The sequence below is a fragment of the Canis lupus genome, chromosome 18 (assembly GCF_011100685.1).
Source record: "Canis lupus familiaris isolate Mischka breed German Shepherd chromosome 18, alternate assembly UU_Cfam_GSD_1.0, whole genome shotgun sequence".
Lineage (NCBI taxonomy): Eukaryota > Metazoa > Chordata > Mammalia > Carnivora > Canidae > Canis > Canis lupus.
In genome coordinates, this window is record NC_049239.1 from 25,664,823 (window position 1) to 25,780,256 (window position 115,434).

Below are 115,434 nucleotides of genomic sequence, written 5' to 3' on the forward strand. Positions count from 1 at the left end.
GATTCTTTTCGATTCCATTCGATACGATTCCTTTTGATTTGATTCAATTCTTTTCGATTATTCTATTTGAATCGATGCGAATTGATTCCATTCTTTTCTATTCAATTCGAATCTTTTCGATTTGATTCGATTCGATTCCTTTCCATTTGTTTTGATTCTTTTCGATTATTCGATTTGAATCATTCGAATTGATTCCACTCATTTCGATTCAATTCAAATATTTTGGATTCAATTGAATTCTTTCGGTTCAATTCGATTCTTTTCGATTCGATTCGATTCGATTCTTTCTGATTCGATTTGATTCTTTTCAATTCGATTCTTTCCTATTCGATTCGATTCTTTTCATTGCTTTTTGATTGGATTCGATTCGATTTTTTGATTCGATTCTTTTCGATTCGATTCGATTCTTTTCAATTCTTTTCAATTCAAGTCGATTCGATTCTTTTCTATTCGATTCAATATGATTCTTTTCTTTTCTATTCGATTTGCTTAGATTCGATTAATTCTTTTCTATTCGATTCGATTCTTTTCTATTCTATTCGACTCATTTCGATTCGAGTCGATTCTTATTGATTCGATTCGATTTGATTCTTTTCGATTCGATTCGAGTCGATTCGATTTCGTTCGATCCTTTCGATTCGATTCTTTCCGATTCGATTCGATTCGATTCCTTTCGACTTGATTCGATTCTTTTCGATTTTTCGATTTGAATCGATTTGAATTGATTCCATTCTTTTCAATTCTTTTTGATTCAATTCGATTCTTTCGGTTCAATTCGATTATTTTTTATTCGATTCGATTCGATTCGATTCTTTCCGATTTGATTGGATTCTTTTCATTGATTCTTGATTGGATTCGATTCGATTTTTCTATTTGATTCTTTTCCATTCAATTCGATTCGATTCTTTTTGATTCTTTTCGATTCGAGTTGATTATTTTCTATTCGATTCGATACGATTCTTTTCTGTTCTTTTCGATTTGCTTAGATTTGATTAGATTCTTTTCTATTCGATTCGATTCAATTCCTTTCTATTCTATTTGACTGGGTTCAATTTGAGTCGATTCTTATCAATTTGATTCGATTCAATTCGATTCGATTCTTTATGATTCAATTCGATTTGATTCAATTCGGTTTGACCCTTTCAATTCGATTCTTTCCGATTCAATTGGATTCGATTCCTTTCAATTTGATTCTATTCTTTACAATTATTCGATTTGAATCGATTCGAATTGATTCCATTATTTTCGATTCAATTTGAATCTTTTCGATTCGATTCGATTCTTTTTGATTCAGTTAGATCCTTTCAATTCCATTCGTTTCGATTCGATTTGATTCCTTTCGATTTGTTTCGATTCTTTTGATTATTCTATTTGAATCGATTCGAATTGATTCCATTCATTTCGATTCAATTGGAATATTTTCGATTCAATTCGATTATTTCGGTTCGATTCGATTCGATTTTTTCCGATTCGATTCAATTCTTTTCGATTCGATTTTTGGATTCTATTCAATTCTATTCTCTTCTATTCAATTGAATTCGATTCAAGTCGATTATTTTCGATTCGAATCGATTCGATTAGATTCTATTCTTTTTGATTTGATTCGATTCGATTCTTTTCGGTTCGATTCTATTCGTTTCGATTCGATCCGATTTTTCTATTCAATTCGATTCAATTCAATTTGATTTTTTTCAATTCGATATAATTCTTTTCGATTCGATTCGATTCTATTCAAATCGATTCAATTCTTTTCCTTTGGATTCAAATCTTTTCAATTCAAAACGATTCTTTTTGATTCAAGTTGATTCAATTCTTTTCGATTTGATTCGATTCGATTTGATTCGATTCTTTTCGATTCAATTAGATTCTTTTTGATTCAATTCGATTCTTTTCAATTCGATTTGATTCTTTTCAATTCTTAACGATTCGATTCAATTCTTTTCGATTCAATTCAATTAGATTCAATTCGATTCTTTTCAATTCGATTCTTTTCGATTTAATTCGATTTTTTGATTCGATTTGACTCGATTCGATTCGATCCTTTTGATTCGATTCTTTTTTATTCGATTCGACTCGACTCTATTTGATCCGATTCTTTTCGATCGATTCCATTCTTTTGGTTTCTTTTCGATACGTTTCAATGCGATTCGATTAAATTCTTTTCGATTCGATTCGATTCTTTTCGATTCGATTCCTTTCGATTCGATTCAATTCATTTCGATTATTTTATTTGAATCGATTTGATTTGATTCGATTCTTTTCAATACAATTCGATTCGATTCTTTGCAGTTTGATTAGATTCGATTCTTTTTTATTCGATTCTATTCCATTCGGTTCGATTCGATTTGCTTCGATTATTTTCGATTCGATTCGTTTCAACTCGATTCTTTTCGATTCCATTCGATTTTTTCCATTCAATTTGATTCAATTCGATTCTATTCCTTTCGATTCGATTCTATTCTTTTCGATTCGATTGGATTCTTTTCGATTCTTTTCGATTTGATTCTTTTCTATTCGATTCCATTTGATTCGAATCTTTTCGATTTGATTTGATTCGATTTGATTCTTTTAGATTCGATTCTATTCGATTCTTTTCAATTTGATTCAATTCGATTTTATTTTATTTTTTTCGATCCAATACAATTCTTTTCGATTTGATTCTATTCGAGTCTATTCAATTCTTTTCCTTTGGATTCAAATCTTTTCGATTCTTATCGATTCTTTTTGATTCGAGTTGATTCAATTCTTTTCTATTCGATTCGATTTGATTCGGTTCTTTTTGATTCGATTCGATTCTTTTTGATTCGATTCGTTTCAATTCTTTTCAATTCGATTCGATTCTTTTCGATTCTTAACGATTCGAGTCGATTCGATTCTTCTTTTCGATTCAATTCAATTCGATTCTTTTCGATTCATTTCAATTTTTTTCAATTGAATTCGATTTGATTCGATTTTTTCGATTCCATTCGATTTGATTCGATCCTTTCAATTCAATTCTTTTCGTTCGATTCGATTCTTTTTGATTCAAGTCAATTCTTTTTTATTCGATTCTTTTCTATTCGAATCAATTCGATTCTTTTCTATTCGATTCAATTCTTTGCGATTCTTTTCGATTCGAGTCTATTTGATTCCTTTTTCGATTCAATTCGATTCAATTCTTTTCGATACAATTCGATTCCATTCAATTCTTTTCAATTCGATTCGTTTTGATACGATTCGATTCTTTTCAATTCGATTCGATTCTTTTCGATTCGATTCTTTTCAATTTTTTTCGATTCGATTCAATTCGATTCTTTTCTATTCAATTCTTTTCCATTCTTTTGATTAGACTCGAATTGATTCGATTCGATTTGATTCTTTTGAATTGATTCTTTTCGATTCGATTTTTGGATTCGATTCTATTCTATTCTCTTCTATTCGATTGAATTCGATTCAAGTCGATTATTTTCGATTCGAATCGATTTGATTCGATTCTATTCTTTTCGATTTGATTTGATTCGATTCTTTTCGATTCAACTCGATTCAATTCGATTTGATTTTGATTCAATACAATTCTTTTCGATTCGATTTGAATCGATTCCATTCTTTTCCTATGGATTCGAATCTTTTCAATTTGAATAGATTCTTTTTGATTCTAGTTGATACAATTCTTTTCTATTCGATTCAATTTGATTCGATTCTTTTTGATTCGATTCCATTCTTTACAATTCGATTCGATTCGATTCTTTTCAATTCGATTCTTAACGATTCGAGTCGATTCTATTCTTTTGTTTTCGATTCACTTCAATTCGATTCGATTCGATTCTTTTCGATTCTTTTCGATTTAATTCGATTCAATTCGATTTTTTCGATTCGACTCGATACGATCCTTTCGATTCGATTCTTTTCAATTCGATTCCACTCGACTCTATTCAATCCGATTCTTTTCGATTCGATTCCATTCTTTTGGATTCTTTTCAATACGTTTCGATGCGATTCGATTCAATTCTTTTCAATTCGATTCGATTCTTTTCGATTCAATTCGATTCATTTCGATTATTTTATTTGAATCGATTCGATTTGATTTGATTCTTTTCGATAAGATTCGATTCGATTCTTTTCGATTCTTTTCGGTTCGATTAGATTCGATTCTTTTTGATTTGATTCTATTCCATTCGGTTCGATTCGATTTGCTTCGATTCTTTTTGATTCGATTCGTTTCGACTCGATTCTTTTCTATTCCATTCGATTTTTTTCGATTCAATTTGATTTGATTCGATTTGATTCCATTCGATTCAATTTGATTCAATTCTTTTCGATTCGATTTGATTCTTTTCAATTCTTTTCGATTCTTTTCGATTCTTATCTATTCGATTCGAATGATTTGATTTGATTCTTTTCGATTCAATTCGATTCCATTTGATTCGATTCTTTCCGATTTGATTCGATTCGATTCTTTTCGATTCGATTCGATTCTTCTCAAGTCGATTCGATTCGATTCTTTTCAATTTAATTATATTTGATTCAATTCGATTCTTTTGGATTTGATTCTTTTGGATTCTTTCAATTCGATTCGAATCGATTCGATTCTTTTGATTCGAATCTTTTTGATTTATTCTTTTCGATTTGATTCCATTCTTTTGATTCGATTCGATTCTTTTCAATTCGATTCTTTTCATTCAATTCGATTCTTTTTGATTCAAGTCGATTCGATTCTTTTCTATTCGAGTCGATTCGATTCTTTTCGAATCATTTCGATTCAAGGCAATGCGATAATTTTATATTCGAGTCGATTCGATTCTTTTCGTTTTGATTCGATTCTTTTCAATTCGATTCAATTCTTTGCAATTCTTTTCGATTCGAGTCGATTCAATTCTTTTCTTTTCGATTCAATTCAATTCGAATCTTTTTGATACAATTAGATTCTTTTCGATTCCATTCTATTCTTTTCCATTTGATTCGGTTCGATTCATTTTGATACAATTCGATTCATTTCGATTCGATTCGACTCAATTCTTTTCGATTCGATTCAATTCTTTTCGATCCAAGTCGATGCGATAAATTTCTATTCTATTCGATTCTATTCTTTTCGTTTTGATTCGATTATTTTTTATTCGATTCAATTCTTGATTCTTTTCGATTAGAGTCGATTCTATTCTTTTCTTTTCGATTCAATTCATTTCAACTTGATTCGATTCTCTTCGATAGAATTCGATTCTTTTCTATTCCATTTGATTCTTTTCGATTAGATTCATTTTGATACTATTCGATTCTTTTTGATTCAATTCGATTCTTCTCGATTCGATTCGACTCGAATTTTTTTATTCAATTCGATTCTTTTCGATTCAATTCGATTCTTTTCGATTCGATTTGATTTGATTCGATTCGATTCCATTCTTTCGATTTGATTCTTTTTGATTCGATTTTTGGATTCGATTTATTCTATTCTATTCTATTGAATTCGATTTGAGTCGATTCTTTTCTATTCGAATCGATTCGATTCGATTCTATTCTTTTCGATTTGATTTGATTCGATTCTTTTCAATTCGATTTGATTTTTTTCTATTTAATTCGATTCGATTAGATTTTTTCAATTCGAATCGATTCGATTCGATCCTTCTATTCGATTCTTTTCGATTCAATTCGACTTGATTGTATTCGATTCAATTCTTTTCAATTCGATTCCATTCTTTTGGATTCTTTTTGCTACGTTTCGATGCGATTCGATTCAATTCTTTTCGCTTTGATTCGATTCTTTTCAATTCGATTCCTTTTGATTCGATTCATTTCGATTATTTTATTCGAATCGATTCGATTTGATTCGATTTTTTTCGATGCGATTCAATTCGATTCTTTTCAATTCAATTTGATTGGATTCGATTTGATTTTTTTATTAGATACAATTCTATTAGATTCGATTCGATTCTTTTCCTTTGGATTCAAATCTTTTCAATTCGAATCGATTCTTTTCAATTCGAGTTGATTCAATTCTTTTCTATTCAATTCGATTCAATTTGATTCGATTCTTTTTTATTTGATTCAATTCTTTTAGATTCGATTCAATTCAATTCTTTTCGATTTTTCTATTCTTTCCCATTCGATTCGATTCGTTTCAATTCTTAACGATTCGAGTCGATTCGATTCTTTCTTTTCGATTCAATTCCTTTCGATTTGATTCGATTCTTTTTGATTATTCTATTTGAATCGATGCGAATTGATTCCATTCTTTTCGATTCAATTTGAATCTTTTCGATTCGATTTGATTCTTTTTGATTCCGTTCATTCCTTTCGATTCGATTCTTTTCAATTTGATTTGATTCGATTCCTTTCGATTTGTTTTGATTCTTTTCGATTATTTGATTTGAATCGATTCGAATTGATTCCATTATTTTCGATTCTTTTCTATTCAATTCCATCCGATTCTTTCAGTTCGATTCGATTCTTTTCGATTCGATTCGATTTGATTCTATTCGAATCGATTCTATTCTTTTCCTATGGATTTGAATCTTTTCAATTCGAATCGATTCTTTTCGATTCGAGTTGATTCAATTCTTTTCTGTCCGATTCGATTCAATTTGATTCGATTCTTTTTGATTCGATTCAATTCTTTTCGATTCAATTTGATTCTTTTCAATTCGATTCGATTCTTTCCGATTCGAGTCGATTCGATTCTTTTCTTTTCGATTCACTTCAATTCGATTCGATTCAATTCTTTTCGATTCTATTCTTTCGATTTCATTCGATTTGATTCGATTTTTTCGATTCGATTTGATCCTTTCGATTCAATTCCTTTCGATTCGATTCGATTCATTTCGATTATTTTATTCGAATCAATTCGATTTGATTCGATTCTTTTCGATGTGATTCGATTCGATTCTTTTCGATTCTTTTTGGTTCGATTAGATTCGATTCTTTTTGATTCGATTCTATTCCATTCGGTTCGATTCATTTTGCTTCGAGTCTTTTCGATTCGATTGGTTTCAACTGATTCTTTTCGATTCCATTTGATTTTTTCTATTCAATTTGATTCGATTCGCTTCTATTCCTTTCGATTCGATTTGATTCAATTCGATTTTTTTCGATTCGATTTGATTCTTTTCAATTCTTTTCGATTCGTTTCGATTCGATTCTTTTCTATTCGATTCGATTAGATTCGATTCTTTTCTATTCGATTCGATTCAATTCGATTTGATTCTTTTCTATTCAATTCAATTCGATTCAATTCCTTACTTTTCGATTCTATTCTATTCTATTCTTTTCAATTCTATTAGATTTTATTTGATGCGATTCGATTCTTTTCTATTCCATTAGATTCGATTCTTTCCTATTCGATTCAATTTTATTCGATTCGATTTCATTCCTTTCAATTAAATTCGACTCGATTCGATTCTTTTCTATTCGATTCGATTCAATTAGATTTGATTATTTTCTATTCTTTTCGATTCGTTTTGATTCGATTATTTTCTGTTCCATTCGATTCGATTCTTTTCTATTCTCCTATATTCTCTTGTATTCTATTCAATTCAAATTGATTCTTTTCTATTCGATTTGATTCGATTCTTTTCCATTCGATTAGATTCGATTTGATTCTTTTCTATTCTATTCTATTCTTTTCTATTTGTTTCAATTTGATTTGATTCTTTTCTATTCGATTCGATTCTTTTCTATTCGATTCGATTTGATTCGATTCTTTACTATTCGACTTGATTCGATTTGTTTGATTCTTTTCTATTAGATTCGATTCGAGTCTTTTCTATTCGATTCATTTCGTTTTTATTCGATTTGATTCTTTTCTATTCTATTCTATTCGATTTGATTCTTTTCTATTCGATTCTATTCAATTCGATATGATGCAATTCTTTTCGATTCGATTCTTTTCCATCCTATTCTATTTGATTCTATTCGATTCAATTTTTTTCTATTGATTTCTATTCGATTCGATTCTTTTCTATTCTATTCAATTCGATTCGATTTGATTCTTTTCTATTCTCTTCGACTCGTTTCGATTCAATTATTTTCTATTCGACTCGATTTGATTTGATTCTTTTCTATTCTACTCTATTCTCTTTTATTTTATTCGTTTCGAATCGATCCTTTTTTATTCTATTCAATTCGATTCTTTTCCATTCAATTCAATTCGATTTGATTCTTTTCTATTCTATTCTTTTCTATTCCATTCAATTTGATTCAATTCTTTTCTATTCAATTCGATTCAACTCAATTCGATTCAATTCTATTTGATTCGTTTCGATTCGATTCTTTTCTATTCGATTCGATTCCATTCGATTATTTTCTATTTGATTCGATTCGATTTGATTTGATTCTTTTCTATTCAATTCAATTCGATTCAATTCCTCTCTATGGGATTCGATTCAATTCTTTTCTATTCTTTTCTATTCAATTCTTTTCTATTCGATTCTCTTCTATTTAATTCGGTTTTATTCGATGCCATTCGATTCTTTTCTATTCCTTTAGATTCGATTCTTTTCTATTTGATTCAATTCGATTCTATTAGATTCTTTTCTATTTTCTTCAATTCGTTTCAATTCGATTATTTTCTATTCTATTCAATTCGATTCGATTCTTTTTTATTCTACTATATTCTCTTCTATTCTATTCGATTCGAATCGATTCTTTTCTATTCGATTCGATTTGATTTGAATCTTTTCTATTCGATTCGATTCAATTTGATTTGATTGTATTTGATTCATTTCGATTCGATTCTTTTCTATTCGATTCAATTTGATTCGATTCTTTTCTATTCTATTAGATTCAATTTAATTTGATTCGATTCGATTCTTTTCTATTCAATTCTATTGGATTCGATTCTTTTCTATTTGATTATATTCGATTCAATTCTTTTCTATTCGATTCATTCGATTTGATTCGATTTGGTTCTTTTCTATTCGATTTGATTCGATTTGATTCATTTCTATTCTATTCGATTCGATTCGATACTTTTCTATGCTATTCGATTTTATTCTATTCGATTCGATTCTTTTCTATTCTATTTTATTCTATTTGATTCGATTCTTTTCTATTCGATTCGATTCAATTTGATTCTTTTCTATTCGATTCGATTCAATTCCTTTCTTTTTTATTCGATTCGATTTTCTATTCTATTCTATTCTTTTCTATTCGATTCTTTTCTATTCTATTCGATTTTATTCAATGCGATTCGATTCTTTTCTATTCCATTAGATTCGATTCTTTTGTATTCTATTCCATTCCATTCGATTCGATTCTTTTCTATTCGATTCGATTCAATTTGATTCTATTCGATTCTATTCTTTTCTATTCCATTAGATTCGATTCTTTGCTATTCGATTCATGATTGCTATACGATTCTTTTCTATTCGATTTGATTCAATTAGATTTGATTCGATTCGATTTGATTCCTTTCAATTAAATTCGACTCGATTCAATTCTTTTCTATTCGATTCGATTCAATTAGATTTGATTCTTTTCTATCTCTTCGTTTCATTTCGATTCGACTATTTCCTATTCTATTCAATTCGATTCGATTCTTTTCTATTCTACTATATTCTCTTCTATTCTGTTCGATTCGAATCGATTCTTTTCTATTCAATTCGATTAGATTCTTTTCCATTCGATTCGATTCAATTTGATTATTTTCTATTCTATTCTATTCTATTCTATTCTTTTCTATTCGATTCGATTTGATTCGATTCTTTACTATTCTATTTGATTCGATTTGTTTGATTCTTTTCTATTCGATTCAATTCAATTCGATTCGATTCTTTTCTATTTGATTTGATTCGATTCTTTTGTATTCTATTCCATTCGATTCGATTTGATTCTTTTCTATTTGATTCGATTCAATTCGATTCGATTCGATTCGATTTGTTTCTTTTATTCGAATCGATTCAATTCTTTCTGTTCGATTCAATTCTTTTCTACTCCTCGCGATTCGATTCGATTCTTTTCTATTCGAGTTGATTCAATTCAATTCGATTCGATTCGATTCTTTTCTATTTGATTCGATTCCATTCAATTCGATTCTTTTCTATTCGATTCGATTCAATTTGATTCGATTCTATTAGATTCGATTCGATGCCATTCGATTCCTTTCTATTCGATTCGAGTCAATTCTTTTCGATTCAATTCGATTTTATTCTTTTCTATTTGATTCGATTCTATTTTCTATTCTATGTGATTCCATTCGATTCGATTCTTTTCTATTCTATTCGATTCAATTCAATTTGATTCGATTCGTTTCTATTCCATTCGTTTCGATTAGATTCGATTCTTTTCTATTGATTCGATTTGATTCTTTTTGATTCGATTTGATTGGATTCTTTTCTATTCTCTTCGATTTGTTTCTATTCGATTCTTTTCTATTCTATTCTATTTGATTCGATTCTTTTCTATTCTACTATATTCTCTTCTATTCGATTCGAATCTATTCTTTTCTATTCGATTCGATACGATTCTTTTCTATTCGATTTGATTCAATTAGATTTGATTCTTTTCTATTCTTTCTATTCTATTCTTTTCTATTTGATTCGATTTTTTTCTATTCAATTCGATTTGATTCTGTTCTTTTCGATTAGATTCGATTCGATTCTTTTCTATTCGATTCGATTCAAATCTTTTCTATTTGATTTGATTCGATTCTTTTCTATTTGATTCGACTCGATTCTTTTCTATTCGATTCATTTCGAATCATTTCTATTCGATTCGATTCGATTCTTTTCTATTCTATTTGATTCTTTTCTATTCAATTCAATTCGTTTCTTTTCTATTCTATTCGATTCGACTCGATTAGATTTGATTCATTTCTATTCTATTTGATTCGATTTGATTGGATTCGATTCTTTTCTATTCTATTCAATTTGATTCAAATCAATTCTTTTCTATTCGGTTCGATTCGTATTAATTCGATTCTTTTCTATTCTGTGGGATGCTATTCGACTCGATTCAATTCTCTTCTACTCTATTCGATTCTATTCGATACGATTTGATTCGATTCTTTTCTATTTGATCGATTCAGTTGGATTCGATTTGATTCTTTTCTATTCAATTGATTCGATTCGATTCGAATCTTTTCTATTCAAATCAATTCGATTGGATTCGATTCTTTTCTATTCTATTCAATTGATTCGATTCGATTCAAATCTTTTCTATTCGATTCGATTCTTTTCTATTCTATTCTTTTCTACTTGATTCGATTCTATTCGATTTGATTCTTTTCTATTCAATTCGATTAAATTCAATTCCTTTCTATTCGATTCGATTCAATTCGATTCTTTTTATTCTATTCGATTCAATTCGATTCTTTTCTATTCTATTCTATTCAATTATTTTCCTTTCTATTGTATTCTATTCTTTTCTCTTCGATTCGATTCGATTTGAGTCTTTTCTACTCAATTCGATTCGATTCAATTCCTTTCTATTCGATTCAATTCAACTCGATTCTTTTCTATTCTTTCTATTCTATTCTATTCTATTCTATTCGATTTGATTCAATTCTTTTCTATTCTATTCGATTTAATTCGATGCAATTCGATTCTTTTCTATTCCATTCGATTCTATTCTTTTCTATTCGATTCACTTTGATTCGATTTGATTTGATTCCTTTCGATTAAATTCGATTCGATTCTATTCTTTTCTATTCAATTCGATTCGATTCAATTAGATTCTTTTCTATTCAATTCGATTCGTTTCTTTCTATTTTACTATATTCTCTTCTATTCTATTCGATTCGAATCGATTCTTTTCTATTTCATTCGATTCGATTCAATTTGATTCCTTTCGATTAAATTCGATTCAATCCGATTCCTTTCTATTCTCTTCGATTCGTTTCGATTCGATTCTATTACATTCTATTTTATTCGATTCGATTCTTTTCTATTCTATTATATTCTCTTCTATTCGATTCGAATCGATTCTTTTCTATTTGATTCAAACCAATTCTTTTCTATTCGATTCGATTCGATTTGATTCTTTTCTATTCTATTCTATTCTATTCTATTCTATTCTTTTCTATTCAATTCGATTTGATTCGATTCTTTTCTATTCGATTCGATTCAACTCGATTCAAATCTATTCGATTCAATTCGATGTGATTCGATTCTTTTCTATTCGATTTTATTCGATTTGATTCTTTTCTATTCGATTCGATTCTATTCTTTTCTATTCGTTTCGATTCGATTCTTTTCTATCTATGCTACTCGATTTGATTCGATTCTTTTCTATTCTATTCTATTCGATTCGATTCTTTTCTATTCAATTCTATTTGATTCGTTCGATTCTTTTCTATTTGATTCGATTCGATTCGATTCTTTTCTATTCGATTTGATTCGATTCAATTAGATTCTTTTCTATTCGATTCGATTCGATTCGATTGTTTTCTATTCGATTCGGTTTGATTTGATTCGATTTGATTCTTTTCTATTCTGTTCGATTCAATTCTTTTTTATTCTACTATATTCACTTCTATTGTATTCGATTCGAATCTATTTTCTATTCTATTCTTTTCTATTCGCTTCTATTTGATTCGACTCTCTTCTATTCGATTCGATTCTATTCGATTAGATTCCTTTCTATTCTATTCTATTCGATTCGATTCGATTTGATTCTTTTCTATTCGATCCGATTCAACTCGATTCGATTCCATTCATTTCGACTTGATGCGATTCGATTCTTTTCTATTCGATTCGATTGGATTCTTTTCTATTCTATTCAATTCGATTCGATTCTTTTCTATTCATTTCGATTCAATTCTTTTCTATTCTATTTTATTCAATTCGATTCAATTCGATTATTTTCTTTGATTAGAATCGATTCCATTCTTTTCTATTCAATTCGATTCTTTTCTATTCGATTCAATTTGATTTGATTCGATTTGATTATTCGATTCGATTTGATTCTATTCTATTCTATTCTTTTCTATTCAATTCGATTCGATTCTTTTCTATTCTATTCGATTCGATTCTTTTCGATTCGATTCTATTCTATTCGAATTGATTCTTTTCTATACTACTATATTCTCTTCTATTCTATTCGATTTGATTTGATTCTTTTCTATTCGATTCGATTCTTTTCTTTTCAATTTGATTCTATTCTATTCTATTCTTTTCTTTTCTATTCGTTTCAATTCCATTCGATTCTTTTCTGTTCTATTTGATTCAATACGATTCTTCTCGATTCAATTCAATTCTTTTCCATTCGATTTGATTCTATTCTTTTCTATTTGATTCGATTTGAATCGATTAGATTCTTTTCTATTCAATTCGATTCGATAAATTCTTTTCTATTTGATTCGATTCAATTCGATTCATTTCGAATCTTTTCAATTCGATTCAATTCGATTCTTTTCTATTCGATTCGATTCGATTCGATTCTTTTCTATTCTATTCATTCGATTTGATTCGATCGATTCTTTTATTTTCGATTAGGTTCGATTCCATCCTTTTCTATTCGATTCGATTTGATTTGATTCGATTCTTTTCTATTCTATTCGATTCAATTCGAATTCGATTTGATTCATTTTGAATCTTTTTGATTCAATTTGATTCAATTAGATTCTTTTCTATTCGATTCCATTGTTTTCTATTCGATTCAATTTGATTTGATTCGACTTGATTCTTTTATATTCCATTCGATTCGATTCTTTTCTATTCTCTTCAATTAGTTTCGATTCGATTCTTTGGTATTCTATTCGATTCAATTCTATTCGATTCAATTATTTTCTATTCTACTATATTCTATTCTATTTGATTCGATTCCTTTCTATTCGATTCGAATCGATTCTTTTCTATTCCATTCGAATCGATTTGATTCTTTTCTATTCTATTCGATTCTATTCTTTTCTATTCGATTCGATTCGATACTTTTTGATTTGATTCGATTCGATTCTTTTCTATTCAATTAGATTCCATTCATTTCGGTTCTTTTCTGTTCTATTCAATTCGATTCAATTCGATTTGATTCGATTCTTGTCTCTTCGTTTCAATTCGATTCGATTCTTTTCTATTCGATTCAATTCGATGTGATTCAATTCTTTTCTATCCAATTCGATTCGATTCTTTTCTATTCGATTTGATTCGATTTGATTTGATTCTTTTCTATTCGATTCGATTTGATTCAATTCTTTTCTTTCTCTTTGATTCGTTTCGATTCAATTCTTTTCTATTCTATTCTATTCTATTCGATTTGATTCTTTTCTATACTACTATATTGTCTTCTATTCCATTCGATTTGTTTCTTTTCTTTTCTATTCGATTCGATTCGATCCTTTTCTTTTCGATTTGATTCGATTAGATTTGATTCTTTTCTATTCTATTCTTTTCTATTCAATTCAATTCGATTCAATTCTTTTCTATTCGATTCGATACGATTCATTTCGATTCAATTCGATTCTTTTCCATTCAATTCGATTCGACTCTTTTCTATTCGATTCGATTCGATTCTTTCTATTCGATTTGATTCTTTTCTATTCTATTAGATTCAATTCGATTCGATTCTTTTCTATTCGATTTGAATCGATAAGATGTGATTCGATTCAATTCTTTTCTATTTGATTCGATTCATTTCTATTCTATTCTATTCTATTCTATTTGATTCTATTCCTTTCTATTCGATTTGATTCAATTCTTTTCTATTCGATTCGATTCTTTTCTATTCGATTCTTTTCTATTCTATTAGATTCAATTCGATTCGATTCTTTTCTATTCGATTCGAATCGATAAGATGCGATTCGATTCTTTTCTATTCGATTCGATTCATTTCTATTCAATTCGATTCGATTTGATTTGATTCTTTTCTATTCGATTCGATTCGATTCAATTCTTTTCTATTTGATTAGATTCGATTCTTCTCTATTCTATACGATTCGATTCGATTCTTTTGTATTCGATTCGATTCGATTCTTTTCTATTCGATTCGATTCGATTCCTTTCTATTCTTTTTGATTCAATTCGATTCGATTCTTTTCTATTCTATTCTATTCTATTCTATTCTTTTCTATTTGATTTGATTCGATTCTTTTCTCTTCTATTCGATTCTATTCCTTTCTATTCTATTCTATTCTATTCTATTTGATTCGATTCGATTCTTTTCTATGTGATTCGATTCTATTCGATTCTTTTCTATTCAATTCGATTCAATGTGATGCGATTTGATTCTTTTCTATTCGATTCTATTCGATTCAATTCTCTTCTATTCGATTCAATTTCATTCGATTCTTTCTATTCTATTCGATTCAATTGAATTCGAATCGATTCTATTGTTTTCTATTCTATCCTGTTCTATTCTATTCGATTCTTTTCTATGTGATTCTATTCGATTCGATTCTTTTCTATTCTATTCCATTCTTTTCGATGCGATTCGATTATTTTCTATTTAATTCTATTCGATTCAATTATTTTCTATTCTCTTCAATTCGTTTCAATTCAATTCTTTTCTATTCTATTCTATTCGATTCGATTTGATTCTTTTCTATACTACTATATTGTCTTCTATTGTTTTCCATTCGATTTGATTCTTTTCTATTCGATTCGATTCGATTCTTTTCTTTTCAATTTGATTCAATTAGATTTGATTCTTTTATTCTATTCTATTCTATTCTATTCTAATCAATTCAATTCGATTCTTTTCTTTTCTATTCGATTTGATACGATTCTTTTCGATTCGATTCGATTCTTTTCCATTCGATTCGATTCGACTCTTTTCTATTCTATTCGATTCGATTCAATTCTTTTCTATTCGATTCAATTAGATTCTTTTCTATTCCATTCGATTCAATTCATTTCGAATCTTTTCAATTCGATTCAATTCGATTCGATTTTTGTCTATTCTATTCGATTCGATTCGATTAGTTTAGATTCTTTTCTATTCTATTCGATTTGATTCTTTTATTTTCGATTTGGTTCGATGCGATTCTTTTCTATTCTATTCGATTCCATTCATTTCGGTTATTTTCTGTTCTATTCAATTCGATTCAATTCTATTCGATTCGATTCTTTTCTATTCTATTTGATTCGATTCTTTTCTATTCGATTCGATTTGATCAATTAATTCGATTCTTTTCTATTTGATTCTATTCGATTCTTACTATACGTTTCTATTCTATTCGATTCGGTTCTTTTCGATTCGATACGATTTGATTCGATTCGATTCTTTTCTATTCTGTTCGATTCATTTTGATTCGATTCTTTTCTATTCGATTCGATTCGATTCGATTCATTTTGAATCTTTTTGATTCGATTTGATTCAATTCTATTCTATTCTATTCTATTCTATTCTTTTCTGTTCGATTCAATTTGATTCAATTCAACTCGATTCTTTTATATTCGGTTCGATTTGATTCTTTTCTATTCTCTTCGATTAGTTTCGATTCTAATCTTTGGTATTCTGTTCAATTCGATTTGATTCAATTCTTTTCTATTCTACTATATTTTCTTCTATTCTATTCGATTCGATTCTTTTCTATTCTATTCCATTCTATTCTTTTCTTTTCTTTTCTATTTTATTTGATTCAATTCTTTTCTATTCTATTCGATTTGTTTCTTTACTATTCTCTTCGCTTCATTTCGATTCGATTCTTTTCTATTCGATTTGATTCGATTCGATGCGATTCAATTCTTTTCTATTTGATTCGATTCAATTCTTTTCTATTCGATTCGATTTGATTCGATTTGATTTGATTCTTTTCTATTCGATTTGATTCGATTCGATTCAATCCTTTTCTATTCTATTAGATTCAATTCGATTCCTTTCTATTCGATTTGACTCGATTCAATTCTTTTCTATACTATTCGATTCTATTCGATGCGATTCGATTCTTTTCTATTCTTTCGATTCGATTCGATTCGATTCTTTTCTATTCTACTTGAATGGATTCAATTCGATTTGAGTCTTTCCTTTCTATTCGATTTGATTCTATTCAATTCTTTTCTATTCGATTCGATTTATTTTGAATCTTTTCTATTCGATTCTATTCGATTCGATTTTTTCTATTCTATTCGATTCGAATAGATTAGATTCTTTTCTATTCGATTTGATTCGATACGATTCAATTCTTTTATATTTGATTCGATTCAATTCGATCCTTTTCTATTCGATTCCATTCGATTCGATTCTTTTCTTTTCGATTCGATTCAATTCAATTAGCTTCGATTTGATTCTTTTCTATTCAATTCGATTCTTTTCTATTCTAATCTATTCGATTCGATTTGATTCTTTTCTGTTTGATTCGATTCTTTTCGATTCTTTTTATTCTATTCGATTCGATATGATGCGATTGTATTCTTTTCGATTCGATTCGATTTTATTCTATTCTTTTCTATTCAATTCGATTAGATTCAATTCGATTTGATTCTTTTCTATTCGATTCCATTCAATTTCTTTCTATTCGATTTGATTTGATTATTTTCTATTCGTTTCAATTCTATTCAATTCGATTCTTTTCTATTCGATTCGATTCGATTCATTTCTATTCGATCGATTTGATTCTTTTCTCTTCTATTCAATTCGATTCTTTTCTATTCTATTCGATTCGATTATTTTCTATTTGATTTGATTCTATTCAATTCTTTTTATTCTATTCAATTCGATTCCATGCAATTCGATTCTTTTCTTTCCATTCGATTCGATTCGATTCTTTTCTATTCGATTCGATTAGATTCGATTCAATTTGATTCGATTCGGTTCTTTTCTATTCGATTCAATTCGATTCGATTCTTTTCTATTCGATTCGATTCGATTCTCTTCTATTCGATTCGATTTGATTCTATTCGATTCTTTTCTATTCGATCAATTTGATTCCATTCGATTCTTTTCTATTCTATCGATTCAATTCAATTCGATTCGATTCAATTCTTTTCTATTCTATTCTATTCTTTTCTATTCGATTCGATTTGATTCGATTCTTTTCTATTCTCTTTGATTCTATTCGATGTGATTCGATTCTTTTCTATTCCATTCAAATCAATTCGATTCGATTCTTTTCTATTCGATTCAATTCGATTCAATTCTTTTCTATTCGATTCGATTTGATTCTTTTCTATTAACTTCAATTCATTTCGATTTGATTCTTTTCTATTCAATTCTATTAGATTCTTTTCTATTCTACTATATTCTCTTCTATTCGATTCGATTCTTTTCTATTCGATTCGATTCTTTTCTATTTGATTCGATTCGATTCGATTCGATTTTTTTCTATTGTGGTCCATTCGATTCCATTCTTTTATATTCAATTTGATTCGCTCGATTCAATTCTCTTCTATTCTACTTGATTCGATTTGTTTGAAATCTTTTCAATTGATTTGATTTGATTCGATTCTTTTCTATTCGATTTGATTCCATTCTTTTCTGTTCGATTCATTTCGATTCAATTCTTTTCTATTCGATTCAATTTTTTTTATTTGATTCGATTTGAATCTAACACAAACCCTAAACCTAACACCTACCCTCACCCGAATCTTACCCTAACTCGAAACCTAACCCTTACCCGAACCCGAAACCTAAACTTCACCCTAACCCTATCCCGAACCCTAACCCGAAACCTAACCGTAATACTAACCCTAACCCTTGTACTAAATCTAACCCGAACCCTAACCCTAACCCGAACACTAACCCTAACCCAAACCCTAACCATAACCATAACCCAAACCCTAACCATAATCCTAACCCTAACACGAACCCTAACCCGAACCTGAACCCTAACCCTAACACCTAACCCGAACCCAAACCCTAACCCGAAACCTAACCCTAACTAGAACCCTAATCCTAACCCGAACCTGAACCCTAACCCTATCCGAACCCTAACCCGAACCCTAACTCTAACCCTAACCCAAACCTAACCCGATCCCTAACACTAACCATAACCCCTAACCCGAACCCTAACCCGAACCCTAACCCTAACCCTAACCTGAACCCTAACCCGAACCCGAACCCTAACCCGAACCCGAACCCTAACCCTCACCCTAATCCCTTACCTGAACCCGAACCCGAACCCTATCCCGAACACGAACCAGAACCCTAACCCTAACCCGAAACCCGAACCTGATCCCGAACCCGAACCCAAACCGTAACCCGACCCCTAACTCGAACCCGAACCATAACCCGACCCCGAAAATGAACCCTAACCCTAACCTTTACCCAAACCTAACCCGAACCCAAACCCTAACCCGAACCCGAACCCTAAAACCCTTACCCTAACTCTAACACTAACTGAACCCTAACCCAAACCATAACCCTCTAACCATAACCCTAACCCGAACCTTCACTCTAACCTTAACCCCTAACCGTAACCCTAACCCTAACCCGAACCGGAACCCTAACCCTAACCCAAACCTGAACCCGACCCCAAACTGTAACCCGAACCCCTATCCCGAACCCGAGCCATAACCCGAACCCAAACCCGAACCTGAAACTGAACTAGTTCCGCAACCCTAACCCGTACCTGAACCCTAACCCTAACCCTAACCCTTTAACTCTAAGCTTTTAACCTTTTACCTTAACTCTCTAACCCTAACCCTAACCCATTGTAACCATTTTGGCTAAGTTGCCTAATGATGCCTTATTTGTTCAGACATAGCAGTGCCTGGGTCAGGCCTTCAGTGCACCAGGTGCAGGATGAGCTGGCTTGTGAGGACCTTGCCAGGACATCGTGATGGCATTCCTCGTCTTCAGGTCATGTGATGCCACAAGTGATTGTAAGTCAGGGTGGATGATGTAAGCCTAGTTTCACTGAGAACATGACAAAAACATTTAAGTGACAGAACAGTATGTATTAAACATACACACATACTATGTAAGTGAAGCGAAAAGTAAACAATGGGGCCAAACCGAGGAATAGGAGTTCCAAGAATCAGGCTGGTGGAGCCAGGGTGTGGGGGTGTCGCTCTCATGGGGGAAGTGACCAGGGGACTTGCTACTGGTCATGACAGTGCAGCGCCCGGGTATGAGCTCTGGCCGACCCATGACCCCCGGGGCTCTGGGGGCATTCTAGCTACGGAGGATCTGCAGGTGGCACATTGGCCTGAGCACGGCCTCTGGGACATGTTCTTCGTTCCTGGGTGTGGCTCTTTCTCAGCTTCTTGAGGCTGTTGATTATTGTTTTGTTTTCCTCTGAACTGCACTATTATGTGTGGGTTCAATACTGTTAGTTGACACGAATTCTTTCTAGAAATAAGTGGAATACAGATCATACTTGTTTCCTACGGAGATCTGAATATATTCTATAATAGCCTTTTCCCAGGCCCCTGGGTCTTCATCAACTCGCCCTGAAACCAACTCCAAGAATTTAGAAACCTATTATACTTTTAACGGTTTCAAAAAATTAGTTTGGTTTTTTAAAAAATTCAACAAAATCATACTTTTAATAGTCTATAAAATGATCTGCAAACATTGAATGAGCCAGTTTCCCAGGACGAGGGAAGAGTTGGCTTCGTGGTGGGCGGGGTTTGCGCTAACGTGTACTCACTGTTGCCCTCGCGTGGCCACTCTGCACATAGCATATGGCTGAATGTGTTCCAACCCATCACATTCAAGGGAGAAGATAAAACGAGGTTGGTCGTGGATCCCCTAGCTCCTAAAAATCACCATATAGTTTATGAGCCATATTCTAAATCAGAGTGCATCTTAACTAGATATTCAGGTTAGGATCAGGGTAAAGCTGCGTACATTAATTATAGACAGCTTTTTGTATGTCAATCATACATCCATAAAGTGTTTAAAGAATATAAAATGGGAGGGAATATAGTCACTGAGAGCACTGATCACATTACTTGCCACAGTAAATGTGTAAATAAACATGATTGTTGTTTAACCCCAGCTGGGGACCGGGAGCTGGTCCTACAGGTACTTGGCAGGTAGCCTCTGTGGCCAGCTGCCCACCTCCCCCCAACACTCCACCCAGCTCAGCACCTCCTCTGCTGTGCTCCGGCGCAGCCCAGGCAGAGGCGCCGGGTCCAGGTGTGGCTCCCACCTGTCAGCCACAGCTTGGTTCCGACAGGTAGAGAAGGCAGCCAGCTTCACAGACACATGACATTTTCTTTTGGTTACTTGCTGTCTGCCTCCCCTTTTTGTCACCCTGGTTCTTAACCTTTAGCTCCTGTGAGAACCTGGGCTTGCAGATTCCTGTTGACATTTCAAAGTGTGCGGATCTTTGTTCTGTGTCCTTGGGTCTGGAGATAAAGGTGGGAAAATTTACACTGTGAAAGCAACAAAAATAAATATCAAGTGTGCTCTGCCCTCGGTACCTCAGACCTGAAAGAAATGACAAACTACACACCTCATGTTATACACAACAGCTTCAGGGACTCATCAAAGTATGTAAAGTGAAATTTTACTGAAAGAAATTTCATTATTGAGCTTCTACCTTGTAGAAGACAGTTTGGTATAAAAGCCCCTAAGAAAATGTTTTTTTATTTTTTATTTTTTTAAAGATTTATTTATTTATTTATGATAGACATAGAGAGAGAGAGAGGCAGAAACACAGGAGGAGGGAGCAGCAGGCTCCATGCCGGGAGCCCGACGTGGGACTCGATCCCGGGACTCCAGGATCGCGCCCTGGGCCAAAGGCAGGCACTAAACCACTGAGCCACCCAGGGATCCCCGAAAATGTTTTTTAAAGAGTGTTAATGTAAAGCATGTTTCGTGGGTGGAATCTTTTACTTCTCAGTGAAGGTGAGATGAGCAGATAGTATGGCTCAGATTCCTGCTGCATTTCCATCACTACCATCAGGGAGTGTCCCTGAGGTCCCCAGGGGGCTGGCCCCTGGGAGAGGCTTACAGTCTATCACTGCAAGGCTGGTGGGCCTCCCTGGTGGTCTGGGTCAGGCACAGCCTGAGGTGGGTGAGGCAGAGGGTGGGAGCATGGAGGGGTTGGTGACAGTTTTGCCCAGAGTTGTCATGGCAAATGGTGGTACATGGGGAACAGAAAGCCAGAGGAGACCTGGGTGATCCCGAGGTGCTGGCTGAATGTCTTGGACAGGACAGCAGTTGCTTTTTCCTGGTGCTTTAACCATTCGGCATCACCTCCCTCCACCCCTGACCCCAGCCCTGTCAGTTTCTGGTCTGGCCAGTGCCTGGTCACACTGACATGTGTGGTCACACAATGACACAACTGTGATCATCCTCCTGGGGCATTCCCAGTCCCCTTACCCCCTGGTCTGGTCAACCCTGCACCCCCCCCCCCAAGGCCTCCTGAGCATCTCCTGTAGTAGCACTTGTCACACCACACTGTCATTTATTGTCTCTCCTTTCTGCTAGGAGTAGATTTCTCCCACAGCCGCCTGGCTGGATGACAGGTGGATGAATGGAATCTGGATCTTTTGTCCTGGAACAGCAGGTATCCGTCCAAACCCTGAGGGGCAGGGTGACTCTCCAACCCTCTGTGCACTGCCAGCCTCGGTGGAGTATAGTGCCCAGGACCAGGGATTTGGGAGTCCTCCCAGATGAAGTTTGTTCTATGAAGGTGGATTTCTTCTGACATCATTATGTAACCACACAATATGGCCATTGCTGTGGGACAGGAAGCATGCTACTGTGTTGTATTCCTGTACACTGTGGTTAACAAAGAGTAAACACATGCTTGCACTCTCACATTCACACTTAGACCTTCATTTCTGAGCATCACTACCATACAAACTACAGTGAATTTTTGTTGGGTTGCAGACATGCAGACAGGTCATTAAAAGTATAAATAGAGGAGGATGGATATGGAGTTCTGGCTAAAATGATGGAAGTCCTTGCCTCTGGGGGTAAAGAAAGATTTTTACCCCAAAGGCGCTACATTCTACTCAAAGGGGTGGCATGATGATATTATCTTTTAGAACAGGGATCTGCACATATTTCTATAAAGTCATCCGTAAAGGTTTTCTGTTACGTGTTGCAATCCACATGGTCTCTCTGACAATGACTCCACTCTGGCATTGTGGCTTGAAAGCAGCCACAGGGGATACATAACTAATGCATGTGGCTGTGTTCCAACCACATTTTATTTACAGAAAAGAAGGGGAGGTCACATTTGGCCCAGGGATCATAGTTTCCCACACCTCCTTTTATTAAAAGCAAATAAATTAACCCCAGGTAACCCCTACCCCTAACCCCAGCCCTAACCTTTAACCCCTGAACCCTAACCTGGAGGTTGAGTACTATATTAGTATTCTCCTGATACATGAACAAATTTCCACAAACTTAGTGGCCTAGAACAACAGAAATGTATTCTCCTCCAGCTGTGAAGCTCAGAAATCTAGTCTGGGTGGGCAGAGCTGTGTTCCTTCTGGAGTCTCCTGGGGAAAATCCCTTCCCTGGCTTTTTCCACCTTGTGGAGGACTACTGCATTCCATGGCTAACAGTCCCTTCCTGCATCTTCAAAGCTTCTAGAAAGGAATGTGGCTCTGCTGAAACCTTGATTTAAAACTCTGCAAGACCTAGGTTGGACCTCTGGCCTGCAAAACAGTGACAAGTATACCTGTGTTACTGTAAGCCACTACATTGATGGAAATTCATCATGCCAGTCATAGAAAACCAACCCATGAGTGAAGGTGGGGGTCATATACAGGAACAAATTCAGCATGGAGGTGGGGGTTAGGGTCACAATCATGTGTGGGTGAGTCAGGGTGTGGGTGAGCATCAAGGTCATCCTGAAGGTCAAGGTTAGTGTGGAAGTGAGCAGGGTCGTAAACAGTACTTCAGGATGAATGTCAGAGTGGGTTTTAGGTAAATGGTCAGAGTGAACGTCAAATTATGACTCACTTTGAAAATAACCCACGAGGGTTGGGTCCAATGTCCGGTTCAGGGTGAGAGTAGGTTCAAGGTTAAAGTCATAATCAGAGTCAGAGAGAAGGCAAGGGTCAATTCCGGGTCAGTATCGTGGTGAATGCCAGATTCAGAATCAGGTTAAGTATATGATGCAATGTGAATAATGGAGTGAGGGTCAAAGTTGGTTATTTTCAAAGTGAAGGTCATGTTCAGGATCAAGGATAGGGTGAGTGTAGGGTCAGAATCAGAGCCAAGTGTGACCTCAGCATAGTGGCTGCAAGAGTCTTCCTTTTTTTCCTCTCCTCTTTTATTTACAACTACTTCGATATTCATGATCAAACAAAAGTGCCTCTGTTCATCACATCAGGACACCCAGATTTCTACCCACTTATGCAAAAGGAAGTAGGTAGACAGGACCATGAAGGGGGTTTCAGATCCAAGGAAGTTGATGAGCCTGCCCCACCCTAACTTGCTAGGATTGGGGGAAGCACAACTCAAAAGTACAAAACAGGGAAATACTCACTGGAGATAGAGAATTTGTTGTGGAAGCCCAGCCAGCCTGATGGGAAAACCAGGCACACCACTGAAGCAGGGTAGAGATGGGTTTGATGCAGAGGAGAAGAAAGAATTCAAGTCGGCCCCTCCCCAGGGCAACACTGGCAACAGCTTGCCCCTCAGTGCAGGTGGAAAGAAAAGTGGTGAGTGAGTCCATGAGCCAAGAGAAGTGGAGGAAATGGAAAGGGGCAGACAAAAGGCATTGCAGGAACATGTTCCCTGCTGTCTGCTTCAAGACTTCAGCAGGAGATGTGCCTGTGGATGTCTGGGAGTCTCGCCACTGTAAGATCCCCTTACTGGGGGCATGGGCACCCCCAAAGCCCCAGGTACAGCCACCTACCTGTCCCTACTCTGCTGCAGCCCTGAGAGAAACCAGCTCAAGTAGAGAAACCAAAAATATGAGCAATAGTGCCACCTTCTATAGAACCAAAGAAAGGTTTCTAATTGCCAGCCAGTTGAAACAAAGCTTCTTAATTAAGGAAGGTGTTCACTGGGTTCGCAGCGGTTTAGCGCCACCTGCAGCCCAGCGCGTGATCCTGGAGACCCTGGATCGAGTCCCATGTCAGGCTCTCTGTATGATGCCTGCTTCTTCCTCTGCCTGTGTCTCTGCCTCTCTGTCTCTATGAATAAATAAATAAAATCTTAAAAAAAAAAAAAAGGAAGGTGTTCACTAACTCCAAATACCAGACAGAGGCACACTTCATCACATGATATGAGAAATCACAGTAATGTAGTGCCACAAAAAAAAAAAAAAAAGATAATTCTCCAGTAACCCATCTCTCAGGCATGCAATATTGTAGTCTAACTGATAAAGAATTCAAAATAGCTGTTATGGAGAGATTCAGTGTGTTAAAGAAAGTTCAGAGGGCAGGACACCTGGTGGCTCAGCGGTTGAGCATCTGCCTTCAGCTCAGGGCATGATCCCAGGGTCCCGGGATCAAGTCCCATATTGGGCTCCCTGCATGGAGCCTGCTTCTCCTTCTGCCTCTCCCTCTGTGTGTCTCTCACGAATAAATAAATAAAATCTTAAGAAAAAACAAAGAAAATTCAGAAGGGCAATTCAAGGAACTCAGGTATAAAATTGAAGGGCAGAAGGAGTTCTTTGCCAAAGAGATTGAAAGATTTAAAAACAACCAAACAGAAATTCTGGAGCTGAAGAATTCAATGAATGAGATCAAGACTCATTAGAGAGGTTAGGTAACAGGACAGACCAGATGGACGAAACAATAAAGGATTTGGGGATGGGAATTTAGAAATGACTCAGGAGAGAGAACCAAGATTTTTAAAAAGTTAAGAAACCCTATGAGAGCTATGGTTTTCAATGAGAAAAGTAAATGTGAGAACAACAGATGCCAGAGAAGAGAGGGACAAGGCAGCAGAGAGTCTATTTAGAGAATGACTAAGAACTTCCCAAACCTGAAAAGAATTGGACATATGCATTCAAGAAATTAATAAAACACCCTATTATCTCAATGCAGAAAGACCTTCTCCAAGGAAGGTCATTCATCACATTTGACATTACAATGAAGCTGTCACATAAAGAAAGCATCCTAAAGTCAGCCAAGGAACAAAAGAAAGTAACCTACAAAAGAACCCCCTTTGGCTACAGCAGATTTCTCAGGAGAAATTCCAAAGGCCAGGAGAGAGTCGAATGACCTATTCAGTGTTAAATGATAAAAACTGCCAGCCAAGAATACTTCAGCAAGCAAAGGTACCCTTCAGATATAAAGGAGAAATCAAGGCTTTGCTAGACACACCAAAGCTGAGGGAGCTCACCACCACTAGACTGGCCTTGAAGGAAATGCTCAAAGGGCTTCTTCAGCTGAACTGAAAAGGCTTTAATTAGTGACATAAATGCAAATGAAAGTAAACACAATTACAAAATGGCAACTGTGTTAGAAGGGTGTATTAACCACTTACTTATAGTTTGTAGGCTAAAGGAAAAGAGCATGACAAATAACTGAAGCCACTATCACTTCTCAGTGAATTTGCAGCACAAAAGGAAGTATACTGTAGCATCAAAAATAAAGGGAAAGAGTAAAATGGTGTAAACTTTACAGGGAATGAAAATAAGGTGCTATCAACATAAAAAGGACTATCTTATCTAACAGGTGTTGTTTGTAATCCACGATGGTAAAAACAAAGTAAAACTCTAGAGTCACAAAACCAGACAAAGGCGAGACCAAACACACTGTGGAAAGCCAGCACTTCACAAAGGGAGACAGAAACAGAGGGGGAAAATAACAAAGGAGATACAAAACAAACAGATGCCAAAACATAAGGTGGCAGTATTGAGTTCTTACTTGTCAACAGTTACTCTAAATACAATTTGAATTCACCAATCAAGGGGCACAGTGGCTGCATGGATTAAAACATGAGAACCAACAGCAGCAGAACATGCATTCTCCTGTAGGGCATGTAGGACTTTCTCCAGAAAGGACCACACGATAGGACACACAACAAATCTTAGCTCATTTAATCATCTTATCTGACCACAATGGCATGGAACTAGAAATCAGTAAGAGGAAAGCTGGAGAATCCACAACTATGTGGAAACTAAAGAACACACTTCTGAACAAATCAGTGGATCAATGAAGAAATCAAAAGGAAAATTAAAAATTACCTTAAAGGAAATGAAAATGAAAAGACAACATTTGAAACTTATGGAAGGCAGCAAAGACAGCTCTGAAAGTTTCAAGTTTAAAGTAAGTGCATAGATTAAGAAATTGGGGAAGACCTCAAATAAGCAACCTATCTTTACACCTTAAGGAACTTAAAAAAAAAAGAAAAATTAAGCCCAAAGTTAGCAGAAGGAAGGAAACAATAAAGCTCAGAGCAGAAATAAATGAAATAGGGATAATAAAATAGAAAGCACTGATGAAACTGAGAACTAGTTCCATGAATAAGATAAACAAAATCAACAAAACTTTAGCTAGACTAAGGAAAAAACCAAAAAGACTCAAATAAAATTAAAAGTGAAAAAAGGAGACATTAGGGGCACCTGGGTGACTTGGCCAGTTAGGGGTCTGTCTCTTGATTTTGGCTCAGGTCATGATCTTGGGGTCCTGAGATCAAGTCCCACATCAGCTCTCTGCTCAGTTGGGGAGTTTGTTTCTCCCTCTCCCTCCGCTTCTGCTCTTCCCCCTGCTTGTGCTCTATCTCTCTCACAAATAAATAAATAAAATCATTTTTTTAAAAAAAGAAAAGAAAAAGTAGACATTACAACTGAGACTACAGAAAAACAGGATTGTGAGATTAAACCATTACAAGTCAAAACCTTAGATAACTTAAAAGAAATGGATCCATTCCTAGAAATAAACAACTTACCAAACTGAATCAGGAAGAAATAAAAAATCTGAATAAACCAATAGTGAAAAAAAGAGGTTGAATCTGGAATCAAAAACTTCCCAAAAAAACCTTCCCCAGGACCAGACAGCCTCACTGGAGATTCTACCAAAGAAGAATCAACACCAATTCTTCTCAAACTCTCCTAAAAAATTGAGGAATAGAAAGAGTATTTCCAAAGTCACCTTGTGAGGCTGGCATTGTCCTGATACCAAAGCCAGAAGACATCACAAGGAAAGAAAGCTACAGACCAATAAATAATTTGATGAATCCAGATGTAAAATTTCTCAACAACATATTAGCAAAATGAATTCAAGAACACATAAAAGGAGCATACACCATGAGCAAGTAGGATTTATCCCTGGAATGCAAGGATCATTGAACACACAAAAATCAATAAATGTAATGCATCACATTAACAAATGAAAGAAAAATCACATGATCATCTTAATAGATGCATAAAATGTATTTGACAAATACATCATTTCACAAAAACCCCTCAGCCAATCAGGTACAGAAGGAACATGCCTCAATATATTAAAAACTAGACATTATAAGCCCATGGCTAAAAATATACTCACTGGTGAAAAATTGAAAGCTTTACTTCAAGGATCAGGAACAAGATGTGGATGCCCACAGACACCACTCTTAGTACAGTATTAGAAGTCCTAGCTAAAGCAACTAGGCGAGACAAAGCAATCACAGGCATCCAAATCAGGAAAGAAGTGAACTTCTCACTATTTGCAGTTAATAAGATTCTGTATATAGAAAATCTGGAGGCTGTTAGATTTCAGTCAAGTTGTGGGATACAAAATCAATTTACAGATATCAGTTATATTCCTACACACTAAGAATGAAACATCTGTAAAAAGAAATAAAGTTATCCCGTAACAAAAGCATCAAAAAGGATAAAATACTTAGGAATAAATTTAATCAAGGATGTGAAAGTCCTGTATAATGAAAACTTCAAGACTTTGCTGAAAGAAATCAAAGAAATAGAAAGACAAACAAATGGAAAGACATCCTGTGTTCATGGATCAGAAGAATTTATATTGTTAAAATGTCCTTAAAAGAACAAAGCCAGAGATATCACACTTCCTGACTTCAGACTATACTACACACCTTCAGTAATAAAAACAGTATGTTACTGCATAGACAGAAAAAATAGACACATAGACCAATGGAACAGAATGGAAGGCACAGATTGGAACTATGCTTATATACTCGAGAAATACTCAACAAGGAAGCCAAGAACACACAACAGGGAAAGCACAGTCCTTTCCACAAGTGAGGTGGAGAAAATTGGATGAGCACAGACAATGAAATTAGATCCACATCATACACCAGTCACAAAAATTCACTCAAAGAGATTAAAGACTGGGACGCCCGGGTGGCTCAGCAGTTTAGCACCGCCTTTGGCCCAGGGCGTGATCCTAGAGTCCCAGGATCGAGTCCCACATCGGGCTCCCTGCATGGGGCCTGCTTCTCCCTCTGCCTGTGTCTCTGCCTCTCTCTCTCTCTCTGTGCCTCTCATGAATAAATAAATAAAATCTTTTTTTAAACATTTTAAAAAAGAGATTAAAGACTGAAACAGAAGGACCTGGTACTATAAAACTCTTAGAAGTAAAGGTAGGGATGGAGCCGCCTAACATTGGTTTTGGCAATGATTCCTTGAATATGACACCAAAAGCACCAAAGACAAAAGTGAAAGTGAACAAACAGGGCTCCGTGAAACTTTAAATCTTCTGCAAAAGGAACCACTAACAAAATGAGAAAGCACTTTACAGAATGGAAGAAAATCATTGCAAGCCATACATTGGACAAGGAGTTAACATTGAAAATATATAAAGAACTCATACAACTCAAAATCAAAAACAAACTGATTGAAAATTGGATAGAACTAGACCTTTCTCCAAAGAACACATCCCAATGGCCAATACACACATGAAAATATCCTCCACATCACTGACCATCAGAGAAATGTAAATCAAAACTACAATGAGGTTTCTCCTCACACCTGTCAGCATGGCTATTATCAAGAAGACAAGAGATAAAAATTGCTGACAAGAATATGGAGAAAAGAGAACTCTTGCTGCTCACAATGGAAAACACTGGAGTGTCACAATGGAGCACACTGTTGGTGCTCATAATTGAGAACAACATGAAGGCTTCTCAAAAAATCAAAAGTAGACCCACCAGGAAAGGGAGGTGGGTGGGGGTGGGGGTGACTGGGTGACAGGCACTGAGGGGGGCACTTGATGGGATGAGCACTGGGTGTTATGCTATATGTTGGCAAATTGAACTCCAATAAAAAAAAAATTAATTTAATTTAAAAAGTAGACCCACCAATGATCCAGGGATTCCACTTCTGGGTATGCACACAAAGGAATAAATAAAAATAAAAATAAATAAAAAACAGGATTTTGAGGAGAGATACGCACTCCTGTATTTATTGCAGCACTGTTTACAATAGCCAATAAGTGTCTATGGACAGATGACTGGATAAAGAAGCTATGATAAATAAATAAAACGGAATATTATTGAGCCATGAGAAAAGAAGGTATCTTGCCATTTGCAACAACATGATGGACCTTGTGGAAGTTATGCTGAGTGAAATAAGTCAGAGAAAGACAAATACTATCTGACATCACTTATATGTGTAATCTAAAAAAGCCAAAACAAACAAACAAACAAACTTGTGAAAACAGAGAGTAAAATGGTGGTGACCAGGCCACAGGGAGTGAAAGGGAGAAGGAAGATGTTGCCTAAGGGTACAAATTCATAACAGTAAGTACAGTCAACAATATTGTATTATAATCAACAAACTTGCTAGGAACTAGAACTTAATTATTCTAACCTCTAAAAAGAAAATAATTATGCAATATGATAGAAGTGCTAATTGTTGCAATCACATGATATATAATATATTAAGATATATAAATGTATCAACATGCACACCTTAAATTTACACAATGTTATATGTCAAATATATTTCAATTTAAAAAATGGATCAGGGTCAAGATCTGGGCGAGTCTATAGGGTGAACATCAAAGCAAGGCTGCACATCAGAGTCACAGTCTGGGGCAGGATAAGGGCCTGAGTCAGTAAAGGATTTGAGAAAGGTTCAGGGTTGGGTCAGGGTGAAGTACAGTTTCATGACCAGTAGTGGGCGGGTCAGGGTCATGAGGGTCAGGAACATGATCAAGTCCAGCTGAGGTTCAGTCAGATCACTGTTAGGGGAAGGGTCAAGGTCAGTGTTATGGTGAGAATCAGCAAGAGGGTCGGGGTCAGTGGTAAGTGAAGGTCAGAAGGGTCAGAGTGAGGGTCAGAGTCAGGTTAGGTTGAGTTTTATCAGCAGGGCATCAGGGTGTCTCAGGGCCTGGATGACAATTAGTCCAAATCAATCCAGGGTTGTTGAGTGCTAGAATCAGGGTCAAGGTCAGAGTTAAGAGTAGGGTCAGATCTGGGTGAGATACAGAGTCTGGGTGATGATTGTGTTTCAGGGTCAAGTCAGAGTCCAGTTTATCAATGAGAGAAGATCAGGATTAGGGTCAAATTTAAATGACTGCTAATTTTATGGTCAAGGTCATGATAACAGTCTGGGTGGGATGGTCAGAGTCCAAGCAAGCATCAGTATTAAAGTTAGGATAAGGTCATAGTCAGCGTCCTGAAAGGGTCAGATAATCAGGATGATATTTTCAGAGTGAAGTTCTGACTGAAAGGGTTCTATGAGGGATGTAGCCAAAGTCAGTGTCAGAGTCAGACACGATCAGGGGAGGGTCTGGGTAACACCCTCAGGTAAGAGTGAGGTTGAGGGAAGGCCAAGCTGTGGGTAGAGTTCGAGAGAGCGTTACTGTTAGAGGGTAAAGCGTAGGGTAGAATCAGAGTCAAGGTCAGGGATCAGGGTATGTGAGGGTTAGGGTTAAGTGTAACAGGGTCATGGTCAAGGTGAGGGTCAAGGTCAGTGTCAGAGTGAGCTTGGTCAGCAATCCCTGCCCCACTGCCCAGCACCACCTGCAGCTTTTGCAGATGCCACCTCCTGAGAGGCTCTCCCCTACTGAGCCATAGGTCTACCTGCCTCATCTGCCAGGAGTCCTCATGCCCTACCCTCCCTGCCCACCTGCAAGGGGAGACAAGTGGCACGAAGGCAGGGATCTTGGAACAGAATGTTTTGTTCATTGATGGATTCTAAGCATTCAGAAGAATCTGTGGCACAAACAATACTCGTTGTTTTAAGCAACGAGTATCCATTAAGATATTTCTGGAGGAAAAAAGAACATCTGGAAATAAACTGTTCACAGTAGTTCTCTCTGTAGAAGAATTACAAGAAACTTTCATGATTCTAATTGATATATATCCATACGGTTTCAAATTGTCAAAAATTAACACTGATTACTTTATAATCACCAAAAATGGATTTTTCCACTTTGAGAGAAAAACAAAGCACTCCAAATACAGTTCCTGATAAAGTGACTGGGACAGATACTCATTGCACTGCAGCTATTATCCAAACCTCAAATAACTGGCAGCCTCTTGGGGAGCCTTGGAGCATCCTCAAAGAAACCCAATTGTAGTTCTCTCCTCTAAAGAAGAAAGACAAACCAAGAGGCAAGACAAAGCGGAAGGTCTAGTTATTCAACAGCAGCTTTGAAAAGGAATCCTCAATCCCCTGAGGGGATACATTTCCCCATTTCTACTTCACTCCTCTCGCAGACATTTCTGTCCTTTGTAGGCTAGAGCCTGGTAGAAAAAGGTGATTGTCTTTTTTTTTTTTTTTTAAGATTTTATTTATTTGTTCATGAGAGACACAGAGAGAGGCAGAGACACAGGCAGAGGGAGAAGCAGGCTCCATGCAGGGAGCCAGACGTGGGACTTGATCCCAACTCTCCAGGATCATGCCATGGGCCAAAGGCAGCGCTAAACCGCTGAGCCACCCAGGGATCCTCAAGGTAATTGTCTTAAATGTACTTATACACAACTGCGGAGGACACAGTTTGGAGGTGCAGGTGGACAGGACACCTGTAACAGTGGGACAGCGGAGTCTCAATGTAGCCCACCGGGAAGGAGAACTTGTGTGCAGGCAGCTGCCTCAGGACCAGGGCCCAGATGTGCTTTAGGATCGGTTGGTCAACGGACACCCTGGGAAGGTGCCCAGCATGAACTTCCAAAGGAAAACATCCTCCGCTGTTGGCTCTGCTGCATGGTCCTCACCACCCAGGTTCCCTGAAAGGAACAGGGCACCTCGAAGAGTCAGCGGAAACTCCAGAGCTAATATCCAAGTGCACTGTGCACTAAATTCCACCTTCACCCTGGCTTCTTCTCTTTTTTTCTACAAGTGTAATAAAAAATAACACTTTGAAAATAGTTCAAAGTACACTATTTCATTACATTCCCAAACAAATCCTGTGAGGTAGGTATTATCGGTTATCCTCGTTTTACAAAATGGAAGACTGAGGCCTTAGCAGGCACAAAATTCAGAGGATCCTTTCCTGTCTAGAGGATATTCTTTCTGCACCACTTACAGAAGCTGTGGCCATCCCTGGGCCCACAGAGAGGAGGCCACCAGCTGCTTCTGAGACTAGGGACATGTGCTCTCTCACCATCCAGGGCCATGACCCCCACCAGCGGATTCTCAGTGTAGATCCTGAAACTCCTACACCTCCACACCCATCCCCAGACCTTATAGAACCAGAACCTGAAAAGGATAGTTCAGGAATCTGAACTTTAAGTTCTCCAGACAGATGGATTGTGGAACATCCAGGTTGAGAAGTCTCATATGGAACAGAACACAGGTGATTTTCATTAGTTCCCAGTTCTCTAAAGTCACCATGAACAATGGCTTAGGGAACTGAACCATCGCTTCTAGGGGAAACACAGAGTTATGATAGTTTGGTCAACACCTCAAAATATAACCTTGCTTCATGTGTGTTTCTGCTTAACGACCCTTGTGTAATACACATGACAGATTAACACTGAACTCTGTCAACACCATAACTCCTGCCTGAAGGAAGCCTACCTACCTTGCGTATTTTCTCCGTGTGTACCCCACACCCTTCCCGTGCTTCACACTTCAGCATTAAGGGTATTTTAAGGCAGTGGAATCACTGACAAAAAGCACAAAACTGTAAACATGGGGCACTAATCGAACTAGAAAAGAACACTTGTTCACAGCAAGAGCCGAAACAAGAAGGTAGCGCCCTCGCGGGAAAGGTGTGTGCGGGGTGGCTGCTCGGCGGCCCACAGTGATTCACAAATATGAAAGCTGAGAATAAAATCTCTGAATAAGTAGGAGTTGGATCAAGCCTCTCGCACGTGTTTATCTCGTGTTTGTGTGACGGCCGTGACTCGTGGGGCCAGGGCCTCCCACCCACTGCACCGGCCCCTCACCTGTTGCAGCCACAGCCAGCCCTTGCGGTGGACGATGAAGTGCAGTGCGTGCGTCTCCTCATAGGTCACCGGCTTGTCCCCCTTGCCCACTCTGACCTGGACCCCCCAGTTCTAGGAGCACAGAGGCTGTGAGTCTCCACGCCCACCAACCCAAGCTGCAGTCCCCACCCCCGCCCCCAGTGCCTGCACCTCTCCACCCTGGGTCCTCATACCCGGTGCATGTCCGGTCCCTCCACACCACACTGTGCACCCCCCAGCCTCTCCACCTTGGCGCCCAGGCCCCCCGATTCCACTGGCCCCAGACTCTGTCGCCCCAGGCCCTCCTCCATGCCGCACCCGGATCCTAACCCTAACCCACACATTCAGCACACCCCTGAAACACCAACCCTGAGCTGGACCCTCACCCAAACCCTCCCTGCAAATCAGCCCTCTGGGGGAGGTCTCCACACTCCCAGCAGACTACACCCACCAAGCTCCTGGGCCCTAATCCTAACCCTAGTCATGGCTCTGGCACTACCCTGGCCGAAACCCAAAGTCTGGAAAACAAGGGATTTGGGACACCTGAGCGACACCGGAAGACTCAGTCAGCAACACAGAAGGAAATCCTGCCATTTGGAAGACCAGAGAGGCACTAGAGCAGGAAGATTTTGAATGAAAACCAAAGCCAAACCATACATTTAGCATCACCATAAACACAAACTCTAACTCTAACCCTAACCCCTAACCTAATCTGTTTTTTAATTCATAGTTTAACGCTGACTTAGGAAAGCACTCTTCACTGAGACTTCCATTGTTAAGAAGAGGCACTGCTTTTCTGAAAGGGGCATTTATCAGTAAATACCATGATGACAAGGACAGAGTTTATGTTCTTTGAACTCGGAAGAACAGTTTTGGTTTATTTGGTTCCATTTTAGTTAATGGTGAGAGGCTAAAACTTCTGTGTGCTATTTGCAGTGATAGACTAGCTGATGAAGCATTGGGACTATCAGAACTCGAGGGGCATTTACGTATCAAACCTGAGCGCAAAACCAAATTGCTTCAAAGAAGTGGTATTAAGCTTACAAGCTGACAGAACCAGGTTTTCAATATTTCACATACATGCACTTAAATACTTTGCAGGCTTTTGACAAAGTGGTACTTGGGTTGCAAAGACCCAACAAGTATACACAACAGCCGATGCGTTCACAGGAGGCTGTGTCACAGGCATGAAGCACCGAAGTCGCTCTTTGAAAATACTGTGTTTGTCTATGCCACAGAAAGAGCTTTGGCACAACTTTCCAAAGACACTGCTGCTCGACGTAGCAAGGAGCTGGTTAATGAAACAAAAGTCCAATTCAGAACAAATCAAACTACCAGAATATTTTTCATCATAACCTGATGAATCCAGTTACAAATGACATGGATATGCGTGATCTGAATACACTGATGATGCAAAATGAGAAATTTGTTTTTTGCTTCATTGCTGACAAAATTGTGAGTCTAAACCATATATGAAACCACACACAGCTACGTTGCCAACTGGTGTAGTTTGGAGACCGACTGTGTGTTGTGTCCTGATGGCCTAGCTGCAATGAGAAGGCGGCTGTGGAGCAGCCTCCTAGAGTGACCGGCTAGCACCAGGACCTCAGGCAACGGATTGCTTTCCCTAATGACCATGCCTCTCCTGAAAAATGTCAGCCGACCCAAGCAGTGTGCTCAGGGAGGCGGTAAAATTGTGGCTCGCATAACAAACGATGTAAAAGATTTCAGATTATCCTCTTTATTGTGTATCCTACAGAAGCTCCTCATGTCATAAGCAAATGCTGATGGATTTTTAAACAGGACAATTCTCAAGGGGAGGAGTCCAGCTGAGAATGTTTTACTGCAGATGAGCACCTAGGGTTTCTGTGAGCCATGGTGGCCCCAGCTCAGTAACATCACGAGATTGTGATAATGAATTCCATAATTAACAAAGATTATCTTAGTATCTGCACATCTGTGAAAATTGTAACCAAACACCTTAGGAATGAATAGAATGTCGGGTTTTTTGGTAGAAAGTTTTGAATATAATTTATAGGGATGGATCAAATAAAGATCCATCCCTATAAAGTCAACAAATGCTGAACATAGCTGCCTCTCATCGTTAAATAAACGCAATCAGAAAACAGAAAGCCAGGGATGCCTGGGGGGCTCAGCAGTTGAGCATCTGCCTTCAGCTCAGGGCGTGACCCTGGGCTCCTGGGATCGAGTCCCACATCGCGCTCCTGGTGAGGAGCCTGCTTCTCCCTCTGCCTGTGTCTCTGCCTCTCTCTGTGTCTCTCACGAATAAATAAAATCCTTAAAACAAACAAACAGAAGGCCAGGATCCTCCCAGAGCACTGAGCAGGATCTGCAGCAGTGTGGTGAGAGTCTGAAGAGCCAAGGGAGGGGGGGGCATCACCAGTGTCCAGGGGGCGTTTGTGTTTTGCTGCATTTTGCTTGAAGTCAGGTGATGTTACAGCACAAATGCACACTGATAGGGATGATGCACTAGAAATACAAGCCTAATGTTGCAGAAAGAGGCTTCCCTCGGGGAGAAGCGGCAGGAGCAGCATTGCCCTTGGTGTGCTGGAAGACAGGTCCTCTCACAGAACACGAGGACACACGAATACATGCCTGTGAAGGCGGGCACGCTTGTGGATTAGTGTTGTGACCGTGTATAGTTTTTCTTCTGATTTCTTCAGTTTCTCGGTGAAACGAGAGCTAAGGCCCAGAAGGTAAGGTGAGCGTGGCGGTGACTAGTGACCACCTCAAAGGATGTGAGGACGCCCACCCTGGAGGCCTGGAAGCCACGGGCAGCAGTGAGGACCCACCCAAGGCGAGTTCTGCATGTGAGGTGGGCTGAGGGGGCAGGTGCAAGGAGACTGGTGGGGTCGCCCACCTGGGGCAGGAAGCGACGGCAGGGGAGGGGCGCGTTGTCATGACGGTGCCCTAAAGCGGGGCCCGGAAGCGCGTGGGGACTGTGAAGGTCAGCCGGGTGCTCCTCGAACACCCGCCGGGCAGCAGAGCCATGGGTGCTGCGGGGACCGGGAAGTGGCCCTCAGTGCGGCCCGGAGGAGGGGACGGCGAGGTGGCCAGGGCAGGGGTGAGAGCTCGGTGGATTAGGTCCGCGCCAGCAAAGTCACCACGACCAGTCAGCAGGGTCCCAGGAGGAGGAGGACTGAGTCGCTGGCCGGGATGGGGGTTGGAGTGGCTGTCGCGGGCCAGTGCCCCCGGGAAGGCTGCACCGCCACGGCTGCCAGCTTGCGCTTCCGGGGCCGGAGTCTGGAGAAGAAGAGAAGCCCCAGCCCCAGCGCAGCCAAGGGGCGCCCAGTCCACCTCCAGCAGCGACCACACTCTGGAGACGTGGGCGGAAGATAGCGAAGACAAGGGACCGCTGGGCAGGCTGTCTCCCCTGGGCCGGCCCGACTGTCGGAATCCCCTGGGGGAGTCAGGACAGCTAGCCAGGCTCTGGCCCCAGGGACCCTGCCTCTGGGCCGCGCTGGAGTCCAGGCTGCTCTGCATCTGCCCCGGGGATGCAGCAGGCAGCAGAGACCAGTGAATAAAGGGCGGTGGCGGGCACAGCCCAGGCAACAGCCTGGGGACACAAGCGCACCGCCCTGAGTTCCAATCCGGAAGCTAACGTGACACTTTGTGCCAAACACACTTCAATAATCTAATTAAATGCAGAGGGTGATGGGCCTCGGAGCGCAGGTGGCGCCCACAGCCGTCCCAGAATCCACCATCCCTGGGCTCTCTGGGGACAGCGGCTCCAGGGGCCTTAGCTAGTCCCACGGACACAGCCACACTGTCCCGTTACAGGTGATCCCCGCACGCGGCATCTGTCCTTCCCCCGCGAGTTCCGTGTATGGTGGGATAGAGGAGCCTGGCTCTTCCCGCAGGATACTTGTCAGCAGGCACCTGAGCTGGGAGAAGCTGTGTCGGGAGCGCTCAGGACACGGGTCGGCTTGGCAAAGACTCCCCAGCAGAGGCGGGTGAGGAACAGGGTGACAGAGGGTGACAAAGGCACCATAGTAATCAAGCCAGAGTGGTTTGGGGAAGACAGAGACCTGCCCCAATGCTGGTCAAGGGCTGAAGCTCTGCATCCCCAGGAGCACCCTGAGGACACCTCTGGCCACCAGATGGCAGCAGGGGACAGGACTGGCTGCTCCTGGGCAGGTCACCTGGGGACACAAGCAGGTGTCTCAACCCCCCTCCCCGGCTCTGTGCTAACATCTGCGCCACCACCTAGACTTCCCAGGGCTGACCTTGCCGGGGTGGGAAGCTGTGTCTCAGACTGTGGCCCCTCCTCGCTTCCTGTGGTGGTGGGATAATCCCACCAGGCCTCGGGGTGGGGGGCACCTCAGTCTCTCTGAGGCCCACCTCCACCCCCTGGACCCTAATGTCCACTGGGGCCTCCTGCAGCCCTGGGCCCACCTCTCACTACCCAGATCCACAGGACCGGGGAGCCCCTACCCCTGACCTAGTGGAGAGCCTCAGGCGTGTTGAACAGAGTGGGGGGGGATCCCCCACACACTCAAGAGAAAGGCCTGAGCCCAACCCCAGAGACTACCACTCTCAATCACAAACCAGGCCTGGCCAGAGCCCTGTGGTGTTCTGGCCCCACCGACCCCACATCTCACCCTCTCCCACGTCACCTCAACCCCAAACCACATGCACACCACCCCTCACACGGCGCCCAAGCCTGCTGCTGCTCGACACCCATGTGATCCCAGGGTGAGGACACACCCCCAGCTGCCCAACCTTCACGCTCACTGCCAAAGTCTTGACAGGCAGGTTGGGGCCACCCCCAGGCCAGATGCCACCTGTGAGGCATAAAGCCGGCAGAGGCAGCTCCTGAGAGACCTCTGCTGTCTGCCATGAAGGGAAGCAGCACCCTCCTGCTGGTGGCCCTCTCCTTGCTCTGCTCCTGCGGTGAGTCTGAGTGCTCCCAGCACCCAGGGGCCCTGTGTGGGGGGTGGATGGGGACCTGGGCAGCTGCAAACCTAGGCACTAGGCCCTTCACAGCGATGGGCAGCAGCCTTGCCATGCCAGGTCCCCGACCGGCCTCCGTCAGAGAACGCAGGTGTGGGCACCGACCCTGACACCCCCACCGACCGCACTCCCCACAAAGCCCCACCCCCACCCAGCCCAGCGCCAGCCTCTGCCCCAGCCCTAGCGTCACCAAGCCCGATGTCACCAAGCCATCCCAGTCAGACCCCAACCCTCCAAGCTGTGGGTCAGCCGACCTCATGTGGGAAGACTCCAGCCGAGGCTTCCCTCGTGACGCTGGGGGAACCGAGGGTGGAGTGAGGCAGATGAGGTCAGGAGTGACAGGAGGGGTCTGTGGGCGTGTAGAGTTGGGGGAGGAGGCAGGTGGTCATTGCGGGGGGCTGGAGTGCTGGGAGGTCTGGAGTGACGGGCTAGGAGGCAATCCTGCTGTCCTGGTGTCATCCCGCCCCCGCCCCCATAGGGCTGGCCTCTGACGAGGACAGCAGTGAGTTTTTCATGGACTTCCTGCAAACGCTGCTGGTGGGGTCCCCAGAGGAGCTGTACGAGGGGCCCCTGGGCAAGTACGACGTCAATGCAGATGCCAAAGCGGCGCTGACTGAGCTCAAGTCCTGCATAGACGGCCTACAGCCCATGCACAAGGCGGAGCTGGTCAAGCTACTGGTACCAGGGCTGCGGCCGGGGTGGGGGAGGGTAACCCAATTCCTGCCCTACTGGCCTTCCACCAAATGCCATGGCTCCCAATTATGCCCCCAATGTAGCCCACCACCCCTACAGATACCCTGACCCGGCACTGTCAGAAGTGGACATCCCAGACCTCGCTCCCCACAATCACCCCCAGCCTCCCCTACATGCACATACATGCGCAGAAACATCTGTGTACAAGAACACGCACACATCCACACAGGCGCACACACCCCTTCCCCAGCTGCTGGGGGGGACTGGCCAAAAACTGCCAGAGCCTACTATTCCCCAGGGGCTGGCCTGGGCCTATCTGCCCAATGGAGATGGGGCTTTCTAGTTATTGATCACCAGCGATGGGACCCCCAGCCCCCTTGGCCTACACCTATCTGCCTTCCAGGTGCAAGTGCTGGGCAGTGAAGATGAAGCCTAACAAACCCCAGTCATGGCTCCAGGCGGCCACAGGACCAGCTACACAATCAGCCACAGCCACGCCACCCCATCACCACTTTCCTGTGCGTGAACTTATCCGAAAACTATTCAGTCAATAAAGCCTCCTGCAGATCAGGCTCTGGCTCCTGTCTCTCCGCACACTCAGGGCTCACTTGCATGCACAGGGTCCCATCCACAGAGCCTGCACGTAGAAGTAGCCCCACACAGAGGGCAGACCCGCCAGACCCCCGTGAAGATAGAGCAAGACAGACAGACAGGCGGGTGGGTAGACCCAGGAAGGTCTGCGGAGACACTGGGGGAAGCAGAGCAGTGCCTCAGTGCAGGGACGGGCAAAGCCCCCGGGGGAGGACCCGGCCAGGACTGGGAGGGTGGGCTGGGCGCTCTGTCTGAAGGCTGTCCTTCCAAGGTGATAAACATACACGATATGCACGTGGCACAGGGCCAGGGGTTGGAAGCCATCTCCCCAAAGGTACCCAAGAGTCTACCTGGAAGTAATGCTGACCTGCTCCGTAGCCCCAAGAGGAACCTTGACAGAGTCAAGAAGAAAGCGCACTTGCTCTTGAGGACACTCATGCCCCCAGGGGTGGGCATGGCCAGCAGTGGCAAGGGAGGAAGAGCAGGGTCTGAGAAAGGTTCCACAGGAGGCAGCAGCCGCCCACCGCAACTCCCCAGCCAGCGCCAATCCTACCCTCACCTTGGATCCCAGGGTCCCAACTACCGGAGCCTCAGCTCCCCCAGGTGAGTGACCTTCCCTGGAGGCGGGGCTGCCTAGGTCCATCTCTGTCCCTCGCAGCTTCACTCCCCACCACTCCAGGTCTGGGCCCCATGGCTTCCTCGTCCAGCTCAGAACCTTGCTGTCCCTTCTCCAGCCCTCAGAGCCTCTGCCCCACCTATCGCAATGGGGAGCAGAGCAAAGTCCCAAAGCCTGGTGAGGAGGGGTTCCGGGCAGAGGCCATTGTCTCCAGCACACAGATAGTGATCTAGAACCTGCTGCCCACAGAGCCACATTCTAGAGCTTGGAGGCTAGGACCCCTCCCCAATTCTCCAAGCCCCCTGGAAAGAGGAGAGAGAGGAAGGAGCCTTCCTCTCCATGCCCCTTTTTCGAGAACCCCCTGGCACTGAGGCCAGCTCGACGGGACCACCTCTGAGGAGGTTTGGTCCGTAGGTTGCTCTGAGCGCAGCTCCTGCACCAGAGAGGTGAGGGTCCCCCTGGGGCAGCCTGCCCCCCCGACCATGGCACAGTCTCAGCCAGACATTTCCCACTTGTGCCCGCTGCCCCTTGCCCAGCAGTGGCCGGGGTCCTCTGAGTGGGAGGTACCTGCCCAGAGCCCCCTGAGAGCCAGGGAGGGGTGTTTGGTGAGGGCTGGGAGAGTGACCACAGTGCTGAGAAGGCTTCTGGGCTTGTGCACAGCAAGGGGCTGGCGCTCCTCCTCCTGGGGGTTGGTGAGGGCAGAGCAAGCCCACTACTCCGGGCAGATGTTCTGAAAGTCTGGGCCCCAGGTCAAGACCTCACTGAGGAGGCTGTGGCCTGAGGTCCTGCCCATCACTGCAGACAAAGTGGGGGGGTGCGAGTTGGGTCTTCCCGCCACCTGGTCACCCTCCCGTCCATGGACAGAGCCAGCCATGGCGGAGGAAGTATGGGTGGGCACCTGGAGGCCCCATCGCCCCCGGGGGCCCATTATGGCCCTCTACAGCAGCCCAGGACCCAAATACCTGATTCCACCCACCACGGGTAAGCACCTGGGATCTTGGGGGCAGAAGCCGGGGCTCGGGTGGGCCTGGGAAGGGTCTGGGGACGGTCTGGGGGTGGGAGGCTGGGACACTGAGGAGGGTCGAGGGGGACGTGGGGTGGCCCTGGGGGTCTGGGATGGGTCTGGGGAAGGTTTGGGGGGATCTGGGACAGGCCTGGGGAGAGTTTAGACAGTGTGTGGGGACCTGAGAGATGGGTGTGTGGGGTGGGCCTGGGGGCTCACCCCTGACTCCCAGCCCTCGAACCCCTGTGGGGCCATTGGGGGTTGGAGGATGGTGTCTGGCTCCAGGTCGCTCAGAGACCCTGTCCCACAGGCTTTATGAAGCACACTCCCACCAAGCTCCGTGCACCAGCCTATAGTTTCCGTGGGGCCCCCATGCTCCTGGCAGAGAATTGCTCCCCAGGGCCTCGCTACAGTGTGAACCCCAAGATACTGAGGACGGGCAAGGACCTCGGCCCCGCCTACTCCATCCTGGGGCGTTATTGCACCAAGACCATCATGACCCCTGGTCCCGGTAAGTAACTCCAATCTGCCTGCAGCCCCGCCCAGCCCTGTTGACGAGCACAGTGTGTCCTGCTGGGGTGAGGTGGGAGGGATACAGGCATCCTGGGCCTCCTAGCCCCTCATTTTCCTCACGAGGCCCACATCAGAGCCTGCGACCTCCTGCTCCACAGCTGCATCTATCTTCCCAACCCCCACAGCCCCTGGACACCCCTTGACCAAGGTATTGGGACCTGGGAGCCCTGCGGTGTTAGAGGTGTTCCCCTCCCCGGGCAGGGCCAGGAGCCCGTCGCAAGGTCCTTTCCCTCCCAGCACTCCCTGCACTCCTTTCCCGAGCCAGGTGACTACTTTCCAGAGAAATCTACCAAGCACGTGTTTGACTCCGCTCCCAGCCACTCCATTTCCGCCCGCACCAAGACCTTCCGAGTGGACAGCACCCCAGGTGTGCAACCGTCCTGTCAGCCAACATCCGACCGCTTGGGGGTCCCAGCCAGGGTGGTGGGGGAGGATGGGTAGGCCGGGCGGCCTGGTGGCTGCACCCCTGGAAGTGGAGGCCCCCGGGGAAGGAGCCATCTGAGGCCCTGGAGGCAGCACTCTGTCCAGCCAGACACTCAGGGCCTGTGCTCCCCGCAGGCCCCGCTGCCTACATGCTGCCTGTGGTAATGGGGCCCCACACTGTCGGCAAGGCCTCCCAGCCCTCCTTCTCCATCAAGGGTCGCAGCAAGCTGGGCAGCTTCAGTGATGACCTACACAAGGCAAGCCCCCCCCCCACTCCCCTGCCAGGGCACAGCACTGCTCAGCCCCCAGAGGTAGCCCTCGGGCCCCTTCCCCCAGACCCTGCTCCCACCAGACTGAAGCCCATCAACTGTCCGTCCTCTGGGTATCTGTGCCCCCCGCCCCAGCAAGGTTACAGTCTAGGGTGAAGAAGGCAATGGATAAGGGCACAGATGACCATGACCACAGTGCTGAGAAGGCTTGACCACGGAAGGGATTTGCAGCGTGCTGTGGGGAGGACAAGAGGCAGCCTTTGATAAGGTGGCACCTAGTAATATGGAAAGAGAAAGAAAAGCTGTGAGCTACCTGGGGGAGGGGGGGTTCCAGCTGCAGGTGCAAAGGCCCTGAGGTGGGCATGTGCACGGGAGCTTGAGGAGCCTGGGGAGAGTCCCAAGGTGCCATCATAGCACTGCTGAGCTCACCAGCCCAGCCCATGGCCATCAAGTCCCACAGGACAGAGTCCCAGCTGGAGAGGGGCCTCTCTAGCACACACCAAAGGGACAAGCCTGGGACTGGTGCAAACTAGGGTGTCACTGCCACGGCGATGCTGCTATAGAAGGGCCATGTCCCACACAGAGGTCATCCCCACAGTGTGACTGCTGTCTAGAGACAAAAGGGGGACCCCTGACACAGACACACAGTGACCCAGGCTCGACACCCATGGCCCAGTGCTGGCCCCCTACCCTTTGGGGTCCTACGCCCTGGCCGGCTGAGGCTGTCTGAGCCTCTTTCGCCTCCTAGACCCCAGGTCCTGCGGCCTACCGCCAGACGGATGTGCAGGTGACGAAGCTCAAGGCTCCACGGTACACCATGGCAGCCCGGGTGGAGCCCCCAGGGGACAAGACCCTCAAGCCAGGACCAGGAGCCCACAGTCCTGAGAAGGTCTAGGAAGAGCAGGGCCCAGAGGGGTGGGGGGTACAGTAGGGAGGGAGTGGGGATGGGGGTGACACGGCCCCGAGGAGGTGGGGGTGCAGGGCAGAGTAGGGGCACCATGCAGAGTGGGTGTGGTGGGGAAGGGCCTGTGAGGGTCCCAGGGGCCAAGCACCCCTGGTGGCAGGCCTGCCTCCCCAGAAACCAGCGAGTGTTCGTGGGCTGAGCGCTCGTGCACGCCAGCCTGTGTGCAAACCTGGCAGCGTGGTCTCGCTCTGGTCCCCCTGGCACAGCCTCAGGAGCGACAGCAAAGCTCCTGGCAGCGGCTCTGGCTCCAGGGAGGGCAGTGCATCGGGGGCGGGAGGGGAGCAGGCTCTTCTCACGGCCTCCCGCTCCCAGGTGACAATGACCAAGCCAAGCGCCCCCGTCGTCACCTTCGGCATCAAACATTCCGACTACATGACGCCCCTGGTGGTGGACGTGGAGTAGCCCCGGCCGAGCCCGGCACCCAGAGCCTTGGCACGTCCCGCTCCCGCAACAGCAGAGGCCGGGGTGGGCCCCGGAGGCCGCGGCACCCCCTGCGTGGCTGGGCTGTGGCCGCCGGGGCTGCGGGGCGGGACACACTTGGACAATGGGGACCGGTTATTTTTTCTACTCTGCTTTCGCATGTGCTAATCTTCTTTCCTGCTGTGCTCAGATATTTAATAAATCAGATTTCACAGTAACAGGTCTGTCCTGGCAGCGCAATCAAGCTTTTCCAAAAAGAGGCCCCCCGGGGTCCTATCCTGGCCTCCACGGCCTGGGGTCCAAGTGGAGAGGAGGGCACAGCACCCCTGGATCCCCTGCCATGCCCACCCTCCTATTTCCACCCTGGGTCCCGCACTTCCCATTTCATTGTACACTCCAGGGACGGTCACGCCAGCATCCGTCCCCTTCCACATGGTCATCTCCCTGCGTGAGACTCACCCTGGAATCTGGACGAGAACCTGGGGCCACCCTCGGGAAAGCGATACTGCGTGGCCTCTGAGACCAGGCCATACAGCATACAGGTGGACCAGCTCCTCTGTGCAGCTAGACAGCCCCCTCCTCTGCTCACTCCAGCACCAGCCACCGTGGTGTGAGCATGACACTCAGCAAGGCCACGCAGGCGTCAACCAGCAGGCTCAAGAGCATGGGTTTAGGTGACAGCAGCCGAAGGCTCAGGTCTGACGGCCGAGGCCTAAAGTTCTAGACAGACGCGGTCCCCACACTGTGCTCAAATTCCAACCACATTAATCCTAAAATGTAAATTACTTTAATTGTGACTACATCTAAAGTGATCTGTCACACAACAAAGGCAACACGGGGAGCTCGAGGATGTGGGCCAGGAAAGGGCCTCCCAAGTGAGGCCAAGGACTGGTGTTCCTAGAGGCTGCAGGGAGTCCGAGGCCAGGCCTTTGAGGAGTGGAGTGTGGATCTCACCTCATTTCCAGAGAGAGGGTGCCGTGCAGACTGCAGGGGGGGAGGGGAGGCCCCACTGTTGTCCCCATGAGCCCATCAGCCATAGCCATATGGAGCTCAGTACAGCCACTGACCTGGGACCATGTGAGGCTATATTCTGAGCACCTCACATTTACTCATTTACCCCTGGGGGGTGATTACAGAAACCTGGCTGACACAGTAGCAAGCCTGTGACCGCCCACCTGTGTGTGTTGGGGGCGGGGGGCACACGAGGAAGGGACACAGCAGAACCAGAGACAGAGGGAAGCGGGGGCGCAGACCACCAGTATCCACGGCCAGCCTGCCGTCCGGGATCAGCGCCAGATGAAACGGTCAAGCGCCCAAGAAAATGAGAACAGCAAGACTGTTTACTTCATCACGAAGCTGTTTATTCCAAATGTGTATTAAGTGCCTTGTCCTTGAATGATGAGATAGAGCCTGGCAGTGTGTCCTCACTTGGCACGGGCTGAGCCCCCGGTCCTTGTCGTTTTAGGGGTCTCAGGGACCGTCAGTAAACCGTGTGTAAACCTGGACGGTGTGGTCTCAGGCAGGACAAAAGCTCCGGCAGGTCAGCAGCAGAGCTGCCACGCCCCCTTCCTGGGATCCATCCCAATGCGAGAATGAGAAACAAGACGGTGAATCAGAAATGAACTGAAACTCAGACCCCAAATAGCTGGAAGGGCCACACAGAGCTGTGGAGTGGAGGTGGGGAGGCAGGACAGTGTGCAGCCGTGGGCTGTCTCGAGGGGACAGCAGAAAGCACTTGTCAAGACTACCCGAAACACAAAACCTAAACCAGCCCACATCGACCCCGTAGTCTGGTGTGTCTCTCACAGCTGAGGCATGTTCTCAGGGAGAGGTCAGCAGCACAGGCCCAGGGAGGGGGGGGGGACGCAGGCCACGGGTGCACCTGCCGTGTGGCCAGATGGACACTGCAGGCTCCATTAACCTTGGTGACCAGCGGACGTGTCCCGGTGGCAAGACAAGACGTAGCAGGAGACCACCAGAGAGCTAACTCAGATCCACGGTGTGTACGTGGCGACTGCGGAGGAAAGACCACAGGGCCCGAGAGGGAACGTCGAGTCAGGGACACAGCAAAGCTCCACAGGCAGGGAGGCCAGCTGACCTCCCTGGATGAGCAACTAGCATCTGGAGGCTAAGGGCACTCAGAAGATGAGGCCGAGCAGCCCAATAGCTGCTGTGCAGGAGATAAGGAAGCTATGATGACCACGTGCCAAACTTGCTGCAGGGACAAGGGCAAGAGAGGGGAGGGAGGCAAGGAGAACACAGAGCAGCGGCAGTGCTGAAGGGGAGGCGCCCAGGGCCAGAGAACGGAGCTGATGTGTGGTCGGCGCACGTGTGATCACCCACGGGATGAGGGGGGGAATGGGCGGACAGCAAACCAAGTTGTCCTCTGGGAGGAAGGGGGAGCGACTGGGCTGGCAGAGGATCGGAATATAGGGGAAGGAACCGGGGAGGACACAGCTAGCAAATCATTTCTTATGTGTCTTCATGCACATACGAGGGTGCGGACGCCCAGCTGGGCCTGCACTTTGTGGTTTGTGTGAACATGGGGCTGGCCAAGCGGGCAGTGAGGGCTCAAAGAGAGGCCAGGGATGAGGCAATGATGAAGAGTCCCCTTATTCAGGGAATACTCACTGCTGAAAGGCCTCACATGGTGGAGGGGAAGCTGCCCGGTGACCCCTGGGTCTTATAAAACTTGTTAGGGAGCCCTCTCGTCTTGACCACAGAGGTGCTGCACCCCCACCCCAAACACACAGACAGAAACCCTTCTAGAGCTCCCATCTCTGGTCTCCCAGAAATACGTCTTTGGTGTTAGGTAGATCCTGAGTTCCTGCTCCTGAATACAAGACTGTGGATCCAGAAGGATCAGGGCCCAGTGCCTCTGGCCAAGGTTGAAGTCCACTTCTTCATCCACAACCCCCTGCCCTTCTCCGAGGGTCTGGGGGGCAGACGTGACCTCGGGGCGGAACCCCTGGCGCAGACCTGCCCATGTTCAGCAGCCCTACCGAGTAGCTGCTCCTCTGAACAGAGCAGATGGTGCTCAAAGTTCATAACCGAACCCCCTTCCTGTGTCAGCTCCAGGCTGCTCACGTATCGGACGTGACCTTACCCAAAGCCTCAAGACGTCGAAGCCCCAGGGGACAAGGAAGGGCTGCTGGCCACAGGTGGCCACGTCGAGGATTCACACCCAGCTCTGCCAGGGCCTCCACACCCCGAGTAGCACAGGGGCTGGGGCTTGGTGTCCCCAAGGGAAGGAGCTGCACTGCATGGGACCAGCCAACAGGAGCTCACTTGGGCGCAGGCAGCCGTCAACTCCCAGGCACACAGCAAGAAAACTCCCAGGCCGGGATCCCCCTTTCAAAGGAGTATTTTGCAGGTAGGTCCTCAGGAGCCTAGGCCACCAGGCGGGGGAAGACCCTGGTTGCCCCTGCACCCACAGAAGTCGGCTTCTGGTGGCTCACGTCCTTGCCCTTGACAGAAGGTAGGAGAGGATGAAGAAGACCACGATCAGGCCCAGGGCCATGCCACACAGAAGCTTCCGGTTGTCTCGCCCGGACCTCGCCATGGTGGAAAAGCGCTTCACGCTCCCCGTGAGCAGGCCTGTCATGCTAGTGAAATCCGAGTCCTGAGGGAGGAATCCCAGCAAGGTCACACAGGGCGGCGCCTCCACGACTGCCACGCAGGTGCCGCAGCGCCACCAGGGCCTGCCCGAGCGGCCCGCGCCCCGCGCCGACGGAGCCCCTTACCATGCTGTCCAGGTACCGGTTCTGGTCTTCTGCGTCCCTGTCGATGTCCAGGGCCAGCTGCTCAGAACGCGGGGCGGGGGGCAAGGTCAGGCCAGAAAGACTCGGTGGGTCCCGCCCGCGAGGCCAGCGGACCCGCCAACACCCGCCGGCGGGATCAGGCCGGGCCTCCCCGGGCCTCAGACACCAGCGCCCCGAGGAAGCCCGGGACCCTCCCCAGCCTCTGCCCTCCTGTCCCCGCTCGCAGGGAGGACCGCACTGACCGACTTAAGCCTGGTGACCTTGGAGGCCAAGCTGTCGGCCATCCGCTTGTTCTCCCGGTCTAGAATCTCCTCCACGGCCGCGGGGCTCTGGGCTGCGAGAAGGGACAGTCTGAGCCTAGGACCGCAGGCGCGGAGGCCCCGGTGAGGGGGGCCGCGGCCCCTGCTCGGCCCCCGCGCTGCCCCGGGGCTCCCTCCGTCCTGCGGACAAGCCAGGGGCCGCGGCCGGGGCCGGGGCGCGAGCGCGGACAGCCCGCGGAGGACGGCGCCCGGGGGTGGGCCCGCGCTGGGAGGCAGTCACCCGGCGGGGCCGCTCGGAGCAGCACTGGCGCGGGCGCGGCGGCCCCGCAGGTCGGCCGGCAGCCAAGGCTGAGCAGCGCAGGCCCGAGGCCCCCGCACCCCGCGCGGCCCGGGGCGACCCCGACCGTCGGCCACCGCCCGGGCTCGGGGCGCGGACGTGCGGCGGGCCGGACGCCCCGATGGCGGGCCCGGGTGCGCACGAAGGCCGAGGCGGGCTGTCAGCGTCCCGCCGCCCGCCCTCGGCTCCTGCCGCCCCTCCCGGGGAGACCAGGGGCTCTGGGGCACGCGAGGGGCCCGCCCGCCGGAGGCCCCGGGCGGAGCAGCCGCGGCCCCCCGACCCCAACCCGCCGCTCACCCCGCGCCCAGTCCGCCATGGCGCCCGCCCCCGGCCCCGTCCCCGGCCCCGCCCCGCCAGCGGCCCAGCCACCGCCTCAGCGGACGTGGCGCAACCGGGGAGGACCGGGACCCCGCCGCTTCCGCTCTGCCCGCCGACTTCCGGCCGACGTCCGGCCGACTTCCGGACTAGGGGGGCGGGCCTTAAGTGCCGAGGACGCGTGACAGACGCCGCCAGCGGCCAATGGCGCGGAGGGCGGGGCCGGGTCCCGCTCCGGGCGTCCCCGCTTTCCCCCGCGGGCCTGGCTGCTGGGGTCGCCGCGGGTCCCCGCCCCAGGCGTTGCCGAGGGGACGCGGTGGAGGCCAGGGCCTGGAAGACGCAAGGGTGACGCACTCCGAAGGGAAGCGAAGCCAGACGGGGGCCGGGAGTGTGGGGGCAGCAGAGGCCGTAGCGGCCGGTGCCTCTTGCCTTGGTCCCGGCGCCGCGGGAACGGAGGCGGCCCACAAAGGCTGGCTGCACGGCGGGCACCGCTGCGACCACACACACGGGAGAGGGAGCTCAGTCCAGGCCACACACCTGGGACGTGGCTGCCGGTGATCCTGACCCTCCCCGCCCTCCCCTGGAGCTCAGGGACATGTTTGCGTCCCCGCCGCGGCCACCGAACGACCTTCCCCCGGATCCCTTCTTATCGTCCGGCCTCAGCAGAAATGCTACTTCCGCACATCCCTTTGCAGCCCACTTTATTCGCCACAGCGCTGAGACCGCTGCCCGTGGCTCCTTGCCCTCACGTGCGAGCTCACGCTCCCAGAGGGCCGGGAACCAGCGGTCGGCGGGTCCCGGGGCCGCAAAGTCCTTCCCACTTCGCTTTTCCCCCGGACTTGCACTGGTGCTAGGCATCTAGGGGGGCGTGCGTGGGAAGGTGAGTGGGTCCCCGTTAGCTTCGGAGGCCGCTCAGCTCCGAGGTCGAAAAATCACCTAGTAGGACCTTTGAAACTCGCGCTCACTCCCCGGCAAAACACTCAAGTCCCAGCCAGCTGATCCAGGTCTCGCCCCCTTAATGAACCTACAGCCCTGGCCCCGCCCCGCGGCGCGCGCTCCCAGTCCCGGCATGCCGCGCGCGCAGCCCTGGCCCCGCCCCGCGCGCTCCCAGTCCCGGCCTGCCCCGCGCGCAGCCCTGGCCCCGCCCCGCCCCGCCCCGCCCCGCGCGCTCCCAGTCCCGGCCTGCCCCGCGCGCCCAGTCGGGGCGGAGCGGCGGAACTCCGCCCGGAGCCGGGAAGCAGCTCCCCTTCCCGCCGGCTCGGCGCGGGATCCCGGAGGCGCCATGGATCCCCGGGTGGTTGCGGATGCCGTGGAAGCGGGCGAGGAGGACGTGATCATGGAGGCTCTGCGCACGTACAACCGGGAGGTGAGCGCGAGCCGTGAACGTGCTTGCACGGAAGAGGTGGGCCGGGCGGGGCTCGCGTGTGCGGACCCGGGCCTGCGGGCTGCGGGCGGCGGGCGGCGGGCGGCGCGCGGCGGAGGGGCCGGGGTCTGCGCGCACCTTGGGGGACGGGGAGAGGCGGGGGGGGTGCGGGCGCCCGCGGCGGCCGAGCCCGCTGAGCCTCCCCGTCTCTGCAGAACTCCCAGAGCTTCACGTTTGACGACGCCCAGCAGGAGGACCGGAAGGTGGGTGCGGACCGAGGGCAGGGGGCGGGGGCGCGTGGCCCCGGGGTAGGGGGCCTGCTGGAGCCGCTCTTCTTCCCGCCCACAGAGGCTGGCGGAGCTGCTGGTCTCGGTCCTGGAGCAGGGCTTGCCACCCCCCCGCCGCGTCACCTGGCTGCAGAGCATCCGCATCCTGTCCAGGGACCGAAGCTGCCTGGACCCTTTCACCAGCCGCCAGAGCCTGCAGGCCCTTGCCTGCTATGCCGGCATCGCCTTGGAGGGGTCTGGCCCGGAGCCTCTGGACATGGACGTTGTCCTCGAGTCCCTGAAGTGCCTGTGCAACCTCGTGCTGAGCAGCCCGGTGGCACAGGTGCTGGCAGCAGAGGCCCGCCTGGTGGTGAGGCTCGCAGAGCGCGTGGGGCTGTATCGCAAGAGTAGCTTTCCACACGACATCCAGTTCTTTGATCTGCGCCTCCTCTTCTTGCTCACGGCACTTCGCACTGACGTTAGGCAGCAGCTGTTTCAGGAATTGCGGGGAGTGCACCTGCTGACTGATGCGCTGGAGCTGACCCTGGGAATGAGCCCTGACGAGAACCCCCCGGAGCTTCTTCCTCCCCAGGAGACCGAGCGGGCCATGGAGATCCTCAAAGTGCTCTTCAATATCACCTTCGACTCCATCAAGAGGGAGGTAGACGAGGTGAGGACTGACTTGAGCCCACAGGTAGGGCTTAACGGTGTGGACACTTGCTGGCTCTGTTTGCCTATAGCGAACTCGTAGGTTCCAGGTATCAGACGGGGAGAGGACGGGAAGAGCTCTCAGCCTATTGGGAGGAGGCAGGGAGCTGTACATCATGTACAGGGGCCTTCAGAGACTGTCTGAGAAAGGCAGAGGGCATACCTGGCACTTGCAGCCTGGTAGGAGGGCTGTTTGGTACATGGAGAGGTCACGAGCAGGACACTAGAGTAGGTTGTGATTTTTATCCCAGGAAGACCTGGTAATGGTCTTGGTTAAGGAAATGCTTTCAAGGCTACGTGGGGGAGGACGAGGGGTTGGGCACACAGTAGAGAAAATGCATAGTCCGTGCATGTGATCCCAGAGTGGGGCCTCCTCTCACAGGAACCCCTTTCTTTTTGGTCAGGAAGATGCGGCCCTTTATCGGCACCTGGGGACCATTCTGCGGCACTGTGTGATGGTCGCTGCTGCTGGAGACCGCACAGAGGAGTTCCACGGGTGAGGGTGGGGCCCGTTCAATGGAAGGGAAGTGTGCTCAGGGGTCTAGACAGTAGTTCTCACCCTGGCTGTCGGCTAGGCTTCCCCCTGGAGAGGCTTCACCTACAGGGGTGGGATTTCCATCAGTGTGTGTCTATGGTAAGGGGCTAGGACAAGAGAAACGAATCCAAGAACGGTATCTGTGTCTGCAGTGGAGTTAGTAGTAACCAACCACGTGGTAGTTAGCGAGTAACTGCTGAGTTCTGTTTCGGCGACTTGTGCCTGGGCAGGTTCTGGCGCTCCAGAGATTGTCCGCGGGGCTTCAACCCAGACGGAGCGTGCCCCCTTTCTTAGGAACTCACCCCACCGACTATGTGGGAACATCTCTAGGGTCAGTCTCACCCTCAGTACCGGCCCCTGGTTCTGGTCATCAAATCCCTAGATGCTAGTTCAAGTCACATGCGGCCTCTTTAGGGGGCAGCAAGGCTTGTACTTATGCTGGGGGGTCGGACCTATCAAGCCCTCCTCCTGATCTGTCCTCAGCCACACAGTGAATCTCCTGGGGAACTTGCCCCTCAAGTGTCTGGACGTCCTCCTTACCCTGGAGCCACACAAAGGCTCCCTGGAGTTCCTGGGAGCGAACATGGATGTGATTCACGTCCTTCTCAGCTTCCTGGAGAAGCGTCTGCACCAGGTGGGCAGAGGGACCTGACCTGTGGGGTCCTCAGTGGCTCTGACTTTCCCAAGCAGCCTTGATCACTGCTTTTTTTACGGTCACACTGGTAAGCAGAGTGTGATTCAGGCCATTTCTCCAGCTGCTTCGTGGTCCAGTTTGGCAGAAAACCAGATTCTACCTCCCTCAGAAACACGTGGCCCCTCTCACACGCACACACTTGAAGGTTTTACCTGTGCTGGTTATCTTGACGGGTTTTCAGAGTCAACAGCGGAGTTTGTGTCTTAGAGCTGTTTGTGGCTGTCTCTAGAATCCTTGCCTGTGCCGTCAGAGCACTAGCATTGCTGTGTGCAGGCAGCCCTCGGGACGAGTGACACTTGTCTCTTGGCATCCCTTGGGGAACCCACCACCACCTCGAGCCAGAGGCTGCCTGGTTCCCATGCCTGCACACAGGACGTTGGCCAGCTAGACCTCCAACCAGCCCCTCTGGGATACTGCAAAGCAAGATGGAGTGAGATTAGTTGTCACGTTGCTCACGTGCGCTATGAGCTGGGTCCCTTGCATTGCACATCATGGTTGTGACTGCTTCTGCCACAACCCGGGGTGGGGGGGGGTGGTCCAGGGAGGTCACTGGGCGGGGGGGAAGCCGGGGAAGGACAGGAGCTCTTTGCTCACTGGGTCCATGAAGCCCACAGGGTAGGGATTTTGTTTTTGCGTTTTGGTCACTATTTTTTGAGGACGGGTCACGTGCCACTGGTGTGCTAACGGCTACGAATGTTTTGTGTTTTCCCTACGACTTTGGTGTGTGGGTGAGGAGGTTAGAGCAGATGAGTGGCCCCAAGTCCCAGAGCACACGAGAGCCCTAAGTGCAGTTCCATCCGCGGCCCCTTGAGGCTCCCAGACGCCCAACGCCCACTCTTGGCCCCTCAGCTGACTAACTGTGGCAAGGCGTCTTCCCGAGCGCCTCCTGCCAGGACCATCCAGTGTGCGCGTGTAGCCCCCTGACCTCAGGTCAGGTGGGGGCGGTGACAGAGGCTCCTCTGCAGACGCACCGGCTGAAAGAGAGTGTGGCCCCCGTGCTGAGCGTGCTGACGGAGTGTGCTCGCATGCACCGCCCGGCCAGGAAGTTCCTGAAGGCCCAGGTATGGGGGCTAGGGGCCAGGACGGAACTCTGGTCAGACCCCAGCCGCTCCAGGCCCAGGCTGAGGGACGGCTGCCTCCCAGGTGCTGCCCCCACTGCGGGACGTGAGGACTCGGCCTGAGGTCGGGGAGCTGTTGCGGAACAAGCTTGTTCGCCTCATGACGCACCTGGACACTGACGTGAAGCGAGTGGCCGCGGAGTTTCTGTTTGTCCTGTGCTCTGAGAGTGGTGAGTGCTGGGATCTGCCCCCACACCTGCCCCTCGCCACCTTCACACACTGACCTCTGCCCTGCCCCTCAGTGCCCCGATTCATCAAGTACACTGGCTACGGAAATGCTGCCGGCCTCCTGGCTGCCAGGGGCCTCATGGCAGGCGGCCGGCCTGAGGGCCAGTATTCGGAGGACGAGGACACGGACACAGATGAGTACAAGGAAGCCAAGGCCAGGTGTGTGCTCCTCCACCCTTGGCTGCCCTCACTTGGCCTGGTCCCAGTTCCCACACCCACAGGGTCCCGCAGGGTGAGTGGGACGGGATGACAGATGTGTCAGACTTTGGGGAGTCAGGCCTTGGTTCTTGGTATCAGGTTATTCCATTGAGAACATGGGCTGCAGGAGCCAGGCAGTTAGGGGACCAGCAGATCCAGGTGGCAGGAGCTGGTTCACTGCTGCTCCTGGAGGGAGGCCCCTGCAGCCACCTTGCTTCTTGCCATTCCTAGGAGAATGGGTTTCTTGGCAGTCCAGGCCCAAGCAGGATGTGTAGGACCCCACCCAGCCGGGGCAGCTGCCTCTTGTTCTAGAGAGGCACTCATGCATTCCCTATGCCCCCTCCCCTGGGAAGCAGCATAAACCCGGTGACCGGGAGGGTGGAGGAAAAGCCGCCCAACCCCATGGAGGGCATGACGGAGGAGCAGAAGGAGCACGAGGCCATGAAGCTGGTGAACATGTTTGACAAGCTCTCCAGGTACGTGGTGTGGTGAGGAGGGGCCCCTGGCGGGGAGAAGGGAGAACAGAATCCCAGGCCCGGGTCCAGCCTAGTGAGCTGCAGGGGGTGGGGTCAGTGACGGGCTTATGCAGGGCTGCCTCACTCAGGTTGGAGACAAAGGAAACGCCTCAGGAAAGGATTAGATTTGAGGTTGGTATTACGTTTATCTCATAGATGAGATGAAAATTGAGACCTAGAGAAATTAAGAGACTGTGTAAGGCCCCAAAGCCACCAGGTAGTAGTTGGGACTCAGGCGTGTCTGACACAAGTTCCCACCCTGGCTTCCCTAGTAAACGGGAGCAGCTTGGAGCACATGCACGGAGCCAGGGGTAAGCGGGACTGCCTCACCTGCCGGGCCTCTCCCCCAGCCTCACCATGTTCTTCCCTCGCAGGCACAGAGTCATCCAGCCCATGGGGATGAGTCCCCGGGGTCAGCTGACGTCTCTGCAGGATGCTATCTGTGAGACCATGGAAGGGCAGCTCTCCTCGGAACCTGACTCAGACCCCGACTGAGGACAGCCAGGCTCTGGTTCCCCCTTCAGAACTGGTGCTGCTTCCAGAGATGTCCTTGGGACTGTGACCCGGGGAAACCATGTCCCTCTCCAGCTCAGAGATCCCTCTCTCTCTTTACCTCCAAAGTTCTGTTAATGATTTGTTTCTGGTCCGGTTTCTTATCTTTAGGACTGTGAGGGTCTGGTCCTGCTGCGACTCTGGGAACTCAGCCTTGATTTCTACTGATGAAGTGGCCTCGGGTGTATGCCAAGAGGATGGGGGCAGAGGCTGAGTGTGGGCACACCCAAGCATGTCCCAGTCTGGCATGCCTGCCTAGAGCTTCCACAGCAAGCAAGTGCTGCAGTTCACAGGAAAAGAGCTTGCCAGAACTGTACACACTAAGGACAGAAACATACATCCAAGGTATGCGCTGCTACTTCTGTCCCCACTGAGCTCAGGACTGGTAGCCTCTTCCGCATCCTAGGTCCTCGCTCAGCCGTCTGCTCTAGTATCCACAGCACCCAAGCGCTCACCGCTTGTGACAGTGGAGTCCTGACCTTCCCACTGGCGTAGACCATAAATACATGAGGAAAATGTACCTTGTAAAACCCTAAGTCTGGATTTCTATCACGTTCCACAAAGCATCCTAGAAACACCATCTTGGAATAAAGAGTTTCAAGCAGGAGCCTATGTATGAGGAATTAATTTCATTCCTTTCAGAATTCAGCCCTTTTTCTACAACATTAGTCACATCTGTTTTTGAGGAGTCTGTTAAGTGTGCCACGGGCAGGGAAATGATGCCCAGCATGAGGGACCACACACAGGGTAAGAGCCAGCGATCAGGAAGGTGTGCCTGAGTGGTGCTGTCCAAGCTGGGCCTTGCGGCAGCCCCAGCACAAGAAACCTCAACAGGAGCAAGAAGTGCGGGGTGAGCCAGGGGCCAGCTGAGGTTTTCTCAGAAACGCCTTCCACCACATAGAGGTTAATCCTGGGGGCGTTACTGGGAAGGCCTGCTGGGGAAGCTGAGGGGGAGGCATCCAGGTAGAGTGAACAAGGTACGACGCCCTTCAATGAGGAGTGCTGGGGCTCTGTGGGAAACGGCACTAGGCCCCACTCCAGGGTGAATCCAGGGGCATGTTCTCCATCCTTGAGTTATTCCAGTGGGGAGGAATGTCCACACACGCCCAAGGTCCCCTTTCTACATCCATTGTCAACACTCACATTCCCTTTGAGGAGACCACAGTGTTTATTTCATGCCAAAAATGAACAATGTTTCCCTAATTAAAGATAACCCCACAAAAGAGGCCAACAGGCTATAGGACCCTATTGTATTACTTCGGACCCAGGACCACGCCTTGGGAACAGCTGTGGCCACTCAGCCCAAGACCAGGTCTAAGGGACAGAGGCTGAGTCTGCCCTTCGGATGGAGACCTGGACACTGAGCAGATTCAGTCTGGGCTTCCTGCTGGTCTGAGTTCAAGAGGGTCACTGTCAGAAGAAAGCTTTTGTTTGGCATCAAGAGCTTCAGATTGAAGAGTCAAACAGCAGAAAGATGCCGGCAGCTTGGCACCCATGATTGGGGTGGCCCACAGCGTGAGCAGAACACGACTTGGGCAGCCTCACACTCTTCCTCAGGCCACCGGTCCTGGTTCAGCCAAAATTGTTTACTCAGAGGTGGGCAGTGACTCCTTGGAACCGTTTCTGTTCCCAGGAGGGGTGGGGGACCAGCCATGATCCTATCCGTCCCGTCCATCGAGCTGGAACATGGAGGAGAAAGGGAATCAGTCCTGTAGATCTCAGGGCCTGGGTTCCAACTATTTAATCAAATAAAAGCTTTTCTGCCTCTGCCAATGCTGCCATTGAGCCCAAGTAACACGATGCCAGCAGGGCTGGGCGGCAAAACACAGGGCTTCATTTAAGTAACCAGGTGAGATGTGCTGAAGCTCACAAGCTCAAAAATAGGCATTATTTGTGGAATTAACCCCAAGGTGGACTGCAGTTCATCCCTCGGTATTTCCTATTGGATAGCAACTCTTCGTATGCGTAAACCAAAACCAGAACCCACTTTACATAAAATTATAAAGATTTTAATTACATCTTCACATAAGATTATAAAATCGCACAGACCAAAGTCTGTAGGACTTCTTCCAAAAGTCCTTGGGGGCCACTTGGCTTAGTCTTGTACGGAAATAGGACGTCAGAGCCAGGAAGCTGCTAGGTGGATCTGACCAAAGCACCCGCTGCCTGTCTTCCTGATGTGCAAAGTATAGGCTCCGGAGCTACCTGCATTCTCTACTTCCCTAAAATGATCCAGCAATATGACTTTGACATTTATAATAAGATAAGGGGTGATACCAGCCTACATCTTAGCCATTAGAGCCAAACTCTGGAATGGAGAGATAGAAAAAATAGCAGCCACAATGTCTAAAATGTGTGGAAGTCTCCTGGCCTTAATAAGCCTTATATTCTTTCTTTGGTTCAACTTGGTAAGAAAGCAGACTGCAGCCAGAGGCTGGGGGCTTCTGCCCGGAAGGGTGAGGGGAAGGCCTGACCCCGGACCCGAGACCCCTGCCCCCCTGGGCGGTGTCACATGAGGATCCTCAGTGATGACTGGACTTCGAAAGCTTAATGCTGCCTCCTTTAGAAAATCAGCACTCACGCCAGGGCCACGCATGCTAACCGATTCTCCTGGGAAACTTCACTTGGAACAGGTTTGGAACCTCAGGAGCACCGAGCGTCTTTGGCTTTGCACCCACAGCGGATCGATACGGGCCAGCAGCTCTCGTGATCATCACAGGAGTGCATTCCCAGGGTGGGCTTCACCCCACACCAGCACACACAAGTTCAGCTCCTCAAAGCTCATCTCCGAGCCACACTCAGCCTGGAGCTAGCTGCTGGCGGTGCTTTACTTAGAGGACCCAGCCGGTCTGCCCGCACCCAACCGCAGCTCCGTCGCTGGGGAACAGGCAGCCAGCGTCGCTCTCATAAGCACACGGACAGCCTCGGACAGTGGCCGGGACTGGGTTAACACCGATGTGCGCTATTCCTGTCACTGTCTTAGCCAGCTAGGGCTCCACATCAGGGGCACCTGGACCCCAGAGCAGCGAGGACCCTGCTTGCAGTCTGTACCTTTTCGGTTTCCTGCTGGATGAGGTCCTGCAGCTCTTCTCTCCAGCCCAGAAGCTCCACCAGCCTTTCCACGCTGTGAACCACATCCCCCAGCTGGACCACATCCCTGCTGCGAGGACACCAGGCAAAGGGCCCCACCACGTCCCGGTTGATGAGCAGTCGGGGCACTGAGCTCCGCACAGCCTCAGACAAGCTGGCGAAAGGTTCTACCTGAAAAATTGCCCACACGTGAGGAGGCCAGCACCCACCCTGTCCTCCAAGCCCCGCAGGACACGTTATGCACAGCCTGAGGCTTTGAAAGAGCAGCTCAGACCGATGGTAAGGCCTTGGATACAGGGCACATACACCACCATTTCCTTCTAGTCACGCAGCCTGCCCGGGCTCTAGGCCTGGGTCCCTCTATGTCTCTGTCCATGTCCTTCTGCTTCCCACACTCCTGGCCTCTGCGGGTCTCCCTGCCCAGGCGCATCTGGGGTCCAGCAACTGCGCCCTCTTTTATCTGTCCTGTCCCACCACACACGTCTCCTCCCAGCAGCATCTCGTCTGTCTGCCCTCACTCCTTGGGAGCAAGGACCTGGGCTCACAGGGGGCTCCTGGGGCACCCACAGGGGTGGATGCCCCACCTCTGCACACTCTCCACTATTCAGACTTCTAGGGAGTCCCAACTCGGTGCCTTTGGGCTGCTTCATCCAGCTCCCACGTGAAATTTCCATTCAGAAGCAATAATATAAGAAAGAGATAATTGAGACTGGCTTATTATCTGGGAGGAAAATGCTCAATTCCTGCCTTCGCTGAAAAAATTTCGGGTGAGTGAAAGAAATGTTACGTGATTTACATGTAAACAAAACAATTCTTAAAGAAAACTTAGGTTTTATAAGTAAAGGTAGGAAAGGACTCTTAAGGCCTGATAAGTCAAGTCAGATGAGACAAAGGAAAGTCATGATAGGTCTGACTACATAATACTATCACATTATTATCTACATAAAAATACGACGTAGAAAATAATTTTTAAACCTCATCACCATAAACTGCAAGCATTTTACAACATGTGACAAATATTGCTAATTGCTAAACTAATTTTAAACATTTTATATCATTTATGGATTTATATTGCTAATTTAATGACTAAGAAAAAAAAGAATGAAAATGAGCAAGAGATACAAATATTCAATCCAAAGAGAATACAGTGGTTAATAAAACATGAAAAGATGAACTTCAATATTACAGAAATGTGAGATCTCCCTCTCTTCCTCTCTCTCTCTCACACACACACACAATTTCTAGCCAAATCAGATGGATAAACTTAAACACAGGTAATGTTTGCTGTTGGGGAGGATGAGGAAAATGGCCACTCATATACAACTGGTGACAGTTTACGTAGTGTATTTTTCTGGAAGGCAACTTCTCAGTATTTACTGAGGTACTCACATGAATGTGTGAACATGTGTACACTTGGTTATTCACTACATCATTATTTTTAATATAAAATCTATATACTTTATTTTTGTTGCCCATCAATAGAAATTTGCTTATTCATCCATCATCCCTTATCTTAAAACTCTGGGGGCTAGGTGTGTTCCAGAATTCAGAATATTTCAGATTTTAGAAAACATCATTTGGTTTATATACAATTATTATGTCACAACTCAGTGGGATCTGGAGGGGCAATTAATAATCAAGTTTATTGCTGAGTATTTCTTCCACACAGCATATGAGATGAAGTTGGAGCAATACTGCAGATTACTCGGTGCTAGAGACAAGCACTCTGATTGGGGGGTCCCAGCAGGGACACTGGGCGCTAACAAGGTAGTTGGTCTCTATGCATGGTGCTGCCCCACCTCTGGTTAAAGGTCACCACAAGGTGCAGCAGAGAAGCTGTGAGGACACCGCATAACACTCGTAGTGCTGGAGGGGGTGGAGGGATTCCTTCCTTTGCCCTCGATCTATGTGATGTATGAACACTGCCCTCTGCGGCGTTACCTGGCCACCCGCCATCGCCACCCGGACCACCACCTGCAGGGTCTCCAGCAGCTCTCCCCGCCACAACACCTGCGGGGTCAGGAGGTCAGACCCTGTCACTGTTGCCCTCTGTTCGCTCACTCCATGTGGCTGTGGCCACTGCGCAGTGCCTGCTGCCAGACACCCTCAGCTGACACGTGCATCCCCTTCTGCCCTCAGCTCCGGGGTCCCCTTCCGACAGTCATGGAAACCAAGCTGATGTCCCAATCAGTTCCTAACCCTTCCCAGCCTTCCTGTCCATGTGTCAGCACCTAACACTGTGTCACTTGCTTGCAACATCGTATTGTCTGTCCAAGGCCCTACAACAGGGCCCGGCACACAGCGGGCGCATTTGCTGGATGAATGCACCTAACTCTAGGCCTCTGTGGCCAACCACACAGGCCACAGAGTACAGGCCTTTCTGGCGCTTCTGCTCCTCGGCACCAGCACCCAACCAGGCAGAGCTCATCACAGGGTCGTGTTTGTTGCTCTTGTCACATCCTGAGCTTCAGATCTAGAGGTAGACCAGCTTCTAGAATGTGTCCACAGGTGTGTCCTAGGTACCTCAAACACAATTGTACAGAACTGAGCTCGGAACCCTCCCTCCAAATACCTTGTTACCAAAAAAAGGCCTGAGTGCCCACAGACACAACCAGACCACTCCATCTCCTGTCCCCAAGTCCAGCCGTTCTTCTCTTTGCCCTCTCTCATGGTCAGATGATCTGACCGGGCCCACAGCCTCACCTTCATGAGAACCCACCTCCCAGGCATCTCCTTCAATCCCCACTCCCCAGCAGGTTCTGGGACCTTGAGCACTGGCTAAGCCCCTGGCTCAACCACTTCAAGTCTACCGCTTCTAGCACAAAACCAGCCTCTGTGATGTGGCCTGGTAAGTCTGTCCTGCCCTACTCTCCAGGTCCCTCCTTCCTCCCTTCCCTTACACACCGTGCCCCACCCATGCTGATGGTGCCTCCAAAGCTGAGCACCCTCCCTCTTCCCCATTCTGCCCAGACTGCCAATCCCTTGGCCAGGAATACCTCTGCTTCCCGACCAGTTGAACCTACTCATCTTCCGAAGCTAGGACGCCAGATGTGAAGGCTCCAAGAGCAGCTGGTGCCACCCCCAGCAGCCTCACCTCCTCGGCCCTGTCCTTATAGCCTCCCCTGCCCCTGCACACTCAGTCCACCACTGGACCTGCTGACAAACCTCCAGGGAGGTCCCGAGGATGAGCAGCATATCTGCCATTGGGAAATCAAGTACATGCAGCAGGAACCTCTGAGGCAGTGTCTCCCCAAAGAACACGATGTCAGGCTTCAAAACGCCAGTGCACACTGGGCAGCGGGGGATCTTGTCCATGCTCACGTCGGCCTGTGCAACACACATAGACAACAGGCCAAGGACAATGTCACGACATACTCAGGCTGCCAGACGGGAGGGGGCGGGGTGGGGAGTGCACTTGCTGTGAGGAGCACCAGGCGACGTATGGAGGTGAGTCACTAGATCGTACACCTGAAACTAATGTAACACTGTACGTTACCTAATTTAAATAAAACTTTTTAAAAAGACTGCTTTTACTAAGAAATTTTCAAACATTCATAACAGCTGAATAATGAACCCAGATTTGGCATTTATTGACATTTTGCCAATTTTGTTTCAATGGCTCCCTGAAACTGGGGACACACTGGAGTATTTGAAGGTGCATCCTGAAGAGCCCATGATATCTAGCACATGTAACGCCAGGCTGTGCCCTTCAGGGGCTTATCAGAGACATTCAGATGCTAAGGAAATAGTATGTGACACAGTCCTCAGGAGGTACTCTGCAGGCATTTGGCCTACACTAAACATGATTCAATGAGAAAGCTGGTATAAAGTTTGTACCTGATTGAAGTGATCATGACATCACCCTAGACCTGGAAGGCATTCAAGCAGGAGCTGTAAGCAGTGTTGCCACAGACCACTAGCTTGCAGGCCAAGGTGAGGTAGACGCAAATCACTGCTCTGCCCTAAGATGCCTGTGTTCATGTGCTGGGCTGGGTGTCAAAGGAAGGAGCCTAAGAACGAGGACAACAGCTTCCTAAGACAAACCTTCCTGGCCCTGTCTTAGCAAGCTGAGCCCAGCCAGAACCAGCAGACACAACAGACCAAGGAGACACTACTCAGAGACTTCAGATACTATTAGAGACACATTAAGGCCATTTTGTGTTTAACTTTTTTTTTAAAAAAAGGGTTTGAAGTATCTGTTGGGGATAGAAAACTATAAAAAATAATGTAGTGGATTTGAAAAAGAACCAAAGAGAACTTCTAGAAATAAAAGTAACAAAAATTAGGAAGGCATTATTGTGATGAGCACTGGGTGTTGTATATAGGTGATAAATCACAAAGTTGTACTCCTGAAACTGATACTGTGATATATGTTAACTAACTAAATTTAAATAAAAATTAGGAAGAAAAAAATGGGGCAAGTAATTCAGATCTGGAAATGAGCCCACAGCTGGTTGAGGTTTCACATCTCATTAAACCTTTTCCAAACAAAAAACAGTAACAAAAATTAGCACTTAGTGGAAGAACCTTATTTTATACAACAGAATAGAAGGTTGGTAAACTGGAAAATAGATCAAAAGACATTATTCAGAACACAGCACAGAGAAGCAAGATGGAACACACAGAAGAGCCATGGGTGGGAGCGTGAGGTCTCATGGGAGTTTAAGTAGAGCTCCACAAGGGAGGTGAGGGAGTGGGAGATGCAATCGACATCTGAGAGGCAACAGCCAGGGATTTTTCCACTAATGATGAAAACCACAGATTCAGAAAGCCCTATAAATTTTAAGCAGAATAAGTAAACAAAAGGAAATCCATATGGAGAGTTACCCCAGTAACAGTGTAAAACTCTAAAACTCCAAAGACAAAGAGAAAAGATTTAAAAATAAGCAGAGAACAGATACAAACTGATTCTAAAGTTTATATGGAAAGCAAAAGACCAGAATAGCCAACACAATATTGAGGCAAAGAACAAGACTGACACTATCTGACTTCAAGACTTATTATAAAAAGCCACAGGAATCAGGACTGTGGCTCTATTGTAGGGAGCAGAAGAATAGATCAGGGGAACAGAACAGAGAGGCTGGAAGTACCCTCACACAAACACAGTCAACTCTTCTTTGACAAAGGACCAAATCTCATCTCTTCAACAAATGGTGCTGGACATTATGAAAATTAATAAAGGGAAACCCTGCTAATGTGGATTCAGGAGGTCGGAAGGAGCCCTACTGCTCAAACATCAATCACACGAAGAAGTGTGAACTACAGACCCAACAGAAGAACCCTCAACAGGAAGAACCATCAACGGCAGGTCCCAACAGGGGAAGATGTGCACCCCCCCTCTACAACAAATTGGCTACCCCAGCGATCAGCTGGTGAGACACCATCATTCCCCAGACCTGTCTCTCAAGCCCCTCCCTACTCCTTCCTCTCCATCAAATGTCCCTCTCCTTTGTTGTTTGGACGTGCCTACGGTTTTGTCATAGCTTGCTTGTCCCAAATTACAATTTTCCACTCTCCTGAATAAACCCATTTTGTTGGTAAAATAGTAGGCAGTGTTATTTTTAAGGAAAACTTTACCTGGTGTCAGAAGTGGGACGCAGGCAGCTACCTCCAGCGGCTCTGAGGCTGGTGAGCACACACACAGGTGCCGGTCCCCACAGACCTGGTCAGGCTTGCTGCTCTCTTGCCGGCCCTGGGGTTTGAGAATAAGTCGTCTCCTGGACATGAGCTTCACTCTCTGTTCTGAGCTCTCCAGCCTTTATTCAGGACCTGTTTTAAGGCTTTGTCCTTCCTGAGAGTACTTGTTTGGCCTTTGGTCTGACTCCTTTCTAAAGCTAGGCTGTTCCTACTGGAACTGTGCCGTTTAGATATTGTTCTCTTCCCTCTAGAGAAAAGCCTCTGGGAAGTGGGATGCCAGCGATCAAAATGCTGTGAGGACGGCCTTGCCCCCACACTTCTGGGACCTCAGCCAGTTCTAGGTTTCAGAATGGTGGCCCCTCCTCGTGTGCATTCTTAACTAAATGGACTGACTCAACCAAAAGGCATTCACAACCTCAACAGCCATCGTGGGGAACCTCCCATCTCCCCAAATTGACTTTTCTCACAATGGAATTGGACAGCCATGGCTGGAAACTTGTCAACACTGAATTGGATGCTTATTTTAATTGGTACCTCAAGGCTTCCAAACATTTTTAGGATTCAAAGTTTGTTTTGCCTCAGTTAATTTAGAAATAGTATTTTGCAAAGAGGCAAACAACTGTAAGAAGTCAACGGGGCTTCTGAGGCCTCTTCCCCTTCCCATCCTCTTTGTCTCCAGACAGGTGGGGCCACCTTATACTCGGGCCCTGCCTCTGGAGCCTTTTCCCTCTTCCTTTGGCACTGGCCCTCCCCTCCCCTATACCCATTCCTCCTTCTAATCCTTTCACTGAGCTTCCCTTTATCTCCAAACCTCTCCCCACCCCTCCTCTCCTGACCCTATTAACACCTACCCCTCTAAAGTAAACTCTGCTGGAGGTCCAAATGAATGCCAAATGGCTTATGCTGCCCGGACTAAGGCTGAATTTGGAGCTGTACTGAAACAATTTCCCAAAGTGACTGAGGACCCTATACGTTTGCTGAAGATTTAACACAGTTATTCAAACTTACTGATCTGATTTCTCAGATTTGTATCAATTGGTCCACATGCTTGCTGCTGAGGGTCAGACCAAACGCTGGATGAAACCAGCTCAATGGGAGCACCCTGAAAGGGATTGAGAGAAACAGATGCCTAAGTTTTGGCAAAGTGCTAGAACTCGCTAGAAATCTCCACCAAAGGATTACAGTACCTCTTCCTAAGCCTGCTGACTGGACAGGATTCAAGCTTGCACAGAAAAGCCTGATGAAAATGTTCATGACTATACAACTGACACCACACTGTCTTCAAAGAAACTGTACACTCCAGGTTTATTTAATTTGGCAAACCACCTCTCTGGCATCCTAGATGAGTCACCTAAAAGAAAGACCACTATCATTCTCAATTTTCACTCCAGTAAATGGAGGCCTCTAAACAACCAGCTCCCCCACCCCAGCTTCCCCACAGCTCCCCCCCACCCCACTTGTTTCTGCTGCTTTTTAAAAAAGATTTAATTTATTTATTCATGAGAGACAGAGGGAGAGAGAGAGAGAGAGAGGCAGAGACACAGGCAGAAGGAGAAGCAGGCTCCATGCAGGGAGCCCAATGTGGGACTCGATCCCCAGTCTCCAGGATCAGGCCCTGGGCCGAAGGCAGGCGCTAAACCGCTGAGCCACCCAGGGATCCCCTCTGCTGCTATTACACAGAGCAAGAGTTGCAGCAAATGACTTTTCAGAGATAACACCAAAGGCACAATTCATGGAAGAAAAATATATTAGACCTCATTAAAGTGAAAAACCCTGCTCTGTGAAAGACACTGTCAAGAAAATGAGAAGACAATATTTTCAAAGAAGAAGAAAATATTTACAAAAGACATCTGATAAAGGATTGTTATCCATAATATACAAAAAATTCTTAAAACTCAATAATAAGAAAATGAGCAACCTAATTTAAAAATGGAAAAAATAAATAAATAAATAAAAAATAAAAAATAAAAATGGGCCAAAGACCTGAGTAGACAGCTCACCAAAGAAGATGCATAGGTAGCAAATGAGCATTTGAAAAGATACTCCACATCATATGTCACCATGGAATTGCACATTAAAACAACACAATACCATTACACACCTATCAGAACAGCCAAATTCTAGAACATGGACAAAACCAAATGCTGCGTGCTCTTACTCACTGCTGGTGGAAATAGAAAGTGGTACAGCCACATTGAAAGGCACTAAACATGCACCGACCATACAATCCAGCACTCATGTTCCTTGGTATTTACCAAAGATGCTGAAAAGTCATGTCCATGCAAAAATATCGCATGTGGATGTTTATAGCAGCTTTGTTCATAATTGCCAAAACACAGAAGCGGCCAAGATGTCCTTTAGTAGATGAATGGATAACTAAGGCCCAGCCACACAAGGGAATATTATTCAACACTAAAAAGATGTGAGCTATGAAGGCATAAAAAGACGTGGAAGAAACTTAAAGGCATCTAACTGATGGAAGTCAGTCTGAAAAGGCTGCATATGTATGAGTCCAACTCTGAAATTCTGGAAAAGACAAAACCATGGAGACAGTAAAAGGATCAGTGGTTCCCCAGGGTTGTGTACCAGGGGTTAACTGATTAGTGGGTACAGTTTTCCTTTGGGGTGATGAAAATGTTCTGGAATCAGACTGAGGTAGTAGTTGCACAACACTGGGAAATATATTAAATGCTAATGAATTGTACACTTCAAAATGTTTAATTTTATGGTTATGTGATTTTCAACTCATTAAAAAATAAAACAAAAAAAAAAAACAAAAAAAATAAAATAAAATAAAACATATGCCTCATCAATATTTCAGAGTTTCATCTTTATTTAAGATTTTCCAGTCTATCCTATTCTGATTGTAGAAACCCATCCTACAGAAACATCCCCAGAAGTACACAAGGGTATGAGCACAGGTATAATTGATGCATTAAACCTAATAGTAAAAATAACAAACATCAAAAAATACCCCACAGTAGGTGAATGCCTACATGTTAACACTCCGGTTACTAAAAATAGTAAGCAAAGCTGTAGTTATTGACACAGACATCCATGAAGTTTTGTTCTATAACAAAGCAGGTTGTAGAACATTAACCCTAATAATCCTATTACTGGGGAGCCTGGGTGGCTCAGTTGCTTAAGTGCCGCCAACTCTTGGTTTCAGCTCAGGTCATGATCTCAGGGTCGTGAGATCAGGCCCCACATCGGATTCTGTGTTCAGTGGGAAGTTGGCTTGAGATTCTCTCTCCCTCTCCCTCTGCCCCTCTTGCTCATGTTCTCACAAATAAATTTTTAAAAATTTCAATAATCCTATTAATTAAAAAAATTGTCACTGTGTAGTGTAAGGATACAGACACAGCCATGTACGTTTAGGTATGCCTTTTTTTTTTTTTAAGGTTTAGAACATTATACACTAAACTGTTAAGAGTGGGCTATAGAAACTCCCTATAGGTTGAAGGGAGATATGTTTTTCCCTACATATTTCTTAATTTTTTACAAGTGTGTATTACTTTTCCAATTTGAAAATAAAGAAAAGCACTCCACAGCTTTACAGTTCTGGTGTCTTCCAATACAATGCTCATAAAATGTCACTATTCCAGATCACTCCCACTGCAAAGTGCAGAAGGGAGAGAACCATCAGCGTGACAACTCACCCAAATGTCCTTCCCTGAGGAGGGTCTTCGGCAGACAGTGCATGTGGCGGAGGCGAAGGATCCATGAGCTTCAACCAGCTTTGAGGCAGGGATCCCAGCTACTGAAATTCAAACCAAAGCTAAGTGCTGCTGGCCCCAGGGTGGGCGCACAAGCCCCAGCGCGTAAACTCTGAACTTGGCAGACCCCAGAGGGAGTCACAGCCTTCAGTGCAAGCCTGGCTGTCCGTGCCTCCCCCACCTACAGATGATGTCCCACTGACCAGAATGAGCATCAGGGATGAGGGCTTCCAGACGGAGCCAAATTACGGTAAAACAAAGCCTGTCAACAAGTTTGCTATAAACTCAGATAAAATTACATTTGATACCTAGGGAAAAATTACCTATTCCATAGAGACCAAGCAAAAGTGAAAAAACTATACAGGGGCACCTGCGTGGCCCAGTCAGTTGAGCATCTGACTCTTGATTTTGGCTCAGGTCATGATCTCAGGGCCGTGGCGTTGAGCCCCAGGCAGGCTTCACACTCCGTGCTCCACGGGGAGTCAGCTTGGGGTTCTCCCTCTCCCTCTCCCTCTGCTCCTCCCCCGATGGGTACATGCACGCGTGCTCTCATACTCTCCCTCAAGAAAACTATATAAAGACAGTAGCTTCCAAAAAACTGCAGAAAAACAGAGGTAACTTATGACAGTTCCCTGTTCCCACTGCCAGCCACTGAGCTGTGGGTGGGCAAGCAGCCCCAGCCACAAGTGGCTTCCACTGTTCCCGTTATTGTCAAAACCTCCATATGCTAAAGCCACAGCCAGATGCTCCCACCTTCCCACAAGGCCTGTCCTACTCCATCTCCAGAAAAGATCATCCCCGTGGGGTATCCACTGCTGCCTATGTAATTCCAAGCTGCAGAACCCTTCTAGCAAGGAATCATTTTCCTGGAGTCCAGGAATGACTCCTTTTTTCAAATCACAAGATGCTAAGTCAGCTCTAACAGCACCCATCAGCAGCGTCGATGCCCATAAGAGAAAGGCTTGGTGAGTGCCTAAGATGCAGCGTCTGTGAACTACTGGTTGTGGCTGTTATCGACACAGTCAGAAACCATTACACATCCTGTTTGATAATACTAAGGCATTAATAGTGGTCTCTCTGTGGACAATGGCATCCTAATTATATTTTAAAAGTCTTGGGGCAGCCCGGGTGGCTGAGCGGTTTAGCACCACCTTCATCCCAGGGTGGGATCCTGGAGACCCAGGATCGAGTCCCATGTCAGGCTCCCTGCATGAAGCCTGCTTCTTCCTCTGCCACTCTCTGTATATGTGTGTCTCTCATGAATAAATAAATTTTAAAAAATCTTTAAAAATAAATATATAAAAGTCTTTATCTTCTAGAGATAACCAGTGAAGTACTTATAGACTATTTATAGATTAAGTTTATGATGTCAGGGATTTGCTTCAAGATAACCAGGGGTGAGAGAAAAGGTGGGGGTAGGAAGACACAGATAAAGCAAGGACTGGCTATGATGAAGGCATGGGGGTTCATTACATTCCTCTCTTTATTTTTATGTGCTCAAAAAATGTAATAAATTTCTTTAAACAAAATCACCCTACCAGCTTCTAGCAAAACTAGAAGCTCCTGATGTCAATTTTAGTTCTGTCCAAAACTCACAGCCCAGCAACTATGCCAGAACATCAGGTCCACCAATGAGATCCCAACAGTGACTCTTAGACACATGGTGCACTTTTTGTCAGGGACAATGGCATCACTAGTTGGCTTGAAATCAACCAGAGGACAGGCACCCAAGCCTTCTGTGCAGAGAGGAGGTGGCGACAGGCGGAGAGCTCACCTCTCTCGAGCCCATCAATATTCTGCGTGTAGAGCCGCAGAAGCAGCCCCTTGTCGTGGAGCAGTCGGAGGAAGTAGTGTATGATGTTGGGCCTGTAGTTCTTAAGGTACAGCTCCTTGGCCAAAGTGAAAAAGGGCTTGGGGTTGTGAGAGAAGAAAGCCAGCTCAAAAACAGCCTCGGGGTATGGGAGGTCATACTGCTGCAGGTTGCTATAGAGGCCGCTCCCGGGAGACCTGCGAAGAGGAGCAAGAGGCTCTGAGCCCTGAGGAAGAGGCAGGGCCATGAGGCAGACCGGGGTGCCAAGGGAGGAGCTGCTGGGCACCTGAAGTCCGGAATGCCGCTGGGCGTGCTGATGCCAGCCCCCACCATGACCAGCACCCTCTGGCAGGCTCTGGCTCGAATCAGTTCTGCTATATCCTGCAGAAAAAGCTTCTTCTTATGGTCACCTCCGCTTCCAAAGATGCTTGAGGTTCTAGTGGAAAAAGATATGGGTCTTCTTCCGCCTGTAATGCTGACAGAAAAAGAGAGTGGCCAGGTGACCAGGGACTGTCAAACTCATGCTAGCCCTCCTACCACCCCCAGCAATGAGAATGATCAGACACCTCCCTCCTGTACCCCAAAATGACCACTTTTCTCATCATGGGTGACTACTGGGCTACAAGAGAAAGAAGTGTCAACTCAGAAATCAAAACTTATTTGGGAGCAAAAAATTCAGATTACTTGGAACTGTGCAAACAAGGGATGTATCATCTCTTAATTCCTGCTATCCAGTGCCAGCACTAAGAGAACAAGGGTCCACACCAAAGGTGTAGGGGCTTAGTGGGGGCTCTGGGTGTGCTCTCTGTAGAGACATATACTGCAGCGTACCCGGGATGTGACAAATACACAGTGACATTTAAAGAAAGCCAATGTCTCAGACTTTACACCAAATATCATCAGGAGGAAAAATGGGTTCTAGAGACCATTCCAGAAAGAAACACTCATGCTCTCACTGCAGTGGGTAGACTCAGCTCAGGTTCTCTCTGCAAATCACTGGAAGGTTTCTCAAGTCACCCCCAGGAGCCAGGAGCCGAGACGCTCACAAGGCTATGGTAATAGGGACATTGGATGGTCTTCTGTAGGAAAAGAGAGCAAAACACAATGAACAAATCACAGGCTTCAGCAGGACCTCAGGACTTATAAAATATGACTCAATAACCAGGAAAGCAACAGGAAGAAACAAAAGTAGTATGAGGAACACAAAGCCTGTCTCGTCTCTGAAAATGTCCCACTGCAGTGAGTCTGCAGCCATGGGAGGTATGTGTCACTACAGCCTCACCTCATACAGGCCTGGAAGGGCCTCTGGGCTTACTGCTCTGCTCTTAGGGCCCCTGCCTGGCATCTGACCAAGCTGCACGACTTCTTCATCTCCTGGTATCACGCTGGCAACTCACCCAGAGTTCAGGACTGCCAGCTCCACTGCACAGGGCGCCTTTCTCACACCCCAAAGACTGGCGGCCCCCATGTCCATTCTTCCGGGAGAAGGCCGTTGATGACCCTCCCCCAGGACATCTCTGACTCCGGTATAGAGACTCCTCCACCCTGATGGGAAAAGAGATTCAACAAATGGAATTGACAACCCTCCTCAAATGAGTGACGAATCTAAAGTGAATACAGACATAAAGACAGGAAACTGACAGCACTTCTTTTACTCATTTGTGATGCAGGCAAGAAATAAGCACCCTAAAAGCGCATTGTCAGATACACATCAGAACAATTCAAGAGTATGAATCTTCTAGAAGTATGGCCCCAACTCACTCTCCTGTTTGCTCCTTGTCTGTTGTATTCCTTTGCTCCTTACGGAACTGGCACAGCAAGCTCTGTGCAGACCCACCCAGTGGACACACGGTCAGTGAGGCTTTCCCTGAAACTCTCTGCTCCCCACCCTAACACAGCATATCCCCCCCCAGTGACAATTCCAACTCCATGCCCTCTTATATACCCCCTTTCCAACCAAGTAAAAGGGCCCCCTGGCTCTTGTCTATGTCCCAAACCCAGCTCCCTCTGCCCTGAAAAGACCTTTCTTCCCCTCAGTATGTCCAAATCTCCCACAGCCAAGGCCAGGACCAAATGCCACCTCCTTCGTGAAGCGGCTGCTGAACCCGTGAGCAATCACTTTGCCCTCATTTGATTCCCTGCTTCTTCGGGGAGGCTCACATCTCTCCCTTCCTGCGGTGGCCCTGCACGGCACCTCGCACACTCTACCCTGGGGTCAGGGACTTGCTGCTCACAGCCCACTTGCTTCTGGGTTGCTGCTTCGCCCACCACATAAAGCATCATCTTGGTTTTCAAAAGAATGGATTTCTGAAACATATGTACCAGAGAAAAGGGAGGAGAACAAAGGAAGGTGCGCGTGCAGAGCCAAAGGACAGTCAGAGCCCTAGCTTGCTGCTGGTCTCACCAGGTCACTCACACATCCTGAGCCTTGGCTGCTAGTGCCAAGAGCAAGAAACGATTCTCACAGTCTTGCTCGAGAAGACCTATAGCTGTAGATCTTTTCCTCAGAAAGTATAGGAAGTACACACAGCACGGAAAACAGTGCCTCCCCCTTCTCCTCCCCACTCCTGCAGAGATGCCCACAGACCTAGAAGAAGTTGTGCTGCATCAGAGATTTCCGTAAAAGCACCTACCAAGCAGTTTTTCTGAGTTCAAGTTTCTAAGTCTCCAAAGGAGATTTTCTAGTGAAGACTGGCTGGATGGTCAAGAAGAGAAGGTGCTCTGGCCACAGCCACAGCTGTTAAACGCCCCATGTCACTCAGCATCTGGAACAACCCTTCCCCCACAGTCTTCACCCAAACATTTACTGAGCTCCTCCTACATGCAAGTTATTAGGAAAAACATAAAAGGAATTAAAGGGAAATTGTGATATTGTGATTTATAATAAAAACGTTTTTGATCTTCATCCCCAAACCCTGGGAATTTCTAAGAGCAAAGGGCACATCTCTTGTGACCGTGGCTGGTCTCTTGTCCTCAGTTCCGGAGATCCCCCAGAGCTGTGGAGGTAAGGTGGGCATCCCGTCTTACGTACCCAGCCCCTACCCACCACAGCTGGGTGTATGTTCATGAGGGGACTTTGGGAAGGTCCTAAGGATGGGGGCTGGGGGCCAGGGCCAACCAACTGTGATTGGAGGGTTGGAGCCTCCATCAAAACTCAAGGGGGTTAGGGGTCAGAGGGCTTCCAGGTCAGTGAACCGCCTGCCCAGGCCCCTGGGCCCCGAACTCCAGGAGGCAGAAGGGACCAGGGACCCCTGCAGACCTCACCCCATGTATCGCTCCACCTGGCCTCTCAGTCAATAAAACTGCAATCCACTCGGTCAGCTGGTCTCCCGAGGTCTGTGAGCTGCTCCAGCAAATGAACGAAACCAGAGATGACCCTGAGGACCCGGCTCCATAGCCGGTCAGTCGGAAGCACAGGAGACAAGCTGGTTGGTGTCTGAACTGGGGGCTGTCTTGTGGGAGTGCGTCCCTCACCCGCGGTGCTTTCTAGACCGGAACGGGGTTCACCTGCTGGAACACCGGTCAGCGCAATAAAGGGCCCTCGGATGAACAGAAGATCGCTTGGCATCCTTTAAACTCCTCACCGGTACTTGTAGTAACTGTAAGACGGCATCACGCAGATGCACCAGTCCTGAAGCATTAATCCGCTGCTGCGCACCTAAGGTACTTTAACGGCTGTGCGCCCACGCCATCCCCACGCCCGCGTTCGGTCCCCAGGCAACGAGAACCGGAAGAACGGGCGGCGCCTAACGCGCGGCGGACACCAGCAGGGGGCGCTCCCCCCCCCCTTCCCGCAGACGGAGGAAGCCGGGCTTGGCGGCGCCAGCACGAGGAAGGCGGCATCCTCCAGCACAGGCGCCCCAGCCGGGGAGAGCCAGTCACAGCCCTGCGGGGAGAGCCCAGCCAATGAGAGCCCAGCACAGCCAGTGAGAGCCCAGCCAGTGAGAGCCCAGCCCAGCCAGTGAGAGCCCAGCACAGCCAGTGAGAGCACAGCCCAGCCAATGAGAGCCCAGCACAGCCAGTGAGAGCCCAGCCCAGCCAGTGAGAGCCCAGCACAGCCAGTGAGAGCACAGCCCAGCCAATGAGAGCCCAGCCCAGCCAGTGAGAGCCCAGCCCAGCCAGTGAGAGCCCAGCACAGCCAATGAGAGCCCAGCACAGCCAGTGAGAGCACAGCCCAGCCAGTGAGAGCCCAGCCCAGCCAGTGAGAGCCCAGCACAGCCAGTGAGAGCCCAGCACAGCCAATGAGAGCCCAGCCAATGAGAGCCCAGCACAGCCAGTGACAGCCCTGCCCAGCCAGAGAGCACAGTTCCACCGATGAAAAGCCACTACACTTCCAGCTCCGTTTATTCCAAAGGATCTTTTTTTTTAAAATTATTCCCAAGCCCCACCCCCTTCTTCTCTAAAAGAGCATTTCGGTCCTCTGTTTCGGGAACTCGCCTACGGTTTTGCCATAGCTTTCTTCCTTGAATGACAGAGAACTGAATACTAAATACATCTATTTTGCTGGCAAAATAACAGGTTTATTTCTAAGGTCAACAGCAAGGATCCCAAAATGTACAATTACTGCATAGAAGGGTATGAACATATGCTAGTAGAAGTATTAATTGCACACTTATTGGGAGCAAAAATAAACCAAAAACGTATGTGCCCTGAGGCTCAGGAGTTCCACTACGTTTATTCAAAAAGTGGGTATAAACAATACACCCGAGCATTATTTGTAATAACTAATTTCAATAAAAGAAAGATTCAATACATCAGGAAACCTCAATTGAATGGAATTTTACAGATCACCCCCAACCTGGGACGGGGTGGTGGGGCATTCTCAGTTTCCCGCAGAGACAGGCAGTGGGAGACTCCGAATGGTCAACGCCCAAGAAGTCCAGGCTCCATCTCGACCCTTCTCTGCGGGGACAGAAGCAACAGGTCCCTCTTCCCTAACTGTACGCTCCCCCCATAAGGTGAGGCAGAGTCTGGGGAGCTCTTCGTTGGGGTAGATCTGGTGGTTCGAATAAAAACAGTCGTGGGGAAAAAAAGAAGTCTGCAGATTAGTGTAAACGACTGAGGAAACATTTATGTTTTGAGATGAAAGCAAGCGCAAGACCTACTGTCTAGTAGAACCAGCAAGCTGCACTCCAGAATCCGAGTGTCAACAACGAACACACAAGTGCGGCCTGTGCACATGCAAAACGCCGTAGAAAGCAGCCAAGCGCTGCCACGGTGACCTCTGGAACACCCCGGGCGTGTGGCAGTACTTAGCTCCTGCAGGTTCTCGGGTCCCACCGACCGCGCGAGGACAGAGCCGAACCCCGCTGGCTCTGCAAGCCTGGCCCGCGCCCCCCTCGCGGCTGCCAGCCGCCGGGCCGGACCGAGGCCCACTCACCTGCCGGGCCCCAGAGCCCGAGGGCCGCGAGAGCAGGCCGAGCGCACCGCGTCATGGCCCCGCTCCGCCGCCGCCCGCCCGCAGCCTTGACCCTAGGGCGCAGGTCCGCCCCGCTCCGCGAGCCAGGCTGGGGCGGACGCCAGGCGAGGGCGGCTTCCTAGCCGGTCGGGCTCCCGCCTCTCGCCCCGGAGACCAGAGCAGGAGCCTGCGTGTCTCTGCCCCGCTCCCCGTCCGTTTCCGCCGGGCGGGGGAGGCGCACGCTCCGCGGACTCCCGCCCGGCATCACATCTTCGGCGGTCCTCGCGACGCTCCGCGGAAGCCAGTCCTACCGAGGCCCCCACGGAGGGAGAACGTCGGCTACCAAGCCGGGAGAGGGCCGGGCGGCCCGAGGCTCTCGAACCGCGGAACCGCTCGGCCGGCGCGCGGGAAACCGGGCCAACCGCACCCGGAATTCCCTGCGAGGCCGCGCGCGGTCACCCCGACAACCAGGGGGCGCCGCCGGACGCCGGGGCGCTCCCGGCCTGCCCCGCGCGGCGCGACGCCGGAAGTGAGCGAGCATTTCCGGCGGCCCTCGCCGTGGTGCTGACGCCTCCGTGGTGCCGCTCCCCGGCCTTCCCGCCGTCATGAAGGACGTACCGGGCTTCCTGCAGCAGAGCCAGAGCTCCGGGCCCGGCCAGGCCGCCGTGTGGCACCGCCTGGAGGAGCTTTACACGAAGAAGTGAGCGCCCAGCCGTGGCCCCGCGTCCCGGGACGGAGGGCGAGGCGGACGCGGGCGGCCGTGACGGGCCGGGGGGCTCGGCCCCGCGTGCTGAGAGGAGGCGGGGGGCTGGGCCCGCGGGGAGGGGCGCTGGGGGGGGCGGGGGGCTGGGCCCGCGGGGAGGGGCGCTGGGGGGCGGAGGGCTAGGCTCACGGGGACAGGCGCTGCGGGGGCGGGGGACTAGGCTAGGCTGAGGAGGGGCGCTGAGGGGGCGGGGGGCTAGGCCTGCGGGGAGGGGCGCTGGGGGGCGGGGGGCTAGGCTAGGCTGAGGAGGGGCGCTGGGGGGGCAGGGGGCTAGGCTAGGGTGAGGAGGGGCGCTGAGGGGGTGGGGGGCTAGGCCCGCGGGGACGGAGGACAGAGCCAGAGGCCGAGTTCGGGGGGTGTCGGGTGCGCTGGGCCCCTGCGCGAGGGGCCGGGATCTGAACCCCCCTTCGGCTCTCTCCAGGAGGGTTCGGGGCTCTCAGGGACGCTCGCTCTCGGTTCCCGTCCTTGTGACTGGAGGGTCCTGGTGTCGCAGCCCGTCTCCGGAGCCCATAAGCCCGAGCGCGGTGCAGCTGTTGGTTTCCCTGTTGCTTGTCTCCGGCCACTCCCCGGGCTTCAGCCCCGGCGCCGCTCTCCCAGGGCCCCTCCTTTCCATTGCATTTCACGTGGGGCTTCACGCCGCTGGAAGATCCCGAAGTTTGGGCTTGGAAGCAGGAGGAGTTTTGCGACAAATTACCGTCGCCTGGCACAGCCACGCACCAGCCCGGCCTTGAGTGGAGAGAAGAACCCGCTAGCCTTGTGTGGGAAAGGGCACCTCCTGTGGCGACTCCCCTGCTAACGCTGGCCTTGAGCCTGGTGCCTTGTACGCGGAGAGGGTGAATACATGTTTGGAGGATGTTCGGCTCTTAGTGTTTTTTGAGAGGAGATTCTTAGTGTTTGGCAATAACTGCATTTTGTATTCTTCAAAGCATTTTATTTGCATTCTTAAAAATTAGACTTTGGTTTCATATGTACGGTCATTTTTCTAGAGGGTTTATTCGTTTGCCCACCTAATCCTTCATTCATCCCATTTACAGGGGAGGAAACCAGCTCAATGTAGAAGAGCCTACATTTCAACTTAGGGGTGATTCCAAATTCGTGTTTTCAGTCAAACCTCATAGTAACTAGAGAGAAACTAAGATGATGTTCTCCGGCCTAACATACTGTTGCATAGCAGAGCCAGGAAAAGAGCTCAGGTTTAGCTTTCTTCCTGTTACACGGTAGAAACTGGCTACTGTTTGTTGTTTGATAGAACCACCACGCTGTGACTCGAGGGGCCTGTGACTCAATATTAGTTTATCTCTGAAGGGCCTTGTGTTTTTCAGATTGTGGCATCAACTGACACTCCAGGTGCTTGATTTTGTGCAGGACCCATGCTTTGCCCAAGGAGATGGCCTCATTAAGGTAAATGATTTGCCATGCCAGGTCAGATGATATAAATTTGCTAAAAGATTTTTAAAAATAAGAGGTGGGCTTTATATTAATACACTATACCCACTCAGCAGTCACTTGAAGTCAGGTACCATTCTAAGGGCTTTACTTATTTACTCCTTACAACAAGATTGGGAGATAAGCATTACTGTCATCCTATTTATTCGGTGTAGAACTTAACACCAAGACATTGAGTAACTTGCCAGAGATCACAGCTAACAGATGGTAGAAGAGACTTCACAGTCTGGCTGTTTTTAAAATCCATGCCTAAAATGCCATCTTACAGGATAGGATAAGATAGCCTTATATCTTATTGTTCATAAACTGTTTTTTTCAGTACTGTTTTTGGAAACTGTTATTCAGAAACTAAAAGTGCAAAATCGGGGGAGAGGGGAAGGCGGATAAACTACAGTGGAGGATAACCATCAGACTCTTACAGATAGCCGTCATCGCTGCTCTTCCTTCACTCTCTGATTCCGCCTGCTTGCCCAAATGCTTTGTCTTGGGTAGTGTGGAAGGCAGAGCCCTTTTAGAGTTCTATCAACGGGGAAAAATAAAGTTCTCTGCCCCAGCCTTCCCCACACTCCCTCACAAACCCCCAACAGTTTGTTCAGTGGTAGCTTCCTCTTTGAAATCTTTCCTGACATCTTACTCTTTGATGCCTTTCTCTCAGATGCTGAATGAATCAGAGATTTATGCTTGCATTGGAACAAAAACTAGTTATTGATAGCTTGAGGTATTCACCCCGGATACATTACTTTATACAAGCCTCCAGTGAAGCTTACTTGCCACCTTCTTACCCCACCGCCTGGTGCCCTAAGACCTCCTCGTGTTTTATACCCACAACATGTCACTACTTCAGAGGAACTTGTATTCATCTGCAAACCTAAAAATTTGGCTGGGCATTCTGTTTTCTGGATTATGTCAAAAAAAAATGACAAGTTGGGTCTATCTTAATATTTGTTCCTTGAAGTTTTAAATTCCAGTGATGAAGTAATCCATGATTATTCATCTCTGTTCTTTGCTTCCTTGTCTTTAAATCACTTTCTACACAGAGCAAAATATTCCTTCAACCCACAGGTAACATAACACTTACTTAGGTCGGCAGGCTAGAGTTTACTGTTTCAGTGGACAAGCAAACCTTTAAAAATTGTAGGGACTCAGCCCATAGGACTTGCAGATATATATATATATATATAGTGTTCATGAATCTGCAGTCACCAGTAGTAATTTTCAGTTTCCTTTTTCTTTATTTTTTTATTTTTTTATTTTTATTTATTTATGATAGGCACACAGTGAGAGAGAGAGAGGCAGAGACACAGGCAGAGGGAAAAGCAGGCTCCATGCACCGGGAGCCCGACGTGGGATTCAATCCAGGGTCTCTAGGATCACGCCCGGGGCTAAAGGCAGGCGCTAAACCGCTGCGCCACCCAGGGATCCCAATTTCCTTTTTCTTTGAAGAGGTTTTTGCTTAGGTAATTCCATAAATTATAGCGGGTATCAGAAAAGTTGAAAATATCTTTTTTTTTTTTTTTTTTTTTGAAAATATCTTATTGATGAAGAAGATATCTTTGAAATAGTCTTTGGTAGTGAAAAAGCCATTTTATTTAGATGGCTCTTTCTGGGTGCCAAATTTATTTATTTATTTATTTATGACAGTCACACAGAGAGAGAGAGCGAGAGAGGCAGAGACTAGGCAGAGGGAGAAGCAGGCTCCATGCACCGGGAGCCCAACGTGGGATTCGATCCTGGGTCTCCAGGATCGCGCCCTGGGCCAAAGGCAGGCGCTAAACCGCTGCGCCACCCAGGGATCCCCAAATTTATTTATTTATTTATTTTAAAAAGATTGTATTTATTCATGAGAGGCACAGAGAGAGAGAGCCAGAGACACAGGCAGAGGGAGGAGTAGGCTCCATGCAGGGAGCCTGACTGGGACTTGATCCTGTGTCTCCAGGAATCACACCCAGGGCAGAAGGCGGGACGGGGCTAAACTGCTGGGCCACTCAGGCTGTCCTGGGTGCCAAATTTAAATAATAAAGTGGCTCCTGGGGGGACATTCCCCCCTCCCCAGTTTTATTGAGAAATAATTGACGTGTAACACTGTGTTAGTTTAAGGTGTGCAGTGTAATGATTCGGTACATGTATATATGCAAAATGGTCACAGTAAGTCTAATTAACATCCGCCTCACATAATTATGCTTTTTTTTTCTTCTCATGATGACAGCTTTTATGATCTACTGCCTTAGTAACTTTCAAATATACAGACAGTATTATTAACTGTAGTCACTGTGCTGTACATTATATGTCCAAGATTTAATTATTTTATGACTGGACGTTTGTACCTTTTGACCACCTTCACCCGTTTCTTGCACCCTGCTCCCAGCCCCTGCCTCTGGCCACCACCAATCTGCTCTCTGTATCTGTGAGTTCAGTTTTTTAGGTTTCACGTAGTAGTGAGTCACACAGTACTTGTCTTTCATTGTCTTAGTTTATTTCACTAAGCAAAACTCCCTCCAGTTTCGTCCATATTGTCCAAAAATGGCAGGGTTTCCTTCTTTTTATGACTGAATAATATTCCGCACTCTGTGTGCATATATACCACATTTTCTTTCACAGGGACATTTCCATCTTTCTGTCTTCCTATCCCAGAGGAATTGCAGACTCTCCTTATCCGAGTAGACCTTATCTCGAGGCTCCCTCCTTCCACTCTGCCCAGTTACTTGACAAGCTCAGAGTTCACTGTCAGCTCCCCTTTCCAGCGAGCAGCAAATCTCTCAGACCCTGTTGTTGCTCCCTCATCTCCTGTCTTGACTAGTGGCCTCAGCTGGTCTCTGTCCCTCACTCTTCCCTCCCTCCCCTCCCCTCCCCCAGTCATGCTTATCAGGTAGGAGTGAGGTCAGGAGTTTCTATGGGTTCAGGCTTGACTTCGGGGCAAGGACGGGGGCCCCAGTGCCTCCCACTGTCTGTGTCCTTCAAAGTGCTCCTGAAACTGCAGCGTTTGTTTGCTTCAGTGCTTTTGCACATGTTTATTCCCATCCAGAATTTTCTCCCAATGCCATACCTCCTCTCCCATACCAAATTTGTCCAGGTCTCTAACTGCTCTTCCTTCCTTAAAACTCAGTTATCACCATTTCTGGAATCACCTTCTTTGGAACCTCTCCTTTTGGCTAATCGACCCATGTGGGTTTTTTCCCTTGTTTGTAAACTCACAGTATTGTCATTTATTTGTTCACAAGTCTGCTCTCCTGGGACAGGAATCCTTGAAAGCCCAGCTTTTATTTTATACATTCTGTGTCTGTAGTACCTAGCAAAGAGTCTGTATAAGTACTCAAGTGTTTGCAGAATAGCTAATAAATTTGGTAACATAGGCTGCAACCTTCTAAAATATGAAGGTTAGTGAATCTTTCAAATTGATAGTCTCTTTTACTGAAAGTATTTTGGAGAAAGAATGTAGGAATTGATCTTTAGGAGATTGTTATAGGTCAGGGATCTAATTTCCAGAAAAAAAATCATAGGTTCTTTCATAATCCATTGGTGATTAATACATCTAAATATGGGTCCCCTGTCATTTCACAAACATTTCTGTGGTGCCTGCTGTGTGGCAGGCATTGCAGTCATGTTCAACTTTGTAGAATGAAAGACATCCTGTAATCACTCTACGTGTTTTGGTTCCACAGCTTTATGAAAACTTCATCAGTGAATTTGAACACAGGTAAAACACCTTTGTCAGTTTTTTACTTTGAACATTAACTTTGAACATTGATACTTAATGACACTCAAAGCCTGGTGATTTTTATTTCAGGGTGAATCCTCTGTCCCTGGTAGAAATTATTCTTCACGTAGTTAGACAGATGACTGGTGAGTCTCACTTTGTTTCATAAAGAAGCAGATACAAATGGTAATTAAAATGATTTCAAAATATAAGTTAAATAAACTTTACATTTTGATAGAAAATAACAGCCTCGGGCAACCTAGTTGGCTCAGCGATTTAGCTCTGCCATCGACCCAGGGCATGATCTTGGAGACCCGGGATCGAGCCCCACGTCGGGCTCCCTGCATGGAGCCTGCTTCTCCCTCTGCCTGTGTATCTGCCTCCCTCTCTCTCTCTTTCTCATGAATACATAAATAAAATCTTTAAAAAAAAGAAAATACCAGACTCTAAGTTACCTTTTTATTGTATGTTCTAACCTAAAGATTATCTTACCTAAGTGTTGTGATTGGTAGGAACCGATCTCTAAGGAGACACTGTCTTTTTTAAAAGATACTGTGCTTTTTTTGACATTGTTCTTCTGTCTTTTCTAGATCCTAATGTGGCTCTTACTTTTCTGGAAAAGACTCGCGAAAAGGTAAATGTGAAGTCTGAGTCAGATCTTTAGAATATGCGTGACTTATAGTTTGTGTTTACGTTTGCTACACACACTGTAGAGATCAATTTGTTTCTAGTCATGTAAGTGAAGCCATATGCAGATGTTTTGTTAATCTTCTGCCCACACTTCTCAGGTTCCCTTGTTTCTGATGTCTGTAGGTGAAAAGTAGCGATGAGGCAGTGATCCTGTGTAAAACTGCAATTGGAGCTCTAAAATTAAACATCGGGGACCTACAGGTTACAAAGGTAATGTTACCATAATACGGGCTTATCTTTAGTTTAAAAAGTTGTTTATGGAGTCATGGGGGAAAATCTCATTTTTTCTGTTTTAACTTTTAAGGTGACTTTACATTATAGAAAAGTTGCAAACAGCAGAAAGAACTCTCATTTACCTCCCTCACACACTCTCATTGCCCCATCATTCTCTGTGTGTGCTTGTAGTGTTTTGTTTTGTTTTTTCCAAAACCATTGAGAGTCAGTTGCTGATATGAGTCTTGTTACCATTTAACATAAGGGGACTGCCCTGGGTGAGCACAGCACGTCCATCAGCAGGGTCCAGACAGCCTCAGACTGTTCACATGGGCCCTCGCTGACCAGGGTCAGCTCACTCAGTGCACCAGGTCACAGGCTGCTCCTCCTCTCTCTCTGCCTCCTAATCTTTGCTGAAATTTCCTGTCCTTATTTTTGATTTAGTGTAATTTTGGGGACAGATGTGGATATCAGTGGCAGTAAAACCAACTTGTGTGGTCAGTCTACCTTAGTGAACCAGAGACTACATGTGTGTTTATGTTGTTTGGGTTTGTGTTAAGAAAATATTGGGGTAACCGTTCATGTTCTCATTGCCCGGAAATAACACTTCTTACTTTTTGTTGCTTCCCAGTTCTAGCCTTCATACATACTTATTACATTTTGCTTTGAAATATTTAACACCTCTCGAAAGCCACAGAATACTGGAAGGAATCCCCACCCAGCATAGGAATGACGCAGCACTGCACAGTCGGAGCTGCTGGGCCCTGACAGCACATTCCTGCTCCAGCAGCGCTCTCTGCGCATGTCCTGATGCTCACTAGACAGGGATGTGTTCCGTCTAAGTGAGGTTTAGTGTTGTTTTAAGTTCACGGGCTCAGTGTGAGGTTTGAGAATCATCGTGTTGGTACCTGTGACCCATTCGTTCTTACTGGCCCTTCATATTTCACTGTGACTTTCACAGTGTATGGGATTCAGAGTGTTCAGAGTGTTAGGAACAGTGCTGTTATTTATCTCGGCATTTCTATGGCTGCTTCCTCGTGTATGTGGGCACAATCTCACCAAGGCACGTGCCTGGTGTGTGCCATCTGCCTTTACCAGATGGGGTCAGACCTTTCCCCAAGATGGCTCACACTACCCTGGCACCATACAAGCACTTCCAAAGCTCCGTATCATCAACACTTGGTATTTTCAGACTATTTAATTTTTGCCAGTCTGGTGAAGATGAAATGCCATCTCATTGGGGGTTTATTGACCGCTCCATTCATGTCTCCACTTCTGTAAATTGCCTGTGAATACTTTTTCTTTTATCCATTTTACGGTGCTACTTTCCCCTCTGTTGATTAGTAAGAATTCTTTATATAGCTTTAGTTGTACCCCCTTGCGGGTTATGTGAAAAATGTCCTTTCCCAGTCCGTATAGCTTTTCTTTCTTCTGTCTTGGATGAACTGAAGCTCTCTATTTTAACATAGTCTTGTCTGTCTGTTTCCTTAAAAATGTTTTAAGTCAGGGCCGCCTGAGTGGTTCAGTGGATTGAACATCTGCCCTCAGCTCAGGTCATGATCCCAGGGTCCTGGGATCAAGTCCCGCATCAGGTTCCCTGCTCAGTGGGGAGCCTGCTTCTCCCTTTTTCTCTGCCGTTTCCCCTGCTTGTGTACATTCACGCTCTCTCTCAAATAAATCTTTAAAAAAAAGTTTTAAGTTAAAAAGAAAGGCGATTTTGCCTCCTGCATGTAGGAAACAATTGAAGATGTCGAAGAGATGCTCAACAACCTCCCTGGTGTGACCTCGGTTCACAGTCGTTTCTATGACCTCTCCAGTAAATACTATCAAACAATCGGAAACCATGCATCCTACTACAAAGATGCTCTGCGGTTTCTGGGCTGCGTCGATATCAAGGATCTGCCAGGTAACATGGAGCCGTTAAAGTCCATGTCGAAGGAGCGTGTTCTTGAGGCGTAGTAGCAGGTCTGGGCTGGGAAATTACTCTGGTATATCCATCCATCCACTGAAGAAAGCCCAAGTGGTGAGAGGGTGGAAAGAGCCATGCAAGCATTAGTTTCTATGTGAGTCTGCCTTCAGCATTTAGCTCAGGTGAAAACAAGGCTGCGCCCTATAGCCCTTCCCTGTTCCTTCTCTGTCTCCCCTGTTCTCTGAACCAGAGGCCTTGGTGAGAAGCCAGCCATGTCGACGCCTTGGCCCCAGCTCATGAAGGGTGTGGTGAAGCCCTATACCTGAGAACCTGGTTCTGGAAACTGAAAAGACCCAGGGGGATTCCTTACAAAAACCTTTTCAAGGATTTGAGGAATGGAAAGAAAAGTGAACAATGAGTTTTAGGAAAAGTGCAAGGAGTATGTTTAGAAAAGAAATGTGAGCCCATTTTAGATGTTTCTTGCAGTACACTTGTTGAAGCGTGGAGGCCAGCGTCCCGTAGAAATGTTAATGCAGTTTTAATTCCAGCAACTCCAGAAAAACATACTGGAAAAATCAAGTAATGCAGGCAGGCGAGGGGAATTGTTGTGTAGGAACAGAAGTAGGTTCACTCTAGTCCAAAAAGAGGCTAGATGAGGTGATTTTAAGAGAAACAAGGTATTGCTTCCAGGGAGTAGCTGAAAATATAAATAGATTCACGTATTTAGGTAAAGATGAGTAAATAAACGTCTTTCCCATAAAACCCCTATATATGGTTCCAGGTATAATTTAAGGTAGTCCAGTACTTTAACAAAAGATGACTAGTGGGGCGCCTGGGTGGCTCAGTCACTAAGCAGCCGGTTCTGGGTTTCAACTCCAGTCACGATCTTGGACGCCCTGAGATTGAGCCCCGTGTCGGAGCTTTGTGCTAGGCATGGAGCCTGCTTCAGATTCTCTCCTCCCCCTCCCCACCTCTCAAAAAAAAAAAAAACCCAAAAGAGATAAAACAATTTTCAAAGGCTTTGTGAAATAACCATCGCAGGAAATGGTTTCTTTACTTTTTTATGAGATTTTTAAAGCCAAACAGGACTGATGCTCATAACTGGGATATGTCACTGGAGCTGTGTTGTTGCTGTAGTGTCTGAACAGCAGGAGAGAGCTTTCACGCTGGGACTAGCAGGACTTCTTGGCGAGGGCGTTTTTAACTTTGGAGAACTCGTAAGTGGACCCTGGGCACAGATTTCTTAACAAGGGGGAGACTAATGTGGTTTTTTTTGCCAGCTAACCATCTCATCCTCGCAGCTCATGCACCCCGTGCTGGAATCACTGAGGAGCACCGACCGGCAGTGGCTGATTGACACCCTGTATGCCTTTAACAGTGGTAACGTAGAGAGATTCCAGACGCTGAAGACTGCCTGGGGCCAGCAGGTCAGTCAGGAAGGACAACTGAGCGCTCCTGCCATGCTCCTGGCTCTCGTTCATCCTGTGTCTGTACATTTATTCCACAGACATTTTCTGTTCACTTGCCTGCTACACACCAGGCACTAGGAAGACAGATTAAGACAGGCCTGTCCTGCTCTCAGAGCAGAGGGTTAAGGGGCTGGTTACGGTACTTAGTTATTGTGGTAGTGAAAAGTGTGATGGGGGAGCGTCATCTGGGTGACAGGGGTGTCACAGAAAACTACCCAAAAGAGGTAATGCCCTTTGTCTGATCTTAGGCATGGGTAGAGTTTAGCCAAGTGAAGAATATGAGAAGAGTACATACAGCAGAGGAAAGGGAAGCCTTTCGCATGTTGCTGAACTGAAACAGTCTGTGAGGCTAAAGTGACTGAGTGATGAGAGCTGGGGAGAGCCTCGGGTGTGGGACGGCAGGACAGTCCTGCAGGAAGGGAGTGGTCAGTATAGAGGGAAAGGGGTGGGCAGGGGAGAGGCCAGCAGGCCAGGAGAGGAGCCATTGGGAGGTGTGAATTAGGGAGAAGAGGTATTAAATGAGGACCTGAGCTTTCATAGTTAAGCTTATTTTTTTAATGAAATTATTAGAAGCAAATATTACTAAATTGTTCATAGTGATAGGGATTATGGTTGTATTACTGTTTTTTACACTTTTCTGAAACTTCAATTTTTTTAAATTCAAAATAAGCTAATAGAAATGACACATAATGGAGCTGAGTAGATGTGAATGGGCTGTGAAGAGGCAGAGAGCAAATCCATCCAACCCCAGCTGTAGCGTGTGTTGATCTCTGAAAGAAACAAATGTGCCGCCTGGCAAACAAGCTGTCTGGCTGTAGAAACCTAAGGAAAAAGAACTTCAGGGGTGTGTTGCCAGCGCTATCGAAGCAGCGAGGGCCCATTTCAGGGGAGTGGGCTCTTTCTGAAGAACTTTTCCTGCCTTGTCTCTGTGGCAGAAATGGCCCCAGGAGCTCTGCCTGTGTTGGGGTGTGAGTTCTTAGATGATTGAATCAGGGAATTCATCCTCCTTTTTGTCTCTGCTCATCAGTAACCCATGACCGAGTCTCCTTGAAAGGCCTGCACCTGGGTCCTGGCCCCTGGTGTCCCTGGCATTAGTGTAAATCTTCCCTCGTAAATGGCTTATGCAGGAGCACGGTTTTTCAGGGATGAACCAGTTAGTGATGTCCTGAGAGAAGTGAGCCTCCGGGACCCTGCAGTATATGGTGTTTTCGTTCGATCTGCTGTAGAAAAAATTTCAAAGCCCAGGTTAGGTAAGTGATGTCTTTCTCCTTTTCAGCCTGATTTGGCAGCCAACGAGGCCCAGCTGCTGAGGAAAATCCAATTGTTGTGCCTCATGGAGGTAAGCAAGCTGCAGGAACTACTCTGATTTCAGACCCTGCAGATGAGCCCTCGGGGTCCTGCACACTCTCTAGGCTGCACCCCCTCTCCATCACCTTCCCTTTTTTTCTGTCACCATTTGCATTTTTAAGTTTGTATGTGGGTCTCATCTTCGACGATGACTGAGCTAGAGTAGCTGCCGCCTCGTTGTATGCACCATTCTTCATCAACATGCTCGTCTCTCTTTCCCTGTAGAGTGTAAGCTTCTTAAGGAAAGCAGCCTTGTGGGTCTGGGCCAGCACACTGTCCCCAGCTCAAGCACTTGCTCAGGGCATGAATACTGACCGTTGCCGACAGTGGCTGTGGAGTTCAGTTCACTGTGTCCTCTTAAGCATGGAAAGCTCGCTCCTAATAAGATCCACGGCTACTACGGTTAAGGAAGAGTTTAGCGTATGCGATAGTAATAGCTGTATTTTCAGAACATGTATTATCAGAAGCATCCTTATGAGTCAGCTCTCTGACAGTCTTTATTTGGAAAAATAGTTAACAAACAAAAAAATGTTTTTCAGATGACTTTCACACGACCTGCCAATCACAGACAACTCACTTTTGAAGAAATTGCCAAAAGTGCTAAAATCACTGTGAACGAGGTACAGCTTTTGGATTCAGGAGGGTCAGTGGGAAAGCCCAGAGGGATCAGGGCTCCTGTGAGCATGCTCCAGGCCCAGACCTGGTGTCATGTCCCCCCACACGCGGGGCCTTGGGCTGTCTCCCATGGCCGCTCTCTGCGCAGGTGGAGTTGCTGGTGATGAAGGCGCTCTCAGTGGGGCTGGTGAAAGGCAGCATTGACGAGGTGGATAAGCGAGTTCACATGACCTGGGTGCAGCCCCGTGTGCTGGATCTGCAGCAGGTAACACAGTTCATGTCCGTGGGTGGTTCATATGCTCTCTGTGCTTGTCTTGGTTTCACTTGGATGGAAGCCATTTAGGAAGAAAGCAGTATTGACAGGGGATTCTGGAGAATCTATTACTGCTGTTTGGAATAAGGGTTTTTCAGAGAACCTAATTTAATACAAGCCTGGGTTTGAACCCTGTGTTTAAAAGCTTATCCTAATTACAGTGTTGGCTGTGCTGATGATGCCTTTTAATCTTAAAATTGGTACTCAGATCAAATATGTTCCTAGTTCTGTGGTTTGAGCTCAGGTCCATTTGTCCATATTTGCTGGAAATTTAATCCTGTGAATTTCCTCTATTCTTGCCTGCTTTCTTTCATGCAGGTTTTTTTTAAATGTCATTGCGATAAGAACTACCTGGGATAATCCCATCTCGCACAGCCCACTCCCCCAGCTCTGATGCACCATAGAATTAGCTGGAGAGGTGCAGCTGTGATTCCCAAGTATCCTAACACCCTGGTCCTGCTTTGCCTCAGATCAAGGGGATGAAGGACCGCCTGGAGTTCTGGTGCACCGACGTGAGGAGCATGGAGATGCTGGTGGAGCACCAGGCCCACGACATCCTCACCTAGTGCCCCTGCCTCACCGTCTGTGGCAGCTGGGAAGACCTGTGTTCCTGAGGAAGTAGGGGGTGGGATTGTGTTTGTGGAGTGGGGACTGTTCTCCCTGCTGTGAAATCAGGACGTCACTCATGGGGGGCCCGCCTGCAGAGAGAAGCCTCCTTTGTGGGGGTGTCCCGTAGTTCTCAGTGGGGAGGGGTCACGGGTCTCCAGTGAGGAGGAGGCGGGCAAGAGTGTGTGTGCGCCCCGAGGAACGAGGAGTAGCCCTCAAGTGTGTGGGGATGCCACTCAGGCTCATCTCCACCATCTACCTGTGTCAACATCTCTGCTGTTGTTCAAGAATGTTCCTGTAATAAACGCCTTTGTTTTGTCTATTTGTGGTTCTGCTTTCTTAGTCTTAGCTCCCAGGTCAAGCCTAGGCCCAAGAGATGATAAAGCAGGAGATGAGAGACGGCTTGGTGGGGGTCTGGCTTCGGCCCTCTTCTCCTACCCTGGGAAAAGGGCGTCTCTGCATGTACGGCCACTGAGCAGAGCTGGGCACAGACGTGTCCACTGCGATCGACAGAGTTGTCCACCCACTACCACCCAGCCGGCCCTCAGCCCAGGGCATCCAGGGAGGGGGGATGCTCATATAGAAAGAATCACCAAGTGAACACTAGGTGGAGGGAAGGTTTAATGCGATCTTTCATCCAGTGCCTGGATCCTGAGCTGCGGGGCCTTCATTTGGTGGAGCCTGTCTTGTAGCTCTCCAGGTGGAACAGGACCCAGCCCGCGGGGGTCAGGAAGCTGAGGAACATCACGGATAGCCCGATGGCTTGCTCCTGGGTGAGGAAAGCACATGTGAGTCCACCAGGCCAGTACCAACATTCCTGGGTCACTGCAGTGTGGACCCCTGGCAACCAGAGTGGCAGTCCACACTTAGGGACGTCCTGCCCCACCCCCTGTGCTCCCGTGGGACCCCTCGGCCCAGCCTGACATCTGGTGTGTGAGTGGGGACACTGGTCCTCAGCGTGGACTTGGGCTGGCAGCCCTCTGCCTATGCAGCAGGACCCTCTCCTCAGCGCCCCCCCAAGAGCCTGCTGGGCCTGGCCTTGTGTGCCTCGACCTTGAACTCCTGACCTGGCAAAACATGTGCACGTCAGGTGCTGTGCGGGACAGATTCTGGCCATACAAGGGCAGGGTCATTTTCCCTAAATGGCGGTCCTGCTCAGAAGCCTGGACAGAGGAGACAGGACTCCCTGCACTGTGAGCCATGCCACCCGGGGCCCGGTTCCAAAGAACCTACTACACTTCGCCTTCACTCAGTTTCTTCCTGAAACAGCCTGGGCCCAATCATCCCTGCCCGTTCCCTTAAGCAGTCAGACGCCAGGTTGGAGACCAGTCCTTCCTTTTGACTTTGCCTCCCAGTGGTTTCAAAGCAACGTGAGCCCAGAACGAGGCCATTAGGCCGGGTTCTGAGCTTAGCCTCACCACGTGACCTTGAACAGATGACTTTCTAAACTTAGTTTATTGCTGCTTAACACAGAGGTAGTTGTGTGCTCTCCTGGAGCCTGAGGGAGCCTGAGGGCTGTGTTTTCGCCTGTGCTCTTGTGGGCCTTCTGGGCAGCCCACTTTCCCCACCCGTGGGCGGTGAAGCTGGAGTGTACACTGAGTGCCCTTCAAGCTCTGCCGTTGGCCGGAGGGCAAGTGGGGGCCTGAGAACAGAAAGACCAGCATCCCCAGCTGACCGCTAGCTGCTTTAGGAGCCTGACCTCCAGGCGATGGACCCAAGGACCCCCTTCCCCCTTCCTGGGGTGGGGGCTGATTTCTATCGCGAGGATCACCTGCGGGATCTGTGAGCCTGAGAATACAAGTCTCCTCCCCTTTATCAGCCTGGCCTCCCGTGTCCTCCCAAACCCACCTCATCTGCAAAACAACGCAGGACTGCCCACTCCCCGTGCTCCGGCCAGCACCCCTCCGTGGAGGTTCTTACCATGGGAGAAGTGGGCGTCCTGGCCGGCTTGGCAGAGACGTGTGCCCTGGGGACCACCCAGCCCCTCAGGGGCGTCTGCAGCAGCCTGGGGGCCAAGGCCAACTTGAGCATGGTGGTCCAGCCGCACTCCGGGAGTCCAGCAAGGTCCGTGTATCCGCTCGGCACGTCCTCTGCTCACTCGGGTGCTGGGGCTTTTTATAGCTCAAGTGGGGAGCGGCAGCTGTCCCCTCCTGTCACGGTGCTTGGCCGACAGGACACCAGCTTGGAAGCGGGAGACCAGCGGCGTCAGGCTGCAGCCTCCAGGCCCAGCCTGTGCTGTGGCCCCCAGGGGCTTCGAGCCTGTCCCCGTGCAGGCAGGCTTGGCCTTCTCTGCGAACAGCCTGCAGGTCTCTGTCAAGAAGGCGCCCGACAAAGAGGCAGGACTGGGGAAGTCGGAGAATTTGAGAAAGCAGGGGGGGAAGTGACAGGATTTAAGAGGAACCCAAGTTACTGGAGTAGCCACTGACAGCGCCCTGTGGAGCTATTTCAAAGTTCTCCAACTTCGGGATTCCGGGCTGAGCTGCCCCGCCTGTGGATCTCCGTCCCGGGCCCGGCTGTGAGTCCGAGCGGCGCAGCCTCACCCCCAGAGGGGACCCCGCGTCTGCAGCGCCGGGAAGCCCAGGGGAGCTGAGCAGACACGCTGAGCCCCGAGCAGGCCCGGGGTGCTCTGGGCCCACGTTGCTCGTGAGGGGTCCCAGGGCCATTTGTGCTGGGGCTGCGATGCCCAGCGGCCCCGGAGAGTCGGCCTGTGAGCCACCCCACACCGCGTGTGAGCTCGGAGCCTCCCGGTCTCTCTTCTCTTCGTTCTTCAGAGACTGCGTCGCTCATGTCTTCCCACAACGATCATCTACTCGAGAATTTGTTTTCCTGCTCTGAGGGGTTGTGTCCCCCTGTCTCACTATACAACCCTCCGCCCCCGCTGCTCATTTCCCCAAAGTCACAGACGTGACCAGATGTGACCCACCGTCGACCGCAGTGACTCTGCTCCAGGACAGCAGTGGCCCTGAGCCCCTGGGCTGAGTCGCGGCCAAGCTCGCATCCCCAGCAGCTGCTGCAGCCCTCTGTCCCTGCTTACTGGATGCTGAACCCCTGCTCCAGGTCCTGCCTGAGCGCTGCCAGCCCGTCCACCTCCTGCTGAGCGCGTGGGCCTCGGGGTTGCAGCTGCTGACCGGCCATGGTACTTAGGGTGTGCCGATGCTCATGACCGCTGTCCCCACCCTGAGCGCACTGGCCGAGGCCCTGCGGACCATCCGGGCCGGCCCATCCGCTGCCCGGCTGTTCGGGTCCAAGTGTGAGCACCGTGCCCATTTCCTCCGCTGCTCACACTCCATAGGCCCCAGCCCCGCCCAGTCCAACCTTGACCGTGTGCTCCGAGGCTGCCAGCCCAGGGCCCCCGCCCAGCGGCCAGGGTGGCCCTCGGGGAGCCGCCGCCCCGCCCACCCGTGCCCCGCCCGGCTGCTCCCCTGGCTTCGGGGCCCTCAGCTGCTGCCCTACACCCTCCTGCGGCCTCGCCTGGGTGGCCTTTGCCTCCTGTTTCCGAGCCCTCGGGCCCCGTCCCAATGTCCCCACGGCCTCCCCTTGGTCGCACCCACGTGCTGATGGGCTGCTCTCGGTTGCCTGAGCCATGAGGACCAGGCCCTGCTGGCTGCCCTGAGCGGCTGGGCCTGGCGGGCGAGCAGCACTGCGGAAGGCCGCAGGGGCCGGTGTGGCCGCGGGGCAGCGGGGACAGGCCCGAGCGTGGCTGGTACTGGCGTGGCTCGGGGATGCGGGGCCCGGCAGCAGTTCGCTGCACCGTCAGCGCGGCCTGGATGGGCATGTGCAGCCCGGGCGCTCCGTGGCTGTCGGGCCCAGGAGCACGGCCACTGTCCTCCCCGCGGCCACGGCATGGCTCGTCCGTCGGCCTCCGGGAGGGCTGACGCCTGACTCCGCAGTGGTTCTTCCCGGAAGCCGTGGGGTGCAGATGCCGAGCTGCCCGCCCCCTGCATGCAGCCCCAGCGGCTTGGCTCTCCTGCGAGGAGGAAGCGCTCGGGGCGGGAGGACGGCTGCCCTGTGACCTCGGTCCCTCCTCTGCAGTAATCCCTTCCGCCTAAGCCCTTAATCACAGCTTTGGGGTCCGGTTGGGAACAGGCCGCGGGTCACGATCCATCACGCGCCTACAGTGTTTCTTCCTGCACGAAGGAGGCCCGCTGTCCGCAGGCGCCCAGGCCTGGTTCCCAGGGAGGGCTCCTCTGCGTCCCCAGCCTGGGGGGCCGGGGTGTAGGGGTAGGGTGCCGCCACATGGAGGACGCCCTGCTGAGGGCCACGGCCCAAGGGCGGGAAGCGTCCCCCCCTCTCCAGAGGACCTCTGCGCACCAGCCTGCCCCCCTTTGCCTGCGTCCCCAGAAGCCTGGGCTCTCCAGCCTTCCCTGGGCGCAAACGTGCCTTCCGCGTCTCGGTGCTCATGTCGCTTTGGGGGCTCCTCCGGCCACCGCAGTGAGCTTCAGACTTCACCGTGACCAAGTTTTCAGGGTTCAAACCAAACCCTACACAGATCCATCCTGCCCGCACCACACACAGATGCCGCCGGAGGTGGGGAGCCTGGCACGGGCCCCCTTCATTGCCCCAAGGCTGCACGATGCCCCCACAGAGTGCTGCTCTGTGCGCTGGACTCTCCTCCACCTGGAAGGACAGTGCGATGACCCACAGAGAAAGGGGCAGTGGCCAAGTGGGGGACTAGGGGTCATGTTGAATAAGACAGTAAAAGGCTCTGAGGGGTGCAGGGTGGGATGAGTCCCCCCGCCTCCGTAACTGCAGGAGAAATCAAGGCTTGGAAAAGGAGCAGGGCCCGGGACCAGGGAGAGCCAGGCCTGGTCCCACCTGTCATGGCAGGAGTGGCATCAGGAAGGGCTCCCGAGGGCTCTGGAAGGTCGACGTACCCTGTCGCTTGGGTCTTCACCCCCATCTCCCTCCTCCACCCACACCTGGCACATAGCTTCCCCTGCCCTTGCCCTCACCCTACCGCCCCTGGGGAGACCAGCCACCTGCACACATCCTCCCTCTCAAGGCCACGGGCTTCCTGGAAGGTCTGGGGTCACATTGTGGGCACATGGCACCACCCTGTGTCCGTACCCGGAACCACAGGAGACAAAGCAGATAGGCTGACCATGAGGCACAGGTTCTAGCGTCAGGGACCCAGAAAACAGGCACATGCATGCAAACGTGCATATTACTCATTTTTAGATTCTATTAACTTATTTTAGAAACAGAGAGCAGGTGCAGGGGGAGGAGCAGAGGGAGAGGGAGAAGCAGACTGAGTGCTGAGTGCAGAGCCTGACACGGGGCTCGATTCCACGACCCAGAGATCACGACCTCAAATCAAGAGGCAGACGCTCAAACAACCGCACCACCCAGGTGCCCCAAACTTTTGAAAATAGATTTCATCACTTAAAACATCGGTTCTCAAAGTCTGGCCCATGGACCAGCAGCATCAGTGTCACCTGGAAACTTCTAGAACTCATTTAGGAAGTCTGGTGGTCTCGGCTGCCGTGACAATAGCTCTCCTAGGGAACTATGATGCACGTATATGGCTGAGAACCATTTTGTGTCATATAAAAATTTATGCTTCATGATACTTTGTTCAAAACTAAATTTCCACTTCCAAAAAGATTAAACTCTCACCCAGACTGCAAAACTCAGCCCCTTCCCTTTATCCACAGACACAGGTCCACTGCGTGCTTCTCAGCCATGCAGCACCGAGTGAACACTCAGCTCGTGGGTAGAGATGGAGTCTCCAGCCGCGCCTTCCTCAGCCCACCTCTGCCTCACTGCCCTGGAGCCCGCTCTCAGAGGGGCCTGCTCATGTGGGACGTGCCCGCAGACACTCCAGGCCACTCCAGTCAGTACTTCACCAGCACCCCGTTCTCTGGCATGACGGCTAATTGCATGTGTCAGCTCTGCCGGGCCCCGATGCCCAGATATTGGGTCAAACATTATTCTGGATGTTCCTGTGAAGGCGATTTTTGGTTGAGACTAACATTTAAATGGGTGGACTTAGAGTAAAGCAGATCACTCTGCACAATGTGGGTGGGCCTCGTTCAATCAGTTAAAGGCCTTGACAGAACAAAGACTGATTCCCCAAGCAAGAAGGAATCCTGCCAGCAGATGGCCTTTGGACTCGAGGCACAGCATCAGCTCCACCCTGGACCTCCAGACTGCTGGCCCACTCGGCCCATTTTGGAGTCTTCCACGGTCACATGAGCCCATTCCTTAAAGTAACCCCCACCCCAGCCCCACACACCCTGTTGGTCCTGACTCTGTGGTAGGACTCTAATGAATATGGTCACAGGACTGTGCCAGCAGAGGGCCCCTGGGGGCTCAGCAGTGGAACACCTGCCTTCAGCTCCGGGCGTGACCCTGGGGTCCCAGGATCGAGTCCCAAGTCGGGCTCCCTGCAGGAAGCCTGCTTCTCCCTCTGCCTGTGTCTCTGCCTCTCTCTCTCTCTCTTTCTGTGTGTCTCTCATGAATAAATAAATAAAATTTAAAAAAAAATGTGCCAGAACAGAAGCCCTTTAGCTGCTTTGTCCTTTCACCTTTGGCAATAAAAATACAATTGTTACATTTTCCTGTCTTTAAATGATACTAATGTAACCCAGACATGCCACTAGCAGGAACGCTTCACACCACCGAGACCTGAAGCATCACTTTCTCTGGCTGTGTCACGAGCGGTCACAGACGTAGCCAGCCCAGAACGGTGTGCTGACCGTCTCCAGGGTTCTGGGTCAGCAGCCCCGGTGTGGTTGCTGGTCCTTTGCTCAGGTCTCACTTGCTGACCTCAGGAGTCCTGGGGCCATGGTTCCCATCCGTGGCTCAGGGTCCTCCTCCAAGGTCAGCTGGTTGGCAGAGTTGAGGTCCTCGAGGGAGTCCTGACCCCTGGCTGGCCGTCGGCCGGGGTCTCTGCTCACGGAGGCCACCCTTGGATCTTCGCTCCCTCAAGAAGTAATTCATAACATCTTGTTTGCTATTTCAAGGCCAGCAAGAGAATCTTTCTTGCTTCAAATCCTTCTGGCATTTTTTAAAAAGATTTTATTTATTTATTCATGAGAGACACACACAGAGAGAGAGAGAGAGAGAGAGAGAGAGAGAGAGAGAGAGAGAGGCAGAGACACAGGTAGAGGGAGAAGCAGGCTCCATGCAGGGAGCCCGACATAGACTTGATCCCGGGTCTCCCGGGTCTCCAGGGTCACGCTCTGGGCTGAAGGCGGGTGCTAAACCGCTGAGCCACCCGGGGATCCCTTTCTGCTCTTTCAGGGTTTCAGGCCTGCCACTTTCAAACTGGAACTTCAGGAGATCCCTGGGTGGCTCAGCGGTTGAGTGTCTGCCTTTGGCTCAGGTCATGATCCCGGGGTCCTAGGATCGAGTTCCGTGTCGGGCTCCTTGCATGGAGCCTGCTTCTCCCTCTGCCTCTGTCTCTGCCTCTCTCTGTGTCTCTCATGGATAAATAAATAAAATCTTAAAAAAAAAAAAAAAAAAAACCCTGGAATTTCACCATCAGGTCTCCTGGGGCCCCAGCATGTCAACTGCAGATCTCGGGACTTCAGTCTCCACCATCATGTGAGCCAATTCCTTGTAACAAATCTATAACTGTCTGCATCCTGTTAGCTCTGTTTCCCTGGAGAACCCTGGCTAATGCAATTAGTGGGGTACATTTGTCACAATTAATGAGCGAATATTGATGCATCATTATTAACTAAAGTCTACACTTTTGGGGTGCCTAGCTGGCTCAGTCAGTGAAGTGTCTGCCTTGGGCTCAGGTCATGATCCAGGGGTCCTGGGATCAAGCTCCGTGTTGGGCTCCCTGCTCAGAGGAGAGTCTGCTTCTCCCTCTCCCTCTGCTGCTCCTCCTGCTTATGCTCTCTCTCTCTAATAAATAAATAAAATCTTAAAAAAAAAAAGTCCACACTCTATTCGGATTTCCTCAGTTTCCCCCTAATGTCCTCTTCCTATTCCAAGACCTCACACAGGACCCCACATGATGTTCAGTCCTCATGTCTCCCGAGGCCCCTCTGGGCTGTGACAGCTTCTCTCGCTTTCGGGTTTTGATGACCTTGACAGTCTGGAGGAGGCCGGGTCGGGTATGCTGTAGGAGGTCGCGGTATTGCAATGTGTTGGCGGTTTTTCTCCCCATTAGGCTGGAGTTGTGGGGTTTGGGAGGATGTGCGCAGAGGCCAAGTGCCACTTGCATCACGTCGTGTCACAGATACGCACGTCGCCGTGACTCAGCAAGTGGTGCCGCCCTGGATGGCCTGGCTGTGCTTGCTCGTCGGGGCCTCTTGCATGACGCTGCTCACCGCCCCCTCTTCCATCCCGTGCTCTTTGGGAGGAGAGCCCTCTGCACAGCCCACACTTAAAAAGCGCAGGGTTATGCTCCACCTCCTTAAGGGTAGAATATCTGCATAAATTATTTGGAATTATTACATGAGATATTTGTCTCCCATTTATTCCTATTTATTGTTTTATCCACCTGTTATTATTTATTCAGTTATTTATGTCAGTATGAACTCATGGGCTTTGCTTTATATGTTGGATTATAACCAATACTATTTTACTTTATTTGCTCAATTTTTTTGGCATTGAGAGTTCTTTCTTTTGGCTCCTGTGTCCCTTTCACATACATAGCCTGATCGTTATGGCTTGTTTCTTCCTTTGTTTGTTTTGAGCACTTCCTCAGTTCCTGGCATGATAAAATGCTCCAGCCTCATCTTGCCTATTTTTTGCCCCAGTCTGAAAATAAGCCAAGGAGACCTGGTCCCTTTTGTTGGTGAGTAGCACTAGAAACCAAGATCTGGGCAGTGGGTAGACACATGACTTAATGCATTTGTCAAAATTCATAGAACTTCACAGCCCAAAGAGTGAACATTAATGTGTGCAAATTTTAAAATATCATTAGGATCTCAGGGACTCCTCGAGTGGAACAAAGGATACATATATGAAACAATCACATTATACATATATGAAACAATCTCTGTGAAGGGAGTGGGGGAAGGCGCTGACCCCAGTAACAGGAAATGAGTGGAGTCTGTACAGATAGAGGCAAAGAAACTGCAGTGTGTCACTCCAGCTTATACAGTAGAAAGCCAACTCAATAGAAAACACAAATGAGTAACATAACTGCCTTCCTGGACACATGGCTGCACTACCTTTCCCACCCTTTCCTGCTGTTAGGATTGACCACACAATTCTGAGTGGAAGCGATATGAGTAAGTTCCTGGTCTGACCATAAACATTCTCGTGCATCAAGTTGTTTCCTAGAGCTATGTTTATAGTATGGAGAAAATGGGAATAATCTAGTTTGCATTAGTAAGATACTAGTTAAATAACTTGTGGTCTGAGAAGGTGAAAAGAATGAGATATATTTATATACACCAACATGAAAAAGATGTCCGAACCATATTGGTTGGTTAAAAAACAAATTAAGAAGCATCATATCATATCCACACAATGGGATACTATTCATCAATAAAAAAGGAACAGATATGTTACCACATGGATGAATCAAACTACACTAAGTGAAAGGGCCAGGCTCAGCAACCTACAGTCCACCTCAAGGATTGGCAAACCATCACCTATGAGAAAATTCAGGTCACATCTGGTTTTGGTATCTCCTGTGAGTAAAGAATGGTTTTGTTTTGTTTTTTACATTTTTAAACAGTTATATAAAAAAAGGGAAAAGAAAAGAAAAAGAATACATGCAAAAATACATTTTAAAATAAAGAATAATGAAAATACATCATATGAAGGAGTATCTAGGTGGCTCAGTCAAATAAGTGCCTGTCTTCAGCTCAGGTCATGATCCCAGGGTCCTGGGATCAAGCCCTGCATCAGGCTCCATGCTCACTGGGGAGTATGCTTTTCCCTCTCCCTCTGCCTCTGACCCTCTCCACCACTTGTGTTCTCTCTTGCTCGCTCTAGGCTCTCTCTCTCTCTCTCTCTCAAATTAATAAATAAACCCTTTAAAAAATACAGCATATGAAAACTTGTGAGATGCAGCTAAACTCATGCCTTGAGGGAAACTTACGGTTTTAAAAGGATACATACAAAGGAAGAAAAACTGAAAACCAACGATCTAAGAATTTCTCAATAATTTAGGTGGAAAAACAGCATATGAAGCATATTTAAAAGAGCACATTCCATGTACTCCAAGAAGTAAAAGGAATAAATAAATAAATAAATAAATAAATAAATAAATAAATAAATGTAGAAAATAAATGCACAAGAGAGGTGAAAAATTTTATTCTTTAAGCAATTAATAGAGATATTCCAGGTATAAACTATTCAAGAAAAGTGAAAAATTTTATTCTTTAAGCAATTAATAGAGATATTCCAGGTAAAAACTATTCAAGAAAAGAAGATACAAATATCCAATTTCAATAATGAAAAACAATGAACACAGAAACAAAAATCCTCAACAAAATATTAACAAACCCAAAATTCAACAGTAAAAGGGTCATATGCCATGATCAAGTGGGATTTATTCCAGGGATGCCATGGTGGTTCAACATCCACAAACCAATTAGTGTGATACACCACATTAACAAAATGAAGAATAAAAATTATATGATCATCCCAAAAGATGCAGGAAAAGAAAGCACTTGACAAAATTTAACATCTATTTGTGATAAAAATTCTCAATACAGTGGGTAGTGGGGAAACATACCTCAACATAAGGCCATATATGATAAGCCCGTAGGTAAGATCATACTCAACAGTGAAAGACTGAGGGCTTTCCCTCTAAGACCAGGAACAAGACAAGGATACCCATTCTTGCTACTTTTATTCAGCATAGTATTGGAAGTCCTAGCCATTGCAATTAGGCAAGAAAAAGAAATAAAATGCATCCAAATAAAAAAAGAAGTAAAACTGTCAATATTTGTAAATGACATATTATATACAGAAAGTCTAAAGACTCCACCAGACAACTGTTAGAACTAATAAGTGAATTAAGTAAAGTTGCAGGATACAAAATCAACCTACAAAAAATCTGTTGTGTTTCTATACACTAATAGCAAACTATCAGAAAGACAAACTAAGGAAACAATTCCATGTACAATTCCATCAAAAAGAGTAAAATACTTAGGAATAAAAATAACCAAGGAAGAGAAAGACTTGTATACTGATAATTACAAGACATTGATGAAAGGAAGTGAAGATGACACAAGTAAATGGAAAGACATTCTGTGCTCATATTTTGGAAGAGTTAACACCGCTACAATGTCCACAGTACCAAAGTGATCTACAGATTCAATGCAATCTCTATTAAAATTCCAATGGCATTTTTCACAGAAATAGAATAAACAACCCAAAATTTGTATGGAACCACAAAAGACCTTGAATAGTCAAAACAATCCTGACCAAAAAAAAAAGCTGGAGTTACCATTTCAGACTATATTACAAAGCTATAGCAATCAAAACAGTCTGATATTGATATAAAACAGACACAGAATCAATGTACCCAATGGAACAGAATAGAGTCCAGAAATATATCCATACACATATGGCCATATAATTTATGACAAAAGAGCCAAGAACATACAGTGGGGAGAGGACAGTCTCTTCCACTAACGGTGCCAGAAACACTGGACAGCCAGTGTTGGTCCAGTCTCATTCTCATGCAGAAGAATGAGATTGGACCCCTTTCTTACACCACAGACAAAAATCAGCTCAGAATGGATTAAAGACGTAATGTATGACCCGAAACCATAAAAGTTCTAGAAGAAAACCCAGGCAGTAAGCTCCTTGACCCCAGTCTTGGACATGATTGCTGGATTTGACACCAGAAGCAATGGCAAAGGACGCAAAACTAAACAAGTGGGACTACACCAAACAAGAAAGCTTCTGCACAGCCAGAGAACCATTGACACAACAAAAAAGAAACCTGCTGAATGGGAGCAAATACTTGCAAATCATACATGTGATAATGAGTTAATATTTAAAATATATAAATAGATAGGGGCACCTGGGTGACTCAGTCGGTTCAGCGTCCAACTCTTGATTTTGGCTCAGGTCCTGATTTCTGGCTCCAGAGATGGAGCCCTGCATGGACTCCCTGCTCAGTGTGAAGTCCACTTCCTCTCTTCCTCTCCCTCTACCCTCTGCCAGCTCATATGTTCTCTTTCTCTAAAATAAATGAATAAATCTTATATATATATATATATATATATATATATATATATATATATCATACAACTCAATAGCAAAAAAAAAAGAAAGAAACAATATGATTAAGAAATGGCCAGAAGGTCTGAACAGATATTTATCCAAACAAGACATCCAGATGGCCAACAGGTACATGAAAAGATGCTCAACATCATCAGGGAAATAAAAACCAAAACCACAGTGATGTATTACCTCTCACCTGTCAAAACGGCTACTATCAAAAAGACAAGAAATAAATATTGGTGAAGATGTGGAGAAACGAAAAGCCTTGTGCACTGTTGGTGGGAATGTAAATTGATGCAGCCACTGTGGAAAATGGTACAAAGCTTCCTCGAAAAGTTAAAGACCGAACTACCAGATGATCCAGTAATTCCATTACTGGATATTTACCCAAAGGAAATTAAAATACTAACTTGAAAAGATATCTAAACCCTCATTTTCCTTGCAGCATTATTTACAATGTCCAAGACATGGAAACGTGTTAATCAACCAATGAATCAACCAATAAACCAAAGTTTATACTACTTTAAAGGAGTGGCATAAATACACAAAGGACTATTATTGAGTCACACACACACACACACACACACACACACACACACACACACAAGGAAATCTTACCATTTGCAACAACATGGATGTACCATTATGCCATTATGCTAAGTAAAATAAATATGACAGAGAAAGAAAAATACCATACAATTTCACTTATATGTGGAATCTAAACAAACAAAAACTAAACTCTTAGATACAGAGAATAGATTAATGGTTGCCACAGAAGGGGGATGGTGAGTGGACAAAATGGGTGAAGAAGGCCAAAAGTTATAAAAGAAATAAATCATGGGGATTTGATGTACAGCATTATGGTGACAGTTGTTATTGTGACTATCCTATGTACTGTGTATTTGAAATTTTCTAAGATAGTCGATCTTAAAATTCTTAACACAAGAAAAAATTTTGTAACGTGTGATGATGGATGTTAACTAGATTTATGGTGGTGATCATTTTGCAATATTTACAACTAACAAATCATTATATTGTACACCTGAAACTAATACAAAATTTTAAGTCAATTATAACTTTTGAGAAATGACCCAGTGTTTCCCTAGCCCTATAATCAGCTGAACTGCACCATTCTACCTATTGCTTGGAACTTGGGCATTAAAAATCAAACAAACAAGCCATAACAACTATAACAAATCACTAACAAAAACACATCCACTACTTAAATCCTACCCCGTCCACAAGATAAAGGGGGGAAGGAATGGTCTTTCCCATTTCTCCCTCATTTTACTACCTCACATTTTGGTGTATGTTTTTTTGTTTGTTTGTTTTGTTTTGTTTTGTTTTTTTCCTCTTCTACTTCAAGTCCTCTGTCCTGACTTTACCTGTATGAAAAAAGTGGGATCCAGAATGAAACTGACTCTTGATCTGGGACTTCTGTCTCCACCTCCAAGGGAAGGGGTGAGGAGAAGAGGATTATTCCAGAGACTTTGAGCTTTTCCCTTCACATCTTTTGTAAACTTCCATTTCCCATTATAGTCCCCAAATTTATTTTTTTTTAAGATTTTATTTATGTATTTGAGGAGAGGAGGGGGCAGATGGAGAGAATCTCCAAGCAGACTCCTCACTGAGTGCAAAGCTGGACCCAGGGCTCAATCTCATGACGCTGAGATCACAACCTGATCTGAAACTAAGAGTCGGATGCTTAACCAAATGAGCTACCCAGGGGCCCCAATTTCCGGTTTTAATAAAAAGAACGAAAAGGGGGCATTATTATAGACATTACAAATAAAAATTAATAAGAGAATATTGTGGACTTTATGTTAATAAAATGAAAATACAGATGAAATTTGACAAGTTCACAGAAAAAAATGCAAGTATAAAAAATTATTTTGTTGTGAGAAATAATAGAAAATCTAGGTAATTTTATTTCTGGAAATCTAATAAAGAAATTGAATTTATAATTTAAAGCCTCTGCACAAAGAAAAATTTGAGGTTCAAATGGCTTCACCAGTGAATTGTACCTCACCTTTTATACAAAGAAAACTCAAGCCCCGGGACGTCCGAGTGGCTCAGCGGTTGAGGGTCTGCCTTCGGCTCAGGTCCCAGAATCGAGTCCCGCATCAGGCTCCCAGCATGGGGCCTGCTTCTCCCTCTCCCTGTGTCTCTGCCTCTGTGTCTCTCAGGAATAAATAAATAAAACCTTTAAAAAGAGAGAGAGAAAAAAAGAAAACTCAAGCCCCAGATAGATTCACTGGTAAATTTTGCCAAAATTTAGGGAAAGAAATAGTAGCAATCTTGCACAAACTTTTCCAGAGAATAGAAAAAACAAAGAAAGGAATGTGTCTCATTTATTTTTTTTTAATGAAGCAAACATCTTTGTCAATAAAACCTGATAAGGACATTGATTTAAATGAAAAAGTACAGGTAAATGTCTCTCATGAACATAGACACAAAAGTTCTCAAGAAAACATAAGCAAATCAAATCCAGCAGTGTATAAAAAGAATATGACCTTCTGACTAAATTGGATTTAGAGGCTTGTTTACTTTTTAAAATTAAACAATGCAATTCATTACAGTAACAGACAAAGGAGCAAACAAAGTTACCTCAACTGGTAAAAAAAAAAAAATGTGATAAAAGTCAACATCCATTCATCGTTTTTTTAAGTAGCAATTAGGCATAGAAAGAATTTCCTTAGTTTTATATTTATTTTTAAAAGAAAGAGTAGGGACACCTGGTGGCTCAGTGGTTGAGCATCTGCCTCTGGCTCAGGGCATGACCCCGGGGTCCCACAGGGAGCCTGCTTCTCCCTCTGCCTGTGTCTCTGCCTCTGTGTGTGTGTCTCCTCAATATTTACTTATTCATGAGAGGCACAGAGAGAGAGAGAGAGGCAGAGACACAGGCAGAGGGAGAAGCAGGCTCCATGTGGGGAGCCCGACGTGGGACTTGATCCTGGGTCTCCAGGATCACGCTCTGAGCTGAAGGCGGCACTAAACCACTGAGCCACCCAGGCTGCCCTGACAAAATCTTTTAAAAAATAAAAATAAAGAGTATGTTAACTAACTAAAATTTAAATTAAAAAATAAATAAAAAGAAAGAAAACAACGGGCACAAACATGGGGTTTTGGATGCAGCCGAGGCAGGCAGCACGGCTGGCCATGAAAGGATTCACCCAGGGCAGAGCACAGGGGATGGAAGTTTCCGGAAGGCACTGCAGGGGGCTGGCGCAGGGGGTTGGTGGGCAGGACAGCAAAGGCAGGATCCTCTGCCAGGTGGCGGTGGTGAGAGGCTGTAGTCACAGGCGGAGTGAAGGAGTACGGCAATGGCCAGGATGTTCTCTTTTCTGGTGATCCTAGGGACTGTGCCTGGTCATAAGTAGCCATTGGTCAGTGAGGGTCAATGGCCTAGAGCAGTTGGCATCCACGGGGACACGGGGACCCTCTGGCCTTGCTCAGATGTCCACTGCTCAAGGCCGCCGCCCAAAAGCGGCCTCTGCGACTAACACTGTTAGTCAAGGGTGGAATATTGAGAGGTCTCTATCTCAGAATCAGAGGGAGCCAAAGACGTCCTCTATCACGAGTTCAAGCCAACATTACATCGTAGGCCCTGCACGAGTCAAGAGACAAGAACAAGAAGTAAAAGTTATGAGGATTGGAAAGAAGAAAAATAAAACTATAATTACTTGAGACAATATGGACGCAGATGTCTAAAATCCAAAAGAATCTGCAAACAAGCTATTTTAATGAATAGATGTGTTGGCCAAGGCCACTGGGTACGAGGTCAAAATCTGTTGTAGTTTCATACTATCAATAAGCAATTAGAAAGCAAAACAAAAAGGAGGTATTTTACAAAGCGTAAAAAATTTACAAAAATAACAAATGGACTTTGGTTTTTCATCCAGCATATAAGAAGCTTGAAGATCACCACTGCCCCCCCCAACAAGTGAGACCCTGAAAAACTAACGATTCTTCTTCGATCCAATAAGGCAAATGAGATCCCAGGACAAAGGATTGTCCCCGCGATAGGAGAGACAGAGAGGCAGACGCAGAGAGGCCAACTCCAGCTGCAGAGACCCCGCTGGGACCCAGGCCAGGGTGAGGGAGCCCGGAGCGGCAGTGCCGAGTCCCTGCAGGCTCAGTGTGGACAGGTTGGAGGCAGAGACGCCAGAGGGACACAGTCACTGCGTTCTCAGCGACGATCAGAGAAACACCCCTTGGCACCGTCGGGGCAGCGGGAAGGGACACGACCGCCCTCGGCCTTCCTGCCCCACCTGCACCGGATGAAGCTCCCCGGGCCGAGCACAGCCTCACGAGACACTGAGCCGCAGTCGAGGACGGGGACCCCCGTCCCAGGTCACTCACAGCCCAGCTGCCAACGACTTCGAGGCCTGCGAAAGGAAAGAAGCAAACAATGGGCCCAGGAAGCAACAGGCGCCTCGTCAAAGGTGTGCAGGCGGCAAGTGGCCGGGACACACAGCCGCACATCTTATGCCATTTCAGTCTCAACTTAAAGCACCTGTGAGGTCCCGTCCCACCTGTCGGTGGCCCAAGCCTGGAGTGGGCCTCGAGCGCCGTGGTTGCGCTGGGAGTGCAGAGCGCAGCAGCCCGTGGGGGGCGGGGGGGAGGTGTCCTGGGGGTCCCAGGCCTTGGTGCTCACCCACGTGACACACCAGCCTGCCCCCACCCGGACACCCGCACGGGAACATGCACAGCAGCTCCCGCATGATCGCCCAAGCCCGCAGGCAGCCCGAGGCATCAGTGGAGGAAGGAGGCTGTAGGCCGTTGGGGGCCCCGGACACGACGGAGCAGACAGAAGGTACCCCAAAAGGCCGCGCCCTGGTCCAGCCTCCTCACTGGCTGAAGATCACGGGGCGCCACGCCCAGGGCACCAGGGCACCAGGCACGCCAGCCGCTGGCAGAGGCCGGGACTCACGTGGACAGAGTGGGCCATGCCAGCACTTCGGGGGCTCGGCTGTCGCTCTCGTGACCCCGAACCCCATGCTGGCCACAGGGCCGGTGGCCGGTAGGGACAGCCCGGGAGCCGGGCCGCCCGCAGGGAGGGGACGGGCCAGGTGCAGGCACCTGGGGGCCGGTGGCTCCATTCTGGGCCCATGGGGGGACATGCAGGGGCTGTGACCTCCCCTGGGCTCTCGCGGGGACCCTGTGGCTGCAGTGTGGGGCCCTGCAACAGGCCACCGAGGCGGTGCGGGGATGGCGGGGGTCGGGCCAGGGCCAGCAGCGGGGCGGGTGCACGGTGGCCGTGGCCAGGTCGCCGCCAGGGCTCTGGCCCCACGACGGGAACATCTGGGATGGTGGGCCACATGTGAAGCCCACCTGTGGAGAAGGCTCGGGAGTGGCCCTGGGTCGGGACTTTGAGCCAGCCAAGGGTTGCAGGGGTGGGGCTGGCGCTGGGGTTCTGGGAGGGGATGAAATTTGGGTGGAAACCTTTGGGAGTCCACTGCAGGGGTGTTTAACACATGAGTCTGGGTGGGGGTCGGGGCACAAGAGCAAGGGGGGGCAGAAAGGGTGGGGTCAGCTCAGGGAGACGGCAGGAAGCTCCCAGAAGCTCCGCAGGGAGACTAGTGTGCAAGAGGCTGGGAAGTGGGGTGTTTGCCACGGTGGGGGGACCACTAGTAGTGGGTAACCCAGGAGAGTAGGGGGTCTCTGGCAAGGTCCAAGGGGCTGAGGAGCCCAGCCCTGGGGCAGGGCTGAGGGCCCTGGGGATGGGGAGGGGGTACCATGAGGGCCGTGGTGGGGCACCGTGGGGGTGGGGGGGCACCATGAGGCCCGGGGAGGGCTGGGGGGGCATCATGAGGGCCATGGGGGCCAGGAGCCCATTGGAGTGGCTCTGGGCTGGGTCCGAGGGTTACCAGGGACCTAAAGACAGAGGCCAAGGATGGGACCATTGAAAGAGGTCAAATTGGTGAAGGAAAAGCCGTCGGGAAGACGGGCCGTGCCAACCGCAGAATCCCGATGGTCCCACAGGAGCGTGGGAGAGGGTGGCCAGGCGCTAGGCTGTCCAGGGAAGTGGGGGCTCGAGGTTGGCGGACTCCCGGCATTGGGACGGGGCGCCGGGCCAAGGGCAAGCAGCCAGGGGATCCCGGGTGCAGGGCGCAGGCCGAGCTCCGGGCGGTTCGAGGGTGCGGGAGGCCCCCTGCTGCTGAGGAGTACCCCACTGTCGCGGTAGGCACCAACCGGGGAGCCTGATGTCCCGGCCGGGGTTTCCTTCTGCCCCCCAAGCCACAAGGGTGGCGCCCAGCTGCACCCTGTCACGAACAGCCTGGTAAGATGTTGAAGTAGCTCCTTCAAACTACACATGTCCTCTGTCCCCGAGGTACTGCCCGCGACATGGGAGAGCCAGAGCCGGGGGTGGGGGTGGGGGTGGCAGGTGGTTGCAGGCCTCTGGGGACAGTCATCTGAGCAAAGGAGGCAAGGACGCAGCTGCTGCGCCATCTCTGGGGGCCAGGCCACCCTTCATGCAGGAACCCTACCACGGCCCTCCGTCCCCACCCGACCTGCCCACAGGGGAACCCGGACAAGAGTGGAAGCTGCCCTGTCCTCCCCTGCGCTGCCGAGGCCGGAGGTTCAGGGCCCCGGGCTGCTGGAAGGGGCCCGGCAGCTGCCGGCGGGTGAGTACTGGGTGCCGAGAGGATTACGGGGCTCCGGCCCCGGCCCCCCCCCCCCCGGCCCCCACGGTGCCCCCCCGGCCCCCCCGGCCCTTACGGTGACCCCCCTTCCCCACCATTCCCCCCCCCACGGCCTTCACAGTGCCCCCCCCAGGCCCGGGCCCCAGGAGACACCTGCGCTGGCAGGTGCGGGGGACAGTGCGTGAAAAGCTGATAAACTTTATGGCCCCTGTGCTCCCAGCGGGCGGCGGGCGAGCTGGTCCTCAAGGTCCTCAAGGACCAGCTCAAGGCCCTTCCCGGCTAAACAAACAGGCCCTGGCTCCCGACCTCTCTAGGCAGGATACCTGAGCTAATAATTAATCAGGTCACAGATATGGCGACTTTTTTTCTTACTAATCGTGGTAAAATACACAGAACAGAAAATGTACCGTCTTCACTGTCTCTAAGCCACAGCCCAGGGGCTCCACGCACATTCACACTGTCGTGTGACCACCATCTGCTCTCTGTCCCTGTGAATGTGGAGACTCGAGGGATCTTGTGTGGGTGGAATCCTGCAGGATGTGTCCCCTGGTGTCTGGCCTGTCACTCAGCCTCACGTCCCCTAGGGCCACTCATACTGTGGCAGGTGTCAGCGCGTCCCTCTCTGTGCAGGCCGAGTGATAGTTCTGTGTTACTTTAAACAGTGTAAACCCTCTGTCCGGGGCTGCGGCTGCGTCGCCCCCTCCTAGACCAGTTGCCACCAGTGGAGCATCTGAGCAGCAGGCTTCCCAGGGAAGGAGCCTCCTCTCTGGATCCACGGCGGAAAGGCAAGGGCGTCCCCAGAGGGACTGTGGACACGAAGGCACAGAAGGCATGGTCTGGCTTCCACGGGGGCACGGGGGACTGGAGGTGGGCTTGGAGGTGGCCTGGACTCGTGGGGTCATCCCGAGGTCAGGCTGCTCCTCTGGCCTCAGTGGGGGCTCCACCCTCACAGGCTCATCACTGGGGGTCAGGCCCCGTGTCCACGTGTGTGTAGGACGGGCGGGAGCGCGGCCAGGAGCCAGAGGCTGTGCCCCACCCCCACCCCCCTCCGTGTCCTCTGCGGCAGGAGCTCGGCACCCGGCAGGCTTCAGGCTGTCTCTCCTCTGTCGTTGGCCTGACTGTCCCGCGGTCACCTCCTGGGACATGAAGACTTAGACGAAGGCCCTTAACTAATCACACAGAATGGGGCCCTGATGGGCTTTCAGGCATTTTAGGGGATTCCTTGTTACATTTGGGAGCTTGTTTTCTTTTTCCAAAGATTTTATTTGTTTGTTTGTTTGCTTATTTATTTATTTGACCCAGAGAGACGAGGAGGGGGGAGCGGTAGAGGCAGAGGGAGAAGCAGGCTCCCCTCTGAGCAGGGAGCCCGATGAGGACCTCGACCCCACGACACCGGGATCATGACCGGAGTTGAAGGCGATGGCAGACACTTCACTGACTGAGCCCCCGGGGCTCCTGGAATTAATGTTTTCAAAACATCTTTAGTGAGGGGCGCCTGGGGGGCCCAGTCAGTGAATCATCTGCCTTCGGTTCAGATCATGATCCTGGGCTCCTGGGATCGAGCCCCACTCGGGCTCCCTGCTCAGCCGGGGTCTGCTTCTCCCTCTGCCCCTCCCTCTGCTCACACTGTCTCTCTCCATCACTCTCTCTCAAATAAATAAATAAAGTATTTGAAAACAAAACCCCAAAAACATATTTGGCGAGATATAACTTATATACCATAAAATTCACCCACTTAAAGGTTATATCCAATGGTCCTCAGAACTCTTATTCATAGAGTTCTACAACCATCGCCACAGTCAGTTCTAGAACATTCCACCACTCCAAAAAGAAACCCCGTATCTATTAGCAGTCGCTCCCATCCCCCCCCCCCAGCCCCTGGCCACTTCTAGTCTGTATTTTATCTCTGTGGATTTGCCTGTTTTGCACATCTCCTGTGAGTAGAATCATACAGTACTTGGCATTCTGGGTCTGGCTTCTTTCACCGAGCACAGTGTTGTCAGGGTTCATCCACGTGGTAACACGCGTCAGGACTTCATCCCTCCGTGTGGCGGTGTAGCATCCCACTGCGTGGACGGGCCACATTTCATGTATCCAGTCTTCAGTCGACATTGGTGTTGCTGGCACTTCTTGGCTAGTAGACGCACACGTTTTTTTTTTGTTTGTTTTTTTTAAAGATTTTAATTTATTTATTCATGAAAGACAGAGAGAGAGAGGCAGAGGCACAGGCAGAGGGAGGAGCAGGCTCCATGCCGGGAGCCCGATGTGGGACTCGATCCCGGGTCTCCAGGGTCACACCCTGGGCCAAAGGCAGGCGCTAAACCACTGAGCCACCCAGGGATTCCCGACGCACACGTTTTTGTGTGGATGTTGTCTTCAATTCCCTCGGGAAGATACCACCAAGGTACTTACTAGGTTATAGGGCAGCATCATGTTTAACATTCTGAGGAGCTGACAAGCTATTTCCCAAAATGGCTGCACCACTGTGCATTTCCACCAGCAGCATGTGAGACTTCTAATTTTTCTACCTCCTCACCAACACCTCTCATTGTCCATCCTTTTCATTATAACCATCCTACCGGAGGTGAAGCCGTATTGCGTTACGGTTTTTTAAAATAGACTTTATTTTTTAGAGCACTTTAAGGTTTATGAAAAGCTTCACAGAAAGTACAGAGAATTTTTAGACGCATATATATGTATAAACATATATATATGTATTATATAAATCTAACCTTATTATTGACACCATGTGTTAGTGTCGTACATTTGTTACAACTGATGAGTCAATATTGATGCATTATTAACTAAAGCCCAGAGTTTACATTAGGGTTCTCTCTTGGCTGTACATTCTGTGGGTTTGGATAAATGCATCATGTCGTGTGTCTACCATTAGAGTGTCACGAAGAGTAGTTTCACTGCCATAAAAATCCCCTAAGCGCCATTATTCATCCCACTCTCCCTCTAACCCCTTGCAACCACTGATCTTTTTACTGTCTCCATAGTTTTGTCTTTTCCAGAATTTCACAGATGTGGAATCCTACAATGCGTAGCCTTTTCAGACTAACTTCTTTCACTTAGTAATATGCACTTAGGATTCCTGCATGTCTTTTCATGGCTTGATAGCTCGTTTCTCTTTATCACTCATTAATACCCCATTGTGTGGATGTCCCAGAGTTTGCTTATCCATTAACCTATTGAAGAACATCCACTTCCAAGTTTTGGAAGTCATGAACAAAGATGCTATAAATATCTGTATGCAGGTTTCTGTGTGCACATGAGCTTTCAGCTCATTTAGGCAAATATCTAGGAGCATGATTGCTGGATTGTATGGTTAAGAGTCTGTAAGAAACCACCAAACTGTCTCCCAAAGTGGCTGCACCATTTTGCAATGAGTAAGAGCTCCTATTGCTCTGTATCCTTGCCAACATGTGAGGCCAGTGTTCTGGGTCTTAACCATCCCAATAGATGTGCAGTGGTCGCTCATTATTTCAAGTTGCATTCCCCTGACGATACAGGATGCTCAGCTTCTTTTCATGTGCTTATTTGCCATCTGAATATCTTCTTTGGTGAAGCATCCAGATCTTTTGACCACTGCTTAAGGAGGTTGTTTTCTTATTTGGGAGTCTTGACAGTTCTTTATATATTTTGGATAACATTTCTTTATCAGATATGTCTTTTGCAAATATTTAGTACCAGTCTGTGGCTTGTCTTTTCATCCTTTTAACAATGTCTTTTGCAGAACAGAAGTTTTTAACTTTGGGGATCCATGGGTGGCTCAGCGGTTTAGCGCCTGCCTAAACCCAGGATCGAGTCCCACGTCAGGCTCCCGGCATGGAGCCTGCTCCTCCCTCCTCCTGTGTCTCTGCCTCTCTCTCTCTCTCTATGTCTATCAAAAAAAAAGAAGTTTTTAACTTTAATGAAGTCAAATGTATCAATTTTCTCTTCCATGGGTCTTGCCTTTGGCATTGTATCTAAAACACCATTGCCAAACCCAAGGTAACCTAGATTTCCTCATATGTCCTCTTCTAAAAACGTCATTGTTTTCTATTTAACATTTAGATCTATGACCCATTTTTGCATTGATTTTTGTGAAAGGTTAAAATCTGTGTCTAGATTTTTCCTTTCATGTAGATACCCAGTTGCTCCTGTACCATTTGTTGAAAAAAAGCTATCCTTTCCAGGCAAAACACATGAAGGGGATTGAGAGGTACAAATTTCCAATTAGAAAATAAACTACACCCAAGGATGCAAAGTACAGCATAAGGAATATGGTCAATAATATCGCAACAACTTTGTATGGTGACAGATGGTAACTATACTTATTGTAGTGAGTATTTCACGAAGTATGTAAATGTTGAATCACTATGTTGTATATCTGAAACTAATATTGCATGTCACTTATGCATCAATAAAATAAAGTAAATATAAAACTTTTAACCAGAAAAAAAAAAAAGACTATCCTTTCTCCGTTGAATTGCCTTTCCTCCTTTGTCAATGATAAGTTGACTAATTGTATGGGTCTCTATGTGGCCTCTCTATTCTATTCCATTGATCTATTTCTCTAGCCTTTTGCCAATAGCACACTGTCCTGATCATTGTAGCTTTACAGTAAGTCCTGAATCATTTGTTCCAACACAGTATTGTGTTGGCTCTTCTGGGTCTTTTGCTTCTCTGTATAAACTTTAAAATAAGTCAATGTCACAAAATAACTTGCTGGGATTTTAATTGGGATTATATTGAATCTATAAATCAATCTGGATAGAATTGACAGTTTTATAATATTGAATCGTCCCATCCAAAACATGGGATATTTCTCCATTGATTTAGATTTTTTATATCTTTCATCAGAGCTGTGTTGTTTTCCTCATACAGATCATGTACATATTTTGTTAGATTTATACCCAAGTATTTTACCTTCTTTGGTGCTAATGTAAATGATGTTATGTTTAATTTCAAATTCCAGTTATTCATTGCTGGTATAAAGGAAAGCAAGCAACTTTTGTATATTTATCTTGTATCCTGCAGCTTCACAAAAATTGCCTATTAGCTCCAGGAGTTTTTTATTCTTTGGAATTTTCTACATAGACAATAATGTCATATGTGGGGAAAAAAGTAAATTTCTTCCTTCCTAATCTGTATACCCTCATTACATTTTCTGGTCTTATTTCATAGGCTAAGACTTCCTTTGTTGACTAGGACTGGTGAGAGGGAATTTCCTTGTCTCATTCTCAACCTTAGGAGGAAAGCTTCTAGTTTCCCACCATCAAGATGGAAGGATTCTTAGTAGATTTTTTTTTATTAAGTGAGGAAGTTCCCCTCTATTCTTAGTTTGCTGAGAGTTTTTCTCATGAAAGAGTGTTGAATTATGCCAATTTTTTTCTATATCTGTTGATTTGATGATGTGATTTTTCTTTCTTAGCCTGTTGATGTGATAGATTACACTAACTGATTTGGGGGAATTTTTTTTTTAAGATTTTATTTATTTATTCATGAGACACACAGAGAGAAGCAGAGACACAGACAGAGGGAGAAGCAGGTTCCCTGCAGGGAGCCCGATGCACAATTTGATCCCAGAACCCTGAAATCATGACCTAAGCCAAAGGCAGACGCTCAACCACTGAGCCACCTAAGTGCCCCACACTAACTGATTTTTTAATATTAAACCAGCCTTGCATACCAGATAAATCTCATTTGGTTGCAGTGTATAATTAATTTTACTCATGTTGGATTCAATTTGCTAATATTTAGTTGATTATTTTCACATCTATGTCCATGAGAGATATTGTTCAATTTTTTTTGTAATGTCTACTTCTGGTCTTGGTATTAAGATAATGCTGGCTTCACAGTATGAGTTACACAATGTTCTCTCTGCTTCTATTTTCTGGAAGAGATAGTAGAGCTGTTATTTCTTCTTTAGAATTCACCAGTGAACACATCTGGACCTAGTACTTTCTGTTTTGGAACATGATTAATTTGTGATTCTTTTTAGTAGATAGACATATTCATATTATCTACTTATCCTTGTGAAAGTTTTAGTATATTGTATCTTTCAAGGAATTGATCTACTTCATCTAAAATGTCAAATTTGTGAGCATAGGGTTGTTCATAATATTCTTTTATTTTCCTTTTAATGTCCATGGGATCTGTAGTAATGGCCCTTTTCTCATTCTGGTATTGATAACTTGTACCTTTTTTAAAGATTTATTTATTTGTCTATTTATTTATTTATTTATTTATTTATTTATTTATTTATTTGAGAGAGAGGGCTTGAGAGCATGAGCGAGAGAGACAGAGGGAGAGGGAGAAAGAATCTCAAGCAGACACCACACTGAGTTTGGAGCCCAATGTGGGGCTTGATCTCACAACTCCGAGATGAGCTGAACCGAAACTAAGAGTTGGACATTTAACTGACTGCACCACCCAGGCATCCCTTATCTCTCTTTCTTTTTTACAGGTTAGTCTTGTTAGAGGCTGATGAATTTTATTGATATTTTCAAAGAACTAGCTTTTCATTCTTTTATCTGTTTCTACTAACTTCCTGCTTTCAGTTTCATTGATTTCTTATCTGGTTTTTATTATTTCATCTTTTTTCCTGGTTACTTTGGATCTAATTTGCCTTCCCTCCCCTTGTTTCTCAGTGTAGCATCTTAAATTACTGATTTTAGAATTTTTTTCTTTTCTATAATTTTCCTCTAAGCAGCAATTTATATGAATCTTGCAAATTTTGAGAAGTTGTTTTTCCTTTTCATTTGGGCAACAATATTTTAAATTTTCTCTTGAGACTTCATCTTTGACCATTGTGTTATTGGAAAGTGTGTTGTTTAATCTCCAAATATTTCAGGATTTTCTAGGTATCTTTCTGTTATTGAATGCTAGTTAAATTCCTGTGATCTGAGAACAAACATTGTATGATTTCTATTCTTTTAAATTTGTTAAGGTGTGTTTTATGGCCCAGAATGTGGTCTATCTTGGTGAATGTTCCATATGAGCTTGAGAAGAGTGTGTGTTCTGCTGTTGTTGGTTGAAGTAGTCAATGGATGTCCATTACCTCCAGTTGATTGATGGTCCTAAGTTCAACTATGTCCTTACTGACTTCCTGCCTGCTAAATCTGTCCATTTCTGGAAGAGGGGTATTGACATTTCCAAATATAAAAATGGGTTCACCTATTTCTCCTTGAAATTCAGTTTCTTCCTCAGGTATCTGACACTCTGTTACTAGGTGCATACACGTCAAGGATTGTTATGACTACTTGGAGGATTAACCCTTTATCATTATGTATGCCCCTCTTTATCTCTGATGATTTTCCTTAGTCCTAAAAATGCTTTGTCTGCTTCGCTATTTGATGCCTTTGCTTTTGAAATTAATAAAACTACTCCAGTTTTTTTCTGTTTTATTGAGATAACAACTGACATACATGTAAACTGTGTGTTTAAGGTATACAGCATAATGATTTGACTTACACATATCATGAAATGATTACCACATAAATTCCGTTAATATCCATCATCTCAGGGGCATCTGGGTGGCTCAATTGGTAAAGTGTCTGCCTTCGGCTCAGGTCATGATGTCAAGGTCCTGGGATCAAGCCCACATCAGGCTCCCTGATCAGCAGAGAGCTTTCTTCTCCCTCTCTCCATTGCCACCCGCCCCCCCCCACTTGTGTGCTCTCTCTCTCTCTCTGTCAAATAAATAAAATCTTTAAAACATATATATCCATCATCTCAAATAGATATCAAAAGAAAAATGTCCTTCTTTTATTTTTGATGAGACCTCTCAGGAATTTACTCTCAACATTTTTTGTATATGCATAGCATCCAGCAGCATTAACTGCGGTCACCATGTTGTCTTTTACATCCCCAGTGATCATTTATCTTATAACTGGAATTTTGTACCTTTTGACCACCTTAATTGACCCAGTTTTATTTTTATTAGCATTAGCTTGGTATATCTTTCTCCACTCTTTGACTTTTAACCTATCTGTGTCTTTATATTTAATGTTGGTTCCTTACGGACAACATACACTTGGGTCATGCTTTTTATCCACTCCGATAGTTTCTCTCTTTTAATTGGCATTTAGGTCACTTATGTTTAAAATGATTATTGGTATAGTTGAATTAGTATTTACTACATTTGTAACCATTTGCTATTTGATGCCTTTGCTTCACTTTCATGGTTTTTTTCCCTTCCACTCTTTTTTCTGCCTTCTCTGGTTTTGAGTATTTTACATCATTCTGGTTTCTCTCTTCCCTTAGCATATCAAATATACTCCTTTTTATTTTTATTTTTTTGAAAGGGAGAGAGAGAGAGAGACAGAGACCACAAGCAGGGAGCGAGGGACAGAGGGAAAGGGAGAGAAAGAATCTTAAGCAGGCTCCACACACAGCCTGGAGCCTGATGCGAGGCTCAGTCTCACAACCCTGAGATCGTGACCTGAGCAGAAATCCAGAGTCAGATGCTTAGCTGACTGAGCTACCCAGGTACCCCGACTATACTTCTTTTTTAAATGCTTAAAAAAGAAGCA

At 47.0% G+C, this 115,434-nt stretch overlaps 7 protein-coding genes and 1 long non-coding RNA gene across 26 annotated transcripts; 4 read left to right on the plus strand and 4 right to left on the minus strand.

Annotated features, from left to right (window-relative positions):
• Positions 1 to 32,437: 32,437 nt before the first annotated feature.
• On the minus strand, positions 32,438 to 41,493 carry LOC111090922 (28S ribosomal protein S24, mitochondrial-like). 9 transcript variants are annotated; one of them, XM_038562881.1, is made up of 3 exons: positions 40,838 to 41,479; positions 34,003 to 34,113; positions 32,438 to 32,944 (listed from the first exon to the last, which is right to left on the minus strand). In XM_038562881.1, the coding sequence occupies exons 1-3, from the start codon at positions 40,919 to 40,921 to the stop codon at positions 32,729 to 32,731; spliced, it is 411 nt and encodes a 136-aa protein (XP_038418809.1). In that variant the 5' UTR covers positions 40,922 to 41,479; the 3' UTR covers positions 32,438 to 32,728. The 9 variants fall into 9 exon arrangements, 8 of the variants coding, with proteins under 8 accessions (XP_038418809.1, XP_038418810.1, XP_038418806.1 ...); XM_038562882.1 differs by having other exon boundaries at positions 32,438 to 32,838; positions 40,838 to 41,220; XR_005373265.1 differs by lacking the exon at positions 34,003 to 34,113 and having other exon boundaries at positions 32,438 to 32,838; positions 40,838 to 41,493.
• On the plus strand, positions 38,763 to 40,258 carry SCGB1C1 (secretoglobin family 1C member 1). The gene is made up of 3 exons (XM_038562883.1): positions 38,763 to 38,934; positions 39,473 to 39,672; positions 40,091 to 40,258. The coding sequence occupies exons 1-3, from the start codon at positions 38,880 to 38,882 to the stop codon at positions 40,121 to 40,123; spliced, it is 288 nt and encodes a 95-aa protein (XP_038418811.1). The 5' UTR covers positions 38,763 to 38,879; the 3' UTR covers positions 40,124 to 40,258.
• On the plus strand, positions 41,155 to 44,720 carry ODF3 (outer dense fiber of sperm tails 3). Its single transcript, XM_038562874.1, has 7 exons — positions 41,155 to 41,340; positions 41,759 to 41,875; positions 42,208 to 42,408; positions 42,736 to 42,837; positions 43,029 to 43,150; positions 43,911 to 44,051; positions 44,439 to 44,720. The coding sequence occupies exons 2-7, from the start codon at positions 41,767 to 41,769 to the stop codon at positions 44,526 to 44,528; spliced, it is 765 nt and encodes a 254-aa protein (XP_038418802.1). The 5' UTR covers positions 41,155 to 41,340; positions 41,759 to 41,766; the 3' UTR covers positions 44,529 to 44,720.
• A 1,165-nt stretch (positions 44,721 to 45,885) lies between these two features.
• On the minus strand, positions 45,886 to 49,308 carry BET1L (Bet1 golgi vesicular membrane trafficking protein like). The gene is made up of 4 exons (XM_038562884.1): positions 49,202 to 49,308; positions 48,550 to 48,641; positions 48,290 to 48,346; positions 45,886 to 48,168 (listed from the first exon to the last, which is right to left on the minus strand). Exons 1-4 carry the CDS (start codon positions 49,218 to 49,220, stop codon positions 48,001 to 48,003), a joined length of 336 nt encoding a protein of 111 aa, XP_038418812.1. The 5' UTR covers positions 49,221 to 49,308; the 3' UTR covers positions 45,886 to 48,000.
• A 1,083-nt stretch (positions 49,309 to 50,391) lies between these two features.
• RIC8A (RIC8 guanine nucleotide exchange factor A) lies at positions 50,392 to 56,008 on the plus strand. Its single transcript, XM_038562885.1, has 10 exons — positions 50,392 to 50,585; positions 50,798 to 50,845; positions 50,931 to 51,518; positions 51,961 to 52,052; positions 52,575 to 52,725; positions 53,751 to 53,846; positions 53,929 to 54,073; positions 54,146 to 54,290; positions 54,686 to 54,805; positions 55,219 to 56,008. Exons 1-10 carry the CDS (start codon positions 50,502 to 50,504, stop codon positions 55,337 to 55,339), a joined length of 1,590 nt encoding a protein of 529 aa, XP_038418813.1. The 5' UTR covers positions 50,392 to 50,501; the 3' UTR covers positions 55,340 to 56,008.
• Positions 56,009 to 56,543: 535 nt separating this feature from the next.
• On the minus strand, positions 56,544 to 75,529 carry SIRT3 (sirtuin 3). Of its 11 annotated transcripts, none has more exons than XM_038562892.1 (9): positions 72,914 to 73,642; positions 72,283 to 72,466; positions 71,047 to 71,194; positions 69,936 to 70,124; positions 69,614 to 69,846; positions 67,783 to 67,883; positions 61,652 to 61,813; positions 58,448 to 58,657; positions 56,544 to 57,075 (listed from the first exon to the last, which is right to left on the minus strand). In XM_038562892.1, the coding sequence occupies exons 3-9, from the start codon at positions 71,121 to 71,123 to the stop codon at positions 57,055 to 57,057; spliced, it is 993 nt and encodes a 330-aa protein (XP_038418820.1). In that variant the 5' UTR covers positions 71,124 to 71,194; positions 72,283 to 72,466; positions 72,914 to 73,642; the 3' UTR covers positions 56,544 to 57,054. The 11 variants fall into 11 exon arrangements, with proteins under 11 accessions (XP_038418820.1, XP_038418819.1, XP_038418824.1 ...); XM_038562891.1 differs by having other exon boundaries at positions 71,810 to 72,466; XM_038562896.1 differs by adding an exon at positions 70,606 to 70,728 and having other exon boundaries at positions 71,047 to 72,466.
• Positions 75,530 to 75,573: 44 nt separating this feature from the next.
• PSMD13 (proteasome 26S subunit, non-ATPase 13) lies at positions 75,574 to 88,434 on the plus strand. The gene is made up of 13 exons (XM_038562886.1): positions 75,574 to 75,747; positions 77,133 to 77,211; positions 80,916 to 80,950; positions 81,041 to 81,096; positions 81,541 to 81,584; positions 81,764 to 81,850; positions 83,588 to 83,759; positions 84,900 to 84,979; positions 85,064 to 85,189; positions 86,508 to 86,570; positions 87,118 to 87,198; positions 87,342 to 87,458; positions 87,977 to 88,434. Exons 1-13 carry the CDS (start codon positions 75,653 to 75,655, stop codon positions 88,070 to 88,072), a joined length of 1,131 nt encoding a protein of 376 aa, XP_038418814.1. The 5' UTR covers positions 75,574 to 75,652; the 3' UTR covers positions 88,073 to 88,434.
• Positions 88,435 to 88,713: 279 nt separating this feature from the next.
• On the minus strand, positions 88,714 to 90,228 carry LOC100856429. The gene is made up of 2 exons (XR_005373266.1): positions 90,033 to 90,228; positions 88,714 to 88,881 (listed from the first exon to the last, which is right to left on the minus strand). It is a non-coding gene; the product is annotated as an uncharacterized LOC100856429 (long non-coding RNA).
• Positions 90,229 to 115,434: the final 25,206 nt, after the last annotated feature.

Bases quoted from the DNA above. Each gene is read 5' to 3' on its own strand.
- LOC111090922 (XM_038562878.1), bottom strand. From the start codon at position 37,524: ATGCAGAGCAGCCTGGACTCCAGCGCGGCCCAGAGGCAGGGTCCCTGG.
- SCGB1C1 (XM_038562883.1), top strand. From the start codon at position 38,880: ATGAAGGGAAGCAGCACCCTCCTGCTGGTGGCCCTCTCCTTGCTCTGC. The intron at 38,935-39,472 runs GTGAGTCTGAGT...CCGCCCCCATAG, and splicing joins CTCCTTGCTCTGCTCCTGCG to GGCTGGCCTCTGACGAGGAC. The intron at 39,673-40,090 runs GTACCAGGGCTG...TCTGCCTTCCAG, and splicing joins CGGAGCTGGTCAAGCTACTG to GTGCAAGTGCTGGGCAGTGA.
- ODF3 (XM_038562874.1), top strand. From the start codon at position 41,767: ATGGCGGAGGAAGTATGGGTGGGCACCTGGAGGCCCCATCGCCCCCGG. The intron at 42,409-42,735 runs GTAAGTAACTCC...TTCCCGAGCCAG, and splicing joins CATCATGACCCCTGGTCCCG to GTGACTACTTTCCAGAGAAA. The intron at 43,151-43,910 runs GCAAGCCCCCCC...TTCGCCTCCTAG, and splicing joins TCAGTGATGACCTACACAAG to ACCCCAGGTCCTGCGGCCTA.
- BET1L (XM_038562884.1), bottom strand. The intron at 48,347-48,549 runs GTCAGTGCGGTC...CGTTCTGAGCAG, and splicing joins AGGTCACCAGGCTTAAGTCG to CTGGCCCTGGACATCGACAG. The intron at 48,169-48,289 runs GTAAGGGGCTCC...TTCCTCCCTCAG, and splicing joins ACCGGTACCTGGACAGCATG to GACTCGGATTTCACTAGCAT.
- RIC8A (XM_038562885.1), top strand. From the start codon at position 50,502: ATGGATCCCCGGGTGGTTGCGGATGCCGTGGAAGCGGGCGAGGAGGAC. The intron at 50,846-50,930 runs GTGGGTGCGGAC...TCCCGCCCACAG, and splicing joins CCCAGCAGGAGGACCGGAAG to AGGCTGGCGGAGCTGCTGGT. The intron at 54,074-54,145 runs GTGAGTGCTGGG...CCTGCCCCTCAG, and splicing joins TGTCCTGTGCTCTGAGAGTG to TGCCCCGATTCATCAAGTAC.
- SIRT3 (XM_038562887.1), bottom strand. From the start codon at position 73,217: ATGCCAAGCGATCTTCTGTTCATCCGAGGGCCCTTTATTGCGCTGACC. The intron at 67,884-69,613 runs GTGAGCTCTCCG...TTTGAATTTCAG, and splicing joins TATTGATGGGCTCGAGAGAG to TAGCTGGGATCCCTGCCTCA. The intron at 58,658-61,651 runs GTTTGTCAGCAG...GCAATTTTTCAG, and splicing joins TCCTCGGGACCTCCCTGGAG to GTAGAACCTTTCGCCAGCTT.
- PSMD13 (XM_038562886.1), top strand. From the start codon at position 75,653: ATGAAGGACGTACCGGGCTTCCTGCAGCAGAGCCAGAGCTCCGGGCCC. The intron at 81,097-81,540 runs GTGAGTCTCACT...TGTCTTTTCTAG, and splicing joins CGTAGTTAGACAGATGACTG to ATCCTAATGTGGCTCTTACT. The intron at 87,459-87,976 runs GTAACACAGTTC...GCTTTGCCTCAG, and splicing joins GTGTGCTGGATCTGCAGCAG to ATCAAGGGGATGAAGGACCG.